Source organism: Heptranchias perlo, chromosome 2 (genome assembly GCF_035084215.1).
Source record: "Heptranchias perlo isolate sHepPer1 chromosome 2, sHepPer1.hap1, whole genome shotgun sequence".
NCBI classification, from domain to species: domain Eukaryota; kingdom Metazoa; phylum Chordata; class Chondrichthyes; order Hexanchiformes; family Hexanchidae; genus Heptranchias; species Heptranchias perlo.
Window position 1 is genome coordinate 113,575,214 of NC_090326.1, and position 144,179 is coordinate 113,719,392.

General features: G+C 43.5%; 1 protein-coding gene across 1 annotated transcript; it reads right to left on the reverse strand.

Moving 5' to 3' along the window:
* Window positions 1-9,310: 9,310 nt before the first annotated feature.
* dazl (deleted in azoospermia-like) lies at window positions 9,311-91,319 on the reverse strand (the record flags this gene model as incomplete). Its single annotated transcript, XM_067996114.1, has 10 exons — window positions 91,230-91,319; window positions 79,652-79,801; window positions 59,180-59,271; window positions 45,306-45,360; window positions 43,255-43,321; window positions 36,643-36,770; window positions 30,787-30,867; window positions 29,413-29,463; window positions 10,392-10,514; window positions 9,311-9,319 (listed from the first exon to the last, which is right to left on the reverse strand). Coding segments are annotated over exons 1-10 (846 nt in total), but the record flags the coding sequence as incomplete, so codon positions are not given.
* Window positions 91,320-144,179: the final 52,860 nt, after the last annotated feature.

The following is a 144,179-nucleotide window of genomic DNA, read 5'->3' on the forward strand; positions in this document are numbered from 1 at the left end:
TTCATGATTATTGTTTTGGTGATAGCCTACAAATTACCAGATTTGTTCAATTTAATTTTACAATTTGCCGTAATGACATTTGAATTCTCAACTTCTGAGGGGACTCGATAGGGTAGATGCTGAGAGGATCTTACCCCTCATGGGGGAATCTAAAACTAGGGGGCATAGTCTTAGAATAAGGGGTTACCCGTTTAAGACAGAAATGAGGAGGAATTTCTTCTCCCAGAGGGTCGTGAATCTTTGGAATTCTTTTCCCCAAAAAGCTGTGGAGGCTGAGTCATTGAATACATTCAAGGCTGAGTTAGACAAATTTTTGATCAGCAAGGGAGTCAAAGGATATGGGGAAAAGGCGGGAAAGTGGAGTTGAGGTAAAAATCAGATCAGCCATGATCTCATTGAATGGCGGAGCAGGCTAGAAGAGCCGAATGGACGACTATTGCTCCTATCTCTTATGGTCTTATTATGGTACGGTCTCTGGTTTGCTAGTCCAGTGACATACCACTAGGCTACCATATCCTACTGGCAATCTCAGCCCAGCCAACCATGGAAAGTGCTCCACTCTCATACATGGGGACTGGTTCCCAAGTTTGGAGAGCTGTCCCAGACTAGTTAACCAACAGCCTAATATATTCGTACTTACAGAATCATATCTATCAGTTAACAACCTAGACACCTCCATCACCATCTCCGGGTATGTCCTTTGCTACCAGCAAGACACACCCACCAGAGTTGGGGAGTGGCCCTGGGGGTCCTCAGGGGACTCCATACCACATGAAGTCTTCTGCATTCAGGTCAAACAAAGTCAAGGAAACCTCCTGCTGATCACCATCTATCATGTCCACTCAACTGATGAATCACTATTCCTCCATGTTGAACATCACTTTGAGGCAGCTGAGGGAAGCACTGGCACAGAATGTATTCTGGATATGGGCTCTCAATGTCCACTACAAAGAGTGGCCTGGTTATACCACTAACCAAGCTCCAAAGGTTACAGCTACCAGATGGTACCTGTAACAAATGGTGAGGGAACCAACATGAAGAAGTAACCTACCTTGAAAATTACAGCTACGAGGAGAGATTGAGGGGCCCAGATAGAGTATACAGGAGGTACCTGTTTCCCCTAGCGGAAATTTCAAGAACTAGAGGATATAGATTTACACTGATTGGGTAAAAAAGCTTTTCCTCATGTCCCCTCTAATCCTTCCACCAGAGGGTGGTGGGTGTATGAAATTCGCTGCCCGAATTGGTGGTAGAGGCAGGGACCTTTAAAAAGTACCTGGTCCTGCACCTAAAGTGCTGTAAGCTGCAGGGCTACGGACCGAGCGCTGGTAGGTGGGATTAGAATGGGCACCTGGTTGTTCTTTGAGCCGGCATGGACACGGTGGGCCGAGTGGCCCCCTTCTGTGCTGTATCTTTTCTATGGTACCTGGCCACCTAACACAGACACAAGTGTAGTGATAGAAGTGACCACTGCATGGGCCTTGTGGAGCCAAAGTCTCGTATTCAACGTGAGGACATCTTCACTATCGCTGTTCCATGGGACAGAATAAAGGCAGACTGGAAACCTAAAACTGGGTATCTATGGAGGAGCTGTGGGCCAAAACACAATTGTATACCATCACAATCTGTAACCTCATAGCTTGGCATATTCCCTCACTCCTCCATCAAGCCTGATGACCAACCCTGGTTCAATGAAGAGTAAAGAGCATGCCAGGAGCAGCACCAGGCATACCTGAAAATGAGGCACTAACCTGAAGTTACTACACAAGGTTACCTACATTCTAAACACCAAAAAGAAAAGGGTATAGACAGAGCTAAGCGGTTCAAATACCAACAGATCAATACAAAGCTCTGTAGACATACTACATTCAATTGACAATGGTGGTAAACTACTAGGCAACTAACAAGGAGGTGCCTCCATGAATATAACATCCTCAACCATGGTGTCAGCACAAGAGCAAAATACAAGGTTGGAGGGTTTGCAAGTGTCTTCAGCCAAAAGTGCTAAGTGGTGATCCTACTTGGCCTCCTCTCAAGAACCCCGCCATCACTGTCGAGCCAATTCAGTTCACTCCATGACACTAAGGGCCTGATAACAGTGCAGAGTTGATTTTTGAGCCAGTGGGGGCGGGTGCGAAACCCAGAAGTGGATACCTAATCATCATTTTATTTCTGGGTTTCACATCTCCAATATGAGTCAGCAGGCGTGATGCACACCCACATGACGCAGTATCAACTCAAGTATTTAGAGGACCAATTCAAAGGAGTTGGGAGCATTTAGAAAAAGATGATAAACTTGGAACATGGAGTCAGGACGTTCAATAGTTGTGCCCTGTTACAATGACGCCTCACTTGATGTACTGCTGGGTACAGTAAAGAGAAGGAAGGAAGGAGGTAATCTTCCCCAGCAATTGGAAGAAGAAACCTGCTGCTGTCACCAAGGCAGCATGCTTAGAGGTGACTGAGGCCAGCAACAGGAGTGTGTGCCCCGTACCGGGATCCAGTGCAGGATGCGGTTTAATGACCTAACCAGGTCAGAAAAGGTGAGTACAGTTGCAGATTCACCTACATCATGTAGTGGTCCTCTCCCCCCCCCCCCCCCCCACTCTGTCTTGTCAAGCGTACTTCATCATGTTACTCCTCAGCTGCAGCTGACATCATCAGAAGAGGCCGCGGAGATCAGTAGCACATCTGCATCCCTGACCATCAGAGATGGAGAGACTGGTACTTCGCAGATGCCTGGTGATAGAAATGAGACCCACATCTCATACAAGACTCAGTCATGTTAACTTGATTTCAACAACAAGTGAAATATGATCATCTTAATTATGCTAAGTAGCAACATCTTTACACTGCCAGTACCAATTCACATCCGTCTCTTACATAGAGTTACATTGAAACTATAACAAAAACAGGCCATCCAGCCCAACTGGTCTATGCTGGCATTTATGCTCCACATGGGCCTCCTCCCTCCCTACTTCATCTAACCCTATCAGCATACCCTTCTATTGCTTTCTCCCTCATGTGCTTGTCTAGCTTCCATTTAAATGCATCTATGCTATTTGCCTCAACTACTCCTTGTGGTAGCGCATTCCACATTCTTACCACTCTTTGGGTAAAGAAGTTTCTCCTGAATTCCCTATTGGATTTATTAGCGACTATTTTATATTTATGACCTCTAGTTTTAGACTCCCCCACAAGTGGAAACATTCTCTCTACCGCTACCTTATCAAACCCTTTCATTATCTCAAAGGCCTCTATTGGGTCACCCCTCAGCCTTCTCTTTTCCAGAGAGAAGAGCCCCAGACTATTAAGCCTTTCCTGCTATGTATATCCTCTCAGTTCTAGTATCATCCTTGTGAACCTTTTTTCACACTCTGGAGGCCAGAATTGTGCACAGTACTCCAAGTGTGTCTAACCTAGGTTCTATGCAAGTTTAACATAACTTCTTTGCTTTTCAATTCTATCCCTCTAGAAATGAACCTCAGTGTTCGATTACTAAAAGTGGCAATGCAAGTTATTTGTGGATCTGTACCACTAGATCCCTTTGTTGCTCTATGCCATTTAGACTATTATCCAAGCAATGTGTAGCCTCCTTATTCTTCCTACCAAAATGCACCACGTCACACCTATATTGAAAATTAATTTGCCAATTGCACGCCCACTCTGCAAGCTTATTAAGGTCCTCTTGCATTTTGATACATTCTTCCTTTGTATTAACTACATCCCCTCAATTTGGTGCCGTCCGCAAATTTAGAAATTGTACCTCCAAGGCCTTCACGCATTAAACAGCAGTCTGTGGATTTTCCGGATGACTATACCTTAGAGGAGCTTATTCCTTCTGAGGGTGCACTGTCACAGGACATATGCTTGCCAGGCACCAATGCAGATACATGAACTTCGGTTAAGTCCTGTTAGACAGTTTGTTGGTTTTTCACCTGGTGACTCAGTTCACAATTGAGCATGAGCAGAGACTGGTAGCAGGGACAGCTGTGGAGAGTCCACATCGGAGGGGGCACTCCTCTCCAAGCTCTGCTCAGCTGGACACAGATGCTGAACCCCGGGGGCGATCTAAGAGAAGGATAATCATAGAGGGAGAGCAGCAAATCTGCGAGGTACTGGCAGACATGCCACGCACACTGTCCTTAATAGCAGAGAGGATGGAGGAGTCCAGCTCAAGTATTAATGGACTGATGTCGCAGGCCATTGCGTGGGTGGATAGACGGGCCTCCACCATTGAACTTCAATCACAGCAATCGAATGAGTTCATGCAGGCCATGACTATGACCGTGCAGACTTTGGAGGCCAACATATCTATCGCCTAACAGGATGACAGACACCTTAGCCGTGAGCTTTACAACGCATCACTGATTTGCACCAAGCTGCTCCCCCGCAGAGGTAGGAGTGATATGGTGCTGGCTCAGGAGAGGAATGATGGCAAAAGGGGACATGGAAGTGGGAACTCCACTCAAAACGCTCCTACGTCTCCCCCGTTGCGTCCCCCGCCCCCACCACAACCAGTACCAGACAGCTATCTCCTCTTCCAATGGCAGAGTCTGCCCCATACATGTGGAGCAGTCTTTGGCAGGGCCCTCACGGGCTCCAACACGCAGAGATCTTCAGCCAAGAGCATCTCAACAGTCTGTGCAGGGATCTGAGCAGCCTGTCCCTACCTCTGCTGAAGCCACAGGGGTGCATCACGTCACAGTGGTAGGGAAAGGGAAAGAAAAACACTAGTTCACCAAGGGTATGCACATGGGTGTTTGTGAAAATGTTATTAAGTTTCCTTTTTTTTAAAATCAAATTATACTTAACCTCTGAGCTATTAGGGAACCCCTGGCATCCCGAGCAGCAGTGAGCGGCTGGTCTGGCATTGGGTGCCCCATCTTTATCTTCCTCCTCTTCACTGGAATCCTCATCAGATGATGTGATGAGCGGCTTGTTCCTCTTCCACCTCTAGTCCTCGCTGCTGCACCATGTTGTGCAGAACACAGCACACAATGATTATCCTAGAAGCCCTCGCTGGAGAGTACTGAAGGGCACTTCCAGACCTGTCCAGATACCCAAAGTGCATCGAGTATGCCGATGGCTTGCTCGATGTCACATCTGGTTTTCATATGGCTGTCGCTGAAGCGCTCTTGGGGTTCAATGGTGGTGTTCCTCAGATGCATCATCAGCCAGGTTTGAAGGGTGAATCCTTTGTCACCTGGCAGCCAACCCTTAAGGGTACTTCCAGGTGCGAACAGGTTGGGGGATGTGGCAGTTAGTTGGGTCCAGTGAGTGACTAAATTAACCCAGGGAACTTGCATGAACCTTTTCTTGTGGTTGCACACTAGCTGAACATTGATGGAATGAAATCCTTTGCGTTCTCCCGCCCTGCCATGGTGGGGGGGGGGGGGGCGGGGAAGGTTAAAATTCCCCCCAAGAAGCAGCTGAATGGACTGGACATGGGCTATGGGCCCTGACAACATTCCGGCTGTAGTGCTCAATCCCTATGCACCATGATGTGGAGATGCCGGTGATGGACTGGGGTTGACAATTGTAAACAATTTTACAACACCAAGTTATAGTCCAACGATTTTATTTGAAATGCACCAGAGCTAGCCACTCCCCTATCCAAACTGTTCAAGTACGTTGATGACGCTGGCATCTACCCAACAATGTGGAAGATTGCCAAGGTATGTCCTATCTGCAATAATGAGGCTATCCCGGCCAATTACCACCCTAAAAGCCTCCTCCCAATCAGCAGTGATGGAAGGAGTCGATAATACCATCAAGTGACACCAATAACTTGATCACTCCAGACCTCATCACCACCTTCATGGAGACATGGACACAACAGCTGAATGCCAGAGGAGAGGAGAGAGTAGCTGCCCTTGATATTAAGATAGCACTCAACTTAGTATGCTGCCATCCTAGCAAAATTGAAGTCAACGGAAGTCAAAGGAAAACCCAATAGTGGCTGGAGTCGTACCTGATACGAAGGTAGATGATTGTGGTTGAGAGAGAGATCCTGGCGTGGTCATCACAGCCCCAGGATCTCTCTCTCCAGGAGTTCCTCAGGGAAACATCCTTGGCTCAACCATCTTCAGCTCCTTCAATGTCCTCCCTCCCTCAAAGTCAAAGAGTGCAGCTGCTTACTGATGATTATACAGTGTTCAGCTTCATTCGCAACTCAATAACAAAGCAGCCAATGCCAATATACATCAGGACCTGGATAACATCCAGATTTGGCCTGACAAGCGGCAGGTAATATATCTGCGCTACATAAGTGCGAGGTAATGACCATCTTGTACAAGGGAAACCATAGCTATCTCCCCACGACATTTAATGGCACCACCATTGCCGTGTCCCCTACCATCAACATCTTGAACTAGAAGCTGTTCTGGAGAAGCCATATCAAAATCATGGCTACAAGAGCTGGGTAAAGGCTGGGTACCCTACAATGAGTGGCTCACCTCCTGACCCATCAAAGCCTTACCACCGTCTACATGGCGTAAGTCAGGAGTGTGATGGAACACTCTACTGGATGGGCACAGCCGTAACAACACCCAAGAAGTTCAACATCATCCAAGGCACTGCAGTTCACTTGATTGGTGCCCCTACCACTGGACTCAATATCCACCCCCTCCACGATCGGCTCACTGGGGCTGTAAGATGTACAGTCTTACCATTTTTTAAAAATTCGATATTTTACATGTGTAGTTTTTAATGTGATTGTTGCTGCATTAAGATACGCAGTTCACTTCGGCAGCATGTCCCTCTCCTGAGACCTCTACCATCGAGAAGCTCAAGAGCAGCAATATTGTGGGAAAACAATCACCTCCAAGTTTCCCACCATCCTGACTTGGACATATATTCGTTTTGCTTCATCATTGCTGGGTCAACCTACTGGAATATGCCCCCCAACACCACTGTGGGACCACCATCGCCACAAGGACATTTCTTTTTCTATTCGTTCATGGGATGTGGGTGTCGCCGGCAAGGCCGGCATTTATTGCCCATCCCTAATTGCCCTCGAGAAGGTGGTGGTGAGCCGTCTTCTTGAACCACTGCAGTCTGTGTGGTGAAGGTTCTCCCACAGTGCTGTTAGGAAGGGAATTCCAGGATTTTGACCCAGCGACGATGAAGGAACGGCGATATATTTCCAAGTCGGGATGGTGTTGTTCCCATGTACCTGCTGCTCTTGTCCTTCTAGGTGGTAGAGGTCGCGGGTTTGGGAGTTGCTGCAGTGCATCCTGTGGATGGTACACACTGCAGCCACTGTGCGCCGGTGAAGGGAGTGAATGTTTAGGGTGGTGGATGGGGTGCCAATCAAGCGGACTGCTTTGTGCTGGATGGTGTCGAGCTTCTTGAGTGTTGTTGGAGCTGCACTCATCCAGGCAAGTGGAGAGTATTGCATCACACTCCTGACTTGTGCCTTGTAGATGGTGGAAAGGCTTTGGGGTGTCAGGAGGTGAGTCACTCGCCGCAAAATACCCAGCCTGACCTGCTCTTGTAGCCACAGGATATGGCTGGTCCAGTTAAGTTTCTGGTCAATGGTGACCCCCAGGGTGTTGATGGTGGGGGATTCGGCGATGGTAATGCCGTTGAATGTCAAGGGGAGGTGGTTAGACTCTCTCTTGTTGGAGATGATCATTGCCTGGCACTAATGTTACTTGCCACTTATCAGCCCAAGCCTGGATGCTGCATGCGGGCTCCGACTGCTTCATTATTTGAGGGGTTGCGAATGGAACTGAACACTGTGCAATCATCAGCGAACATCCACATTTCTGACCTTATGATGGAGAGAAGCAGCTGAAGATGGTTGGGCCGAGGACATTGCCTTGCGGAACTCCTGCAACAATGTCCTGGAGCTGAGATGATTGGCCTCCAACAATCACTACCATCTTCCTTTGTGCTAGGTATGACTCCAGCCACTGGAGAGTTTTCCCCCTGATTCCCATTGACTTCAGTTTTACTAGAGCTCCTTGGTGCCACACTCGGTCAAATGCTGCCTTGATGCCAAGGGCAGTCACTCTCAACTCACCTCTGGAATTCAGCTCTTTGTCCATGTTTGGACCAAGGCTGCAATGAGATCTGGAGCCGAGTGGTCCTGGCAGAACCCAAACTGAGCATCGGTGAGCAGGTTATTGGCGAGTAAGTGCCGCTTGATGGAAGGTGTCGTCAACAGTGCTATCACTTTGCTGATGATTGAGAGTAGACTGATGGGGCGGTAACTGGGCGGATTGGATTTGTCCTGCTTTTTGTGGACAGGACATACCTAGGCAATTTTCCACATTGGCGGGTAGATGCCAGTGTTGTAGCTGTACTGGAACAGCTTGGCTAGAGGCGCAGCTAGTTTTGGAGCACAAGTCTTCAGCACTACAGCCGGGATGTTGTCGGGGCCCATAGCATTTGCTGTATCCAGTGCACTCAGTCGTTTCTTGATATCACGTGGAGTGAATCGAATTGGCTGAAGACTGGCTTCTGTGATGGTAGGGATATCGGGAGGAGGCAGAGATGGATCATCCACTCGGCACTTCTGGCTGAAGATGGTTGCAAACGCTTCAGCCTTGTCTTTTGCACTCACGTGCTGGACTCCACCATAATTGAGGATGGGGATGTTCACAGAGCCTTCTCCTCCTGGTAGTTGTTTAATTGTCCACCACCATTCATGACTGGATGTGGCAGGACTGCAGAGCTTTGATCTGATCCGTTGGTTGTGGAATCGCTTAGCTCTGTCTATAGCATGTTGCTTCCGCTGTTTAGCATGCATGTGGTCCTGAGTTGTAGCTTCACCAGGTTGGCACCTCATTTTTAGGTACGCCTGGTGCTGCTCCTGGCATGCTCTTCTGCACTCCTCATTGAACCAGGGTTGATCCCCTGGCTTGTTGGTAATGGTAGAGTGAGGAATAAGCCAGGCCATGAGGTTACAGATTGTGTTGGAATACAATTCTGCTGCTGCTGATGGTCCACTGCGCCTCATGGATGCCCAGTTTTGAGCTGCTAAATCGGTTCTGAATCTATCCCATTTAGCACGGTGGTAGTGCCACACAACACGTTGGATGGTGTCCTCAGTGCGAAGACGGGACTTAGTCTCCACGAGGACTGTGCAGTGGTCACTCCTACCAATACTGTCATGGACAAATGCATTTGCGACAGGTATATTGGTGAGGACGAGGTCAAGTAAGTTTTTCCCTCGTGTTGGTTCGCTCACCACCTGCCGCAGGCCCAGTCTAGCAGCTATGTCCTTCAGGACTCGGCCAGCTCGGTCAGTAGCGGTGCTACCGAGCCACTATTGGTGATGGACATTGAAGTCCCCCACCCAGAGTACATTCTGTGCCCATGCGACCCTCAGTGCTTCCTCCAAGTGGTGCTCAACATGGAGGAGGACTGATTCATCAGCTGAGGGAGGGCGGTAGGTCGTAATCAGCAGGAGGTTTCCTTGCCCATGTTTGACTTGATGCCATGAGATTTCATGGGGTCCAGAGTCAATGTTGAGGACTCCCGGGGCCACTCCCTCCTGACTGTATATCACTGTACCGCCACCTCTGGTGAGTCTGTCCTGTCGGTGGGACAGGACATATCCAGGGATGGTGATGGAAGAGTCTGGGACATTAGCTGAAAGGTATGATTCTGAGAGTATGGCTATATCAGCGGTTCAAGAATGCCCATTGCTACCTTCTCTGGATAACTAGGGATGAGTAATAAATTCGGCCTCATCAGCATCACCCACATCCTGAGAGTAAATGGAAAAAAGGATACATAACTCATCAAACTTAATTCGACAGCACCTCCCTTCCCCACAACATCTACCACCGAAACAATCAAGGGCTATAATATCCTCGGCATATCACCTCCATATCACACACAATCATGACTTGAATGTACATCACTGTTTCTTCATTATCATGGAGTCAAAATCCTGGAATTCCCTACCTAACACCATAGCAGGAGCACCATTACCACAAGCACTGCAGCCGTTCAAGAAGGCCCACGACCCAACCTCAAGGGAACTAGAGATAGGCATTCAATGCAGTTATGCCAGTGTCACCCACATCCCAAAAACAAATCCAAGTAAATTAATACTCATTTCAAATATCACAGTGGCCCAGACTTAAAAATTACTAGCATGAAATATATATAAAAATTAAGAAAAAAATGCCAAATTTACGTAAAACTAATTCTAAAATCACTACCATGCAGAAAAGTAACTTTTCTTTGTGTGAGACAATAGATGACTATGATACATGGAAGGAAAGGAACTGAGGATTCAGGCCAATAAGGCAGAGTCAAAAGAGCTATATGATTATAAATTTTGCATCAACTTTCCCCACATAATTGATATTTTTACACAGAAGGATTGACATACAGTTTCACAAAACAGTCTTTGTAGATTAGTTTATTACCTTTTCCACAGTATCTAAAGGTGAAGATGGAGTTTGCTGTGCATCACATTCCCTCTGTACAAACACAGCTCCTGGGTTAATCATTTCAGGGTATGGGGAATTTACATATGTCCCTGTGGTAGGCTGATTACAAATAAAATTAAATAAATGTTAATACTTTAGTGCAAAGAACTCTTACTTATAGAATATAGCTATCCTGTGTGATAAAATGGAAAAAAAAGTGATGAGTTATTTCAAATACATCAAGTTAAGTTCATCTAAATTAAGGTCATTTCACAAAGTTAATTTAAGAAAGGACTCCATACTCATAAGTTAAACTATCAGAGTTGTCACCTTTGCCAAGCCCAAAACTGGACAAGAACATGGGAGAGAAAAATTTGGAACTATGGCTTTGGTGCCAATGTTTCTTTGCTGCTAATGAAAATTAATTAAAAACCTAAATAAAAACAATGAGCATGATTTTAACATTGAAAAAACAGGTGGGTTGGAGGCGGGTTGGTGACTAAAACCTTTCAAGGAGGAAGTGGGCCTCCATTTTTGCAATTTCAACCCCTGGGGGCCCGGATTCCCGGGCCTTCTCCTTCACGTCACATGAAAGGAGGAGAGAAGGCCCGAAACTGTAGCGAAGTGCCTTTCTGGCACAGCTTGTGGGCCTTGAGGAGCAGGAGTGCTTCCCCAAGGCCCAACGAGCCTACCTGCAACGACCCCCCCCCCCCAGCCACCCCTCCCCCAACAACCGGGAAACCCAAGATGACCTCCGATCCCGATCCGAACCCCCCCCCCCGGGTGACTAAGCCCCAATCCCTCCCCCCAAGACTGACCCACCCCTCCATGCCCACCGGTGCCCCCGTGCTCACCCATGCCCCCACACACCCCCTCCAACCATACAATCAAAGACTTACCTGAGCATGTCCCCTCCCTGGCTGCTCTCCCGTCCGACCGAGGCCAATCTGTCAATCAGGCCGGTCAGTAGGACGGCAAACCGACAAAAAAAAGAGCGCCCTTACATCAAAACCGTAAGGATGCCCACAACGTGAGACGCAAGACTCTATTTTAGGTTACATCTGAGAAATTTCCAGGCAACCAAAAAGAAAAATCAGATGGTGTGGTCCAAAATTTGACAGGTGGCAACTCGACACAAATTTATATGCAACTTTGTTTTCTATATGAAACATCTGGAAAAGTATAGACTTTGAAGATAACTCTCATAACCGTAAACAGTTCCTAAATCCATGCCTGTTAAGCTAGCATTGCTGTTCCATAGCAATGTGCCTACCAGACAGATCTGTGTAACAACTAACTAGATTTGGCAGCTTAAATATAAATGTAATATTTAGTAAGTAATGGAAAAGTGATATTTTCCCCTGTAAGTTAGTATCTGTCCTGCACTACTTGAACTAAAATTCATCACCTAATCAAGGTGTAGTGTAACAATTTAATTTAAATACAGCAACCCAGTTATGAAGCACAACACTCTCCTCTTTAATAGGTCAATATTACAACTTCTCTTCCAGTGGAAAGTGCATAATAATTGATATACATTCAGTGCATCATTCACTAAAAAAAAAATCAAAAATATAAACCCTTTCAACAGTTATTTCTCCACGGTTACTAGGTGCTCGATTTTAAACCAGAACTGCAGGTGCGCTGGGGGCGAAGAAAATCGCGATTTCCAGGGGTGGGCAGAATTCCCGGCTCCAACACGCCTAAGAACGCGCACGACCCAGTCATCTGAGTGTGCGCGCCGTTCCCGAACCAGCAAATTAATGCCGGCGGGGCAACATTTAAACAAGGAATTCAAGTACTTAAAATGTACATAAATCTAATTAAGAATGAAAGCAAGCTATTTCAACACTGCCTCAGCATGTTTCCTGTGCTGTTTGTAATAAGTCATAGGGAACAAGTCGTAATTTAGCCGGCAACCATTTGGACATTTAAATGCCTGTTTGACAAATGGGGATAAAAGGGGAGTTACTGTAGCAGGGCACTCAGTTCTCTCAGACAAACCTTTGGCTGGGAGATCTTTGTGTTTAGACTGAAAATTCTTGGTTTTCACTCAGAATTGTTCTGTTTACACACATTTACCAACTTTTCGGACCCCCTCAAACTGACGTCATCAGGATTGGGGGGGGGGCGCGATGGCTGCATTCACTGGTACATCCAAGGACAAGCAACATCACCATCCTCACCAGGCACGGCGTGCATTTCTGCCACTTGGAGTTCCACAACACAGTGCTGCGCCACAGGCACCTGCACAGGAGCATAGAGGGACTGATGACTCAGGAGGCACTACCCTTGTCAGAGCGTCTACAGACCGAGGCTCAGCTTCCTGGGCCTCTCTGAGGAGCAGTGCATACAGTGGCTGAGAGTGAGTCACCAGGCGGTTGCAGACATCTGCAGCCTCCTTCATGCCAAGCTGCTCCCGGCTGGGCCTGGCAGAATCCGACCACCTCCACACGAGCCAGGACGGTTCATCAACAGAAAGGGGTGTCACTCCATCAACGCTCAGCTTGTTTGTGACCACCGCAAAAGATTTCTTCAGGTGTGCGCTAGATTCCCTGGCAGCTGCCACAATTTGTTCATTCTGAAGGAATCCAACATCCCAGGCCTCTTCCACGCACCGAACACACTTAAGGGCTGGCTCCTTGGGGACAAGAGATATCCCCTGCACATGTGGCTCATGACACCTCTGAGGAACCTCATCAGCGAGCAACAGCGTCGATACAATGACAGCCACATCGCCACCAGGTCTATAACTGAACATGCGATAGGACTGCTGAAGATGTGATTGTGGTGCCTCGATCGGCCCCATGCCCTCATCCACCATCCACATCTGCCATCCACACTGAGGAGACGACGAACCCACAGGCAGAGCAGCAGCTCACTTGGCTGCTCGTGAGGGCAGGGAGTCACTCATATGTGAACGGTTCTCATAAGATCAGAATGTGACAAGAGTCCAGTCCTCACACCACCTGGAAAGAGCAGCGCCAACACCCCCCCCCCACCACCACAACTGCACAAAACAGTCCCGCAACTACACATACACCCATTATAAAGTCACTCACTGGGTGGCATCAAGTGTCACCGTCCATGATGAAGCACATGAAAGGGCGCTATCACAAAAGCCAGTCAAGAATGGGCAAGACGTGGCCGTTGTGGTGAGAATGATAAGATTTAATGTGACTAACAAAAACCAAATATAGAAATGAAAAACATGACACTTCGTCAGATACCCTTATGCATACCCTTCATGGTCACAAATCCTTAGCCTTTCTCTTCCTACCGCTTCTATATGGTGCATCCCCTGTGGCTGTAGCAGAGGCAGCGGCAGGTTGCTCATGTTCATGCCCTGACTGCTTAGATGCTTACAGCATATGCCCTCTGGGTTTTGGAGCCCGTGAGGGGTCCTCCAATGACAGCTCTACCTGTACTTGTGCAGGGGCAGACTCGGCCACCTGGAGAGGAGGCAGCATTGCGGGTACTGGTTGAGAAGGGGGCAACGGGTGAGACACGGGAGCGCTTTGACTGGTGTCCCCACTGCCATGTCCCCTTTTGCCGTCATCCTTCTCCCGGACCATGCCCACATCACTCCTACCACCCTGCTGGACAACAGTTTAGAGAACATATATGATGCCTTGTAAGCCCAGTTGGAAAGTTTCTGTCTGCCTGTTTAAGGCGCCAGAATGTTATTCACCCCAAGTCCAAACAGGCGCTGTCAGGGCCTTTATCGACACAATTGTGAGCCATGCTTGAAGTTCAACAGAGGCTAGCCTTCTCTCCATCGCAGACATTCCTGCACTTACTTGTGACACTATCTCAGACAGTTGCCCACGTCCGTGACAGTATCTCAGAGATTCCCTCCTGTACCTGTGCCATTACTCCACTAATGCAGGAGTTGGACTCCTCCATCCTCTGCGCTATTGAGGAGAATGTGCATGGCACCTGTTCCAGTACCTCGCAAATGTGCTGCTGTCCCTCGATCATTCTCCTTTTAAAAGATTGCACCGGGGTTCAGCATCTGCATCCAGCAGAGCAGAGCCTGAAGAGGAGCACACCCACCGATGCGGGCTCTCCAAGGCTGCCCCTGCCACCAGTGTCTGCTCGTGCTCTCGTATGTGGTGACTCACCAGGTGCCAACCCAACTGACTACTAGGACCCACTGAGGTGGGAGTATTTGCGCTGGTGGATGGCTCGCTAAGATGTGATGGTGCATCCTCAGAGGTCGGGAGCTCCTCTGAGGAATCGCCTTCTGGTTGTTGGAGGCCAATCATCTCAGCCCCAGGGCATTGCTGCAGGAGTTCCTCAGGGCAGTGTCCTAGGCCCAACCATCTTCAGCTGCTTCATCAATGACCTTCCCTCCATCATAAGGTCAGAAATGGGGATGTTCGCTGATGACTGCACAGTGTTCAGTTCCATTCGCAACCCCTCAGATAATGAAGCAGTCCGAGCCTGCATGCAGCAAGACCTGGACAACATCCAGGCTTGGGCTCATAAGTGGCAAGTAACATTCGCGCCAGATAAGTGCCAGGCAATGACCATCTCCAACAAGAGAGAGTCTAACCACCTCCCCTTGACATTCAACGGCATTACCATCGCCGAATCCCCCACCATCAACATCCTGGGGGTCACCATTGACCAGAAACTTAACTGGACCAGTCATATAAATACTGTGGCTACGAGAGCAGGTCAGAGGCCGGGTATTCTACGGCGAGTGACTCACCTCCTGACTCCCCAAAGCCTTTCCACCATCTACAAGGCACAAGGCAGGAGTGTGATGGAATACTCTCCACTTGCTTGGATGAGTGCAGCTCCAACAACACTCAAGAAGCTCAACACCATCCAAGATAAAGCAGCCCGCTTGATTGGCACCCCATCCACCACCCTAAACATTCACTCCCTTCACCACCGGCGCACTGTGACTGCAGTGTGCACCATCCACAGGATGCACTGCAGCAACTCGCCAAGGCTTCTTCGACAGCACCTCCCAAACCCGCGACCTCTACCACCTAGAAGGACAAGAGCTGCAGGCGCATGGGAACAACACCACCTGCACGTTCCCCTCCAAGTCACACACCATCCCGACTTGGAAATATATCGCCGATCCTTCATTGTCACTGGGTCAAAATCCTGGAACTCCCTTCCTAACAGCACTGTGGGAGAACCGTCACCACACGGACTGCAGCGGTTCAAGGCGGCGGCTCACCACCACCTTATCAAGGGCAATTAGGGATGGGCAATAAATGCCGGCCTTGCCAGCGACGCCCACATCCCGTGAACGAATAAAAAAATCACTGCAGTGGTTGAAGGGCCTGTAAGAGAACAGAAGGCAATATTAAGCATCATCACAGATGTGTCATCTTGCGATGAGTATACTCAGGTGTTCAACATGCCAAGCATTAACATCAATTCACGTGTGAGATGAATGTTAAAGTTCTGTCACCAGACGTTTGTGAGGTGCCAGTCTTGGCGTCCCCGACAGACAGGCACTCGAGGGTGCGGTTGATCTGCAGGGCCTCCTCATCCATGTCTGTGAGGACCACAATTTGTTGTGGCCCCCCTCCAGTCCTCACCCTCTCACGTTTTGCGCTCTCTTCTCCTAGAAGGGGAGAACGTACAGACGTGAGAGCGAGTGATGGTGAACTGACCAACCGAAGAATGCATTGCCTAGGGTGAGGCTGATCGCGAAAGAGGTGCATCAGAAGATGAGTATGAGACAGAGACATCACATTGGATCAGGATTGGGGTGAGTGGTAGTGGTGGGGTCACAAATGGGGAGGCGAGGAACAGCATTAAGTGGGTGTGAGGAGTAACGTGATGGAGTAGTCTTGGCAGTGCAGATTGAGTTGGCGGGGGTGGGTGGGTGAGTGATGTGCACCACGGAATGCAGGAGAATCAGTAAGTGTACTCACTTTTGCTGACCTAGTTAGGTCACAAATGCTTTCTGCACTGGATCCAGGTGCAGCAGATGTTGCTACTGCTGGTGACCTGCTCTGCCACCTCAAGCCAGGCCTTGGTGGCAGAGGCAGGGCAATCCCTTCTGTCGGCTGGGTAAAATAGATCCCCCCTCCTCCTCCTCACCCCGGCCAGTAGCAGCTCAAGTGAGGCATCCTTGAATCTTGGAGCAGCCTTGCTCGTGCTGCTCCATTGGGTCGTCTTGCTCTTTGCTCCAGCAAAATCCATTGCAGCAATAGCCCTTCAAATCCAGACGCTCCAGCTGACAGCCTGTCATGCGGGTGCGCAGTCCGCCCAACTGCGCAGTGTTTGGGCGGCAAACCCGGAAACAAGGTTAAGGGGCACCAATTAAGTCACGATCTCATGGGGAATGGTAAGTTATTATTATTCGGGTTTGCCGCGCGCACACTGATCTCCCTCCTACCCCCCTTTTAAAATCAAGCCCTAGGCATACAAAATATTGTTCTTCGGTGTTTAAAGCTGTTTTAAATGCCCAGAATGCAAATTTCTTCTAGCAGCTGTATATATCATCAGGAAGTCGTCTCTTCCCTCTTCCCCAATTATAAGCCTCCACTGTTAACTCATTTCTAACTTATACCAAAGTAAAACGTTTCCTAGAGCAATATGTCATGGAACCAACCAGGGAACAGGCTACTTTAGTCCTTGTATTGTGTAAGGATACAGGGTTAATTAGTAATCTCACAGTAAAGGATCCTCTGGGGAAGAGTGATCATAACATGATAAACACAATGTGAAATTTTGAGAGTGACGTACTTAAGTCCGAAACTAGAGTACTAAACTTAAATAAAGCCAATTACATAGATATGAGGGGCGAGTTGGTTACGGTAGACTGGGAAATGAAATTTAAGGGTATGACAGTTGAAAAGCAATGGCAAACATTTGAAGAAATATTTCAATATTCTCAACAAATATGTATTCCAATGAGAAATAAAAACTCCACTGGAAAAGTGATCCACCCGTGACTAACTAAAGGAGTTAAGGAGAGTATTAGATTAAAAGAAGCAGCCTATAATGCTGTCAAGAGTAGCAAGCCTGAGGATTGGGAGAGTTTTCGAAACCAACAAAGGACGACCAAAAAGTTGATACAGGGAGAAAATAGAATACAAAAGTAAACCAGCAAGAAATATAAAAATGGATTGTAAGAGCTTCGACAAGTATGTAAAAAGGAAGAGTAGCAAAAGTAAAAGTTCATTCCCTAGAGGCGGAGACAGGAGAAATTATAATGGGGAATCTGGAAATGGCAGATATATTAAACAAATATTTTGTATCTGTCTTCACATTAGAAGACACAAAAAGCATTGCAGAAATAGTGGGGAACCAAGGGGCTAATGAGTAAGGAATTTAAGTAATTATCAGTAGAGAAAAAGTACTTGAGCAACTAATCGGACTAAAAGCTGATAAATTCCCTGGACCTGATGGCCTACATCTGAGGGTTCTAAAAGAGGTGGCTGCAGAGATAGTGGATGCATTGGTTATGCTCGTCCAAACTTCCCTAGATTCTAGAACTGTCCCAGCGGACTGGAAGGGAGCAAATATAACACCGCTATTCAAGAAAGGAGGGAAGATAGAAAACAGGGAACTACAGGCCAGTTAGTCGGACATCAGTAGTCGGGAAAATGCTGGAATCCATTATTAAGGAAGTGTTAACAGGGCACTGAGAACATCATAATATGATTAGGCAGAGTCAACATGGTTTTATGAAAGGGAAATCATGTTTGACAAATTTATTAGTTTTTTGAGGATGTAACTAGCAGGGTAGATAAAGGGGATCCAGTGGATGTAGTATATTTGGATTTTCAAAAGGCATTCGATAAGGTGCCACATAAAAGGTTGTTACGTAAGGTAAGGGCTCATGGAGTTGGGGGTAACATATTAGCATGGCTAGAGGATTGGTTAATGGACAGAAAACAAGAGTAGGAATAAACGGGTCATTTTCAAGTTGGCAGGAGACCAAAACTGTATGCAGTACTCCAGGTGAGGTCTCACCAAAGCCCTGTACAATTGTGGTAAGACTTCCTTATTCTTATACTCCAACCCCCTTGCAATAAAGGCCAACATGCCATTTGCTTTCCCAATTGCCTGCTGTACCTGAATACTAACTTTTTGTGTTTCTTGTACCAGGACAACCAAGTCTCTCTGGACACCAACATTGTAACTAGTGGGGTACCGCAAGGATCGGTGCTTGTACCTCAGCTAATTACAATCTATATTAATGACTTGGATGAAGGGACTGAGTGTAATGTATCCAAGTTTGTTGATGATACAAAGCTAGGTGGGAAAGTAAGCAGTGAGGAGGACACAAAAAGAGTCTGCAAAGGAATATAGACAGGTTAAGTGAGTGGGCAAGAAGGTGGCAGATGGAGTATAATGTGAGGGGAAATGTGAGGCTATTCACTTCGGTAGGAATAGAAACAGAATTTTTTTTTTAAATGGTGAGAAACTATTAAATGTTGGTGTCCAGACAGACTTGGGTGTCCTGGTACAAGAAACAAAAAGTTAGCATGCAGGGACAGCACCGATATATAGGGTGGAGAACATTGGAGTCATTCAAGGGGGTGCACATGTCCATTTCGCAGCTGTCCCACCTTACGTCATAAAGTGGGAGCACATGATGACACGTACAGACCTCTCTGGGTGCCGGAGCCGGGGTGCACATGTAGTACTATGTCCTCAGCACTTGAATGCCAATTCCAGACCACAGTGCGAGTTTAAAACTGCTGGTGCACGACCTATAACTGTACCATGGAGGTAATGGCACAAGGCCATGTTCTCCCACAGGTAGCATATCTCGGGGGTGGGACATATTGTGTCACCACAAGTGCACCCCACTACCAGCTTGGACAGCACATCTGGGGCTCGATTTTACCAGGCCTGCGGGTTTCCGGCGGGTTGGGTTTCGGGAGCGTGGTCAACACGCTCGGTGAAATTAGTGGGTTGTCCGCGCGATCGTAGCAGGCGAACCACTAATTGGAACCACTTACCTGCTCTTCCGGGCTCCGCGCTGCTGGTCTGCGCGTCGGGCGGGCTGCGCATGCGCAGTACGATCTGTCAGCTAGAGGCTTTCTAGTTAAAGGGGCAGTCCTCCACTGACAGATGCTGCAACCAATAGAACAAATTACAGCATGGAGCAGCCCAGGGGGGAAGGCTGCTCCCAGTTTAATGATGCCTTACCCAAGGTATCATCAGATGGGGTGAGGAGGAGGGGGAGGACAGAGCTCTTCCACCCGGCGGGCGGGAGGAAGCGGCCTGCCTCTGCCACCAAGGCCTGGCTCGAGGTGGCAGAGGAGGTCGCCTGCACCACCAACATATCGCCCACCTGCATACAGTGCAGGAGGCGCTGCAATGACCGCAGGTCAGCCACAGTGAGAACACGTAGTCTTTCCCCTACACTCCGTCTGCCACAACACTGCCCCCACCCCACATCTCCTTCGGCACCGCCAACACTACTCTGTCACATCACCCCTCATACCCACTCAAACCCCATCCTCATCTTACCTGCACCTACTCACCTCGCGAGTACTCACCCCGCCACGAACACGCAACCCAATCCTCATATAATCTCATGGCTCTATCCCATACTCACCCTCTCGTGCATCTCCCTCACGGCCAGCCTCACTCAACCTGCCACCACCTGTGCTGCAGCCACAGGGCATGCATCACATATGTGCAGTAGGCAGCGTAAGGCAAACGTGTCGTGAGCATGAAGGGGATGCGCAAGGGTGTTTGAGGGTTTGTCATGGGTGTTACCTATATTGAATTTCAGAACAACTCACATCACACATTATATTGGCACCACCACTGCCATGTCTCTGCGAATCCTGTCTGTTTTGTGCAATAATGCCCGCTCCTGGGTATCACTATGAGGACCCACCACTGATGCCACCCATTGTGTTACTGCAGAGTAGGTGCAGGTGTATTTGCAGGGCTCTTCCGCGCAGACGACTGAGAGACATCGGCGGTGTACCTGGCTGCACCCTGGAAGGATGCGGTGGAGAAGTTGTGGAGGGCAGTGGTGACTTTGGCAGCAACAGGTAAGCAGATGGTGCTGGGGCCAGCCAGGAGCAGCTCAGCATGAAAGAGGCTGCAGATGTCCACGACTACACGTCGAGTGAATCTGCGCCTCCGTGTGCACTGCTGCTCGGAGAGGTCCGGGGAGCTGCGCCTCAGTCTGTGGACCCTGTGGCGAGGGTAGTGCCCTCTGCGACGCGTCTCTCTCTGCGGTAGCCCTCCCTCCTGCTGTACAGGTGGATGTGTCACAGCACTCTGTTGTGGAGTTCCACGTGTCAGAGGTGGACGGCGTGGATGGCGAGGCTGGTGATGCTGTTCGCCCTCCGAGGAGGTCATGACTGCAGCTACGACGGCCCCCATCCGCAATATGTACATCTGAGGGGGTCCGCAAGGTAGGCACATGTCTCCGGACCCCTGGGTGAGTGTGCAGGTTGGTGACTTTGACCGTCAGGAGGGGGGTGGTGGAGGCCACACTTTGTCCCAAGTGACAGAGCGGCCTCCTGCAATGGCTGAGGGTCTCATCCCCACCACCTGTCAAATGGACCTTTGCAGCTGCCACAGGCTGACGGCTGCAACACGTCCAGTTCAACTAGGACTGTTTCCCCCAGTGTGTGAAACACTCCCATGTTTCTCCAAAATCACACACAGTCCCTTAATCAGGTCAGTTAATGACCTGAACAAGCAAAATAAATACGCTCAAGTGGCATCCCGCTGGCTTTAATTGCCTGCGGGATTCCCACCAGCGGGGGCTACGCACGCACCCCCGCACGTCATCGGGGAACCCGGAAGTGGGCGGAATCGTGGCGCGATCCGGTCACGTGCTTGGATATCGGGATTTTCGGGGCCCCCCCGCGGGAAACGCACAGGAAACCCGCCGGTAAAATCGAACTCCTGGTGTCCGGTGAGTGACAGCAGTTTTTGTTTTAAAACCGAGGCAGAAGTTCAAGTGGCCCAGGAACGGATTGTCCCCATTCCTGAACCCTCCACTGTTCACCTCACTGTTAGGGAAAACATTACCTACCTGCAGAGCTATGTCACACATTTCGGTTACGAAATTCCCCCTCTACCAGAACATCCTACTAAACTACTAAAAGCTGTAGAGTTATCACAAAAGCATTTCTATACTTAAATGCTGGAATATGGGATTAGAGTAGACAGGGCTGATGGCTGGCGCGGACACGATGGGCCGAAGGGCCTCTATCCGTGCTGTATGACTATGACTCTATGACTATGACTAACAGAAAACACACGAGATAGAGGGAGAGATTCAAGGTATCACAGTCCCGCCCTGGTGGGACATTTTCAAAAACAAAGAGGTCCCTTCATGGGTCAGAATGGCTTCCCACATCCTCGTGGTTTGCCAGCTGGGAATAGTGTTGCACCTGTTGTGCTCTCAGTGCAAGGGAAAAGGCAAAATCCTAGAGTTCCAAAACGAAAGGACCTGGAAGAAGCATTATGCTAAGGTGGAGAGAGACACACCTGTTTGAACTTTTTTGTGTTCCTGAATAAAGATTGTTGTTTTTTTTTTATGTTTGGTTATTTTTAAGAAAGACTTTTACATGTTGTTTTCTTTTAATAAAGATGTATGTGCACCAAATGGGTGTTGGACCCCCCTAAATGTTTGGATGTATGCAAATAACAGTATTTTTGCCTATGCATGTTTACGTACACCACGTTTTAAAGAGTGGGGAATGTATGTGTCATGAGATAGGTAATTACAGGGGAAGATAGACTATGGAGGGTCGGGAATTTTGCTCACTTTTTTTTCCATTATGATACTTGAAGCAAGGTTTAAGTATCACAGGGGGGACTGAAGGGTTCTCAAAATTCCCATTTTTCATATCATCAACGAGGATATGACTTTTGGACTTTTATGGCAGAGGACCCAACTGCTGGGTTAAATGTGGATCCCTGCAGACAGGAGATTAGGCCCATGAGGGCCTGGGACTGGACATGCCCGGGCTTGTTGGGTGCAGTGTGGATTGTAGCCTGAAACCAGACAACGAGAGAAGACAGAATACGCATTCTTCCCTTTAAAACAATCTACATTGAGAAAGACTTCAGCTTACACAAAACTAAAGCCCATCAAAACCTTGCATAAATTATCGCTACTAACTACTAAAAGCAGGAAGGTAGCAATCTATGCAACTATGCAAACCCATCAATACAATGGCTTTCAGTTCAAGACTAGTTACGGGGACGGAAAGCCAACAATCACCTGAAGCAGCCCACCATAATCAGACAAAGAACTAACCTTGTTTTGGATTCAGATAAGAAATTCGAAACACAGTATTAACTGGGCCACCAGTTACGGAGGGGGGGGGGGGTTGTTTTGGAACAGGTTCTAAGCAGTTCAGTTTTGGAGCAGGTTTTAAGTTGGTTTTGAAACAGGTTTTTTAAACAGCAGTTTTGGAGCAGCAACAAGGCAACCACAGCCCTCCACGAAGATCGCCCACCCACAACTGGGCCTTACCGCACCAACAGACTCTATCCAACTGAAGAACCTTCGCAGATTCCACAGACCAGGACCACGTGGGGACGGCAGGGCCCAGAGGACACAAAGAGCGTACCCCAAAACTGCAACCGGCTTACCTGGCTGGATTTCGAACTGTCAAGGAACCCTGGTTGGTGAGCATGATCCCTGATCTCTCCTAGTTCAATTTAGTTAGGTTTTGGGGGTGGGACAAGGGTAAGGGGATTAGTAGGGTGATTTTCCCTCGTTATGCCGTGTGTTCCCCATTCTTAACTAAGTATACTTTGTATGTCTGTATAATCTCAGTGTTATCCTAATGTTATAAGCTCATTTGTGACTTCAATAAACCCAGTTTTTTTTTCTTGCACCAAAACCAGTTGTCTGCTGCACTTTGTCACAACCCCCAAATAAGTCCAAGGTCCAGAACCCAGGGAGTGGGAACGATTCGGACGGCTCAGAAGTCAGAGGTGAAGCTGACACACACCACCACCCCCTACACACCCGAGCAGGACCAGGACCAATGTCCTCGCGGGGGTGTTTGCTAGTGCTGTTGGGGAAGGTTCAAACTAGAGTGGCAGGGGGATGGGAACCTGAGCGGGGAGTCAGAAGGGAATAAAGTGGAGAGCAGCAAGAGGGGAAGACCCAGGGGAAATTTACAATACAAATAGTAGTTCAAGAACAAACGAAAGGGAAAAGCATAGAGCAGCGGAAAGAAAGTGTACTTTAGGCACAACAGATAAAATAAAAACTAGAAGGCGTAAGGCGATTAACCCAGCATCAAAGCTGAAGGTCAGGCTAGGGTGTGTGGCCCAACTAAGAGTTCTATATACAAATGCACGGAGTATAAGGAATAAATTAAATGAACTACAGGTTCAAATTCAAATTGGAGGGTATGACATGATAGCTATTACTGAGACTTGGCTGCAGGATGGTCAGGATTGGGAACTAATTATACCAGGTTATAAGGTCTACAGGAGAGATAGGGAAAATGGAAGAGGGGGAGGAGTAGCCTTAATGATTCGAGATGAAATCACTTCAATGATAAAGGGGGATATAACGAGAGGTAAGCAGCCAGAGACCTTATGGGTTGAATTGAGAAATAGGAAAGGATCTAAGACTATAGTGGGAGTTGTATATAGGAGCCCTGGCAGCAGCTCTGAAGTGCTAGATTGTACAAATGCAGGGATTAGATAAGCGTGTAAGAAAGGCATAATGGTCTTAATGGGGGACTTTAACCTTCACATAGATTGGGAAAAGCAGACCAGCAACTGTCAGAAAGGTAGTGAATTTCTTGTGTGTGTTCAGGATAGTTTTCTACAGCAGTATGTCCTAGAGGCAACAAGGGGGCAAGCCATACTAGATTTAGTAATGAATAATGAAGAGATTTAGTTAACGGCTTAACTGTGCGTGAACATCTATCCAATAGTGATCATAACATGATCGAGTTCAATGTAGTGTTTGAAAGGGAAAAAAGTGAATCAGCTGCTAAGATTCTAGACTTGGGCAAGGCCGACTTCAATGGGATGAGGCAGAGACTGTCCACAGTAAACTGGGCAAATCTGTTAATGGGTAAAATGACTGATGATCAGTGGGAAATGTTTGAAGAAACATTTAACGTGAAACAGAATCGGTTTATACCCGAGGGGCAAGAACTTTACTTGCCAAAAAAAACAGCCATGGATAACTAGAGGTAAGGGACAGTATAAGACATAAGGAAAGGGCATACAAAAGGCAAGAAATGGCACAGATCCTGGCGAATGGGAAAGATACAAAGATCAACAAAGGGTCACAAAACAGATAGTAAGAGCTACAAAAAGAGAGTATGAAAAAAAATTTGCAAGGGATATCAAAACCAATACGAAGAACTTTTATAGTTATATTAGGAAAAAGAGGGTAGTCAGGAGCAGTGTTGGCCCCTTAAAAACTGAAAGTGGGGATATTGTCATTAACAATGGGAAAATGGCAAACATGTTGAAGAATTACTTTGCGTCAGAAAAGAGGATAGCATGCCGGAAATCCCAAGAAAATTTATATGGAATCGGGGACAGGGACTCAATAAAATTAACATAAGTATAGCAACAGTAATGAAGAAAATAATAGCACTAAAGAGTGACAAATCCCCAGGACCAGATGGTTTCCATCCCAGGGTTTTAAAGGAAATAGGTGAGCAGATTGCAGATGCCCTAACTATAATCTTTCAAAGTTCTCTAGATTCAGGAACTGTCCCTCTAGATTGGAAAATTGCACATATCACTCCGCTTTTTAAGAAAGGAGAGGGAAACCGGGGAATTTTAGACCAGTTAGCCTAACATCTGTTGTGGGGAAAGTGCTGGAGTCTATAATTAAGGATAATGTGACTGAACACCTCGAGAACTTTCAGTTAATCAGAGAGAGCCAGCATGGATTTGTGAAAGGTAGGTCGTGCCTGACAAACCTGATTGAATTCTTTGAAGAGGTGACTAAAGTAGTGGTCGGGGAATGTCAACGGATGTTATTTATATGAACTCCCAGAAGGCATTTGATAAGGTCCCACATAAGAAACTGTTAGCTAAGATAGAAGCCCATGGAATCGAGGGAAAAGTACGGACTTGGTTAGGAAGTTGGCTGAGCGAAAGGAGACAGAGTAGGGATAATGGGAAGGTACTTACATTGGCAGGATGTGACTAGTGGAGTCCCGCAGGGATCTGTCTTGGGGCCTCGATTATTCACAATATTTATTAACGACTTAGATGAAGGCATAGAAAGTCTCATATCTAAGTTTGCCGATGACACAAAGATTGGTGGCATTGTAAGCAGTGTGGATGAAAACATAAAATTACAAAGCGATATTGATAGATTAGGTGAATGGGCAAAACTGTGGCAAATGGAATTCAATGTAGACAAATGAGAGGTCATCCACTTTGGATCAAAAAAGGATAGAACAGAGTACTTTCTAAATGGTAAAAAGTTAAAAACAGTGGATGTCCAAAGGGACTTGGGGGTTCAGGTACATAGATCATTGAAGTGTCATGAACAGGTGCAGAAAATAATCAAGAAGGCAAATGGAATGTTGGCCTTTATATCGAGAGAACTAGAGTACAAGGGGGCAGAAGTTATGCTGCAGCTGTACAAAACCCTGGTTAGACCGCACCTGGAGTACTGTGAGCAGTTCTGGGCACCGCACCTTTGGAAGGACATATTGGCCTTGGAGGGAGTGCAGTGTAGGTTTACTAGAATGATACCCGGACTTCAAGGGTTAAGTTACGAGGAGAGATTACACAAATTGGGGTTGTATTCTCGAGTTTAGAAGGTTACGGGGTGATCTGATCGAAGTTTATAAGATATTAAGGGGAACAGATAGGGTGGATAGAGGGAAATTATTTCCGCTGGTTGGGGATTTTAGGAGTAGGGCTCACAGTCTAAAAATTAGAGCCAGACCTTTCAGGAGCGAGATTAGAAAACATTTCTACACACAAAGGTTTGTAGAAGTTTGGAACTCTCTTCTGCAAACGGCAATTGATACTAGCTCAATTGCTAAATTTAAATCTGAGATAGATAGCTTTTTGGCAACCAAAGGTATTAAGGGATATGGGCCAAAGGCAGGTATATGGAGTTAGATCACAGATCAGCCATGATCTTATTAAATGGCGGAGCAGGCACGAGGGGCTGAATGGCCTTCTCCTGTTCCTATGTATATTCAAGGCCGAGATAAAAGAGATTTTTGGACTCATGGGGATCCAAGGGATATGGGGATCGGGCAGGAAATTGGAGTTGAATTTGAAGATCAGCCATGATCTGATTGAATGGCAGAGCAGGCTTGAGGGGCTGTATGGCCTACTCCTGCTCCTATTTCTTATGTTCTTAAAGGATGAGGAAAAAGTACCTTGTGAACCTGCCTAAAGTTTTCTTTTTCCTTCATTTGGTATCCTCCATACAACAATGGAGGCTAACCAAGTATGCAGAATGAGGAGGGAGAAAGACATCCCAAGTTTGGGCGTGGGGGAAGAGTGCAGTAACCCCAAACACTCGGACAGATCAGCAAAAAGCAGAAATATCCACAACTGCAAAGTTCAAACAGTAGAGAGTTTAGTGATGGTGAAAGAGTTGCTTCATGGAGCTAATATTGCCAATTGACATCAGATTTAAGGGTGCCCATTCAGCAGTCTTTGAACAGATAAGAGTATTTCGTATGGGCATTATAACAGGCCAAAGCGCTATAGCATCCACATAATGAAAATACATTCCAGATGTGAAGAAACAGAAGTGATCATTTCTTGTCCTAAAGCAAATTGGCAAACTATTTTTGGCATGAACCCAGGTGTGTTCAAAGACGGCTCAATTTGAGTTGCAAATTAACTATGTCTGATTGCCATATAGGACCAGGATCTCACCAAAATCAGCAAACCATCAGTGCAGTCTTCCATGGCAGATATTTGTGATCACGTGTTGAGAGTACATTAATTGTGTAGGACTAGTTTGAGATCCTAATTTGAGTTAGCTCTTAAGCTGCCAGAGGCTGAGTAAGTGAACGTTTCACCTAACATAAGGAAATAAATTTGGCCTAAGCAGGAGATTAACACTGAAAAAGCGAGCCTGAAACTGCAAGACAATGCAGATAAGTACGTTGTTTTGAAAGGATTGCAGAAGTGAGAGGCAATTGAGATACCAGGGTCCAGTGGAACAAGGCAGCAACTGAGTGAGTACAGGCAGATTAGCCTGAACAGAGTTCACTAAAATTTAGCTGGCTTGAAGCTACTTTCAGTTACTTGAGTTTGAGTCCTTTTGAGTCCAAGTATTATGGCAGGGCAATGGAGACCTGTGCTGGGCAGAACTTGCAGGATGTGGGAGTTTCAGGAAATTCCAACTGTTCAGAACAACCACAGGATGAAAAGCATCACCAAGTGTACTTGGTCAAGCTCAAAGGTTACTGAGCTTGAAAAACAATTGGAGGCGTTCCGCACGATAAAGGAACACACACTGCAGGAAATAGTAAAACCCAGAGTGAAGGAAGTAGTGACCCACAACTAAAATAGGGAGGCAGAGGAAGGAAACTGGGTGACCACTGCCCGGGGAGGATGAGAGGCAAGGGTAGGATTCAGGTGGCACAATAAATACCTGGGTGTCTGAAGCTGTTCGATGGGTATAGAGTATGACACAGATGAGGAAGGCACAAGTTGTGCCGCAGCACCATGTAGCATTGGGGAGAATTAACGGTGATAGTGGAAGATTCAGTAGTGAGGGGAGTAGATAAAAACATCTATAAGCATAGACTTGTGTCCCAAATGGTGTGTTGCCTTCAAGATACCTCGGCAAGGATTCAAGGGGGCAGGAAATGAGAGGTGGGAGAAAAATCAGTAGGAAGTGATGGTTCATGTCGGCATCAAAAAAACAGTACCTTAAAGATAATCATCTCAGAATTAGTACAGGAATGGCTAAATGTATGTTTGTAGGAAGGTAAATGTATGGTTAGAAGGTGTAGGAGGTAAGAGTTCAGATTTCTGAGTTTTGAGACCAGTTCTGGGGAAAAGTGAACAGTAACGATGGAACAGCCTACATCTGGTACGAATTGAGACCAATCTCTCACAGGAAGGTTATCACAGACTGTGGAAGGAAGTTAAAACAAACACAGGGGGGGAAAAAAAAAACTAGTAAAACAAGTGAATAAAATAGGCTGCTCAGGAGGAAAATTAAGATGTAGGTGCAGGCAGAAATCTTAAAAGAGGTTATAGTGAAGTGAGGTCATGAGTGAAGTCCCACAGATTCCATCTTGGGATCATTGCTGTTCATCACCTTCATTAAAGATTCAGACAAAGGCACTATTAGCACTATTCACAAGCTTGCAGATGACAAAAATGTGTACTGCAGTTTGGAATTTAGATCAAATTTGTAGGTTATAATTTAGATAAGTGAGAGGAATGGGCCCGTGTCCTTCAACGTGGATAAGTGTAGTGCTATGCATTTGGGTTTGAGAAACTGCAGGCATGTGTATAAATTTACAGATGCTGACTAGCATAGTGCGTGTTTCTAATTTTTTTTGTTTTTAATACGGCCGCACTTGGGAGTGTCGCATCCAGTTTTGATTCTCACACCCTCAAAATCACACACGTAGTTTCCTTCGCTGTTATATATACTATGTACATACAAACAATACTTTTACTGGTATTTGACATTTTCTCAAAGAACTGTGCATTACATGCAGGGTTCGCTTTACAAAGAACAAACTTGCATTTATATAGTCTTTCATAATTCAGCATCTCCCAAAGCACTACACAGCCAACAAATTACTTTTGAAATGTAGTCATTGTTGTAATGTGGGGGACTATTAACAACTGCTAACACCAACTTAAATGGACAATGTTTACCATCATAAAAATGAAATACATGTAAAGGAAATTTCATACATTAACAAGTATAAATTAGATAACCCTTACTAGCTTGCAATTGTTGGCATCTAACTTAACTGACCTAACCAATAATTTCCTATCATAAGCTAAGCATACAGGAAAGAAAAGCTGCATTATGCTACCCTCCTAAAGTGAACAAGTGCAACTTTATTAGAGATTTAACAGATTTATCTGTTCATATCACCTGAGGCATCATCCATCTCCACTGACCTCCTGGTGACCACTGTGTTGCTGCCTGTAATTATCACACAAAACAAGATATTTTCCAAAGGTTTTTACTTTTCTGAAAAAACACCAGCTATCATTTTTCTATATTTAGTCAGATACAATACTCCATAATTTTCCTAAATATTTGACAACCAAAGCTTATTATTAAGCTGTTATTCTACAGATCTGCTCTCACCCCACCAAAAAGCACATATTTTCATGTACAATCTTCCTTCCTTAATGAGATCCTCCACACTAAGTTATGTGGATTGCCCAAATTATTGGGAATGGGGAGAAAAGGAGAATGTAATTGGAAATAGCAAGGACATAGCATGATATGCAAACAATGTGGAGAACTGCTAAACACATCAGGAAGATATAACAGATACAATTTTATATGGATAAATTTGATGTAATACTTTGGGGGAAAAAAAAGGAAGTATACACTTACTGAAAAGTGTGACTAAACAGAGACCCAAGGGTTCCAATATAAGCTACTATGGAAGTGCGAGTGCAGGTAGAGAAAGCCATAAAAATAGAATTTGGGATTTTACTAATTGGGGCATATAGTACAAAAAGAAATAAACATAATTTTGTACAAAATATCGATTAGGCCACAAGTGAGGAGTTAGGAGAAATTTCTTTTCACAGAGGATTCTTGAAGCATGGATCACTTTATCACAGAAGGCGGTTGAGACACAGACCGATGCTTCTTAAGGGAAAATTGGATAAATATTTGAAGCCAAGAAAGGTACAAAACTATGAAGAGCAGGGCAGTGGAGTTAGCTGTGAATTGCTCTAGCAAAGAGCCGGTACAGACACAATGGGCCGAATGGCCTCCTTCTGTGGAGTAAACATCTATGATTCTACTAGAACCTTGTAAACCCAGAATTTTAACTGTCCACAATTCATGTCTTTTTTTAAACCAATAACAGCTTTGCAAGTACTATCTTAACAGAAAAAAATGTTTTCCAGCTTATCTGTAATTTAGCTACACAGCATAAACTCATTTTGTTATTATATAACTGTTCAAATCTTAAATTCAAATAGGTTAGTATTTTGCAACCAATTTACTATTAATTACAACTGTGGTTGAATCATTGAAAATGTCACTATATCTAGTCTTCTCCCTCTCCCACCCACATCAAGCACTAGCTAATGTTCTCAATCAAGTAAATCCTCCACTGAATCAGTTTTTAAGCTGATTTTGTGTCAACTTGATATTTTTTTTAAAGAAAACATCTTTAGTTCATTGTTTGAAGTTTATAACATTATTGGTAACTCCATGCAATGAATATTATTTAAGCGAGACAGAAACAAACAAGTCATACTGTACAATGTGAAACTTTACCTGATAACTATATGCAGGATGTGGATAACCCATCTGGACTTGTGGTAATGCCACAGCGGGAGGATTGGGATATGAATATGTCTGCAGAATAGAAACAAAAATCACACTTTGAATCCAATCTTCTACGTGCAAAAGAACAATTTCAATGGAGTAGGTAGTGATCACAACATTGTAATTAAGAGATAATTGAGACGATGATCACCAAAAAATTAATGGGAAAAGCATATTTTGACTCTGGTGAAAGGTTAGGTCTTAGAATGCAACATATTGTTTACTATCCGTATAGACAGAAACAAAAAGTACAGGACTCTAGAAAGTCAATGCCTCCATCAATGATCTCTTCCCCACACCCTAAAAAACATACTGAAAGATCACAGCATTAGGGCATATTGATACTTTACCTAAATTTCTCTACAGTTTTCCTTATTCTTTAACATTTATTAACCATTCATTTTAGATAGGCACACTGTCAGCAACAGAGCAGACAGCAAAATTGTTTTTGGCATTAGCCTCCTCTCAGTGACGATTTCTGGGATGGTTCAGACATTTCAAAAACTTCATGATTTCCTCAACTTGGATCTTTGAGGAACATTTCCCTTCACAAGAGAGTTCTAACAGATTTGCTTCCAGGATCATCGAAAGATCAAAAAATCCTTAGTTAGCCCTACCTATGGAACAAGATAATTCAAATGTGACTCACCTCAAGACCACCAATATTTAAGTTGTTTTACAATCTAAAGTATTATTCACTAAGGAAAATACGCAGTACCTCAGAAGATCCTGCGAAAGACTAAATTTGTACATAAATTTCACTACTTCAATTAGTTATCAACTAGTGAGACAGAAATCAGTAATTTCAACAAGTAATATAAGAGGCATATGATCTTACGGCATAAAGCAAAATATAAAAAGGTTAAACGTAAATGTGAACAATTTTACAAAAGAAGTATGCAGCAACTCAAGCTTGGAAAATCAAAGATGTACTTGCAGTATCCATGTGCAGGAATGTTTTCCTGTGGATGTACATATGAAAATGGACATACTGGACTGATAATTATGCAACACACTGTCTTAGATATTATAATGATAGAATGAGTATAGTTTTTCTTCGTTCCCTCATTGAAGTTAGGCCTTTTATACAGTGGATATACCTACATGTCATGGAATAAAAACAAACTACCCAGGGACGACCTCCATCCTTTCTGAAAATAAATCAAACTACTACCACCAGATAATATGCCCCCCCACTCTTCTGCATCACAGGTTCATTCTGAAGTAGGTCTTACTGTGTATGTTTGTCTATAATGCAAGTTCCCTTACTTCTCTACCTTTAAACTGCAGCAGATTTAAATTTCTGCAAAAGTTCTAATTGCAACATTAAATTCTCTCCTATCCAGATCCTAATATCTCTGCTTAGCTTTCTGGCTCCCAGTCATCCTCTCCAGTTCCTAATATTCCTTGTCCCTTTGCTTTCTCTGGCTCCCACTTCCCCTGCCCCCTCCCTCTCTCTCTGGATCCTCGGCTACCCTGCCCTTTCTCACTTGTTTTTGATCCATCTCTATATACTCCTCTAGCCCTAAAACATCTCTTCTTCTCCCCCCACTCCCCCGAGAATTCTGCGTTCCTCTACCTCTGGCCTCTCGTGCGTTCCCCTCTCCCCACCATTGGTTATTCCATATCCTTCTCTCCCTTAAGACCAACCTCTTTCCAGCTTTTACTCACCCCACTGAATATCTCCTCCTTTGGCTTGGTGTCCATTTTTGTCTGAATACACTTCTGTGAAGTGCCGTGGGAAATTTTCTACCTTAAAAGATGCTATATAAATGCAAGTTATTGTTTTTGATCTCCCAATCTCACCTAGTCTTGGTGCAAACAAGCAGAAACATTTTACATTCAGCATGTACATTAACATAAAATTTTAAGTCTCGTGGAGCACAGTTGGCTGTCAGGGCAATTCCAGAGAGTGGAAAATCTGATTTAATGCACGTATTCAACGTTTCGTACTAAGACAATCATAGAACTGGATCGAGGGCAAAGACCGAGAGGGCAGAAGTAAACTTGTGTATAAGACAACCACGTGCCCATTTTCAACCCCCAATGAGCTATATTTCTCACCATATATAGTCATTTACAAGAACAGTTCCTGAGGAAAAAGCAACGAGACTTGAGAGAACATGCCAGTAAGAATAGAATTTGGTGCAAAACAAGTTCCAATAAAAGACGCAAATAACTAGCACTAAGTGTAAAACATAAAATGTCATGAAATAATAAAACAAACAGTAAGGCATAGTTTTAAATCACAGCAGGATAAAGAAACTAGGGGTTGACCAGGAGGAAACTTTATATGTGAAGGCTGACCTTCACAGAGTAAGACTATATGCTGGGGGTGGGTGGGGCAAAGGGAGGAGGCAATATTTGCTTCAGAGCACAGTAAAAAAAAATATTCCTGTTTTGTTATTTCCAGTAAAATTGTACGGCACTCAAAAGAACAGCATTGAGGGATTTTCAACTTCTACACACATTATGCAAGTACACCACAAAAAAATCATGCTTGGAGGACAAATTCTGGTCTGCCACAGATACCTGCTCGGGTTCAGTGGTGTCAGTCAATCCTGTCAATCGGTCTGAGCACTGTACTTTTATAGGAGTTGACTCACTGCCCAATATCTACTTGTATGATAGAAGGACCTAGGCGCATAACAACAGAAGCCTTGTGACCTGAACCAGTATCCACATCTTTCCACATGTATTTCTTCAATCTCTCCAAAGGTGTCTTGTCTCTGTCTTCACATCTCCCACCTCAGACAGAGATCAAAAGGTTTTTCAACACAACGGTTGAGACGTGTTTTCCAATTACATAGACAAGCCAATGAATTATTCATTATTTAGTCTCTGGGAAGAACAACTTCCATTTTGCATATTAACCTATCTTCAACTATGTGCTTTTTTGTTGAACTCGTACGAATGTAGATCACTTTTAAAAACCCAGCATTAAAATTAATTCCTTTTCCACATCCTTTCTGTGGAAAATGGTCAAAAAAATTCTACAACATAAGAACTGATATCTCCCAGGTCAACTTGAAGCACAGCAGTGCCAAAGTGTTCAGTCATCTTGAACTGACAGGCAATGTAATAGTTTGAAATCACATGCAGATTGCTCCAATTTAGTTTCCTTCCAAGATCGCTTGCAGGGTTTCGTTGGAGACTATGATCCCACAGTGCCAATTAGTTCCAACTTTCCTTGGTGGGTCCTGTCCCAGCAAGTAAAATTTGTAGTCTATCAGTGACATGTTAAACCGAGACCCCTATCTTCCTGTACAGGCAGACATAAAAGATCCCATGGCACTATTTGAAGAGGAGCAGGGAGTACGTCTTGTGTCCTGGCCAACATTCTTCTCACTAACAACACTACTAAAAAGACAGGTCAACACCAACCTAATCGGATGCTAGAAGTACAATGAGTCTACCAACAATTTCACTGATCCCTTGCTGTGACACAAAGGCCAGTAAGCTAACAGTTTAACATCAATTTATTCAAAGCAAGATTTAGTCTTATGTTGAGAGGAATGGAGAAACAAAATGAATGTTCATTCCATGACTGCTTTATTAAACTCCTGTACCTGGAAGCGATCCCCAAAAAGACCTGGCTTCTAAGTGCAGCAAAACAAATTCGAGCTTGGGTATTCTGGAGGGCAGGTTTCCTTTCCAGTTGAAGTGATCTGTTCAAACCTGAGGTGCATGTATGGAACAGGCTTCATATTTGGTAACGTTGTTTGATGGAGAGGAAATGTAGGCAGATGTCATGAGTGCTTCACCAGAATGAACCTGCAACACTCAATGCAACTCAAAGCCAAGTCCATCAACTGTGGCCATAGAAATACTATGACAATCCAGGTCATAACAGTCTGTAAGGCTTTGTTGGTCACAATTGGCAATGGCAGTCAAATAACACCAAAGTGGAACATCACTAAATTTGACAATAGCTCTAGGAAAATAAACGGTAACTGTCCTTTGAATTCAGAGAACTTCAGGGAAAAACACCAAGACTGTTTAAAGCTGGACAAGTTAACCTGGTAAGAACATTTTTGTTATAGTCAACAAAAAGACATGGCTGCTGCTGACAACAAAAAAAAGGCAATGATATAGAAGTTTTTGGAGGAATGAAGAGATCACTTACCATAAACAATTTTTTAAAACATATAACACCAGTAAAATCAGAAAAAAGTCCAAATTGTACAGGGACATTAAACAATCGTGCTTAAATTGTGATATTAAAAAGGAGCCCTTATGTGTCCCCCGGGATATTAAAGATCCTATGACACCAGTCCAAGAGCAAAGAGTTCTCCTAACCCAACATTCCTCTGGAGAAATACCAAAAGCAGGTTTTTTTAAAATTCGTTCATGGGATGTGAGTGTCACTGGCAAGGCCAGCATTTATTGCCCATCCCTAATTGCCCTCGAGAAGATGGTGGTGAGCCGCCTTCTTGAACTGCTGCAGTTCATGTGGTGAAGGTTCTCCCACAGTGCTGTTAGGTAGGGAGTTCCAGGATTTTGACCCAGTGACGATGAAGGAACGGAGATATATTTCCAAGTCGGGATGGTGTGTGACTTGGAGGGGAAAGTGCAGGTGGTGTTGTTTCCATATGCCTGCTGCCCTAGGTGGTAGAGATCGCAGGTTTGAGAGGTGCCGTCAAAGAAGCCTTGGCGAGTTGCTGCAGTGCATCCTGTGGAGGGTACATACTGCAGCCACGGTGTGCCGGTGGTGAAGGGAGTGAATGTTTAGGGTGGTGGATGGGGTGTCAATAAAGCAGGCTGCTTTGTCCTGGATGATGTTGAGCTCCTTAAATGTTGTTGGAGCATCACTCATCCAGGCAAGTGGAGAGTATTCCATCACACTCCTGACTTGTAGATGGTGGAAAGGCTTTGGGGAGTCAGGAGGTGAGTCACTCGCCGCAGAATACCCAGCCTCTGACCTGCTCTTGTAGCCACAGTATTTATGTGGCTGGTCCAGTTAAGTTTCTGGTCAATGGTGACCCACAGAATATTGATGGTGGGGGATTCGGCGATGGTAATGCCGTTGAATATCATGGGGAGGTGGTTAGGCACTCTTGCTGGAGATGGTCATTGCCTGGCGTGAATATTACTTGCCACTTATCAGCCCAAGCTTGGATGTTAACGGTCACTTGTCCACTACTGTTTGCAGGACACTGTTGGTGTAGAAGAACTGATACATTTGCTTACTTAACAGTCAATACACTTCCAAAAATGTAATTAATTGTGTGAAATGATTTGGCATGATAAAATATTATTTGATATTAACAAAATGAGTAAGAATGGCATATACCCACTGTTAATATTGAAAGTAATTTTTGCTGGAATAAACACCTTCACATATAATTAATGGCCCCTAAAGGGTTGTACGGCAATTCAACATTGATATGGGATGAAGTACATGAGTTATTACTCTAAGACTACCCAAAGCTAACAGTTATGTTTTCCTATAATTAGCTGCTCAAACCTACCCTGGACTTTAAAACACAAGTTACTGTTAATAACCTACTCAAACATTGTTGATGTTGCATTAGGACAGATTGAATCTGCAGGTTAACTGGATGAAATCTGCCCCATTTAGAAAGGCTCCTGAATTACCAGTGCAACCCAATCATAAAACATCAGAGCATTCTCTTGGCACATTTCGAGGACAGAGTCTCTCCTGAATTTTCTAACCCCAACCCGCCCATAGCAGAAATTCTTCCCTTGAAAATACACTGCCAAAAAACAATACTAATCTAAAGCAGTATTTAAAAGAGAGATAAAATTTGTATACAAATAAAAATGGCTCTCAGTTTAAATTACCTGTACATACTGAAGAGCTGACCCAGGAAATCCAGGTGATTGAAAGTAGGTGTCTGTATTTTGGCACACACAAGGAGTTGGTGATGTAATTAGCGGAGCTGGTCTTGCCTGAACCAAATGAATTGGATCTTGATAACAGAACACAAAGAAAGTTAAAGTACCAAACATACAAAAGTGCACATAGGAAACCTCACCTGAATGTAGCGTCAATTCTCTATAAATAGCTTTATGTTGAGGTACACCTAGTGCACAGGATATATTCTTCCAAATTCACTCAATATTTGCTTTTCTTGCTTTCCAATTCGTTTCAAGGCACATGGACATCTCATCTCACAAGATAGAGTGGCTTTCAACTTCTAAGCTTGTTTGTTTACTAGTTTAAAGAACAAACTTGCATTTATATAGCATCTTTTGCATCCTCAGGACATCCAAAAGCACTTCACAGCTAATGCTGTACTTTTGAAGTGTAGTTATTGTTGTCATGTAGGCAAAAGCGGCAGCCAATTTACACACAAACAGCACTGAGATACATGTTTTAATGATGTTGGTCAGGGGATAAATGTTGGCAGAACACTGGAAAAATACCCTGCTCTTCTTTGAATAGTGTCATGAGATCTTTTACCTGAACAGACAGGGCCTCGGTTTAACATCTCATCTGAAAGAAGTCTTATGGTATAAGCGTACAATTTCTCATTGAAAATCTACCAAGAAACAAACCTGACTTTCATCCAAAGTTGCTGTTGCATGTCCAAGTCTGCAACAAACCATTGTGAAAAGGGTATATTGACCCCTTGAGGACAGATTTCAGTTTTAAAAAAAGCTTTGCTGTTTTGAGTAGCTTGCTTTGAGTTTTTGTTTCTGTTATTTCAATCATGAAGATGACCAAGTAATCTTAGTTTGTATACACTAACAATAACATACTCTAATGGCATGATACCATAGAAAAGATAGGAGACCACAATGGGCATATCCCATGCATTCGCCATTGAGCAATACACTTCTATTGGAGGTTAATTTTTCAACCCCGGCCTACTAACCTATTTATGCCATAAAGGTCATTCCTTTCAGTCCACAAAAGACTGGGCCATCTAGTTATATACATGAAACAAAAGGGATGAAAAAAGTGCAACAAGGTCATTAGGAATTTAAAATATAATTTTTAGTTAAAACTATTTGCCCAGGCACATTCAAACAAAAACTGGAGAATAATGGCACAACTACTTTTACATTGCGTATACATATGACTTGTGAAAAGTTCTAACAGAATACTTACTTCAGAGGGATTCTCTTAACGCAAATCTTCATTACAAAGCTACTCAAGAATATTCACTTTTTATATACTTGATAAAGCAGCCAGATAGCCAGAATAAATGCTGCAGATTGACCAGGAAGGAAAATCAAATTCCAATCTTGACCAACTGCAGTTTCACCACTGCTTTGGGGCTCAAGGAAGAAATACCTCTTTATACAAGTAGTCAAAAGAACAATGATTGTGGCCAGACAATATGGCTAGACCTCATCATCTCCATGAGGTCCACCTACCGTTGGGGGCTACTAGTGGCAGTGAGGGGCGGAAATGGATGGAGATTGAAGGGTGAAGTGATCAACAATGGAGCAAGCGGGAGGAGGATAAAGGGGTTCAACAGGTAATTTGAAAGAGAAACGGTAGGGTCAGCAATGAGTGATGGGTTGGTCGGATGGGTAGGGAGGTAGTGGAAAGATGAAATGAAAACAGCTACATACACAGTCGAAAGAAGGGAGAGAAGCAGAAGAGAACAAAGACAGAAGCAACAAGTTCGGGCAAGAGAAGCATGAGGCGAAACAGAAACAGCAATGCAAAAACAACAGAGGCAGATGAGAGAGATCCTATTCCCTGACTTAACATGCACAATATCATAGATCTACTAGTATATAGTAAAAGTCTTGCATCAAGAGCACAGTTCCTGCTTGTCACATTTTGTTATTTACTCAAATCAGAATGGAAGAGGTAGGAAATGCACAAATCAAGACCAAGGAGAGTGGTTAGAAAACTGAAAATAAAATTCCTAGAAGCCACTAAGAAGGAAATACAAGAAAGAACTAATTGATCACTTAAAATACATTTGAAAAAAAATCAGCCATTTTTTCTTCAGTAACTGAAATCTCAATGCCCAAAATAAGGTTTTAAACAAAATTTTAATTTTTAAAAAAAAATTTCCTAACATAATTAAGTTTACCCATGAATTGTCATGTATTTCAATATCTTAAAGTTGTTAACATTAAAATCTCCAAATGTCTCAAAAAAACTTAAGCTTTGATTATATATTTTCCCCCCACAACATTTGAAGGAGTTACCAAACACATCCATGCACTGAGCATGTATAGAATTTCCCAGCAAGCAATCTGTGCATGTGCAATTTTCAGAATTTCCCAGCATGCAATGATAGGATTCAGCACCTCCCATCAACCTGTAAGGATTTGATGACTTCTTCGCTTTTTCCAAGACTATGAAACAAACTGGATTCTGAAAGCTTTATTTCAGTCTCAGGAAAGGCAGGTAGGGAAACCACAGGCTTGAAAACTGATTTCTTTTTGTCCATTAAAATTAGTGGCCATGCCCAATTGAAGAATCAGCTCTAATACTTCTAGTTAGAGATTGCCAAAAATGCTTCCACCTGGTCACAAAACATTTCTTTTCTCCCTCAAATGGAAACTAAATTAGTTAACGTTGCAACTTCCAAACCAGAATAAAAAGGCAGAATCATGAAATATGGACTTAGACAACAAGGCAAGGGCTTGCAGCATCGGCTGCTACTGAACTTCAAATTGCATCTTTCATCAGGAATTGCTCCCCAAAGAGACCCTCAATTTTAAGTACTTGGAGGGCCCCTTGCACATACATTCTGCATCCTAGAATGTCCATTAATTCTTAATCTCATGCAGGTGGTAAAGAATGAGCCTCCAGAGCAACTTAATTTACATAAAGATGAAGGACTCAGGAGACTGAGCAGAGTCCAGTACTGGCACTTGATCTAAAGGGTCTGGTAAGCCGGGATGTGTCCTACACAACCACTCTAACCCAAGGGTGAAACCTAGCTCTGCTGTAACTTTTTCTCAAAGGGATGAGGGCATAAGAAATCCATTAGACGCAACAGGCTTAGCCCTGTGAGGTATTTGAAGATAGGGCACCCAGAACTGAGTATCGTCATCCAGGCTCTGTGCTACGTAGCAGTGGTTTCTGTATTATTCTTGAGCACACCCTCATCATCGCCGTCCATTTCCTCTTCATCTGGGACAATTTAGCAGAAGAATGCAACGGAATCAACTAAATTAGAAACAGATGGACTAAAGGATGATTCACTGGTCAACTGATCATTACCAATCATGGATAGCCTTAACATGCAAATTGTCCCTTCAGACCACAAGATAATGAGATGAAGGGAGCCACCTTAGTTCATCCATCCAGAAGAATCCTAACATCTCCCTATTGTAGCATTAATTGTTTCTTAAATGATTCCAGGGAGTTTTGCCTCCACACGTTGATCAATACTTGTACGAAGAAGAATTTCCTGGTATCACTCCAAAATTGCTATTTACTAGTTTGAACCTTGTACCCTAGTTCTCCTTCGGCAATTTAATTTAGAGTAATATTCCTTGTTAACTTTTTCTATATGCTTAACAATCGATATACCTCTCAGATGGCTCCTTTATAGGCCAAAGAAACAACCTTCTTCGGTCATTCTTTGTAACTCAGATCCCTGATACTGGGGATCAGCCTCGTGGCTCTTCTTAGCACTATCTCTAGCGCTTAAACATCTCTCTTATCTCTTGGCGACCAAAACTGAATGCAGCATTCAGGATGCCGTCTGTCCAGAGCACTATGAAGTTTGATCATTACCTCCTTTGACTTGTATTCTACTGTTTTGGCAATGCAGTTCAACATCCCATTAGCTTTGTTGATTGTAGCTCCCAATGGAATCAGTAGCGCTCTTATATTTCTACCCTACTGAGGTTCTTCAATACCCAATGTTTATTAATGTTCTTTAAAGCGCTCAAGAGCATTTTGAAGCAGCTGCTTTGCCATGGACTTGATTAAGTACAGTGACAATGGGGGAGGTGAGCCTGCAGAGTTTGGGGGGGCGGGGTGGTGAGGTGAGGTGATTGAGCAGGGAGAAAGGCTGGGAGAGTGAAGGATCAGAGGAGCCAAAGGCAATGGCAACAGAGTTAGATTAGGTATGAACACTCCTGGTGATGGATTGGAATAGAAATCGATCCAGTCCACCATTATTTCAATCATTTAATAAGAACATAAGAAATAGGAGCAGGAGTAGGCCAATCGGCCCCTCGAGCCTGCTCCGCCATTCAATAAGATCATGGCTGATCTGATCCTAACCTTAAATCTAAATTCATGTCCAATTTCCTGCCCGCTCCCCGTAACCCCTAATTCCCTTTACTTCTAGGAAACTGTCTATTTCTGTTTTAAATTTATTTAATGATGTAGCTTCCACAGCTTCCTGGGGCAGAAAATTCCACAGACCCACTACCCTCTGAGTGAAGAAGTTTCTCCTCATCTCAGTTTTGAAAGAGCAGCCCCTTATTCTAAGATTATGCCCCCTAGTTCTAGTTTCACCCATCCTTGGGAACATCCTTACCGCATCCACCCGATCAAGCCCCTTCACAATCTTATATGTTTCAATAAGATCGCCTCTCATTCTTCTGAACTCCAATGAGTAGAGTCCCAATCTACTCAACCTCTCCTCATATGTCCGCCCCCTCATCCCCGGGATTAACCGAGTGAACCTTCTTTGTACAGCCTCGAGAGCAAGTATGTCTTTTCTTAAGTATGGACACCAAAATTGTATGCAGTATTCCAGGTGCGGTCTCACCAATACTTTATATAACTGCAGCAATACCTCCCTGTTTTTATATTCTATCCCCCTAGCAATAAAAGCCAACATTCCGTTGGCCTTCTTGATCACCTGCTGCACCTGCATACTAACTTTTCGATTTTCTTGCACTAGGACCCCCAGATCCCTTTGTACTGCAGTACTTTCCAGTTTCTCGCCATTAAGATAATAACTTGCTCTCCGATTTTTCCTGCCAAAGTGCATAACCTCACATTTTCCAATACTGTATTGCATCTGCCAAATCTCCGCCCACTCACCCAGCCTGTCTATATCCCCTTGTAGGTTTTTTATGTCCTCCTCACTCTCCACTTTCCCTCCCATCTTTGTATCATCTGCAAACTTTGATATGTTACACTTGGTCCCCTCCTCCAAATTGTTAATATAGATTGTAAAGAGTTGGGGACCCAGCACCGACCCCTGCGGAACACCACTGGCTACTGGTTGCCAGTCCGAGAATGAACCATTTATCCCAACTCTCTGCTTCCTGTTAGATAACCAATCCTCCACCCATGCCAGAATATTAACCCCAATCCAGTGATTCTTTATCTTGAGCAATAATCTTTTATGTGGCACCTTGTCGAATGCCTTCTGGAAGTCTAAATACACTACGTCCACTGGTTCCCCTTTATCCACCCTGTACGTTATGTTCTCAAAGAACTCAAGCAAATTTGTCAGACATGACTTCCCCTTCGTAAAGCCATGCTGACTTTGTCCTATTAAATTTTGTTTATCCAAATGTTCTGCTACTGTCTCCTTAATAATAGACTCCAAAATTTTACCCACCACAGATGTTAGGCTAACTGGTCTATAATTTCCAGCCTTCTGCCTACTACCCTTTTTAAATAAGGGTGTTACATTAGCAGTTTTCCAATCTGCCGGGACCTTTGCCAAGTCCAGAGAATTTTGGAATATTGGTAACTCCAAATAATCTCAGGCTCTCAGAAATTTATCTTGGTTAGTTTGATTTATTTTATTTGACTGCTTATCTAGCAACTGGAACACAGCTGGATTAAAGAGTCTGGTACACCCACAGCAACTCAAGATCAACAAGGTGTAGGAAAGTGTCTCTTTTTAGCAGCCTCACAATTTTCATGTTTTGCACAAAATATTTTCACAGGTTTAGCACCATTAACCAATCCCTTAAAAAGGCATGGCATCCCCTACAAGTCAGAGTCCACCTTTTAATACCCACTGTCTAATTAAATGATAGAGTAACTGAGGGATTGTAATACAGAACCCTTGCTGTGTATACCAGCTACCGTAATACCACACATGCCACCTTGTGAATTCTCCTGTCATTACCGAAGGAGGATTGAAAAGCACTCTTCTGAGACGAGACACAAATGCAAACAGGCACACATTTATTTCACATAAAATATGCAAAAGAACAAAATACTCTTTTGCACTCCTTGTTTTAAGAAAAATAAGACATCTTACTGACATTCTAGGCATACGCCCACTTTCATGATATCTACTCTGAAGTTAACATGCCATGATTTTGTTACAAACTGCTTCGGGTCAGTAGCCCATTCTCTGTTACAAAGATCTAGAGTGAGAGTCCCTTTAAGATCGTGAGGTGGGGATTTGGCCACTGAGTGGTCAATCAAAATTACCACTCTCACTGAATCATCTCACCCTCATGAAGAACTGTCAGTCTTAGCTTATTTTAAATAAAACATACAATTTAGATAACTTGAGCACGTTCATGAACTAAAATTCCACTTACATGAATCCTGCTGCTTCCTGATTGCAGGTCCTATCTTCAATTTCTTCCCTTTGAAGTTGATCTGTGACTGTGAAGTGAAACCAAACATGTCTTATCCAATTGCCATTTATTAACTTCAGTGGCCTAAACGTGTTATACAATAGTTTAAATTGGGGAAGATACTCCAATCCCAGCATACTTTTAGGTTAATGTGACGGAAGTAGTTTGCTATCATGTGTGAAGGATGGGATAGAAAAGATGCTTTTAGTTCAGTGACATAATTAATGGGGAAACTATGGTGTAATTTTACTCACAAAATGTCAACTTGCAGCATGAAACATGGCATTACACTAGGAATGGATAGAGATCTGTTTTTAAAAACATAATATTTATTTTACCTTGGCAGTCAAGGCAGATTACCTTGGTAGATTAGTCAAGTTTTATGTAGTATACAGTCAAGATTTAAGATGTAAAACAGATGTACAAGATTCTACAGATTCAAAGACCAAGCAAGATTTTGACATTGCAAGTAATTTGTGACTTGCACAATCAGCTCTGCAGCAAACCCATTTTTAAAGATGAACAAATAAAAGGTCACAAGGGCTTGCAACATTTCAGGCTTCTTGTAATTTACTACTTCAGATGCCAAGCAATTTTACTGGCTTTTTAAGTAAATTATTCTTTATATTCTTAACAATGCATTTTTAAAATTACTAAATTTCCACAGGATCTATACAACACATTGGTGCCGGTTCTTTGCAGGTAACCTCAGTTCCTGCTACAACTGAGAGGAACATTTTTGCTATAACATCTGCCACACCTTACACTGGTCCCCCAGGGCTCCATGTAATATATTAGCCTCTTCTGCTCAGTTCTACCTATATTAGTCTTCTGTTTTGGCCCCTAGCAGGAAATTAAGTGTGCAGGCACCACTAACATAATAGAACTGGTACAGACATTATATATACTCATTGCATACAGAAAAATATCAATTACGTTTTTAGGTCTTTTCTAACCTTCTTACTATAATGTGGAGATGCCGGTGATGGACTGGGGTTGACAAATGTAAGGAATCTTACAACACCAGGTTATAGTCCAACTTTTAGGTGATTTTCAAATAAAACAGTTGGACTATAACCTGGTGTTGTAAGATTCCTTACTTCTTACTATAGATTGAGTTCCCGTATCTTAAATCACTTTTGTAACCTGCAACACCATCAGGTCAGGCCAGCACAATATTTCTGGCTTCATCCAGCTGCTGAACTTCACGTGTGCTATGACTGGGTTTAAACATTAGACAGAGAGCAAAGAGAAACATTTGACAACAAGCAGAAGGAAGAGAGAAACTGATGAGGCAAGGCCTAATGTAATGAAATTGGGCATAAATTCTGTGAATGAATGAAAAGTCAGCTTACTGTCAAGACTAAGAGGAAGTAAGGAAGAACTATTCATGCTCAATCTAAGTTTCTATGTTTGCCAGATATACACAACGTGCAGTTTAAATCTATATGGAAGGAAGAAATCTGAGTCACTGGCTCTCTCTCTAGTTTTGGATTGTAGGAACCTGAATTCCTATTCTCAATTCAAATCTGAGAAAGCCTAGTTCCTTTAAAAATGTGGAAGTGAACTTGTAACAAATATTCCCTCACCAATGTATCTAGGATAATGTATTAAAAAAAATTTAGAAAATTCCAACCTGGATTTAGTCATAGAAAAATAATTAAGAATTAAGATTTTTTTTAATATAAAAGACAAGGGATCAATTTTATTTCCCCACTATCATGGTGCCCATTTTTGGCATCCAATCTCAAGAAACTCTATTGAATCTGGAGAACTGAATTAGCAAGCCTTCGTAGGGAGGCAAAGTGAGCTCAAGTTTTAAGCATCAAAAAGTTTTTAAATCTTATCTAGATGAGGATAGTACTTTACTGGGAAATTAATCGTAATGCTTATTTACTTCTTGGTTGAACAATGTTACAATAATTTGTTGAAAAACCTAACGGATTGTAGACACTTTCCCAGAGTTAAACATTAATACCCTGATTATCTTTAAATGGACAAACTTCACTTACTTCAGAAATAATCTTCTGTATATCCACATCATTATGAAATGAGACAAAGCCATATCTGGAAAAAAAAAAGTTCATGACAGACCGTGCTAAGCGTAACAAATACTCGTACTACGTAAAAGTAAAGGAATTGCATTCATTAGGCACCTTTCACAATCTCAGGACATCCCAAAATGTTTTACAGCCAATGAAGTACTTTGAGGTATAGTCACTGTTGTAATGTAGGAAATGTGACACTCAATTTGAGCACAGAAAGATCCCACAAACAACAATGACCAGATAATCTGTCTTTCTTTTAAAAAAGTAATGTTGGTTGAGGGATAAATACTGGCCAGGGCACCAAGAGAACTCCTCTGCCCTTCCTTAAATAGGGCCTTGGGATCTTTTAAATCCACCCGAGGGGCCATAAGGGTCCTCAGTTTAACGTCTCATCCTAAAGACAGCACCTCCGACAGTGCAGTACCTCTCTCAGTACTGCACTGAAGTATCAGCCTGGATTATGTGTTCAAGTCTCTGGAGTGGGACTTGAACCCACGACAGTCTAACTAATTTCATTGAATTTTTTGAGGGGGTGACTAGGCGTGTGGATGAGGGTAACGCAGTGGATGTGGTATACATGGATTTCAGTAAGGCCTTCGATAAAGTCCCACACAGGAGACTGGTCAAGAAGGTACGAGCCCATGGAGTCCAGGGTGCCTTGGCACTTTGGATACAAAACTGGCTTAGTGGCAGAAGGTAGAGGGTGATGGTCGAAGGTTGTTTTTGTGACTGGAAGCCTGTGGCCAGTGGGGTACCACAGGGATCTGTGCTGGGGCCCTTGCTGTTTGTGGTCTACATTAACGACTTGGATATGAATGTAAAAGGTATGATCAGTAAGTTCGCTGATGATACAAAAATTGGTAGGGTGGTAAATAGCGAGGATAGCCTCAGTCTGCAGGACGATATAGATGGGTTGGTCAGATGGGCAGAACAGTGGCAAATGGAATTTAACCTGGAAAAGTGCGAGGTGATGCACTTTGGAGGGACTAACAAGGCAAGGGAATACACAATGAATGGGAGGACCCTAGGCAAGACAGAGGGTCAGAGGGATCTTGGTGTGCAAGTTCACAGATCCCTGAAGGCGGCGGAACAGGTAGATAAAGTGGTAAAGAAGGCATATGGGATACTTGCCTTTATTAGCCGAGGCATAGAATATAAGAGCAAGGAGGTTATGATGGAGCTGTATAAAACACTGGTTAGGCCACAGCTGGAGTACTGTGTGCAGTTCTGGTCGCCGCACTACAGGAAGGATGTGATCGCTTTGGAGAGGGTGCAGAGGAGATTCACCAGGATGTTACCAGGGCTGGAGTGCTTCAGCTATGAAGAGAGACTGGGAAGATTGGGTTTGTTTTCCTTGGAGCAGAGGAGGCTGAGGGGGGACATGATTGCGGTGTACAAAATTATGAGGGGCACAGATAGGATGGATACTCAGGAGCTTTTTCCCTTCGTTGAGGGTTCTATAACAAGGGGGCATAGATTCAAGGTAAAAGGCGGGAGGTTTAGAGGGGATTTGAGAAAGAACTTTTTCACCCAGAGGGTGGTTGGAGTCTGGAACTCACTGCCTGAGGGGGTTGTGGAGGCAGGAACCCTCACAACATTCAAGAAGCATTTGGATGAGCACTTGAAATGCCATAGCATACAAGGCTACGGACCAAATGCTGGAATATGGGATTAGATTAGACTGGGCTTGATGGCCGGCGCGGACACGATGGGCCGAAGGGCCTCTATCCGTGCTGTATAACTCTATGACTATTTGAGCCAAGGCTGACGTACCTGACAAAAAGTTTGCAAATTCAAATCAATCCTTTCTATCTTTAATTTTTACATTTATCTTGTGCAGTCTTCATTCTTGAAATAGAAACATCCATATGCCATTAGAACTAACCCCAAGTTACCAACTGGGAGAATCAGGACGCCAATACCCCACTGAAACATTTGATGGTCATTTTGCCCATATTTTGTACCCTTCCAAACAGATGCAGTACACATACCTCCCTTGGGTTGCCAGTTTCAGCCCCCATCCCCCCAAAGAAATACTTCACTTACTTCAGAAATAATCCTGGAAGAAAAATATTGTAACACTATACATAACTGATCATTCCAAAATGGACAGAAGCCAAGTGAAACAGTTATCTCTGGAGAACACTTGAATTAGAAAACGAATGCATTTACAAGATACACAATCGCATTGTTTCTCATTTCAGTCCTCTGTACACACTACTAGGATACTGATTTTGCAGCACTGCCAAAGGTGGGAGTGGTCCTTCTGAACGAGGCGCAACATCTGCATTCAAAATGTATACCTCCCCCACTGTTCTATAGATTCACTGTATCCTACTTTCCCAGCATCAACCTCCTCAGAGGAGCAAAGATTCAACAGCCCTGCCAAACAAACTCCAAACCATCTGTTACACTGTCTGGATTTCCGACGTTGCCCAAGCTGCATGTTGACTCCAGAATGTCATTTAGTGATTCCAACAGATGGAACAAATCTTTCTCTGTATTGTGTCATTTCAAATCAGTATAGGGCTGTCCTTCACAAAGCAGTCAGATTTGAAAGATGTTCCCAAAGATGGGTGAAACTAGAACTAGGGGGCATAATCTTAGAATAAGGGGCTGCTCTTTCAAAACTGAGATGAGGAGAAACTTCTTCACTCAGAGGGTGGTAGGTCTGTGGAATTTGCTGCCCCAGGAAGCTGTGGAAGCTACATCATTAGATAAATTTAAAACAGAATAGACAGTTTCCTAGAAGTAAAGGGAATTAGGGGTTATGGGGAGCGGGCAGGAAATTGGACATGAAGCTGAGTTCGGATCGGTCAATGCCCTGTGGGTGGCGGAGAGGGCCCAGGGGCTATGTGGCCGGGTCCTGCTCCGACTTCTTGTGTTCTTTAGATTTGTGGTTGGGATCAGATCAGCCATGATCTTATTGAATGGCGGAGCAGGCTCGAGGGGCCGATTGGCCTACTCCTGCTCCAATTTCTTATGTTCTTATGAAAGTCTTACCACCTTCAATTGCAATCAGTTGACAATGCCAGGTACACTGTTCCAATTCCACTTGTTCTGTGCCCAAATCCACTGCAGGTAGGCTCTGTACAACGTCACCTATATCAATGAGTTGGATGAAGGGACCGAATGTATGGTTGCTAAATTTGCTGATGACACAAAGGTAGGTAGGAAAGTAAGTTGTGAAGAGGGCATAAGGAGTCTGCAAAGGGAGATAGATAGATAAAGCGAGTGGGCAAAAATTTGGCAGATTTTTAAAAATTCGTTCATGGGATGCGGGCGTCGCTGGAGAGGCCAGCATTTATTGCCCATCCCTAATTGCCCTTGAGAAGGTGGTGGTGAGCCACCTTCTTCAACCGCTGCAGTCCGTGTGGTGACGGTTCTCCCACAGTGCTGTTAGGAAGGGCGTTCCAGGATTTTGACCAAGCGACGATGAAGGAACGGCGATATATTTCCAAGTCGGGATGGTGTGTGACTTGGAGGGGAACGTGCAGGTGGTGTTGTTCACATGTGCCTGCTACTCTTGTCCTTCTAGCTGGTAGAGGTCGCGGGTTTGGGAGGAGCTGTCGAAGAAGCCTTGGCGAGTTGCTGCAGTGCATCCTGTAATTGGTACACACTGCAGCCACTGTGCGCCGGTGGTGAAGGGAGTGAATGTTTAGGGTGGTGGATGGGGTGCCAATCAAGCGGGCTGCTTTGTCCTGGATGGTGTCGAGCTTCGAGTGTTGTTGGAGCTGCACTCATCCAGGCAAGTGGAGAGTATTCCATCACACTCCTGACTTGTGCCTTGTAGATGGTGGAAAGGCTTTGGGGAGTCAGGTGGTGAGTCACTCGTCGCAGAATACCCAGCCTCTGACCTGCTCTCGTAGCCACAGTATTTATATGGCTGCTCCAGTTAAGTTTCTGGTCAATGGTGACCCCCAGGATGTTGATGGTGGGGGATTCGGTGATGGTAATGCCGTTGAATGTCAAGGGGAGGTGGTTAGACTCTCTCTTGTTGGACATGGTCATTGCCTGGCACTTATCTGGCGCGAATGTTACTTGCCACTTATGAGCCCAAGCCTGGACGTTGTCCAGGTCTTGCTGCATGCGGGCACGGACTGCTTCATTATTTGAGGAGTTGCGAATGGAACTGAACACTGCAATCATCAGCGAACATTCCCATTTCTGACCTTATGATGGAGGGAAGCTCATTAATGAAGCAGCTGAAGATGGTTGGGCCGAGGACACTGCCCTGAGGAACTCCGACAGCAATGTCGTGGGGCTGAGATGATTGGCCTCCAACAACCACTACCATCTTCCTTTGTGTTAGGTATAACTCCAGCCACTGGAAAGTTTGCGCCGATTCCCATTGACTTCAATTTTACTAGGGCTCCTTGGTGCCACACTCAGTCAAATGCTGCCTTGATGTCAAGGGCAGTCACTCTCACCTCACCTCTGGAATTCAGCTCTTTTGTCCATTTTTGGACCAATGAGGTCTGGAGCAGAGTGGTCCTGGCGGAACCCAAACTGAGCATCGGTGAGCAGATTATTGGTGATTGAGTGCCGCTTGATAGCACTGTCGACTGACAGCTTCCATCACTTTGCTGATGATTGAGAGTAGACTGATGGGGCAGTAATTGGCCGGATTGGATTTGTCCTGCTTTTTGTGGACAGGACATACCTGGGCAATTTTCCACATTGTCGGGTAGATGCCAGTGTTGCAGCTGTACTGGAACAGCTTGGCTAGAGGCGCAGCTAGTTTTGGAGCACAAGTCTTCAGCACTACAGCCGGGATGTTGTCGGGGCCCATAGCCTTTGCTGTATCCAGTGCACTCAGCCGTTTCTTGATATCACGTGGAGTGAATCGAATTGGCTGAAGACTGGCTTCTGTGATGGTGGGGATATCGGGAGGAGGCCGAGATGGATCATCCACTTGGCACTTCTGGCTGAAGATGGTTGCAAACGCTTCAGCCTTGTCTTTTGCACTCACGTGCTGGACTCCACCATTATTGAGGATGGGGATGTTTGCAGAGCATCCTCCTCCTGGTAGTTGTTTAATTGTCCACCACCATTCACGACTGGATGTGGCAGGACTGCAGAGCTTTGATCTGATCCGTTGGTTGTGGAATCGCTTAGCTCTGTCTATAGCATGTTGCTTCCGTTGTTTAGCATGCATGTAGTCCTGAGTTATAGCTTCACCAGGTTGGCACCTCATTTTTAGGTACGCCTGGTGCTGCTCCTGGCATGCTCTTCTACACTCCTCATTGAACCAGGGTTGATCCTCTGGCTTGTTGGTAATGGTAGAGTGAGGAATATGCCGGGCCATGAAGTTACAGATTGTGCTGGAATACAATTCTGCTGCTGCTGATGGCCCACAGTGCCTCATGGATGCCCAGTTTTGTGCTGCTAGATCTGTTCTAAATCTATCCCATTTAGCACGGTGGTTGTGCCAGACAACACGTTGGATGGTGTCCTCAGTGCGAAGACGGGACTTCATCTCCACGAGGACTGTGCGATGGTCATCCCTACCAATACTGTCATGGACAGATGCATTTGCGACAGGTAGATTGGTGAGGACGAGGTCAAGTAGGTTTTTCCCTCGTGTTGGTTCGCTCACCACCTGCCGCAGGCCCAGTCTGGCAGCAATGTCCTTCAGGACTTGGTCAACTTGGTCAGTAGTGGTGCTACCGAGCCACTCTTGGTGATGGACATTGAAGTCCCCCACCCAGAGTACATTTTGTGCCCTTGCTACCCTCAGTGCTTCCTCCAAGTGGTGCTCAACATGGAGGAGGACTGATTCATCAGCTGAGGGAGGACGGTAGGTGGTAATCAGCAGGAGGTTTCCTTGCCCATGTTTGACCTGATGCCATGAGATTTCATGAGATGGAGTATAATGTGGGAAAATGTGAACTTGTCCACTTTGGCACGAGGAATAGAAAAGCAGTATATTATTTAAATGGAAAGAGATTACAGCACTCTGAGGCACAGAGGGATCTTGGTGTCCTAGTGCATGAATCACAAAGTTAGTATGCAGGTACAGCAAGTGATTAGGAAGGCAAATGGAATGTTGTCATTTATTGCAAAGGGAATGGAATATAAAAATAGAGTTGTTTTGCTACCACTGTTTAGTATGCATGTCGTCCTGAGTTATTGCTTCACCAGGTTGGCACCTCATTTTTAGGTACACCTGGTGCTGCTCCTGGCATGCTCTTCTACACTCCTCATTGAACCAGGGTTGATCCCCTGGCTTGTTGGTAATGGTAGAGTGAGGAATATGCCTCATATGTACAGGGCATTGGTGAGACCACATCTAGAATACTGTGTTCAGTTTTGGTCTCCTTATTTAAGAAAGGACATAATTGCTTTGGAGGCGGTTCACTCGACTGATTCCTGTGATGAGGGGGTTATTTTATGAGGAAAGGTTGGACAAGTTGGGCCTGTATACACTGGAGTTCAGAAGAATGAGAGATGATCTTATTGAAACATATAAGATCCTGAGGGGACTAGAAGGGATAGATACTGAGAGGATGTTTCCCCTTGTGGGAGAGACCAAAACTAGGGGCCACAGTTTAAAAATAAGGGGTCTCCCATTTAAGACAGAGATGAGGAGAATTTTTTTCTCAGAGGGTCGTGAGTCCATGGAACTCCCTTCCCCAGACAGCAGTAGAGGCAGGGTCATTGAATATTTTTAAGGCTGAGTTAGATAGATTCCTGATTAACAAGGGAGTCAAAGGTTATAGTAGGTAGACGGGAAAGTAGGGTTGGGGTCACAATCAGATCAGCCATGATCTTATCAAATGGCAGAGCAGGCTCGAGGGGCCGAATGGCCTACTCCTGCTCTTAATTCATATATTCGTAGATCAGTGACAACTGCAGAGGCAGCCTGGCAAAACATTGTCATCTTGTGACTGCCATGACAGCCAGAGACAAAGCTTGATTAAACCTTACCAGCTCGGCAAACTGAGATCTGCAGGGAGACCACTAAGTAGGTTCAACTTGTAATCTTAGCATCCAATGAGCACTAGGGGTCATGAAAATGGTTGAACCCATCAGATTGAGCATCCATAGAATAATTTCTGACTGGAATGTATAACCCCATTCCAGAAGAGAACTGATTTTGAAGTACTGCAAACCAGTCCAGAGGCAGAAAGACCTTCTGCTGGATACTTTGTAATGTCCCCAAAGGTGTTAGGTATAGGCTTCAGAGTTGCAGCACACATTTATCATTGACTATATAACAGAGTTCCTGAATTGTGCTGAGTATCAGCTGCACAATTGCAGCACCTGACTCCTCTTGAAGTCTCTGGAGGGATGTATAGATGAGGTTCAGAATTTTGAATTCAAATGAGTGAGGGAACATGTAGGCAGCGTAAAAGACAAACTTGCATTTATATAGCGCCTTTCATGACCTCAGGACATCCAGAAGCACTTTACAGCCAATGAATTACTTCTGAAGTTTAGTCACTGTTGTAAAGTCGGTCAGTGAGAATCGGGCTGGTGGGAATCGGACTGAATAGACATAGCAGAGTGTTAGACAAGTTACAGTTTAAGAAGAGTGGATGATGGGAAGCCAGCAAAGACAGCGTTAGAGTACAACAACTTGCATTTATATAGCACCTTTAACGTAGGGTAGTCAAGTCTAGAGGTGACAAAGCCATGTTCAAGGATTTCAGTGGCAGAGGGTTGAGGTAACCATGGAAGCAGTGAATGTTGCAAAGGTGGGAGTAAGTGGTCCTAGTGATAGATAGCATATGGAGGCTAAAGCTCAGCTTCAAGTTGAACAGGACACCAAGGCTGCGAACCATCCAGTTCAGCCCGAGACAGGGGTTGGGGAGGGGGATTATAGTTAGTGGCAATCAAGTAGAGTTTGTAGTTGGGGTGGAGCTGCAGGAAATTGAGATTCATCCAGCAGTTTGATAGCACAGAAAAGAGGAGCAGGAGTAGGCCATTCGGCCCTTTGAGCCTGCTCTGCCATTCAATATGATCACGGCTGATCCTCTATCTCAATACCATATTCCCGCTCTCTCCCCATACCCCTTGATGCCTTTTGTGTCGAGAAATCTATCTAGCTCCTTCTTAAATATATTCAGTAACTTGGCCTCCACAGCCTTCTGTGGTAAAGAATTCTATAGGTTCACCATCCTCAGTGAAGAAATTTCTCCTCATCTCAGTCCTAAACGTCCTACCCCGTAACCTGAAACTGTGACCCCTCATTCTGGACCCCCCCAGCCAGGGGAAACATCTTCCCTGCATCCAGTCTGTCTAGCCCTGTCAGAATTGTATATGTTTCAATGAGATCCCCTCTCATTCTTCTAAACTCGAGTGAATACAGGCCGAGTCGACCCAATCTTTCCTCATATGACAGTCCTGCCATCCCAGGAATTAGTGTGGTGAACCTTCGCTGCACTCCCTCTATGGCAAGTATATCCTTTCTTAGGTAAGGAGACCAAAACTGCACACAATACTCCAGGTGTGGTCTCACCAAGGCCCTGTATAACTGCAGTGAGACATCCTTGCTCCTGTACTCAAATCCTCTTGCAATGAAGGCCAACATACTATTTGCCTTCCTAACTGCTTGTTGCACCTGCATGTTTGCTTTCAGTACAAGGACACCCAGGTCCCTTTGTACATCAACATTCCCCAATCTATCACCATTTAAATAGTACTCTGCCTTTCTGTTTTTCCTCCCGAAGTGGATAACTTCACATTTATCCACATTATACTGCATCTGCCATGTATTTGCCCACTTACTCAACTTGTCCAAATCGCCTTGAGGCCTCTCTGCATCCTCCTCACAACTCACAATCCCCACCTAGTTTTGTGTCATTTGGTTCCCTCATCCAAATCATTGATATATATTGTGAATAGCTGGGACCCAAGCACTGATCCCTATGGTACCCCAATAATCACTGCCTGCCACCCTGAAAAGAAACCATTTATTCCTACTCTCTGTTTCCTATCTGTTAACCAATTTTCAATCCATGCCAGTATATTACCACCAATTCCATGTGCTTTAATTGTGCACACTAACTTCTTATGTGGGACTTTATCAAAGGCCTTCTGAAAATCCAAATAAACCACATCCACTGGTTCTCCCTTATCTATTCTACCAGTTACATTCTCAAAAAACTCCAGTAGGTTTGTCAAACACAATTTCCCTTTCATAAATCCATGCTGACTTTGTCTAATCCCGTTGATATTTTCTCAGTGTCCTGTTATCACATCCTTTATAATAGACTCGAGCATTTTCCCTACTACTGATGTCTGTAATTCACTCTTTTCTTTCTCCCTCCTTTTTTTAAATAGTGGGGTTACATTTGCCACCCTGCAATCTGCAGGAACTGTTCCATAATCTATAGAATTTTGGAAGATGACTACTAATGCATCCACTATTTCCATGACTACCTCTTTTAGTACTGTGGGATGCAGATTATCAGGCCCTGGGGATTTATCGGCTTTCGACCCCATTAATTTCTCCAGCACTGTTTGTTTTAAAATGCTAATTTCCTTTAATTCCTCCTTCTCACTAGTCCCTTGGTTCCCTGGCATTTCTGGGAAGTTATTTGTGTCCTCTTCCGTGAAGACAAAACCAAAGTATTTGTTTAACTGCTCTGCCATTTCCTTGTTCCCCATTATAAATTTTCCCGTTTCTGACTGTAAGGGACCTACATTTGTCTTCATTAATCTTTTTCTTTTTACATACTTGTAGAAGCTTTTACAGTCCACTTTTGTGTTCCTTGCAAGTTTACTCTCATACTCTATTTTTCCCCTCTGAATCAATCTCTTGGTCCTTTTTTGCTGAATTCTAAACTGCTCCCAATCCTCAGGCTTGCTACTATTTCTGGCAACTTTATACAACCCCTCTTTGGATCTAATACTATCCTTAATTTCTTTTGTTAGCCATGGTTGGGACACTTTTCCTATTGTGATTTTGCACCAGAAAGGAATGTATAATTGTTGCAATTCATGGATTCGTTCCTTAAATGATGGCCATTGACTATCCACCATCATGCTTTTAATGAAGCTTCCCAATCTATCACAGCCAACTCACTCCTCATACCCTCGTAGTTTCCTTTCTTTAGATTTAGGACCCTAGTTTCGGATTGGACGACTTCGCTTTCCATCTTAATGAAGAATTCTATCATGTTATGGTCACTCTTCCCTAAAGGACCTGCACAAGATTAGTAATTAACCCCTTCTCATTGCACAATACCCAATCTAGGAAAGAAGTGATGGAGTGATAGAGCTGGGTATTATCAAAAGTGACCCCATACCTGCAGATGATCCCGCCAAGGGGCAGCAGGTAGATAAGGAAATGGACAGGACCAAGGGCAGAGCCAAGTGGAATCCTGGAGGTGATGATGTAGAGTAGAGAAGCAAAGTGGTTGCTGGAGATGTGCTGGGAACATTTGGTTAGGCAGGAATGGAACCATGCCTAGACAGTTTCAGGGAGATGGATAATGGATAAGAGGTGCTCGAGAAAGATGGCACGGGCAACCATAACAAATGCCTCGGAAAGGTTGAGACAGCATAATGCAGTCAAACTTTAATTGATTCAATCCCCTTTGATCATGTACACCACAGGGTTGGTAGTAAGGACCTGGATGAACATCAGCAAGCCATCTATCATGCTCTGCATTTCAGGAAAACCTGACACCTGCTAAAAGTGTTGTGCCCTTGAGAGCTGTTGTCTTTTCATAGGGAATGTGATGAGAGTTACCCCTGGCAAATAAGGTTTCAAGCCACATGCCTGGCGCCTCAGCACAGTGGCTTATTTGAGAGATATCACTGGTAATGGATTGGAAAGAGCCAAAAGTACAAAATGCCACAGTAAGAATGCAGCAATACACTTCTACAGGGAACAGTATAACACATTTAAGAAACCAACTGTCAAAGTCTAGAATGTGCCTTCCCTCCAGCAAACATTAATATGGGCGTACAATACATCTAGTGCATTCTCCACAAAAAGCATAGGAAATCAGCAATTAACAAATAAATCTCCATTACATTTGGGACTTTAACGCTAGCAGTTCTATACCAAGCGCCTGCCCCCATTTTTGTTTTCTTGCCAGGAAGTCACATATCTTAAATATCAGGTGAAATACAGTGCCACAGCTTCTGACTCCTACTTGTCCAAACAGCACCATATCAGGAAATCTACCTCATTGTTCCAATAATACATTTTATTAAAAGTCCACATTTTTCAAATTACTACTTTTTTTTTTAAATTCCCTCCATCATAAGGTCAGAAATGGGGATGTTTGCTGATGATTGCAGTGTTCAGTTCCATTCGCAACCCCTCAAATAATGAAGCAGTCCGAGCCCGCATGCAGCAAGACCTGGACAACATCCAGGCTTGGGCTCATAAGTGGCAAGTAACATTCGCACCAGGCAAGTGCCAGGCAATGATCATCTCCAACAAGAGAGAGTCTAACCACCTCCCCTTGATATTCAACAACATTACCATCGCCAAATCCCACACCATCAACATCCTGGGGGTCACCATTGACCAGAAACTTAACTGGACCAGCCATATAAATATTGTGGCTACGAGAGCAGGTCAGAGGCTGGGTATTCTGCGGCGAGTGACTCACCTCCTGACTTCCCAAAGCCTTTCCACCATCTACAAGGCACAAGTCAGGAGTGTGATGGAATACTCTCCACTTGCTTGGATGAGTGCAGCTCCAACAACACTCAAGAAGCTCGACACCATCCAGGACAAAGAAGCCCGCTTGATCTGCACCCCATCCACCACCCTAAACATTCACTCCCTTCACCACCGGCTCGCCATGGCTGCAGTGTGTACCAATTACAGGATGCACTGCAGCAACTCGCCAAGGCTTCTTTGACGGCACCTCCCAAATGGACAAGGGCAGCAGGCACATGGGAACAACACTACCTGCACATTCCCCTCCAAGTCACACACCATCCCGACTTGGAAATATATCGCCGTTCCTTCAACGTCGCTGGGTCAAAATCCTGGAACTCCCTGGCTAACAGCACTGTGGGAGAACTTTCACTACACAGACTGCAGCAGTTGATGAAGGCGGCTCATCGCCACCTTCTCTAGGGCAATTAGGGATGGGCAATAAATGTCGGCCTCGCCAGCGACACCCACATCCCATGAACGAATAAAAAAAAAATTCATTCATATGGCTGGTCCAGTTAAATTTCTGGTCAACGGTGATCCCCAGGTTGTTGATGGTGGGGGATTCGGCGATGGTAATGCCGTTGAATGTCAAGGGGGGGTGGTTAGACATTCTCTTGTTGGAGATGGTCATTATCTGGCGCGAATGTTACTTGCCACTTATCAGCCCAAGCATGGATGTTGTCCAGGTCTTGCTGCATGCGGGCACAGACTGCTTCACTATCTGACAAGTTGCGAATGGAACTGAACACTCTGCAATCATCAGCAAACATCCCCATTTCTGACTTTGTGATGGAGGGAACGTCATTGATGAAGCAGCTGAAGATGGTTGGGCCTAGAACGCTGCCCTGAGGAACTCCTGCAGCAGCGTCCTGGAGCTGAGATGATTGGCCTCCAACAACCACTACCATCTTCCTTCATGCTAGGTATGACTCCAGCCACTGGAGAGTTTTCCCCAATTCCCATTGACTTCAATTTTACTAGGTCTCCTTGGTGCCACACGCAGTCAAATGCTGCCTTGATGTCAAGGGCAGTCACTCTCACCTCACCTCTGGAATTCAGCTCTTTTGTCCACGTTTGGACCAAGACTCTAATGAGGACTGGAGCCAAGTGATCCTGGCCGAACCCAAACTGAGCATCAGTGAGCAGGTTATTGGTGAGTAAGTGCCGCTTGATAGCACTTCCCTCACTTTGCTGATGATTGAGAGTAGACTGATGGGGCGGTAATTGGCCGGATTGGATTTGTCCTGCTTTTTGTGGACAGGACATACCTGGGCAATTTTCCACTTTGTTGGGTAGATGCCAGTGTTGTAGCTATACCGGAACAGCTTGGCTAGAGGCACAGCTAGTTCTGGAGCACAAGTCTTCAGCACTACAGCCGTGATGTTATCGGGACCCATAGCTTTTGCTGTATCCAGTGCACTCAGCCGTTTCTTGATATCACGTGGAGTGAATCAAATTGGCTGAAGACTGGCTTCTGTGATGGTGGGGATATCGGGCGGAGGCAGAGATGGATCATCCACTCGGCACTTCTGGCTGAAGATGGTTGCAAATGCTTCAGCCTCGTCTTTTGCACTCACGTGCTGGACTCCGCCATCGTTGAGGATGGGGATGTTCATGGAGCCTCCTCCTCCCGTTTAGTTGTTTAATTGTCCACCACCATTCACAACTGGATGTGGCAGGACTGCAGAGCTTTGATCTGATCCGGTGGTTGTGGAATCGCTTCGCTCTGTCTATAGTATGATGCTTCCACTGTTTAAGCATGCATGTAGTCCTGTGTTGTAGCTTCACCAGGTTGGCACCTAATTAATTTTTAGGTTTTTTTTAAAAAGGTATGCCTGGTGCTGTTCCAGGCATGCTCTTCTACACTCCTCATTGAGCCAGGATTGTTCCACTGGCCTGTTGGTAACGGTAGAGTGTGGAATATGCAGGGCCATGAGGTTACAGATTGTGCTGGAATACATTCTGCTGCTGATGGCCCACAGCGCCTCATGGATGCCCAGTTTTGAGCTGCTAGATCTATTTTGAATCTATCCCATTTAGCACAGCGGTAGTGCCACACAACACATTGGATGGTGTCCTCAGTGTGAAGATGGGGCTTAGTCTCAAGGACTTTTGACCAAACTAATCACAGAATTATATTTTAAAAGCATAGACAGCAAATTTATATTCTGTAAAAGTCCACTTGATTAGGTGATAAACTTCTTACCCTCTGGAAACACCACCTCCATCACTGATTATTTTAACCTGCTTCACAGCACCATACCTTGTGAAGAAGCCTCGCATTTCATCTTCGCCCATCTATAATAGGAAAAAAGTTAGTAGATGTTTGACCTAAAGACTCTACAATACTTGTTTAAAAATATAGTATAAATACTTGTGCTTCACTAACAAAAAAAAATTAAGCAATCTCAACATTTACTTTGGGTCTGCGCTGCTTGCCAGGCCAAAATAACTGATTATGCATTCCAGTTTAGTGCCTTTTGTATTACATTTTCTTCATCCCCACTCCTTTTAGGTCCATGTCACCACTTCCCCCACCAAATAGTCAAGCAGAGAAACTGCTCACAGACCTCTTAAAATGATACTATAACTATTAAAGCTGCAGAGAGCAACTATCCCTTAGACTTTCCCTCCGTGGAAAGCATGTTTCAGTATAGCATGATTTCTTCTCTTCTCTTCCCTCTCAAAAGAAAGTACAACTTGCCACCTGGTTGTTTTTTTGAGAAAAAAAAATTGTATCCATCCAGTAGTTCCAATATTAGAGTAACTTACTAAATGGTCTGAATCTGAATTCCAGTGAAACATTTACACTGTGCTAGGAATTGTTTGCTAGCCTTGGTAAGGCAGTTTCATGTACAAAGAAATTGTATATTCTCAGAATAAACAGATAAAAAGATGCACTTCTGATCAACACTGATGTGTGAGAGGGACCTATCAGCTACAAGAGAATTAAACAGAGTAGCCAAAATCTTGACTAGTTTATAAATCACAATTAATAGATCTATAACAAAACATTTCTAGAATGTCTCTAACACAGTAAATATTCCAAGGCATTTCACATAAGAAATGTTAGATGCTGAGCTGTCGTGAAACAGTTAAAAGAGATGATTGGTAGCAGTTCAAAAAAAAAACATTGAGGAGGCTTTTAAAGGTCAGGAGGAAAACAGAAAATCAGAGGAATTTAGGGAGGGAGCTCCAGAAAGTGGGGACAAGACAGCTGAACGCTCTACCATTTAATAGTGGAGTAGAAGAGGGATGGGGCTGGGGAAAATGACTTACAGGAGGCCAGAATCAGGACTAAAGGATACAGGCTGGATGATAGGGCTAGAAGATATTGCAGTGGTAATGTGGGTTGTGGAAGGATTTGCAAACAAGGACAAAGATTTTGAAGTCAATGCACTGAGTGACAGGGAGCCAGGGATGATTGACAAGCCAAAGCAGATGATGTTTCCAAGGATTAACAAGTAAACAAGGGAGGACGTCACAGATGAAACACTGGGCTACTCTTCTGATCATGCAAGGGCAGGAGAAGCCATTGATGGTAATTTGCTGGCTACATTAAGACAAGTAGGAGTTGAACCAAGTGATGGCATATCTCAAAGATGGGGGATGCACTGTGCAGGGGATCTTTCTCCCCGTTGTGGAGGAGACATGAAGCAAACCTTCAAGTTTCCGACACTTGCAAGATATCTTAAAAAGACAAAAGGTGTGTTGAATTTTTTTTTTAGTGTTATAGTTATCCTGCTTGATACAATCCAAATACATCCATTAACAGGAATTTTCTCAATACGGCCTCTAGATTTAGCCAGTTGGGAGAGTCCAACCATATTACTCACTCTGCAAACATTCAGCTTGGTGGCAGGGATTTTATCTCCCCCCCCCACCCGCCCCCAAACTGTCTCACTAACTTATAATTTGAGCCATAACAAGACCTTATACCTTTGAAGGCATTTTCATTCAATAATTTAGCAAATTAATTTCCTAGTTACATAATTTTTCTTTTGACTGAGAGGAGCTTTTCTTAAGCCAAGCTCCTCTAGGAGTGATCTGAGAAAAGAGATTTGAATACCTACATTGCAGTCTTTACAGTTACTTTATATAATTGCCTACATTAGAACAAGCTCAGGATGGCAATATAAACTAAATGGTACAAATTTAAAGGGGGTGTAGGAACAAAGACACTAATCTTTGACGGTGTCAGGACAAGTTGATACAGCTGTTAAAAAAGCATACTGGCATTTGGCTTGGCTTTATAAACAGAAACAGAGTACAAAAGCAAGAAAGTTATGCTAAATCTTTATAAATCACTGGTTACGCCTCAGCTGGAGTATTGTGTCCAATTCTGGGCTCCATACTTTAGGAAGGCTGTCAAGGCCTTGGAGAAGGTGCAGAGATTAACTAGAATGATACCAAGGATCAGGGACTTCAGTTATGTGGAGAAACTAGAGAAGCTGGGGTTGCTCTCCTTAGAGCAGAGACTGTTAAGGAGAGATTTAATAGAGGTGTTCAAAATTAAGAGTAAACAGGGAGAAACTCTTTCCACTGGCAGGAGAGTCAGTAACCAGAGGGGACAGATTTAAGGTAATTGACAAAAGAACTGAAGGGAGATTAGGAGAATTTTTTTAAAAAACACAGCGAGTTAAGATCTGGAATACACTGCCTGAAAGGGTGATGGAAGCAGATTCAATAGTAATTTTCAAAAGGGAATTGGATAAATACTTGAAGGGAAAACATTTACAGGGCTATGGGGGAAGAGCAGGGGAATGCGACTAGTTGGATAGCTCTTTCAAAGAGCCGGCACAGGCACGATGGGCCAAATGGCCTCCTTCTGTGCTGTATCATTCTATGAATCACCATCAGATACCTCTTGCCCAGCGAGGTTTAATAAATGGCAACTTGCAGTTCCCAATGTCTGTTAGTGTGTGCATATGTTGACACTTGTTATCCATATTGGTATTATGAGGTGCATCACAGAAAACACAGGTACTGTAGTGCAGCTGGCATTCTAGTAGATTTTGCTCGACACCAATGAGGGGGAGTTACTGAAACTTCTATTCTTTTCCAGATAGCCATATGTAACTGTGCTGTAGTGCTAAAGTGCAATCAGAATGGGTGAATATTATAGTATCATTGTAGGTACAGCACAGGAGGAGGCCATTCAGCCCATCATGCCTGTGTTGGCTCTTTGGAAGAGCTATCCAATTAGTCCCATTCCCCTGCTCTTCCCCCATAGCCCTGTACATTTTTTCCCCTTCAAATACTTATCCAATTCCCTTTTGAAAGTTACTATTGAATCTGCTTCCACCACCCTTTCAGACAGTGCATTCCAGATCATTACAACTCACTGCGTTAAAAAAATGTTTCCTTATGTCGCCTCTGGTTCTTTTGCCGATCACCATAAATCTGTGTCCTCTGGTTACCGACCCATCTGCCACTGGAAACACATTCTCCTTCTTTACTCTGTCAAAACCGTTCATGATTTTGAACAGCTCTATCAAATTTCCTCTTAATCATCTCTGTTCTAAGGAGAAGGACCCCAGCTTCTCCAGACCCTCCACACAACTGAAATCCCTCATCCCTGGCACCAATATAGTAAATCTCTTCTGCATGCTCTCTAAGGCCTTGACATCCTTCCTAAAGTGTGGTGCCCATAACTGAACACAATACTCCAGCTGAGGCCTAACCAGTGTTTTTAGCATAACTTCTTTGCTTTTGTACTCTATTAATAAAGCCCAGGATCCCATATGCTTTTTTTTTAAAAACAGCCTTCTCAACTTGTCCTGTCACCTTCAAAGATTTGTGCATGTGCACCCCCAGGTCTCCCAGTTCCTGCACCCCCTTTAAAATTGTACCATTTAGTTTATATTGCCTTTCCTCATTCTTCCTACCAAAATGCATCACTTCACACTTCTCTGCATTAAATTTCATCTGCCGTGTGGCTGCCCATTTCACCAGTCTATACCCTCCTGAGGTCTGTTTCTATCCTCCAAGTTGTTTACTACATTTCCGAGTTTCATGTCATCTGCAAACTTTGAAATTATACCCTCTATATCCAAGTCCAGGTCATTAATATATATTAAAAGAGCAGTGGTCCTAATACTGACCCCTGGGGAACACCACTGTATATTTCCTTCCAGTCTGAAACACAACTGTTCACCACTACTCTCTGCTTTCTGTTCCCAGCCAATTTTGTGTCCACACTGCCATTGTCCCTTTAATCCCATGGGCTTTAATTTTGCTAACAAGTCTATTATGTGGTACTTGATCAAATGCCTTTTGAAAGTTCATATACACAACATTAACCACAATACCCTCATCAACCCTCTCCGTTCCTTCATCAAAGATCTCAAGCAAGTTAGTCAAACACGATTTTCCTTCAACAAATCTGTGCTTTCATTTATTAGCCCATACTTATCCAACTGCCAATTAATTTTGTCCTGGATTATTGTCTCAAAGTCTCCCAACACCGACGTTAGGCTGACTGGCCTGAAATTGCCAGTTAATCCCTCTCCCCTTTTCTGAACAGGGATGTAACATTTGCAATCCTCCAGCAACATCCCCATATCTAAGAAGGATTGGAAGATGTGTTGTGGAAATTACCCCAGTTAGCAATAATGGTACATTACCTACTGTAGGGAGCCTCTCTCATTCTTCGAATAAAGCTCAATCTCCAATACAAACTGGAAAGTCCCTGCATCCTATTTGACAAAACCATTCCCAAAGACAATGTCCCTTCAACTCTTCAAGGTAGAGTTGATTCAGGCTTCCTGACTGAAATTCACTCTGGCCTTGATCCTCAGTTCTTTTCCAGAAAAGTACCAATTAGTGATCCTCAATCCCAGCAAGAGCACCTAAAATCTTCCAGCAGTTATTTTCAGTGCATGAGATAGTAACAGAAAGAGATGGATAGGTAGACAGACAATACAAAAAAGAATACTGCATTGGAACAATGAAGATCTCACCAGGTAGTTAATTAAGGTTTCATTATTAGTAAGTTTTTTGATTTTAGGGTAAAATCTGATTAACTCCCAGATGAACAATTCCAAAATTAGGATTAGAACTGACACCTGCAAATATCAATGTCAGTATCCTGCAGCTCTGATGTGATGAATGCAGCCACGTTCCCTGTTTGGCAAAGGGAACACTATCTTCTCATCATACTAATGGACAGCAGTGACATAGTGCGCACCTTCAGTCATCTGTGTCACATTTAGATGGCTGAGTAAAGTGGAAGCAGCGCTGAGGATGCAGATAATGATGCCAGACAACTCCTTTTAGTGTTATATTTTGTGAATGTGATTGTGAGCATTTATTATTTACTGGAATCATTTTTTTATTTTTCTTCCAGAATTGTTTTGTCTATTAAACTAAATTTTGTAATTACATTCTTTGCTTTATTTTTCACCTGAGAAACCAGTTATTGTAATTTCAGATGATTTTTTGACCAAATTCCAAGAAAATTTAAAAACCAAACATCAAGAGGACTATTTATTAATATTAAGATTCTGGTTCAGTCACATTTTCAGGAGGGAGGTGATTTTTTTTTGAAAGGTTTGTTGAGATCTGCATCCAAAACAAACCTACTAGAAGACAAATCCCCTTACCTACAATAGCTAAACATTATTTGGTACAACATGGCTACTCTAAGTTGCAGCTTTAAAAGATACTTTAGGGCCGATTCCACCCGGTGAGTGTTCCTAAAATCAGATTGATGTACTTACTGCCCTGTTTGCGCTCCGGTCCTGCCTGCCACCATTTTGCTCGGGGCCTTTACAAGTACTGCCCAGGCGCCCACCTGAAGCAGGAATGAGCCTCACTGAAGTATGTAATTTCAAGGTCCCATAGCATCAGTAAGACCATTTTAACACAAAGGTGGAAGTAGCGTGCAGCACTAGACCCGCCCAATACTACTGGGCAGTAAGGCATGAAACAGCAACTAGAACCTGTATTTAAAGAGGCACTCATCTGCATGGGCTGTGCAGGTGTGTGGGGCAGCTCATATTCTGTGCATGCTGTGAGGGAAAAGCAGCAAGTTGCAAACAGAATGGGGAGGTAGTTATATGCAAGAAAGTGAAACCACTCAGCAGAGTAATGAAATGCTCAGCAGTTGCTACCAGGTAAAAGCAGAATGTTGCTAGCGCCTGTTGTGAAGCCAGCAACAGATGAGTGAGTGATTGGGATGAGGAGAGTTGATACAGTGTCTCCTTGTGACTGATGGAGAAGCATATAGTGCAGGGGAAGGAAATGTTTAGAGTGAAATGAGGGGTTTGGGGGGGGGGGGGGGGGGGGGGGGGGAGGGGGGATAGTGCTGTAGCCAGAGATAGGAAGTCATTATGCTCACCCTTGCTGTCTGCGTCAGGTGACCGTAGCGCTTTTGGCATTGAACCCACATCCAGGGATGATGATGATGGTGTTGACAATGTCTGCCAGCTCCCTCCAGGCCTTCTGCAGCATCTATTTGGGCACCTTCCTGCCATGAGTGGAACAGGACCTACTTGCGTGTCCCCTCCTGCTCCACTACCACCTCCATCACTGTATTTGAAAAGCGAGGCATATTACCTGAGAGAAACCTCCCAGCAGCACTTACTTCAACTGAGCAGAATGACACTTCACTTTAAGAGGTGCATTCACTCAAAGTGGACAGCACACCCACCAGAAACCACCCCCTCCAAGTGGGCAACCTGCCAATGAAATATAAATGAGGCCCAACCATCAACACTTTGTGGGTCTCAGACAGATCACCCCACCCACCGCTGGCCCAAAAGCAGTCTGCAGTAATAATCAGCCCTTCGGAGTCTGACTCAAAACATGGCAACTTTGTTTAGAAATCTGAATTGCAAGGGCATGCAATCAGTTTTGATTTACAACTTGGCTTAGTCCTGTCAATTTGAAAAGACAAAGCTCACTTGCTATTTCTGCTATCTAAATGTTGTTCCATTTCTAGTGTACAAGATGAATAAAATGAAGATATAAGAACTGCCAGAGAAAATGTAAGTTCAAAGACACAAAGCTCCACGACGAAGATGATGATATAGAATCATAGAAGTTACAACATGGAAACAGGCCCTTCGGCCCAACATGTCCATGTCGCCCAGTGTATACCACTAAGCTAGTCCCAATTTCCTGCACTTGGCCCATATCCCTCTATACCCATCTTACCCATGTAACTGTCCAAATGCTTTTTAAAAGACAAAATTGTACCCGCCTCTACTACTGCCTCTGGCAGCTCGTTCCAGACACTCACCACCCTTTGAGTGAAAAAATTGCCCCTCTGGACCCTTTTGTATCTCTCCCCTCTCACCTTAAATCTATGCCCCCTTGTTATAGGCTCCCCTACCTTTGGGAAAAGATTTTGACTATCTACCTTATCTATGCCCCTCATTATTTTATAGACTTCTATAAGATCACCCCTTAACCTCCTACTCTCCAGGGAAAAAAGTCCCAGTCTGTCTAACCTCTCCCTGTAAGTCAAACCATCAAGTCCCGGTAGCATCCTAGTAAATCTTTTCTGCACTCTTTCTAGTTTAATAATATCCTTTCTATAATAGGGTGACCAGAACTGTACACAGTCCTCCAAGTGTGGCCTCACCAATGCCCTGTACAACTTCAACAAGACATCCCAACTCCTGTATTCAATGTTCTGACCAATGAAACCAAGCATGCCGAATGCCTTCTTCACCACCCTATCCACCTGTGACTCCACTTTCAAGGAGCTATGAACCTGTACTCCTAGATCTCTTTGTTCTATAACTCTCCCCAACGCCCTACCATTAACGGAGTAGGTCCTGGCCCGATTCGATCTACCAAAATGCATCACCTCACATTTATCTAAATTAAACTCCATCTGCCATTCATCGGCCCACTGGCCCAATTTATCAAGATCCCGTTGCAATCCTAGATAACCTTCTTCACTGTCCACAATGCCACCAATCTTGGTGTCATCTGCAAACTTACTAACCATGCCTCCTAAATTCTCATCCAAATCATTAATATAAATAACAAATAACAGCAGACCCAGCACCGATCCGAGGCACACTGCTGGACACAGGCATCCAGTTTGAAAAACAACCCTCTACAACCACCCTCTGTCTTCTGTCGTCAAGCCAACTTTGTATCCAATTGGCTACCTCACCTTGGATCCCGTGAGATTTAACCTTATGTAACAACCTACCATGCGGTACCTCGTCAAAGGCTTTGCTGAAGTCCATGTAGACCACGTCTACTGCACAGCCCTCATCTATCTTCTTGGTTACCCCTTCAAAAAACTCAATCAAATTCGTGAGACATGATTTTCCTCTCACAAAACCATGCTGACTGTTCCTAATTAGTCCCTAACATCCATGCCTTTCTCAACCGTAAATACAGATGTGAAATATTCATTCAGGATCTCACCCATCTCTTGTGGTTCCGCACATAGATGACCTTGTTGATCCTTAAGAGGCCCTACTCTCTCCCTAGTTACTCTTTTGCCCTTCATGTATTTGTAGAAGCTCTTGATGTGGCATGCGGATCATACAAGTTCGCTGAGGAACATAGAACTGTAATTTCAGTCATGCAACATACATGAAACATGAATGGCTGACAGACAATGCCTTGTAGAAGCTCTTACGATCTGTTTTTTATATTTCTTGCTAGTTTACTCTTATTCTGTTTTCTCCTTTTTATCAATTTCTTGGTCATCCTTTGGTTTCTGAAACTCTCCCAATCCTCAGGCTTACTCTTGTTGGCAATGTTATAAGCCTCTTCATTTAACTTAATACTATCCTTAACTTCTTTAGTTAACCACGGATGGATCACTTTTCCCATGGAGTTTTTATTTTTCAATGGAAAGTATATTCGTTGAGAATTATGAAATATTTATTTAAATGTTTGCCATTGCTTATCTACAGTCATATCTTTTAATCTAATTTCCCAATCAACCTTAGCCAACTCGTCCCTCATACCTATGTAATTGGCTTTGTTTACGTTTAAGACTCTCATTTCAGATTTAAATACAACACTCTTGAACTCAATATGAAATTCACCATATTATGATCACTCTTCCCCAGAGGATCCCTTACTTATGAGATTACTAATTAACCCTAACAAGACAAGATCTAAAATAACCTGTTCCCTAGTTGGTTCAACGACTTATTGTTCTAGGAAATTGTCTCAAATGCATTTCATGAATTTGTTCTTCAAACTACTTTTGCCAATTCGATTTGCCCAGTCTGTATGAAAATTAAAGTCCCCCCACGATTATTGTATTACCTTTGTTATAAGCTCCTCTTATTTCTTGATTAATACTCTGTCCAACGGTATAACTACTGTTAGATGGCCTATAAACTACTCCCCCTGGTGTTTTCTGCCCCATGTTATTTCTTATCTCCACCCATACTGATTCTACTTCCTGATCTACCGAGCCAAGACCCTTTCTCACTTGTTGGTATGTCATCCTTAGTTATCAGGGCCACCCCCCCCACCCTTAGCAAAAGTAAACATGAGTCCCTTAGAGGCGGAGACAGGAGAAATTATAATGGGGAATAAGGAAACGGCAGAGGCGCAAACAAATATTGTGTATCTGTCTTCACAGTAGAAGATTCAAAAAACATACCAGAAATAGTGGGGAACTATGGGGCTAATGAGAGTGAGGAACTTAAAAGTAATTAAGATTAGTACTAAAGAAATTAATGGGACTAAAAGCTGACAAATTCCCTGGACCTGATGGCCTACATCCTAGGGTTCTGAAAGAGGTGGCTGCAGAGATGGTGGATGCATTGGTTGTGATCTTCCAAAATTCCCTAAATTCTAGAACGGTCCCAGTGGATTGGAAGGTAGCAAATATTTTTTTTTATTCGTTCACGGGATGTGGGCGTCGCTGGCAAGGCCGGCATTTATTGCCCATCCCTAATTGCCCTCGAGAAGGTGGTGGTGAGCCGCCTTCTTGAACCGCTGCAGTCCGTTATTCACCGTTATTCAAGAAAGGAAGAAGAAAGAAAACAGGGAAAAACAGGCCAGTTAGCCTGACATCAGTAGTCAGGAACAAGGCACTTAGCAAATCATAATATCATTATGCAGAGTCAACATGGTTTTATGAAAGGGATATCATGTATGACAAATAGAGTTCTTTCAGGGTGTAACTAGCAGGGTAGATAAAGGGAAACCAGTATATTTGGATTTTCACAGGCATTCGATAAGGTGCCACACAAAAGGTTGTTACACAAGATAAGGGCTCAAGGGGTCGGAGGTAATATATTTGCATGGATAGAGGATTGGTTAACGGACAGAAAACAGTAGTAGAAATAAACAGGTCATTTTCAGGTTGGCAGGCTGTAACTAGTGGGGTGCAACAAAGATCAGTGTTAGGGCCTCAGCTATTTACAATTTATATTAATGACTTAGATGAAGGGACCAAGTGTAATGTATCCAAGTTTGCTGATGATTTAAAGCTAGGTGGGAAATTAAGCTGTGAGGAGGACACAAAAAGAGTCTGCAAAGGGATATGGACAGGTTAAGCAAGTGGGCAAGAATGGGGCAGATAGAGTATAATGTGAGGGGAAATGTGAGGTTATTCACTTTGGTAGGAAGAAAAGAAAAACAGAATATTTTTTTAAATGGTGAGAAACTATTAAATGTTGGTATACCGGGGGATTTGGGTGTCCTTGCACACAAAACACAGAAAGTTAACATGCAAGTGCAACAAGCAATTAGGAAGGCAAATGGCATGTTGGCCTTTATTGCAAGGGGGTCGGAGTACAAGAGTAAGGAAATCTTGCTGCAATTGTACTGGTGAGACCACACCTGGAGTACTGTGTACAGTTTTGATCTCTTTACCTAAGGGAGCATATACTTGCCCTAGAGGCGATGTAACGAAGGTTCACTAGATTGATTCCTGGGAAGAGAGGGTTGTCCTATGAGGAGAGATAGAGTAGAATGGGCCTATACTCTATGGAGTTTAGAAGAATGAGAGGTGATCTCATTGAAACAGATAAGATTCAGAGGGGGTTTGACAGGGTAGATGCTGAGAGGTTGTTTCCCCTGGCTGGAGAGTCTAGAACTAGAGAGCATAGTCTCAGGATAAGGAGTCAACCATTTAGGACTGATGAGGAGAAATTTCTTCATTCTGAGGGTTGTGAATCTTTGGAATTCTCTACCCCAGAGGGCTGTGGATGCTTGGTCGTTGAGTATATTCAAGGCTGAGATCGATAGGTTTTTGGACTCCTAAGGGAATCAAGGGATATGGGGATCGGCCAGGAAAGTGGAGTTGAGGTCGAAGATCAGCCACGATCGTACTGAATGGCGGAACAGACTAGAGGGGCCGTATGGCCTACTCCTGCTATTTCTTATGTTCTTAAAGCTATTGAGAAAAATAGTCAATAATCCAGCTTAATCTGGGCCAAAATTCAGAAACTATGGCTACAAACAAAAAAGCTGAAACAAGAACTTTACCTGTAGAAGAGCAACACAATCACAGGTTAGAAAAGGCATGCAAAAAAAGGCTTTGGAAATGGAAGGCAACAAGCAAATGCTAGAGTTGAGTAACACTTGAAAAAAATGCCAACAGCAGGATAATGTCACAATCCAATTACAATAGCTTCGTTGTCCCCATCATGCTTTGCTCCATTGAAAGGCAACTGGATGTGTTATGAGGTGCCAGTTTTGGTGGGATGTTTGAGATATGTATAAAACGAGAAATAAAAATACCTCTTCTAAACATAGCCAGACTCAGATACACCTAACAGTGTTGGTTGTAAAGAAAACATCACTAAATAATGCAAAGCCAGGATGTCAGGAGTCCGAGCGCGGTGTAAAAGGAGGGTCCCGAGAGGCGAGCGCAGTGTAAAAGGAGGGTCCTGAGAGCGGGAAGAGAGTCTGAGAGGTGAATGCAGTGTAAATCTAAGGCAAGTCATGGCAGCAGAGCTCGCACCCGTGATATACTCCTCCTGCACTGTGTGGGAAGTCATGGATACTACAGGTGTCCCTGGCGACCATGTGTGCAGGAAGTGTGTCCAGCTGCAGCTACTGGCTAACCTCATTGCAGCGCAGGAGCTGCGGGTGGATTCACTGTGGAGCACCCGCGATGCTGAGACTATCATGGATAGCACGTTCAGTGAGGTGGTCACACCGTAGGTAAAGATTATGTAGGCAGAAAGGAAATGGGTGATCGCCAGGAAGAATAAAAGGACTAGGCAGGTAGAGCAGGAGTCCCCTGGGGCCATCTCCCTCTCAAACAGATATACCGCTCTGGATACTGTTGAGGGTGATGGCTTATCAGGGGAAAGCAGCAAGAGCCAAGTTCATAGCACCATGGGTGGCTCTGCTGCACAGGAAGGGAGGAATAAGAGTGGCAGGGCTATTTTGATCGGGGATTCAATTGTAAGGGGAACAGATATGAGTTTCTGTGGCCCCAAATGTGACTCCAGGATGATATGCTGCCTCTCTGGTGCTAGGGTCAAGGATGTCACGGAGCGGCTGCAGGGCATTCTGGAGGGGGAGGGTAAACAGCCAGCAGTCGTGGTCCATATTGGTATCAACGACATAGGTTTAAAAAAAGGGATGAGGTCCTGCAAGGTGAATTTAAGGAGTTAGGAGATAAATTAAAAAGCAGGACCTTAAAGGTTGTGATCTCAGCAATACTACCAGTGCCACGTGCTAGTGAGTATAGGAACAGGAGAATAGACCAGATGAATGTGTGGCTGCAGGGGTGGTGTAGGAGGAAGGGATTTAAATTCCTGGGACATTGGGACCGGTTCTGGGGGGAAGGTGGGACCTGAACAAGCAGGATGGGTTACACCAGAGAAGAAATAAAAGACAGAAAAGGGAAGAAGCAGTAGTGGAAGGCAGAGAAAGCAAGGGCAAAAAACAGATAGGGCCATAGTGCAAAATAAAACGAAGATGACGAGCAATCTTAAAAAGACAAGTCTAAAGGCATTGGGCGCTAAATTGGGCTATGTAGCGCCCATTGTTTCAGGGCTACATGGCCTCTCTGACATTCAAGGTGGCGTCTTAGATGCACACGCACGTTTCCAGCGTGACGTGCGCCAGATACCATCTTGGTATAGGAGTTAGCGCAGGCGCAGATAACTAATGCTGGAGTCATGTAAAGTAGGTAGAAAATGGCTTCAATCAGTGTACAACGCTGATTTAGAGCAATAGACACCATTTTGGGTCTTAACGCTCAACAACGCAGTCTTAACCCCGACCATCTTAACGTGTCCTAAGAGTGCCTGGAGGACCACCCCCCACCGGCGCTATTTAAAGGGGCCATGCAGGATTTAGATTAGTGGCTGGATTATTGCTTCTGGCTGCCGAGACATTTATAACTGTTTTTGGAGGTCTCCTATACTTGAATTCCAGGCCTAGGTGGTATAGCCTAGCATTTAGAGCCAGGATGTGCAGGAGTGAAGTTAGGAAATGCTTCTACATGCAAAGGGTGGGAGAAGTTTGGGAAGCTCTTCTGCAAACGGCAGTTGATGCTAGCGCAATTGTTAATTCTAAATCTGTAATTGATAGATTTCTGTGAACCAAGGGTATTAAAGGAAATGGGGCTAAGGGGGATATATGGAGTTAGGTCACAGGTCCACCATGATCTCATTGAATGGAGGAACAGGCTCGAGGGGTGGAATGACACTGCCACTTGCTGCTACTGATATGCGCTACCTTCTGCTGCAAGAAAGTGGGACATGTGTCTGGGCGACGTGCCTGTCATGTATGAATAGCTGCCAGTGTGTGTGGCCTGTGAGTTGTGGGTTGGTGACTTGCAACAGTGGTAATGTGTGAAGGTGAGAGGAAGCATCTGCTTGGAAGTGTTGAGTACTGATGGAAAGAGATTGTTGGTAGGTGGATGTTGGGGGGTTTAGTGCGTGGAGGAGTGGATGCGGCTAATGGTGCAGTTGGTAGGAGATGCCAGTTGACCTCAATCACCTTGACTACTCATGTCAAAGCATTGAACTTCTTCCTGTACTGCATCCATGTTCATGATCCTGTGCGCCTGGAATTGACTTCATCCCCTACTGCCTCCCACTGCATTTTGGGTGTATGTCTGGAGGGCCTCTTGCTTTGCTGCCCCCCCGCAGATATAGGATGTCCCTCCTTCTGTCCACCTCTGGTGCAGCAGCAGAGAACTTTGATGCATGGACTCTCACATAGGCGAGGCCTGGCATGCAGATTGGAGGATGTGGGATTTAGTGGTGTGCAACCTTTATTCAAACATAACTCATTACTATGTAAATATAGGGATGGGACCTGCATCTGTGCTTTACGTGTGCAATGTCTGATCTCCGTTCACACAGCAGGCTGTTATATTCAGCAAATAACAGGTACCAGCTATCTTTAAGAGATTTCTAACAGACAGCCTGCCTTTCAGAGATGGGAGCTCCCCCTGCAGATGGAATATGCGAATTGCATGGAATCCTCATTCAACGCTGATTGCAGGTGAGTCCTCTGGCCTGGCGAAAATCTCATCCTGCCTGCGCAGGGACCATTGGGCGGGGGGTGATACTCCCACCCAAAAATAGGCCCTATCCAATTTTCCCCTCATTGTGTCTTAATGCGCGGAGCATTCACAATAAGTTAGATGAATTAACAGCGCAGATAGATATTAACTGTTATGATATAGTTGCGATTACGGAGACATGGCTGCAGGATGACCAAGGATGAGAACTGAACAATCAGGGGTATTCAATATTTAGGAAGGATAGGCAAAAAGGGAAAGGGGTAGCGTTTTTGGTAAAGGAGGAAATCAATGCAATAGTGAGGAAGGATATTGGCTCGGAAACTCACAATGTGGAATCCAAATGGGTGGAGCTAAGAAACACCAAGGGGCAGAAAACGTTAGTGGGGATTGTCTATAGGCCCCCAAACAGTAGTGGAGATGTAGGGGAGGGCATTAAACAGGAAATTAGAGACGCATGCCAGAAGGGTACAACTATAATCATGGGTGACTTTAATCTACGTAAAGATTCTTCAAACCAAATTAGCAATAATACTGTGGGGGAGGAATTCCTAGAGTGTGTACGTGATGGTTTTCTAGACCAATACGTCGAGGAACCAACTAGAGAACAGGCGATTCTAGACTAGGTATTGTGCAATGAGAAAGGATTAATTAACAATCTTGTTGTGTGGGGTCCCTTAGGGAAGAGCGACTATAACATGATAGAATTCCTCATTAAGATGGAGAGTGAAGTAGTTGAATCCGAAACGAGGGTCCTGAATCTAAATAAAGGAAATTATGAAAGTATGAGGTGCGAGTTGGCTATGATAGATTGGGGAGCTTTACTAAAAGGGATGACGGTGGATAGGCAATGGCTAATATTTAAAGAACGTGTGCAGGAATTACAATAATTATTCATTCCTGTCTGATGCAAAAATAAAACAGGAAAGGTGGCTCAACCGTGGCTTACAAAAGAAATTAAGGATAGTATTAGATCCAAAGAGCAGACATATAAAATTGCCAGAAAAAGCGGCAAGCCTGAGGATTGGGAGCAGTTTAGAATTCAGCAAAGGGGGACAAAGAGATTGATTAAGAGGGGAAAAATAGAGTATGAGAATAAACTAGCAGGGAACATGAAAACTGACTCAAAGCTTCTATAAATGTCAAGAGAAAAAGATAAGTGAAGACAAATGTAGGTCCCTTAGTCAGAAATAGGGGAAATTATAATGGGGAACAAAAATGGCAGAACAATTGAACACATACTTTGGTTGTGTCTTCACAATGGAGGACACAAATAAACTCCCAGAAATGTTAGGGAACCAAGGGTCTAGTGAGAGGGAGAAACTGAAGGAAACCAGTATTAGTAAAAAAAAGTGCTAGGAAAATTAATGGGGCTAAAGGCTGACAAATCCCCAGGGCCTGATAATCTACATCCCAGAGTACTAAAGGAAGTGGCCCTGGAAATAGTGGATGCATTGGTGATCATCTTCCAAAATTCTATAGACTCTGGAACAGTTCCTACAGATTGGAGGGTGGCAAATGTAACCCCACTATTTAAAAGAGGGAGAAAAAAAAAACAGGGAATTACAGACCAGTTAGCCTAACATCAGTAGTGGGGAAAAAGCTAGAGTCTATTATAAAAGATGTGATAACAGAACACTTGGAGGGAATTAGCGGGATTGGACAAAATCAGCATGAGTTTATGAAAGAGAAATCATGCTTAACAAATCTACTGGAGTTTTTGGAGGATGTAATTAGTGGAATAGATAGGGTAGAACCAGTGGATGTGGTGGATTTGGATTTTCAGAAGGCTCACACAGATAAGGTCCCACACAAGGTTAGTGTGCAAAATTAAAGCACATGGGATTGGGGGGAATATACTGGCATGGATTGAGAATTGGTTGACAAACAAGAAACAGAGAGTAGGAATAAACAGGTCTTTTTCCAGGTGGCAGGCAGTGACTAAGGTACCGCAGGGATCAGTGCTTGGGCCCCAGCTATTCACAATATATATCAATGATTTGGATGAAGGAATTAAATGTAACATTTCCAAGTTTGCAGACGACACAAAGCTGGGGTGGAATGTGAGCTGTGAGGAGGATGCAAAGAGGCTCCAATGTGATTTAGACAAGTTGGGTGAGTGGGCAAGAACATGGCTGATGCAGTATAACGTGGATAAATGTGAGGTTATCCACTTTGGTTGTAAAAACAAAGGCAGATTATCTGAATGGTGATAGATTGGGAAAAGGTGCCTTGTACACCAGTCGCTGAAAGCGAGCACTCAGGTGCAGCAAGCAGTTAGGAAGGCGAATGGTATGTTGGCCTTCATTGCAAGAGGATTTGAGTACAGGAGCAGGGATGTCTTACTGCAGTTATACAGGATCTTGGTGAGACCACATCTAGAGTATTGTGCGCCATTTTGGTCTCCTTATCTGAGGAAAGATGTCCTTGCCATGGAGGGAGTGCAACAAAGGTTACCTGGGATGGCAGGACTGACGTATGAGGAAAGATTGGGTCGACTCGACCTATATTCACTAGAGTTTAGAAGAATGAGAGGTGATCTCATCAAAACATATAAAATTCTAACAGGATTAGACAGGCTAGATGCAGGATGTTCCCGATGGCTGGGGAGTCCAGAATCAGGGGTCACAGTCTCAGAATACGGGGTATGCCATTTAGAACCGAGATGAGGAGAAATTTCTTCAGTCAAAGGGTGGTGAACCTGTGGAATTCTCTACCACAGAAGGCAGTGGAGGCCAAGTCATTAGATGTATTCAAGAAGGAGATAGATATATTTCTTAATGCTCAAGGGATATGGGGAAAAAGCGGGAACAAGGTACTGAGTTAGACGATCAGCCATGATCATTTTGAATGGCCTACTCTTGCTCCTATTCTCTATGTTTCTATAAGGCAATGGAATTACAATTTTGCACACATTTGGAAAAGGTGACTTTCAGAATGCAGGCAAGGCCAGGAACATACAGAAGTATTGAATTCAATCTGGAGAATAGCAAAAGAAAAGTGCATTCTGGTCAGAACACATGATAACAAATAACACTGTAGGCTAAAAAAACCTCAGGATTTTGGAAGAGGGATGTTAGTACAAAAAAGGTACATAGAATTAAAATATGACAGCCAGGGTTTTTTGCTTCTACGGTCACCAGTCCACAATTTTCTGCCCATTCAGGTGAATGGGTGGACAATCACAGGCTGGCGAGTGCATAAATGGAAAACATCAGCTCATATATACTACAGTATAAATGTAGAAATTGTGTCTCAGTTTGGGGTTAAGTGGAGGGAGGGGTCATTTTGTATGCTAATCTTAATTTTCATCCCAAATCTTCCCTCAGATTTCCATCCTGGGTGGCTTTTCTCCTAGCAATTTCACTGAAGACAGTGGACCCAGTCACAGCACCATACCAGTGCATTTCTATCAGACATTGCTCTGCTTCTCCACAACTGTTCTATTCAGATGGCAAATTTTGTACAGATTCCTTTTTGCTCGTTCTTCAGATTTAAAAAAGGGACAGTTCTGCTGTTGTCATTGATCCTGAAACAGCGCACCTACGCCCCCCCAACCCCAGTGGAAATTAACTATTAAAAAACATAGGGGAAGATTTTCAGGTTACGTCCAAAAAGGGCACAAAGTGATCAAGGCAACCAAGTCACTCGCCCGATGACGTCAGTGTGAATTATGAACCATCAGATTTGTGCTTCACTTTACTAGGAAGGACGAGCTGTCAACACAAATCATGCTGGTATTTGGGCAGCTCACCCATTACAGGAAGGATTTTGGACAGGCTCGACGGCACTTCCAGCTGGTCTGCACCTCTTAGGGGAGGTGCAGTGCTCATTGTGGAGCTCAACTGAAGGCTATTTCTTCATAGGCTGCAAAAATGTCTATTGGAAGAGCGCTCAGATTTTTTGATAGTGCCCTGGAAGCTTTAATACAGGAGTAGACATTTTCTACTCATCAGATAGATGAAAGGTGCCCTGGCACATTATCAGGCAAGGATTGTTTGAATTGGCAAAGTGTATCAATGCCAGAAGTTTAGATCCTTGGACCTGGAAGCAGTGCAGGAAAATGTTCAATGACCTGACCAGGGCTGCTAAGGTAAGACAGCCATGCAGTTTTAAATCATTTTCAGCATAGTCCTGCACCACTTTACTGTAAAACAGTAAAGCATCATGGCAAATACGTCGCACACCAACTGCATGTTCAGCAACTGGAATCCCTTCTTATTGGTGTACACTCCAGGCTCTTGCACTGGAGCACACAAGACTGTGTTGTGCGTGCAATGATGCCCTGCACCTGGGGGACGCCTGCAATTCTTGCAAATCCCAGAGACCCACCTACCTGCTTCATGGCATCCACAGGAAAGGAGATTACTCTAGATTGGCTCTGGTAAGGAGCACATTCATCACCTACCTGATGCAGGCATGCGCAGCTGATAGCAAGTTATAGCAAGTAAGATCTACAACGTTAGTCAAAAGGCCACAGCGACTTTCACAGCCACAGGCAAGGATGTACATGAAACTTGTGCTCAGCTGCAGCTAATGACATAGCTCGGTGACGGCCTCCCTGGTAAAGTGGTACGTCCTCACACACTGGTCCTCACTGAACTGTGATATGAAGTTCTTGGCCAGTATACTCTCGTGGAAAAAAGCATCCTGCAAGCTTCCCACCTTGTGCAACTTCCCTTTGCAGCTACAGGTCCCTGAACTCGAGCTTGCACCTCCTCCTCCTCCAGCCAAAATGGCATTCCAATGAATCCAAACAGAAATTTGCCAGACACCCCTCCTAACTCCTAAAAAAGCAAAAGCAGCACACTAGCAGTCAAAATAAACAAACCAGTGATTTACCAGAGAGCAGCTGATGATCCTTTTAAATTCTGCTAAAAATGGGGTACACTGGCTGTTCCCGCTCGTGTTTTTTTGACTGTTTTAGAATTTACAAATTGGACGCCGTAGCTATTTAAAACTGCATTTGGGTCCTTAAACAAGTGTGCATGCTTAAATGGGTGCTGCCGAGTTCAGACGGGTGCGCTAAAGACCTAAAAGGTGGCCCGACCCAAATGCCAACATTTTCAGCATGGAACAGGCGTGCGAGACTGCAACCAGGTTTTTGGGGTCACGGTGCTCACTTTTGAAGGTAAAACGAGCATGACCGAGTTACAAATCCTCCCCCCATACAGTTCCATCATACTGCTGTGTCTTTTTTTTAATTCGTTCATGGGATATGGACGTGGCTGGCAAGGCCAGCATTTACTGTCCATCCCAAATTGCCCTCAAGATGGCGGTGAGCCACCTTCTTGAACCGCTGCAATCTGTGTGGTGAAGGTTCTCCCACAGTGCTGTTAGGTAGGGAGTTCCAGGATTTTGACCCAGTAACGATGAAGGAACGGCAATATATTTCCAAGTCGGGATTGTGTGTGACTTGGAGGGGAATGTGCAGGTGGTGTTGTTCCCACGTGCCTGCTGCCCTTGTCCTTCTAGGTGGTAGAAGTTGCATTCTTAAAATGGAATGTTCCAGCAGGGCAATGCCATGACCATCAGCATACTAATATTCATGCAACAGTAGGGCAGCACAATTAGCACAGTAACGCTCAATGCCATGGAGTGAAGAAAACTACAGGTCTACTCTGTTCCCAACTGGAGCCTTAATCAGGTTACTGCTAAGTTAAGGCTGTGGCTTCTTCCAGCAGTGGCGAGAGGAAAAGTCAGGGCATAGCATTTCCTAGTAGTTAGAAAGAGGGGCACTGATACCATTGGCCTCTTGGCTGTAGAGGTGCAAAATTGAGTGGTTAAGAAATAAGTTATGCTAAAAAGGAGGAAACTTACCTAAAAGTAACCTATGAAAAACTCAAATTCAAACGGAATGAACGTCCCGGAATAAATTTCAATGTATATTTTTTTACGTGAATGAAGAGTACTGTGTAGTTATCACCATAGCTTTTTACATCTGTAGGTTTAATGCTACATGTATTTACATGGAACACACACATTTTAAGATGCTAATATATTTTTCAATGTTCTATTGTTCCTCAATTACTTTACCAGTAAAGTAGCAGTTCTGCTACCCTGCCATACTGCCATTTTACATATGGATGGGTTGAGCAGACACACTAACTTTCTAATCTACTACATATGATACACTGTGGATAAGAGGTAGTGCAGATTGTTCCATAAAGCAATCCAAACATGTTTACAACCTCCACATAGATGAAAATTCCAAAATATTAACAAAAGCATTACATCACAGCATACCTCAAAATCAATTCCACCAACAAAAATTGTATTTGGCATGATTCTTCCACTTGGCAAGACATATCTTCGATTCACTGTGGGTGCTGCAGAAGACTGACTCTCCAGTTCCTGACTGACATCGCTATCTTGGGCTTCAATGATTCTTCCGGACTGCAAATAAGGGAAATGTTTAGGAATGCACAAAAGAATCCTCAACTAACAATTCAGGTTTAGTTTCTACCTTCATAACTTTTCAGAATCTACAGGGAGAATGGGTGGTGCAAAGGAAGTCCTTTCACCTCTTGGACTAGGGCTTGATTCAAGGAAAAACTGAAGTAAAGAAAAACGTTTCTGCAGGCTCGACCCACTTACTAAGGATATGTCCAAAATGCAAAACTACTCTAATTCAACACCAATTAGCACTGAATTAATATTCTTGCTCTCCAAACAGAGAAGTACTCAAATGTTGTAGGTCACGTGGTTCAAAGTTCCATAAATAAATTAGCATTTGGGTTCAGTTAAATCCAAGCCAGGAAAAGCTCAATACTGACTAGATACTTCTATGCCCAGCCAGTAATCACTTTTACCACCTTAGATACATTCAGTTCAACATTCAAGACCATGCTAAATAGCAATTTCCAGATTTCCTTATGAACCTGCTGTCTGACGCATCATCATTAGTGTTAAGGACAGAACCAAAAATGGCTGGTCTCCACAAAAGGAACCAGTGTTAACTCCTGCAAGACTATTAAAAAATGTATTATATAGATTTACTGGTATTATTTTATATTAAAAGTACTTCCCCAAAACCTTCAAGAGAATTCTCAGGCCACACAGGTGGGATCTATACTCTGAATTCAACCAGAGATCTATGCAACCTAGGAGTACTCAACTTTAACACAGGTACCAAAAAGAGGTTCCATGCCCTAGCCTCAACATTTGTCACCTCAAGCATAAAAATTATGCAAAAAAACTGTCAAGAACTTGGAGGGGACAGAGGTGGCTTACCAGGATGATACCATGGATGAAGGACTTCAGTCACGTGGAGAGACTGGAGAAGCTGGGATTGTTGTTCTTAGAGCAGTGACTATTCAAAATTATGAGGGGTTTTGATAGAGCAAGGGAAATGGGTCAGTAACCAGAGGTCATGAATTTAAAATAATTGGCAAAAGAACTAGAAGGGAAACGAGGAGAATTTTTTTCCAGAGGGTTGTTAAGATCTAGAACGCACTACCTGAAAGGGTGGTGGAATCAGATTCCATAGGAACTTTCAAAAAGCACTTGGACATGTACTTGAAGAGGACTAATTTGCAGGGTTATGGAGAAAAGGCTGGGGTGTGGGACTAAACTGGACGGCTTTTTTAAAGAGCCGGCACAGGCACGAAGGGTCAAATGGCCTCCTTTACTGTAAGATTCTATGCCACATTTTCATACAACTAAACTTCTTATTCAGAGTGGACCTCACGGAGATCTTGGATTCCCCTACCAAGGGCAACAACTTGCACTGCCAGAGAAAGATGATGGGGTAAAAGGGCAGGAACTATGGAACAGTTGGAGGTAATTGATTCTATTTGAATAAAAATATACAAAGTAGATCATGTTACATTACCTATACAGATACGGTTTTCCACATTCTTTGGATGCAGTTCAATCTCTCCATTCATATAGTTGGATTGTGAAAATGGCACTCATTTAAGAATATGGGAACACAGAGCAGTAACCTTGATCAGTCTTCATTTCGATCATGTATCCCCAATTTTTCAAAATAAGACAGAGTTGATACAGGAATTAAAACAGGTACAAATTTAAGGGCACCAGGACAGAGAACCAAGGAGCAAGGAGCTTTGTATGTAGAGACTGAGCATTCAAAGAATGAGGAACACTTATGGTAGGAAACCTAACATTGTTCCTATCTCCAGTCAGATTCAGTTGTCAAGTTATACCAGGGTTATGGATTAAAATCATAAAAGTTACTCTCTAGCTGTCTGGCAGATGGTACCAAGAGCCCCTTTGCATATTACCCTATAGCTATGATGAGAGAAGAATAAACTTTAACTTTTCCTTCTGGATCACAAGCGGAAGATCTAACATAATGAGATACATTGATACATTGTGCTACTAAGTTTACTAAATATTTAGAATTTGTTTTATGAGGTATACCAACCTGCCTAGATTGGCAAATAGCTCCAATTCTTCTACACAGAATGTGAAGTTTCTAAACAAACTATTCCTTTTAGGAACTGAGGCAAGAGCACTATCATAGCCCTAAAAGAAATTTAGGACAAGAAAAAACAGTTTTGAATAAATCTGACAAATGTGTCAAAAAAAGCAAAGGAGTTTGATTTGTCAGGCACCTTTCAAGATCACTGTTCTCTCTATCCAGATCTCGAGTACAAGAGAAAATGTTGAAGATCAAAGAAACTTCCTTAACCAGAAAACTGGTACTACAGCTCAATTACCTTCAAGTGTGCAACACAATTTTAGTTGTTTCTAAGTTACAGGAGATCTACAAACAATCCATGTTTCAAATAACTCACTGGAAACTTGAATGATGAAATTCCATCAATATTCACGAAGCCACACTGCACAGTGACAAGCATCTGATATACGGGCCTAATATCCTCCCCCTTTATGTACTCAGGGACTGAAAAAACTGAAGGATTATTATCTGAAGAGTAATGCAGATTAAATACCTCAGATGACCTTTGGAAGGTACTTTCAAATTTAAATGTATACAGCACCTGTCACCCATAGATGGCTTTCACATTCTCTGTTTCTAAGCACTCCTCAGTAACACTTTTTCATGTTGAGTAGAGATATCCTCCTTAGAGATTATAATTTCAAATCTTGAGGACAATTTATCCGTGGAGATGAAATTCATTGCCATTACATATTAACTGAAGCGCTCTTATGGAAAATAGAAATTTTTGCAGAGATCTGAACCAAAGGCAACTCTTGAACTTATTCAAAGGAAACTAATTTATGGATCAAAAACATTTACACATGATTCATAGGATTTGCATTAATGCAATTCATGCTAGCTAACACTACATGTAATAACAATTGCTAAGACTATAGTACAAGGTGTTAAAAGCTGGAGTGGTTTTTCAGAAGCAAAACCTATCAGAATCAGTGGAATCAAAGGGATCAAGTTGCTATTTCAGTAGGTGAAAGGAATAGTTGGTCATTCTCAATTCAGCTCAAATCATTTTTTCCCTTGGGCCTTTCAAAATGAATCTTTTGTTGGAACTCTTTTGCCAGCTATTCAGAATAGGTCATGGATGCACTTTCTGCAGTAACTTTAGATACATTGTTAGCACATTTTTGTAACAATATACCAATCACTTAAACTGGCATTTAATAAACTAATAAGTATTTTCAATGAGACTAAAACACTGGCTTCTGCCTCATGTTTACAACAGATACAACTCTCTACACCAGATATGACTACTTGTGAAGAAGAGAAAAAGTTTTTGTATAGGTCAAGTGGCTCTAGATGAACATGTTCAATTCACACATCAGATGAATTCTGAATGGATGCTTTCTTTCCCCACGAATTTATCATATGCAACACTGGACAGGCCAGATGGACTTTCCTGTCCGTCACTGTTCACATGTAACAGCAGAGGACAAAATTGCAGACAATTTTTCTTGAAGCCATTTTGAAAATGTGCATATCATAGTAGGTACAGCACATGGAGGCCATTCAGCCCATCGTGCCTGTGCTGGCTCTTTGAAAGAGCTATCCAATTAGTCACATTCCCCAGCTCCTTTCCTCATTGCCCTGTAAATTTTTTCCCAAGTATTTATCCAATTCCCTTTTTAAAGTTACTATTGAATCTGCTTCCACCACCCTTTCAGGCAGTACATTCCAGATCAATACAACACACTGCATTAAAAAAAATGTTTCCTAGTCACTTCTAGCACTTTTGATGATCACCTTAAATCTGTGTCCTTTCATTACCGAACCTTCTGCCACTGGAATCAGTCTCTCCTTATTTACTCTGTCAAAACCGTTCATGATCTTGAATACCACTATCAAATGTCCCCTTAACCCCAGATTCTCCAGTCTCTCCACATAACTGGTGTCCCTCATCCATGGTACCATTCTCAAATCTCTTCTGCATCCTCTCCAAGGCCTTGACATCATTCCTAAAGTGTGGTGCCCAGAATTGAACATAATATTGGGGTGCACAACAGTTCACTAGATTGATTCCTGGGATGAGAGGGTTGTCCGATGAGGAGAGATTGAGTAGAATGCCTATACTCTCTGGAGTTTAGAAGAATGAGAGGTGATCTCATTGAAACATAAAGTTCTGAGAGGGCTTGACAGGGTAGATGCTGAGAGGCTGTTTCTCCTGGCTGAAGAATCTAGAACTAGGGGGCATAGTCTCAGAATAAGGAGACAGCCATTTAGGACAGAGATGAGGAAAATGTCTTCACTCGAGGGTTGTGAATCTTTGGAATTCTCTAACGGCGGTGGATGCCCAATCATTGAGTATATTCAAGACTGAGATTGATGGATATTTGGACACTAAGGGAATCAAGGAATATGGGTATAGGGTGGGAATGTGAAGTTGAGGTAGAAGATCAGCCATGATCTTACTGAATGGCGGAGCAGGCTTGGGGGGCCGTACTCCTGCTCCTATTTCTCATGTTATGTGCTTACTCCACTGAGGCCTAACCAGAGTTTTATAAAGGTTTAGCATAACTTCCTTTCTTTTGTACTCTATGCCTCTTAACAAAAGAAGCATATGGGATCCTGGGTTTAACAGCCTTCTCAATTGTCCTGCCACCTTCATTTGTGTATGTGTCTCTCTGTTCCTGCACCCCCTTTAAAATTGTACCATTTAGTTTATATTGCCTCTCCTCATTCTTCCTACCAAAATGCATCACTTCACACTTCTCTGCATTAAATTTCAGTTGTCTGCATCCTCCTGAAGTCTGTTACTATCATCCACATTATTCACTACATTTGAGTTTTGCATCATCTGCAACCTTTGAAATTATACCCTCTATACTCAAGTCCAGATTATTAATATATATCAAAAAGAGCAGTGGTCCTAATACTGATCCCTGGGAAACACCACTGTATAATTCCCTCCAGTCTGAAAAACAAGCAACCATTCACCACTACTCTCTGCTTTCTGTCCCCTAGCCAATTTTGTATCCATGCTGTCACTGTCCCTATGATCCTATGGGCTTTAAATTTGCTAACAAGTCTATTGTGTGGTACTTTATCAAATACCTCTATAAACAGACCCATCTATAATTGGTCCCTTTAATGTTATCAAAACAAAATGCTCATCTAGTTCCAAGCTAGATTCTCATGTTAAGAACATGAAATCAAGCCCAAACTTACATTCTAAAAATGAAACTATGGCCAATAGCAGAATGCTGTCAATTCAAGTTCGCAAAGGGAAGGATATCTATACTCCACAATGAATTGCATTTTTCAGTTTGAGCATCTACTCAACTCCAGCATCGCTAACCACTCCCATAGCAGCTCTCGTGTTCCCTACAAACTGGAGTGTGCCTTCACCTGCCCAAAATGTAGGCAAAAAAAGCAAACAGAGATCCCTTGCCACTACACTAGTGCTTAATGGAATGTATCATGTTCTGGCACATGATTCTCAACTTCTATTAGCAGAGTTACTCTATTAGACTGAGGTCCAGAGTATTGACCAACAGACAGTTTATTTAACATAAAACAGGGAAACGAACAGTATTCAGTACAATAGCTTGCAAACATCAATCTTTGAAAACAGTTTCTCACCCCTACGCGATGGAACGCTGATATGGAGTTGGAATATCCCTGCCCTCTGCTGGCTATAAACTAACTGGTGACCTTGGCACCCACAATCACAGACATGCCCACACTAGAAACTTCTGGCCACAGAAGGACTACAGGCAATCACTGATCCGACCCCTTCTTACAGGTCTGACCCATGTCACCCAAGACACCACTGTCAATCAAAACCACCATTCCAAGATGACCCAGTTCTTTAATCAGTGCCAGATGACTTGACCGACCTGTTATGTTTGAAAACATGTCAGAACAAAAAGATAATTGAGAGCTACACAGTATAGCACACAATTATTGGAATACATTAAAAAAGATACCAGCCCTTAGACTGAACTGTTGCTATAAAAGTCTAATTGTCACCAGTCAACAATGATGATTTGGTACACAAATGCCTGGCCATCAACCACAGAATCAATCATTACATTTGCACGTCTTATCGATGTCCAAAGACATGTCTGGATTCTGAGCTGAATGTATATCAAAAAGGCTGGATATTCTCTGTGCAAACCTGAATTTTTAAAACCCATGTGCTTTTACTAGTGATAAACAATCCAAATAAATAATCTAGGAGAAAAATGCTATTTCTGTCAGTTTCAAATCACGGCAATTCTACCCTCACTGAGTGTTCTTTCCAACACTCTAGTACTCGATTACATTTTTTAAGATTAGTTAGTAACTTTTCAGCATTAGATCACAAGTAAAAGCACTTGCTCAACCTCTGTCAACACTTGAGAGCCTTTGCTGATCTGTTCCTTCAGGAAAATATACTTTAAAAAGTCTCCCATAATGGGATACAGTTTACCATAGTACAGCCAGAAAGCCACCACAGCTCACTATTTTAAAACAGCAGCTACTGAAGCTCTAAGGATGATGAGCCTAAAAGGACTTGAAGCAGATAAATTATTAACACTCAATACTGTACAAAGGAATTAAATATGGTACAACTTAAAGAGGTGATCCTATCTAAATTAAGTTAACTGGGCGGATTTGCAAATTATATCCAAATGCTTTATATTGGTTCTCAGCTAGCATGAATAAATAATTCAGACATAGATAACTAACATGGGGGCCAAATAACTAGAAGGGAACATGAATGGAATCAAAAGCCTTCAGCCAGGTGCTATATACACAATTAGATTTGTCACTCATGATAAAAATCACAGTACTTTTGATTTTAGCAATTATACAAAGAAAACTATTCTAGATTTCAGAGACATTCCACCACATCCCCACTTCCCCCCCCCTTTTCAAACTGCAGTACGAGTTGCATTAAATGCACCAGCCCGAATGTGGGCAGTCACATGTAGATGACAAGAAAATGAGGGAAACACTGCCTCTGCCATTTTCCCAGTTTGAATGCTGCATGCAGAATCCACTTTTCAAGTCTCATAGGAACAGGAGTAGGGCACTCAGCCTCTCAAACTTGTTCCGCCATTCAACGAGATCATGACTAACTCCATCCACCCGCCTTGGCTCCATATCCCTTAGGTGGAAAGTCTCGGCACTCAACATTCAAAGATCCGACCCCTTGGTGCTGCTGCTGGAGGAAACCAACCTAGGCATATCAGAGCATGGAGACGATCGGAAAAAGTGAAGCAGCAGGCCTGACAAGCTCAGGACCAGTACCATCTTGCTTGTGTCTTGTTCCTCTTGCTCACTCAGACACAACCATACAAACATCACAAAAAAGTATCTTGAAATGCAAACTCTTTTGAAGGTGCGTCAGGAGAACCAGCTTTCTAATATTTGTCTTTTTTTTTTAAATTGTAGGTCTGAAAGCACTGAAATACTGCTGTCAGTGGCCCAGAGCACACTACATCCCTCTCTGAAGTTTTCAAATATCAACATACCTATAAACATTCCAGAGGATATTAGTGAACTTGAGGAGCCAGTAGCAAGTGAAGCTGAGTGCATGGGTGAGGAAGAGTAAAGAAGTCAGGTGACTACGAGTCCCATCTACAATATTCTGCATTCTTGGGAACCTTGGCACCCAAGGAACATTCTGTGCCCTGGTGAGCTGATGCCTTTTTGCCTTGACGAATACATTTCTCCTTGCAAACAAGGGCTCTCACTTGCTTGATAATGTGATGTACGTTGCCAGTGGTAGATTGGAAGGATCCGGTAGCATAGCAGCTTGATGCAGTATTGACTTTCACACAGAGAGGAGCTGTCCCTGTGACTTTTTTTTGTAGGTCAGCCTCCAGAAGATGGCATAGCTCAATGACAACCTCCCTTGTGATGCAGTGGTAGCAAAGAGGTCTCATGCAAGATGCCAGGTTGGACTGCCTACATCAGTAAATTCAGGTCCTGGGCTAAGGACAGGTGCTAACATAAACTTGAGGTGCAATCACATCTGTCTTTCTTGTCTCATCATGAATTCATCTTTCTCTCAAAATCTTGGGAGCACCATGAGAACTACAAAAGGAATTCCCATCCTGAACACTTTGCTGCAAGCGAAATTGCAGCTGCAAGCAAGACTGTTGTAGCAACAGCAGCAAATAAGTCTTGCCATACTAAAACAAATCAGGCAACAGGAAGTAATGCACTTATTACAATGCAGATGAAACCAGCTGATAAGTGGAAAAAATCAAAGTAATCTATATTAGCATCTAGTGCAGTTTTAGTCAATTAAACTTCAGATTCACTCATGCACATACTTGGGGATCTTACCAACCTGCACTTAAGCACTGTGTACTTAGACAAGGCCCGGGGGAGGGGGGGCTGGGTTGTCCCTTAAGAGTGTGCACATTCCATATCAAGAAAACAGAAATTCTACATATACCAATTTCTCAATAGCTTGATTTAGAGACTCAAATGTGATGGGCTTCTTTGCATGCAGACACGAGACTGGCAAAGAAAAACCATCAGTGTTCAATGTGAATCTAATAAGCTTATGGTTACTATTGCTCCTATTGTTTCCTATCTTCAGGTCACTTACCTGCTTTGTCACACAGAACTACAACCTTCCTTACTGGACATGCAGCATACTGCTTAAGCAAACAATGCTGGATGCATTCTCAGATCAACCTGATGAGGTAGGAGATGTGAGCTGTGCAAATTTTAAATAGGTTTTCCAGTGTACAAAGGATTCCTGTGGTACCCATGAACTGAGTCTGTATAAATATCGTGCAGCTACCTAAAACCCAATGCAAACTGGTGAAGTTCAGATGTTAAGACTATTAACCCACCCTGGATCTATCCATCCATTCTGTAGCACCATCTTTTATCATAAGATGCATCGCCACCTCCCAGCTCCATGCCCATCTCTACCGCAATCCCTTGCAAAACACGGAAATGGCCCTAACCAACGACACCCTCTGCAACCATTACCATGATGCTTTATTCCGCCTTATCCACCTTGAGCTGTCATATCATTTGACAATGCCGCCCTCCTTCACTGCTCTCCTCAGTTGCACAACTCCATGGAACTGGCCTTGCATGGTTCTATTTCTACCAGTCTGGACACAGCCAGCACATCTGGAGTAAACAGTGAGGAGGATAGAAGCAGACTTCAGAACATAGACTGGTGAAATGGGCAAACACATGACTGATTAAATTTAATGCAAAGAAGCTGAAGTGATGCATTTTGGAAGAATGAGGAGAGGCAATATAAAATAAATGGTACAATTTTAAAGGGGGTGCAGGAACAGAGAGACCTGTGCACAAATCTTTGAAGGTGGCAGGACAAGTTGAGACAGCTGTTAACAAAAACATACAGGATCCTTGGCTTTATAAATAGAGGTATAGAGTACAAAAGCAAGGAAGTTATGCTAAACCTTTATAAATCACTGGTTAGGCGTTAGCTGCAGTACTGTATCCAATTCTGGGTACCACACCTTGGGAAGGATGTCAAGACCTTGGAGAGGGTGCAGAAGAGATTTACTAAAATGGTACCAGGGATGAGGGACTTCAGTTATGTGAAGAGACTAGAGAAGTTGGAATTGTTCTCCGTAGAGCAGAGAAGCGGGTAGAAGTTATGCTACAGCTATACAAAACCCTGGTTAGACCACATCTGGAGTACTGTGTTCAGTTCTGGTCACCGCACCCTCGGAAGGATATATTGGCCTTGGAGGGAGTGCAGCATAGATTTACTAAAATGATACCTAGACTCCAAGGGTTAAACTACGAGGCGAGATTACACAATTTAGGGTTGTATTCCCTGGAAGTTAGAAGATTAATACTCGAAAAGTTTGATCAAACTTTTCAAGATATTATGGGGAACTGATAGGGTAGTGAGAAACTATTTCTGCTGGTGGGGGGTTTGATCAAGAAGTTTGCAGATGATAAAAATTGGCCATGTGGTTAATAATGAGGAGAAAAGCTGTAGACTGCAGGAAGATATCAATGGACTGGTCAGGTGGACAGAAAAGTGGCAAATAGAATTCAATCCAGAGAAGTTTCAGGTAATGCATTTGGGGAGGACAAACAAGGCAAGTGAGTACACAATAAATGGGAGGATACTGAGCAGTGTAGAGGAACAAAGGGACCTTGGAGTGCATGTCCACAGATCCCTGTAGCAGGACAGGTAGATAAGGTGGTTAAAAAGGCATATGCGATACTTTCCTTTATCAGCCAAGGCACAGAACGTAAGAGCAGGGAGGTTAGGCCAGAACTGTATAAAACATTGGTTAGTTCACAGCTTGAGTACTGCACACAGTTCTGGTCACATTACAGGAAAGATGTGATTGCACTAGAGTGGGTACAGAGGAGATTTACGAGGATGTTGCCAGGGCTGGAGTATTTTAGCGATGAGAAATGATTGGATAGACAGGGGTTGTTTTCTTTGGAACAAAAGAGGCTGAGGGGAGATTTAATTGAGGTATATAAAATTATGAATGTACTAGATAGAATGGATAGGACCTATTTCCCTTAACAGAGGGGTCAGTAACCAGGGGGCATAGATTTAAAGTAATTGGTAGGATTAGAAGGGAGCTGAGGAGAAATTTTTTCACCCAGAGGGTGGTGGGGGTCTGGAACTCACTGCTTGAAAGGGTGGTAGAGGCAGAAACCCTCAACTCATTTAAAAAGTACTTGGATGTGCACTTGAAGTGCCGTAACCTACAGGGCTACGGACCAAGTGCTGGAAAATGGGAATAAACCAGATAGCTCTTTTTCGGCCAGCATGGGCACAATAGGCCGAATGGCCTCCTTCTGTGCCGTAACTTTCTATGATTCTATGGTTGGGGAGTCTAAGACTAAGGGACGTAGCTTAAAAATTAGAGCCAGGACGTTCAGGAGTAAAGTTAGGAAACCCTTCTACACACAAAGCATGGTAGAAGTTTGGACATCTCTTCTGCAAATTGCAGTTGATGCTAGCTCAATTTTTAATTTTAAATCTGAGATTGATAGATTTCCATTGACCAAAGGTATTAAGGGAAATGGGGCTAAGGCGGGTAAATGGAGTTAGGTCACAGGTCAGCCATGATCTTATTGAATGGCGGAATAGGCTCGAGGGGCTAAACAGCCTACTCCTGTTCCAATGTAGGTGGTTACAGGGAGATTTGATTATGAGGGGTTTTGATAAGAGTACATAGAAGAAAATGTTTCCACTAGCAGGACAGTTGGTAACCAGAGGACACAGATTTAAGATAGCTGGCAAAGGAACCAAAGGGGAGATGAGATTTTTTTTTTAAAAACACACTGAGTTGTTATGATCTGGAATTGGATAAATACTTGAAAAGGAAAAATTTGCAGGGCTATAGAGAAAGAGCAGGAGAGCACGACTAACTGGATAGATCTTTCAAAGAGACGGCACAGGCACGACAGGTCGAATGGCCTCCTTCTGTGCTGTACGATTCTACGATCACCAAGAATGGCTTCGCCCTCCTGTGCTGTCACCTCGAAGTCCTCAAAAAATCCATCTGTGGCTTCTTTCTTATCCATCTGCTGGTCCTTGGCAACATCATCTCCAGCATGGGATCAACTTCTATATGTATGCTGATGACACCTTGCCGTATCTGATTTCTCTTGACCTCACAATTGCTTCCGCGTTGTTCATCCGACCAAGTCTTAGATGAGTCGCCATTTCATCATTGATGGCAATTTTTCACGTGTTGTGAAACTCCCTCTGCTTCTCTACCCTCCAATACTACCTTCTGACCTACCCTTCAGTCAGCTCCACTCACGTCTCTGCTAAGGCGCAGTGTGTGTTCTACATACTATTCCTCTGTAAAGCACTTTGGGATGTCTTGTATGTTAAAGATACCATATAGCTGTCATTGTACCTGGGCGCAGCCAAGGCATAGAAAGTAATCTATAAAATCAAATAAAATCTGCAATTGGGCAAATCAGTAACCGATGAAATTCAATACAAATTAGTGAAAGATACTAAGCATAGCTAAAAGGACAACTGAGAAGTACCTAAGCAAGATAATAGATTTGGCACTTAACATGTCAAATCAGTGCCCAACACCAAAAAAACAAGGTAAAAGCTTAACTATATTGCTAGGTCAGTTGAGTACACGTCAAAAGATGTTATGCTAAGACTGAACAGTGCCTTGGTCAGATAACACCTTGAACACATTGTTCAGTTTGACACTAAGGGAATTATTTGGCATTGATCAGGTTGATCCACAGCACCACTTGAGATATGGCAGTATAAAAAAATGGTGAAAAGAACATCTATGACATAACTTTTTCATAAAAGAGTAAGCCAACACTTTGGCCTTCCACGTGGACTGGAGGCAAAGCCTTTGGTTCATTCAACATGACGTGTTGGATAATAACGTAGGTCGTCCATTCTGGATGGATGAGTTGAGATGGGACAAATAGCTTCTCATATGAATCTATTTTGTGAATTCAAGTGATGCCACCTTGAGGTTTTATTAACACGGTTTAATTAATTTCTTTTTAAAAACAGCGATGTGGATAGTGGAACAGATCAAACGTGAATGTCCACCAACATTATCGAACTTCGATTCTAATAATAAACTTAGCCTCCACTCCTTCTATCACCCTTTCCCCTCTGGCTGCCGTTCCTGGCCACCATAAATCGATCTTTAAGCATTACCACATTTGTAAAGATAATGGGGTCCTGAAATTTGTAAGTATTTGCGAAGCTAGAAACTCATTTAGTGGTTGTGTTCGCGGCAGGCAGGGCATCGGCTAACTGGGCGAACTATAAAGAAAGGTGAGCATTTACAAAAAGAAACCAAAGAACACCCGGCTTCAACACTTAACTCGTAAACTGAAAGGCGACGAGGTGGGACATATAACGTGTAAAAAGCAAACCCCTTTCTCCCCTCACAGCTCTTAAGCTCCATGAAACTTGGAAATGTTTACGCGTCGAAACAGTCATTTAACTGTGTAGATTGCAGGCGTCGAGAGCCCCACGCCGCCCTCGGCGGCTCTGGGGAACACGGCACGTGGTTTAGGGTTTTAATTTTACTTTATCAAAAAATAACGAAACACATTTTTCAAACCGCCTCGTGAACACAAAACATGGAGACTAATCCCGCGTTAATTCCCGCCTGCTGCTTTTACCATTTCGGCCATTCTCTTCACCACCATCAGCTAGCTTCCTACCACCGAACTACTAGCAACACGCGCCTCCGCCGCGCGCACTATTTATATTCGCGGTCCAATCAACAGCGTTCATTTTCATCGAGAAGGGGTAGCATAAGGGCTTTTGAAAAGTCACCGTCGTATAATAACCATTTACCCTTTTCGGTAAATAGTCACTATGCTAATATTACGTGCAATATTTGTTGGTGTGATTAGAAGCACCATCACATCGAGGCAAAATCATAACTGTGGAAATGAGTATATTTTCGATGTATCCTGTACGGATGGATGATGGTAGAGTCCAAGCCAGCCCGTTTTCACGCTGAGGAGATTCCGCCCGCTCGGCGCGTGACCCTCAAAGGCCGCCATTTTGTAGTAAGAGGAACCGTTTAACGCCCAAAAATATTTCAAAGTTCAAAAATGGAGTTGGTGATAGAACATACTCGGTAGCAGCACTGGATTTAGTGTGGTTGGTGCGGGATCCTGAGTTAATGGTTAAAGTTCACCCTAATTTTGAAGTTGGAAATTATGAGGATTGAAATCATCCAGCTGCAATTAAAATACTAACAATTATTAGGTATACAGTTAGAACTGAGATGTGAAGGTGTCATGTATGGTGTGGGTGTTACATGTCCAGCTCAGTCTAATTTCAAAAGTGAAGCCCTGTTTTTTTTTATAAATAATTAACTGAGTTTGCATTCATCGGACTAGATGAGGGGTTTCTGGCTAAACAGATTCTGGGGCCTAAAACACCGCCTAAATTTTGGGTACAGCTCGCACCTTCGACACTTGGCGAGTCGTTGCATTCACTTCCTCGATATACAATCCCTGCATGTTGAAAACACTTGGTTAGGGAAAATGAATCACGTTTACCCAACAGGATAATTTACCTGATATGTTTGTTTATACCACACATTTATAAACCTTGTTGCTTTCTATGTGTACTGGAAGAACAATTGGTGGTTTGATGATGTTGTCTCTCAGTTTGGTGATGTTGCAACTTTGGCTAAATTAATAGGTCTTAATGCTCACATCAGGGAGCTGCATAAAAGACAATGTTGAATGGAGAGCACTGGTAATGGGAGGTCGTACAGTAAAAGACACGTTTTCAGGTTACCGGTATTTTTCACTTTTTAAGCCCCCTTTTATAAGTGAGGTTTGTCTTTGTGTGTGTGCTTTAGGCTCCCTTTTATAAGAAAGGGGGGGTGGGTGTTCGAGTATGTTTTATTTAAAACAAATCATAAACCAAATAACAGTCGTATAATAATTTTATTATAATGATCCAGGATGCACTCCAGCCCCTGCGGTGCCTACCGGTCGCAAAAAGCCTCAAGCATACCAGCAGACACCGCGTGCTCCCTCTCCAGGGCCACCCGGACGTGGAGAAAGAGAGACAGACAGCTGGAGCGACCGTCCCCAAGGGCACATCTAGCCTGGACCTGTGGATAGCCACCTTAGACACCCACGAGGACATCCTCCGACTTGCCCGTCCCCCTCCGCACCAGGCAGCCAAAGATCAGGAGCGTGGGACTGAAATATAGCCAAAACTTGAGGAGTAGCCCCCTTAGATAGTGGAACAGGGGCTGCAGCCTCTCATACCCTGTGAATAAATAAAACACGGACTCATCCAGGCCACAGAAATGGGTTACTAGTATTGCGGCATTTGGTTGAAAGTTGGAGTGGCAAGGTGTGTCTGTTAACTCTTAGACTGCCAGCAAGTTTAGGGAGACACTTGGATTGGCCCGTTTCTGTAACAAGTTACACACTAATACCACCATAATAAAGCTACTTAAATACTGGGAATTGTTTTATTACTGTAATCTTCAATAAAATCTGCACCAGACACAATTATATGTAAAAATAAAATGAACCTTCACCAGTGTTATTTTTAACTCATTGTTTTTTAATTGCTCCAACTAGTATACTCTATTTTACATAAACTTGCCCTTAATTAATCTTAATATCTTTGGGACCAGCCAGATGTACTGCATAATCTTTTTCAGTCCTTTGTTGTGTTCTTACATTTCTACCACCTCCTTACTGTCCATTTGTTAAGGCGAAGAAAGCTTTTTTTTAAAGAAAAAGATACATTTGCCAGAAAACCAGCTTTAAAACGTTTTCCAATTGAAAGCCCAAATTCAAAAGATTGGCACAGGTACAATTATGATTGTCACATTTTGGCAGGTAGCAATTAGTAAGTGGGCTGTTGATAACAGTGAGTAGCACCCACACCCAAACAAGTAAGTTAATTTATGATGCTCAAAGGGCTAAATCTGTGTGAGCCTCCAGTACACTCACCATCCTTGAAGCCTTGTTGGCAAGATGAAAATCAATAGGTCCCATGATTTTTGTCTTAGAGATAGTCTGGTTGAGGGTTTTTTTTAAAATCTAAATAATCATCTTTTGGAACCAAAAAATCTGGGAAAAAAGTCCTCCATCACCGGAGATCGGGTTGCGCAAGGTGTTAGAGATTTTATATACTTTCATATAAGAAATGTTAAGTTTATAATGGCAGGGAAATCTCATGTTGCCTACATGTATCTCAACTGTTTGATTAGAATTGTTTTGATTAGAATCTTTTTGTCTTATTTCAATTATTGAAGAGCAGAATGAATTTAAGCTTTTCTTTATAAATAAGTATATATTTATTGAATTGTAAGTGTTATGAAGAGAAATAGCTGTATATTTATCACCAACTTTCTGCCATCTTTGTTTTACGCTCTTGAACTATTGTCTGGCAGCAGAACTTTTGTGTAGCATCCTCATTTCAACAATGTACTATCCCCATTTATTTCTCACTGCAGGAGAAGTGCTATGTAAGATGTCTATTTATAGACTACCACCAGTTCAAAATCATGAAGCAAGGTAACTGGCAAAAATGTATCACTTTGTCTGTGCTGAATTTTTTAACTTACATTTTGTACTGTTAGAAACAGTATGTAGGTGATTCACACCCAAAGTCACACAAAGCATCTTGTCAATAGAAAACCATTAGCTTAGAGCAGATGAATTGTCTGGGAAAGGCCACCACAAGGTATGAATTTTATATGGCCCATACAATGGTTGTTCGCAGTGATAATTGGTAATCAACCTAGAGTTGTTATTTCCAGTCATAAACAGCCTTGCCATTATCACATTCATTCAATATTGATAAATGGCTAAAAGTGTTAATGTATTTCTGAGAGATGCTGCAGTTGTGTCAACATAGCTGCAGGGGATGTTCACAAGCCACCTGGGTACAGACCAAGGAATAGCTCCCAGTCTGGGGGTAGTGATTTTGATTGACAGCTATTTCTGAGACCGTTTGAGAAGGGAACAGGGCCATTTATTGAAAGGAAAATACTGCTGGAGATCTGAAATAAAAATAGAAAATGCTGGAGAAGCTCAGCAAGTCAGGCAGCATCTGTGGAGAAAGAAACAGAGTTAACGTATCAGGTCAAAGACCTTTCGTCAGAAATGGAAGATGTTTAAAGGGCTGGAAGCATGTTATTGGCTGGGAGCACTCTGTCAGAAAGGTTCAGATCAGAAAATGCCTCTTCTAGAATTATATTGGCAGTCCGCAACCAATTGCAATCAGTAAATGAATCACACAGTCAATAGTTATATAGGGCTCTGGTGAAACCACACCTGGAGTACTGTGTACAGTTTTTGTCTCCTTACCTAAGGAAGGACATACCTGCCTTAGAGGGGGTTCAATGAAGGTTCACTAGATTGATTCCTGGGATGAGAGGGTTGTCCAAAGAGGAGAGATTGAGTAGAATGGGCCAATATTCTCTGGAGTTTAGAAGAATGAGAGGTGATCTCATTGAAACGTATAACATTCTTAGAGGGCTTGACAGGGTAGATGTTGAGAGGCTGTTTCCCTTGGCTGGAGAGTCTAGAACTAGAGGTCATAGTCTCAAGATAAGGGGTCGGCTATTTTGAACAGAGATGAGGAAAAATTTCTTTACTCGAAGGGTTGTGAATCTTTGGAATTTTCTACCCCAGAGGGCTGTGGATGCTCAGTCGTTGAGTATATTCAAGACTGAGATCGATGGATATTTGGACACCAAGGGATATGAGGATAAGGTGGGAAAGTGGAGTTGAGTTAGAAGATCAGCCATGGTCTTATTGAATGGCGGAGCAGGCTCGAGGGGCTGTATGGCCTATTCCTGCTCCTATTTCTTATGTTTCTTATGTAATAGATGCAAGGCTGTGTTTTAAAAAGTCAGTGCCAGCTTAGCAAAGGGAAACTTGGCTAGATTGTGGCTGCGGCAAGTAAACCACTGTTTAAAGTCTCTGTTTAAAGTATGAGAGAGTAAGCAAGTGGTGTCTGTATTATTGTTATATTTTTGAGAAGTGTAGAAAAAGATATATTTCACTGCATTATTCTGTTACAGTTCACTCGCCTATTTTATGTAAATAAAGGCACCAGTTGGTTTAAAGCCTGCATCTTGAAGAGTATTACACGAGACACATGATACTTGCCAGCAGCCAATGTACTCAGACTAAGAGTTTTCTGTCATGATCCTCAGATCTTGCTACTATTTGCCTAGATGTTGGACAGGAAAAGTGTACTCTGGATCATAGGGAATGTGAAATTCACTTATGGGAGTGGTTGGTGAAGCTATACCCAAGAAAATATCTAGCATACAAATCCGATATGTGACAGTAATGAAGGACAAAAGAGAGCCACCGGTAAGTAGCAGATATTTCCTTTATGATACAAAAGATTATGGGCTAGTTCACCAGACTAACTCCTTAAGTTATCACTGGCCCTACAATTAAATCTTCCAGAATGGATGAGCTCCATGCAATTAATTTCAATGGCATATATAGAAGCATTCTTAATTTTCTTATATAAAACAAAAAAAGCAATGTACACTGTGAAAGTCAATTTCATAGGAACATTTTTCACATCGTTCACCTGACGAAGGAGGGAGCCTCCGAAAGCTTGTGAATTTAAAATAAAATTGCTGGACTATAACTTGGTGTTGTAAAATTGTTTACAATCATAGGAACTAAACATAACTGGAATGTCATTTTCTGTCATATGGTGACATAAGTTCTTTCTATTACACTGGTTGAATGAATCCCCTGATAATAGCTGCATTCAACCATCAGCTCCAGTGATTGGGAATATCTGTTTCCAATCAGATCAGTCTAAAATGGAGCATGGTCTGACAGGATCATTCGTCCTATCTTTTTCTCTACCAATCACTGAGTTGAAAACTAGGATACATCGAATATGAACTGGGTGAAAAAGTTATCTCTGCATCCTTTTCTAGAAACAACACTAATAACATTTGAAATGGATCCTGTTCAAATTGAGATGTTAAATAAAATTTAACAACATCTTAAACTAATTTAAATTTTAACAGTAAAGTTAGGAGAAATTGAATAAAATGTCATGCAATTACCATTATCTTAGGCCATCAGTTGGTTTAACAGATTTATCTTCAGTACGTGACTCTGGTATGCTGATTCACTGCATGACACGTTTTCTTCAATTCAACCTGACCTTAGTGTTAAAAATTAAATTAGTTTATAGTATTAATTTTTGTTTGATGCCATATGATCCTCCAGCCAATGAGAAGTAAGTATAAGTAATGCCATACTGCCACAGTACTGCCTTGGAAATTAAGCAAAGAGGCCGAACACTGTGCTGCATTAAAATCAATGGCAAATTTAAGAAAATTCAAGCATCACAGCAAAACAGGACAGAAATAGAATAATTACCATAATATGTCGAAAAAATTGTGATGGAATGTATCTGTCAGACTGACAGGAAATGCATGTATGTGCAAAACCTTTGATATATTAGAGATATACCTGCCATTTCCTGCTTCTCTGCAATATTTCTAACCAATTTTATTCTTTAAAGGACCTATCTGGTCTTCAACATTGTGTCTACTACAAACATAGCTGAAACATTGCTTTGGATCCCTCGAGCTGCCATCAACAATCTGCTTTTCTGTGGCCTTCTTACCTCTTTTAATATTCATTTTTAAAATTCATTCTTGGGATATGAGCGTCGCTGGCAAGGCCAGCATTTATTGCCCATCCCTAGTCGCCCTGATCTAACGGCCTAATATAACTGAGTGGCTTGCTAGGCCACTTCAGATGGCAGTTAAGAGTCAACCATGCTGGTGTGGGACTGGAGTCACATATAGGCCAGGCTGGGTAAGGACAGCAGGTTTTCTTCCTTAAAGAAGGTTAGTGAACCAATTGGGGTTTTACAACAATCCACCAGCTTCATGATCACTTTTACCAGCTTTTTCTTTCCATATTTTTTTAAGCTGAATTCAAATTCTCATGGTGCCACGTTGGGATTTGACTCATGTTCTCTGGATTACTAGTCCAGGAACATAACGACTACATTACTATCCTCCCTTTTGTTATTCTCTGTCCTTACTGCCTTTTTCTTTCCTTCTACCTTTTAAAATATTTCTGCTTGGCCCTTAGGCTAGTATTATCCTCATTATTTGTGGTATATGTATTGTTCTGCCTTTTTTTTACTTCAGTTATCTTTAAAACAATTTTAATATTTTCTTATGTTATTTTCTAGTTCTTCCCACTTAATCCTCTTTGTTTATCTGTTTCTTATTAGCTCTATAACATGGGCAAGGAAACCTCCTGCTGATCACCACATCAACTGATGAATCATTCCTCCTCCATGTTGAGCACCACTTGGAGGAAGCACTCAGGCTAACAAGGGCACAGAATGTACTTTGGGTGGGGGACATCAATGTCCATCACCAAAAGTGGCTCGGTAGCTCCACTATTGACTGAACTGGCCGAGTCCTGAAGGACATAGCTACCAGACTGGGCCTGCGGCAGGTGGTCAGAGAACCAACACGAGGGAAAAATCTACTTAACCTCGTCCTCACCAATCTACCTGTCACAGATGCATCTGTCCATAACAGTATTGGTAGGATTGACCACTGCACAGTCCTTGTGGAGACGAAGTCCCATCTTCACGGAGAGGACACTGTCCATCGTGTTGTGTGGTACTACCACCGTGCTAAATGGCATAGATTCAGAACAGATCTAGCAGCTCAAAACTGAGCATCCATGAGGCGCTGTGGACCATCAGCAGCAGCAGAATTGTATTCCAGCACAATCTGTAACCTCATGGCCCAGCATATCCCTCACTACAATTACCAACAAGCCAGAGGATCAACACTGGTTCAATGAGAAGTGTAGTACAGCATGCCAGGAGCAGCACCAGGCGTACCTAAAAATGAGGTGCCAACCAGGTGAAGCGACAACACAGGACTACAGGCATGCTAAACAGCGGAAGCAGCATGCTCTAGACAGAGCTAAGAGATCCCACAAACAATGGATCAGATTAAAGCCCTGGAGTCCTGCCACATCCAGTCGTGGATGGTGGGGGACAATTAAACAACTAACAGGAGGAAGAGGCAAGATGAACATCCCCATCCTCAATGATGGCCGAGCCCAGCATGTGAGTGCAAAAGACAAGACTGAAGCGTTTGCAACCACCTTCAGCCAGAAGTGCCGAGTGGATGATCCATCTCAGCCTCCTTCCGAGATCCCCGCCATCACAGAAGCCAGTCTTCAGCCAATTCGATTCACTCCATGTGATATCAAGAAACGACTGAGTGCACTGGATACAGCAAAGGCTAGGGGCCTTGACAACATCCCAGCTATAGTGCTGAAGACTTGTGCTCTAGAACTAGCCACGCCTCTAGCCAAGCTGTTCCAGTACAGCTACAACACTGGTATCTACCCGACAAAGTGGAAAATTGCCCAGGTATGTCCTGTCCGCAAAAAGCAGAACATAAGAACATAAGAAATTGGAGCAGGAGTAGGCCAATCGGCCCCTCGAGCCTGCTCCGCCATTCAATAAGATCATGGCTGATCTGATCCTAACCTCAAATCTAAATTCATGTCCAATTTCCTGCCTGCTCCCCGTAACCCCTAATTCCCTTTACTTCCAGGAAACTGTCTATTTCTGTTTTAAATTTATTTAATGATGTAGCTTCCACAGCTTCCTGGGGCAGCAAATTCCACAGACCTACCACCCTCTGAGTGAAGAAGTTTCTCCTCATCTCAGTTTTGAAAGAGCAGCCCCTTATTCTAAGATTATGCCCCCTAGTTCTAGTTTCACCCATCCTTGGGAACATCCTTACCGCATCCACCCGATCAAGCCCCTTCACAATCTTATATGTTTCAACAAGATCGCCTCTCATTCTTCTGAACTCCAATGAGTAGAGTCCCAATCTACTCAACCTCTCCTCATATGTCCACCCCCTCATCCCCAGGATTAACCGAGTGTACCTTCTTTGTACTGCCTCGAGAGCAAGTATGTCTTTTCTTAAGTATGGACACCAAAACTGTATGCAGTATTCCAGGTGCGGTCTCACCAATACCTTATATAACTGCAGCAATACCTCCCTGTTTTTATATTCTATCCCCCAAGCAATAAAAGCCAACATTCCGTTGGCCTTCTTGATCACCTGCTGCACCTGCATACTAACTTTTTGATTTTCTTGCACTAGGACCCCCAGATCCCTTTGTACTGCAGTACTTTCCAGTTTCTCGCCATTAAGATAATAACTTGCTCTCTGATTTTTTTCTGTCAAATGCATAACCTCACATTTTCCAATACTGTATTGCATCTGCCAAATCTCCGCCCACTCACCCAGCCTGTCTATATCCCCCTGTAGGTTTTTTATGTCCTCCTCACTCTCCACTTTCCCTCCCATCTTTGTATCATCTGTAAACTTTGATATGTTACACTCGGTCCCCTCCTCCAAATCGTTAATATAGATTGTAAAGAGTTGGGGACCCAGCACCGACCCCTGCGGAACATCACTGGCTACTGGTTGCCAGTCCGAGAATGAACCATTTATCCCAACTCTCTGCATCCTGTTGGATAACCAAATCCAATCCGGCCAATTACCACCCCATCAATCTCTCAATCATCAGCAAAGTGATGGAAGGTGTCGTTGACAGTGCTATCAAGTGGTACTTACTCACCAATAACCTGCTCACCGATGCTCAGTTAGGGTTTCGCCAGGACCACTCAGCTGCAGACCTCCTTACAGCCTTGGTCCAAAAATGGACAAAAGAGCTGAATTCCAGAGGTGAGGTGAGAGTAACTGCTCTTGACATCAAGGCAGTGTTTGACCAAGTGGGGCATCAAGGAGCCCTCGTAAAATTGAAGTCAGTGGGAATCAGGAGCAAAGCTCTCCAGTGGCTGGAGCCATACCTAGCACACAGGGAGATGGTAGTGGTTGTTGGAGGCCAATCATCTCAGCCCCAGGACATCACTGCAGGAGTTCCTCAGGTTAGTGTCCTAGGCCCAGCCATCTTCAACTGCTTCCTCAATAACTTTCTCTCCATCAGAAGGTCAGAAGTGGGGCTGCTCGCTGATGATTGCACAGTGTTCAGCTTCATTCGCAATTCCTCGGATAATGAAGCAGTGACCGCATGCAGCAAGACCTGGACAACATCCAGGCTTGGACTGATAAGTGGCAAGTAACATTCGCGCCAGACAAGTGCCAGGCAATGACCATCTCCAACAAGGGAGTCTAAACACTTCCCCTTGACATTCAACGGCATTACCATCGCCGAATCCCCCACCATCAACATCCTGGGGGTTACCATTGACCAGCTACATCATTAAATAAATTTAAAAAAGAAATCGACAGTTTCCTAGAAGTAAAGGGAATTAGGGGTTACGGGGAGCAGGCAGGAAATTGGACATGAATTTAGATTTGAGGTTAGGATCAGATCAGCCATGATCTTATTGAATGGCGGAGCAGGCTCGAGGGGCCGATTGGCCTACTCCTGTTCCTATTTCTTATGTTCATATGTTAAAACTTAACTGGATCAGCCATATAAATACTGTGGCTACAAGAGCAGGTCAGAGGCTGGGTATTCTGCGACGAGTGACTCGCCAACTGACTCCCCAAAGCCTTTCCACCATCTACAAGGCACAAGTCAGGAGTGTAATGGAATACTCTCCACTTGCCTGGATAAGTGCAGCTCCAACAACACTCAAGAAGCTCGACACCATCCAGGACAAAGCAGCCCATTTGACTGGTACCCCATCCACCACCCTAAACATTCACTCCCTTCACTACCGGCGCACTGTGGCTGCAGCGTGTACCATCTACAAGATGCACTGCAGCAACTCACCAAGGCTTCTTCGACAGCACCTCCCAAACCCGCGACCTCTACCACCTAAAAGGACAAGGGCAGCAGGCGCTTGGGAACGCCACCACCTGCACGTTCCCCCTCCAAGTCACACACCATCCTGACTTGGAAATACATCACTGTTGCTTCATTGTCGCTGGGTCGAAATCCTGGAACTCCCTACCTACAGCACTGTGGGAGTACCTTCACCACACGGACTGCAGTGGTCCAAGAACGCGACTCATCACCACTTTCTAAAGGGCAATTAGGGATGGGCAATAAATTCTGGCCTTGGCAGCGACGCCCTCATACCATGAATGAATTTTTAAAAAATCAATATCGGAGTTTTAGAAAGAAATATAGGGTCCACTCTAGAATAAGAATTATTCAAACTGCAGTAGGGCAGTATGCTGTTGGGACTCCTAAATTTCCAGGAAAATACCATGTATGCATTCTGACAAAACCCTAAAAAACATCCAAAAATTGCGACCAGCACATCATACATATTTTTTTTGTTTCAGGAATCTTCCACACAATACTTGCTATTCTACTTAACTACATTAAGTATAAAATGCTTAAATTCAATTGCAAAAAGACCAGAGTATCTGCATTCAACTTTGTGCCATCAAAAAAAAAACACTGCTGGTTATAACAAGGAGTACTTCCATTTCCTAGTGAGGATCTACAAAGTAATTAGGGAAAAGTGTAACCTTTTGTCTTCTTAGGTAATGTCCTGTTTCCTTCTTGTAAAATTCAAATCCCATTTGCTACTTGGAAACCTAATAGTGTCTTGAGACCGGGTCTTGGGGCCAATGCCCTATATGCTTTTTCTGGCTCCACAGTGACCAGGTTGAAATTGGGTAAGTCAAATCAGAACTGGGACCTTCATGGTCTGAATGGCTCATTACCACATCATATGGTACATTTACCCATAAGTCTAATAGCTCATGAAGAATTTTGACAAGAAATTCTTTGAGTTTAATCCTTTATAAATCATAATGTTACTCAATTAGTCCTATTATTCTGTTACATTGCTCCTAATCCTCCACATTAGCATCTAAAGATTCATACTGCCTCCTAGTTGACAAACCCAGAGTGCCTTGAATTTGATTGATGCTGTTGCACCTCATTGATTCTTGTAAAACAGAGGTCAGTCTTTCAAAGTTTTAATTCACTTTTGAGAATACCATTTACTTTGTAGATCCTCACTAGGAAATGGAAGTACCATTATTTTTCCCCCACTGGAAGGGAGGAATCGAAGCTGAGGGTGGGGGGAGGGGAATCATGTTTCCTGTTCAGTGGGGAGGAGGAAATCTAATGTGAGGGGTTTGGATGCAATCACAGTATTTATGCTCAGTGTAGGTAGGTGGGTGGGGGGGATGGTGTTGAATGTGATTTTTTTCTAATCTCAGAATTGTTGTTCACTGGAGAGGGGTGAATGTTGGTTTTATGTCCTAACCAGGAATTTCTGAGATAGGGGTGGTTGGGGGTGATTGAGAGTTTGTGATCCTATGCCAGAATTTCTGCTTAGTGGTGGGGAGGAGAAGGTTTGTTGTCCTATCTTGGAATTTCTGCTATGTGTTTGTGGTTCTTTGCTGTGGGGATGCATTTGGGCTTATGGTCATTTGTTGCGGGGTGGTTTTCGGATATATACTTATTGGCTTGGTTCCCAAGTTTTACTCAGTGGGTGGGGTGCAATTTTTTTTTTGTGTTCAGTTGAGTGGGCCATGTATTATTCTACTGGGGAATGTAGAAATTGATGCAACGGTGGTGCTGCGGAGGAGAGATTTCTTTTCATTGGTTGCAGTTTTTGCGAGTTGATCTCCCATGGCATTGCACATGGGGAGTCAAAACCAGTGAAACTTTTCAGATCAACCAAGGGAGTTAAATGAACCAAGACAGGGAGGGGACGGGTGAGAGAAAAGGAGGGAGTGAGAACAGTGAAGGCAGACTGAGTGAGGGGGAGAGGAAGGGTAGGGAAGGGAGAGGCAGTGAGGGGGAGGGGAGAGAGGGCAGATAGAGGGTGAGGATAGGGGAGGGGTGGGGTGAGAGGGAGATGAGGGGAGAGGAGGATGACATGGGAGAGGAGAGAGGGAAAATGAAATAAATGGGGAGGAATAGAGAGAGAGCAGGAGGAGGGAGAGTAGAATGGGAGGTTGAAGAGGAGAGAAGCAAGTGAGGGGGGGAGAGAGGGACGAGTTGGGGAAGGGGCAATGAGGCAGGAGCTGGAGATTTATCCGATTTCTGGATGGGGTGTCTTGGTGCTTCCCAAGAACTCAGCAACAATTGGTAGTTTCTTCGGCAGGTTAGAAGTTTGCTGACTGCCGCCAGCCACAAATGTAATTTAAGTAGATTTGTTAACTAACCTTTTCAGTCATTTTTGGTTGGCTTCTATGTTTCATTTTTTTGGGGATTCATTCTTTGGGGTTGCCTATTGCTGTGAGGATTCTACTGTTGATTCTGTTTGTGTTTCCACCATCCTGAATTTCCACGGACTCTTTGCAGGTTACACATCTTGCTGTATATTTAAGGTACTCTACACATCCTTATGTTTAGAAACAACTTTTGTTTTTTTTATTACTGACCGTATATATACATGTTGGTGGTGAGAAGCCAGTAGACAACATATACCAATATTAAACAAGAAAAGACCAGAAGTCAACGTACTGAAGTTGAGCAAGAAGTCAATGGGAGCTACCAGCATCTCACACACACTGCAGTACGTGCATTGAGTCTGCAAGGGGAGGAGGGCATGAAGAGCTGGCTCCAGATTCAGGTCAGGAATAAGCAACATATATCAGGGTGAGCAGGAGAGAAGCGATTTGATGATCAGTGCAATATAAGTAACATTCATATTTTGAACTTCCTAACAGCACTAGCATTAGCATTAAAAGATATAAAGCAAAACGGATGTCCCTGGCAGTTACTTTCTCCTCATATGGGAAATGTGGTGGACTCAAAGAGCCTGATAACCACTACTGAAGGTAGATAGAGAGAAACTATTTCCACTGATTGGGGAGTCTAGGACTAGGCGACATAGCCTAAAAATTAGAGCCAGGACTTTCAGGAGTGAAGTTAGGAAACACTTCTACATTCAACCTTGAAAGCAACAATTTTATTATATTGTCCTTTTTATTGTCCTTTCAAAGTACAGTTCCATAATTTAGTATTATAATTTTACTCCAAGGTGGAATAGAACTTTTATGTTGCGTATGAATGCAAGTCAGCATTCAGTTATTCTAAAGATGCTGTAAGTGAATTGGACTTGGTGGTTATTTAATTGGAAAGAAGCTGATGGCTTAGCATGTTAATCCTAACCATTGTATGGAAACTACAGTTCCTCTCATTTGTAAATGCAACCCCATAACAGCAAGTTGTTAACTGGTTATTCCATTCTTTATCCATCATATAGCATATATCACATCAAAATATATGTTCTACATGGTAGTAATAACAGAAGAATTCAAAATTTTAATTCTTCAACCTGCAATTTGTAACCAATTTTTATTTAGATATCATAAATACACATACAAGGTGTCTTATTCTGAACACTGCCCAATCCATTTAACCTGAACAAAAGTTTTATCTCAAGGATAAATTAAACAAGACTCCATAATACATGGCCAACCTTGGCTCAGTATTAGAACTCTTGTCTCTGAGTCAGAGAGTCATGGGTTCAAACCCCACTCCAGAGACTTGAGTACATAATCTTTCCTGATACTTCAGTGCAGTACTGAGTGAGTTAGAATCATAGAATGATGCAAAACAGAAGGAGGTCATTCGGCCCACCGTGCCCGTGCCGGCTCTTTGAAACAGCTGTCCAATTAGTCCCATTCCCCTTCTCTTTCCCCATAGCCCTAAAAATTTTTCCCTTCAAGTATTGATCCTCTCCTGGTGTCCTGGCTAACATTTATCCTTCAACCAAAATCACTAAAACAGATTATCTGGTCATTTATCTCGTTGCTGTTTGTGGGATCTTGCTATGTGCAAATTGACTGCCATGTTTCCCTACAGAACAACAATGACTACGCTTCAAAAGTGCTTAATTGGCTGTGAAGTGCTTTGGGACATCCTGAAATTGTGAAAGGGCTATATAAGTGCAAGTGCTTTTTTTCTTTTAAATCCTATATTATGCATATGCTTCTTTCGGCTCACAGAGGCATGCCATTAGGATCTCCTTCCCACTCATCTCCCCTATGGGGAAAGGGCAATCTGTGCCCTGGAGGAGCTTCATTCTCTGTTATGGGAAAGACAATTTTGGAATAGGGTAGGTTCTGCCCCATGCCAGAAGACTCCCTACCAGCAATTTCAGATGGGATTGCAGGAGTACTTTCAGCACAAAAGTTCCATCTGTGTTTCCTTGACTTTTAAGCAAAGGAGCCTTTACAATAAGATCCAGAGGACATTCGGCATCAATCATTGTTCAACATCCAAGAATCATGTTTTTCAAATCATTTATAAGGTAATCTGGTGGTATTGCATACTAACATAATGAAGCAGTTGCAGTCCACTACAGTGTAGTCAGATGCCACTGTTCCTCACACAATAGGGCAGATATTGAAATCAGTGAATGAAGAATCACAGGCCGTGCAGATGAGGTTATCCAATCAATGCTGGCTATATGTGAGTCTGCTGGTGACACAGGCCATCACAAAATTAACTCTAATGAGTTCCTGATATCAGTTGAGGCCGTCAACAAAAGGAAAAACTATTGGGCAAGGCACCCATTTTCATTTTCAGGCCACCTGTTACAGAAACGCATTGGTAGAGGCCTAGGAGTTGTAGTCTGATCCATCCTGCAAAATGATGCTTGAAATAAGGGGATCAAAAAAAAGCACAATATATATAACATAGCTGTTAATAAGAACATAAGAAATAGGAGCAGGAATAGGCCAATCGGTCGCTCGAGCCTGCTCCGCCATTCAATAAGATCATGGCTGATCTGATCCTAACCTCAAATCTAAATTCATGTCCAATTTCCTGCCCGCTCCCCGTAACCCCTAATTCCCTTTACTTCTAGGAAACTGTCTATTTCTGTTTTAAATTTATTTAATGATGTAGCTTCCACAGCTTCCTGGGGCAGAAAATTCCACAGACCTACCACCCTCTGAGTGAAGAAGTTTCTCCTCATCTCAGTTTTGAAAGAGCAGCCCCTTATTCTAAGATTATGCCCCCTAGTTCTAGTTTCACCCATCCTTGGGAACATCCTTACCGCATCCACCCGATCAAGCCCCTTCACAATCTTATATGTTTCAACAAGATCGCCTCTCATTCTTCTGAACTCCAATGAGTAGAGTCCCAATCTACTCAACCTCTCCTCATATGTCCACCCCCTCATCCCCGGGATTAACTGAGTGAACCTTCTTTGTACTGCCTCGAGAGCAAGTATGTCTTTTCTTAAGTATGGATACCAAAACTGTATGCAGTATTCCAGGTGCGGTCTCACCAATACCTTATATAACTGCAGCAATACCTCCCTGTTTTTATATTCTATCCCCCGAGCAATAAAAGGCAACATTCCGTTGGCCTTCTTGATCACCTGCTACACCTGCATACTAACTTTTTGATTTTCTTGCACTAGGAACCCCAGATCCCTTTGTACTGCAGTACTTTCCAGTTTCTTGCCATTAAGATAATAACTTGCTCTCTGATTTTTCCTGCCAAAGTGCATAACCTCACATTTTCCAATATAGTATTGCATCTGCCAAATCTCCGCCCACTCACCCAGCCTGTCTATATCCCCTTGTAGGTTTTTTATGTCCTCCTCACTCTCTACTTTCCCTCCCATCTTTGTATCATCTGCAAACTTTGACATGTTACACTCACTCCCCTCCTCCAAATCATTAATATAGATTGTAAAGAGTTGGGGACCCAGCACCGACCCCTGCGGAACACCACTGGCTACTGGTTGCCAGTCCGAGAATGAACCATTTATCCCAACTCTCTACTTCCTGTTAGATAACCAATCCTCCAACCATGCCAGAATTTTACCCCCAATCCAGTGATTCTTTATCTTGAGCAATAATGTTTTATGTGGCACCTTGTCGAATGCTTTCTGGAAGTCTAAATACACTACGTCCACTGGTTCCCCTTTATCCACCCTGTACGTTATGTCCTCAAAGAGCTCAAGCAAATTTGTCAGACATGACTTCACCTTCATAAAGCCATGCTGACTTTGTCCTATTAAATTATGTTTATCCAAATGTTCTGCTACTGTCTCCTTAATAATAGACTCCAAAATTTTACCCACCACAGATGTTAAGCTAACTGGTCTATAATTTCCTGCCTACTACCCTTTTTAAATAAGGGTGTTACATTAGCAGTTTTCCAATCTGCCGGGACCTTTGCCGAGTCCAGAGAATTTTGGAATATTGGTAACTTCAAATAATCTCAGGCTCTCAGACACGATAGAGAGGGGGATAAAAAGGAGTGGGGGGGGGGGGGGGTTGGCAACTTTTATTAAGGAAACAATTACAGTTGTGAGGAGGGATGGTATATTAGAAGGAGCATCAAATGAGGCCTTATAGGTTGAGCAAAAGAACAAAAAAAGGGGCAGTCACACTACTGGGAGTTTAATATAGACCCCCTAACAGTCAGAGGGAGATAGAGGAGCAAATATGTAGGCAAATTTCTGAGAAGTGCAAAAACAATAGGGCAGTAATAGTAGGGGATTTCAACTACCCTAATATTAACTGGGATACAAACGGTGTGAATGGTATAGAGGGTGCAGAATTCTTAAATTGCATACAGGAGAATTTTTTTAGCCAGTATATAGCAAGCCCAACAAGAGGGGGGGCAGTTCTGGATTCCGCAAACGGCAATTGATACTAGCTCAATTGCTAAATTTAAATGTGAGATAGATAGCTTTTTGGCAACCAAAGGTATTAAGGGATATGGGCCAAAGGCAGGTATATGGAGCTGGATCACAGATCAGCCATGATCTTATCAAATGGCGGAGCAGGCACAAGGGGCTGAATGGCCTACTCCTGTTCCTATATTCCTATGTTCCTATGTTCCCTTTGGACATCCACTATTTTTAACTTTTACCATTTAGAAAGTACCCTGTTCTATCCTTTTTTGGTCCAAAGTGGATGACCTCACATTTGCCTACATTGAATTCCATTTGCCACAGTTTTGCCCATTCACCTAATCTATCAATATCCCTTTGTAATTTTATGTTTTCATCTACACTGCTTACAATGCCACCAATCTTTGTGTCATCGGCAAACTTAGATATGAGACTTTCTATGCCTTCATCTAAGTCGTTAATAAATATTGTGAATAATTGAGCCCCCAAAACAGATCCCTGCGGGACACCACTAGCCACATCCTGCCAATGTGAGTACCTACCCATTATCCCTACTCTCTGTCGCCTTTTGCTCATCCAACTTCCTAACCAAGTCTGTATTTTTCCCTTGATTCCATGGGCTTCTATCTTAGCTAACAGTCTCTTATGTGGGACTTTATCAAATGCCTTCTGGAAGTCCATATAAATAACATCCATTGACATTCCCCTGACCACTACTTTAGTCACCTCTTCAAAAAATTCAATCAGGTTTGTCAGGCATGACCTACCTTTCACAAATCCATGCTGGCTCTCTTTGATTAACTGAAAATTCTCAAGGTGTTCAATCACCCTATCCTTAATTATAGACTCCAGCATTTTCCCCACAACAGATGTTAGGCTAACTGGTCTATAATTCCCTGGTTTCCCTCTCTCTCCTTTCTTAAAAAGCAGAGTGACGTGCAATTTTCCAATCTAGAAGGACAGTTCCTGAATCTAGAGAACTTTGAAAGATTATAGTTAGGGCATCTGCAATGTGCTCACCTACTTCCTTTAAAACCCTGGGACGGAAACCATCTGATCCTGGGGATTTGTCACTCTATAGTGCTATTATTTTCTTCATTACTGTTGTTTTACTTATGTTAATTTTATTGAGTCCCTGTCCCCGATTCAGTATAAGTTTTCTTGGGATTTCCAGCATCCTATCCTCTTTTTTCTACCGTAAATACTGACACAAAGTAATTATTCAACATGTCCCCCATTTCCCCATTGTCAATGACAATATCCCCACTTTCAGTTTTTAAGGAGCCAACACTGCTCCTGACCACCCTCTTTTTCCGAAATATCAGGGTATGGTAGCATAGTGGTTATGTCACTGGACTAGTAATCCAGAGACTTAGACTAATAATCCAGGGTCATCAGTTCAAATCCTGCCATGGCAGCTGGGGCATTTAAATTCAGTTAATTAAATAAAATCTGGAATAAAAAGCTAGTATCAGAAATGTTGGTCATGAAACTACCGGATTGTCGTAAAAACCCATCTGGTTCACTAATGTCCTTTAGGGAAGGAAACCTGCTGTCCTTACTTGGTCTAGCCTATATGTGACTCCAGACACATGGCAATGTGTTGATTCTTAATCACCCTTTGAAATGGCCTAGCAAGCCACTCAGTTGTACAATCTTGCTACGCACGGACTGCAGCGGTTCAAGAAGGCGGCTCACCACCACCTTCTCTAGGGCAATTAGGGATGGGCAATAAATTCTGGCCTTGCCAGCGATGCCCACATTCCATGAACGAAAAAAAAAAACTATAAAAGTTCTTCGTATTGGTTTTGGTATCCCTTGCAAGTTTCTTTTCATACTTTCTTTTTGTAGCTCTTACTATCTGTTTTGTGACCCTTTGTTGATCTTTGTATCTTTCCCATTCGCCAGGATCTGTGCCATTTTTTGCCTTTTTGTATGCCCTTTCCTTATATCTTATATTGTCCCTTACCTCTTTAGTTGTCCATGGCTGTTTTTTTTGGCAAGTAGAGTTCTTGCCCCTCAAGGGTATAAACCGGTTCTGTATCACGTTAAATGTTTCTTTAAACATTTCCCACTAATCATCAGTCATGGAGAGGCAGGGACTGATTAGGAACAGTCAGCATGGTTTTGTGAGAGGAAAATCATGTCTCACGAATTTGATTGAGTTTTTTGAAGGGGTAACCAAGAAGATAGATGAGGGCTGTGCAGTAGATGTGGTCTACATGGACTTTAGCAAAGCCTTTGACAAGGTACATCATGGTAGGTTGTTACATAAGGTTAAATCTCACGGGATCCAAGGTGAGGTAGCCAATTGGATACAAAATTGGCTTGACGACAGAAGACAGAGGGTGGTTGTAGAGGGTTGTTTTTCAAACTGGAGGCCTGGGACCAGCGGTGTGCCTCAGGGATCGGTGCTTGGTCCGCTGTTATTTGTTATTTATATTAATGATTTGGATGAGAATTTAGGAGGCATGGTTAGTAAGTTTGCAGATGACACCAAGATTGGTGGCATTGTGGACAGTGAAGAAGGTTATCTAGGATTGCAACGGGATCTTGATAAATTGGGCCAGTGGGCCGATGAATGGCAGATGGAGTTTAATTTAGATAAATGTGAGGTGATGCATTTTGGTAGATCGAATCGGGCCAGGACCTACTCCGTTAATGGTAGGGCGTTGGGGAGAGTTATAGAACAAAGAGATCTAGGAGTACAGGTTCATAGCTCCTTGAAAGTGGAGTCACAGGTGGATAGGGTGGTGAAGAAGGCATTCGGCATGCTTGGTTTCATTGGTCAGAACATTGAATACAGGAGTTGGGATGTCTTGTTGAAGTTGTACAAGACATTAGTAAGGCCACACTTGGAATACTGTGTACAGTTCTGGTCACCCTATTATAGAAAGGATATTATTAAACTAGAAAGAGTGCAGAAAAGATTTACTAGGATGCTACCGGGACTTGATGGTTTGACTTATAGGGAGAGGTTTGATAGACTGAGACTTTTTTCCCTGGAGAGTAGGAGGTTAAGGGGTGACCTTATAGAAGTCTATAAAATAATGAGGGGCATAAATAAGGTAAATAGTCAAAATCTTTTCCCAAAGGTAGGGGAGTCTATAACGAGGGGGCATAGATTTAAGGTGAGAGGGGAGAGATACAAAAGGGTCCAGAGGGGCAATTTTTTCACTCAAAGGGTGGTGAGTGTCTGGAACGAGCTGCCCGAGGCAGTAGTAGAGGCGGGTACAATTTTGTCTTTTAAAAAGCATTTGGACAGTTACATGGGTAAGATGGGTATAGAGGGATATGGGCCAAGTGCAGGAAATTGGGACTAGCTTAGTGGTATAAACTGGGCGACATGGACATGTTGGGCCGAAGGGCCTGTTTCCATGTTGTAAACTTCTATGATTCTATGATTCTATTTTACCCATTAACAGATTTGCCCAGTTTACTGTGGACAGTCTCTGTCTCATCCCAATGAAGTCGGCCTTACCCAAGTCTAGAATCTTAGTAGCTGATTCATTTTTTTCCTTTCAAACACTGCCTTGAACTCGATCATGTTATGATCACTATTGGATACATGTTCACACACAGGTAAGCTGTTAACCAGATCTGGTTCATTACTCATTACTGCATCTGATGTGGAGATGCCGGTGACGGACTGGGGTTGACAATTGTAAACAATTTTACAACACCAAGTTATCGTCCAACAATTTTATTTGAAATTCACAAGCTTTCGGAGACTTCCTCCTTCCTCAGGTGAATTTCCACAACATTCACCTGAGGAAGGAGGAATCCTCCGAAAGCTTGTGAATTTCAAATAAAATTGTTGGACTATAACTTGGTGTTGTAAAATTGTTTACAATTACAAATTGTGACAAGGTTACATAGGTAAAACCCATTATAAATGTGGGCACAGGAATTTATAATGAGGAAAAAGTTAACCCAAAAATGTGACAATAGGAAGTCAATTAGTGCAGACAGGAAGTGTATGCACATGCAAGATTTTTAATAAGATATACAGAAAGATTATATCATGCTCAGTTGAGCGTAAAATCTAGTGTGAAGCTCCATTGCAGTTCGAGAGAGTGCTGCATTGTCTGAGGTGCTGTCTTTTGGACAAGCCATAAGAGTCAGATCATTAAACTGAGGACCCATCTGCCTGTTTAGGGGAATGTAAAAATTCCATGACACAATTCAAAGAAGCTGTCAAGATCATTTATTTTTGCTCATATTATTTATATCCTGTTCAACATTCATTCCTCAACCAACACTCCAAAACAGATTAATTGGTCATTTATCTCATTTGCTTTTTGTGGGATATTTTGTGCGCATATTGGCTGCTGCATTTGTCTACAAAACAACAGTGATTCACTTCAAAAGTAATCCATTTGCTGCGGAGTGCTTTGGGACATTCTGAGGGCACTATATAAATGCAAGTTCTTTCCTTTCTTTTATGTTAAGCGTTCTTTGAATGTTTTACCATGTGATTAAATACATTGAATGGATAAAGATTGTTTATAGACATTTGTCAGTTAATGCTGAATTGCCTGAAATGATGACATAGTCTTGAAACACTGACTACCATGTTGGCAGTTATATACTTGGCACAACAGCTTGTCTACATATTCATTGACTACCTTCACTTAACAGCTCGCTATAAAAACACTTTGGGGAATCAGGAGGTGAGTCACTCGCCGCAGAATACCCAGCCTCTGACCTGCTCTCGTAGCCACAGTATTTATATGGCTGCTCCAGTTAAGTTTCTGGTCAATGGTGACCCCCAGGATGTTGATGGTGGGGGATTCGGCGATGGAAATGCCGTTGAATGTCAAGGGGAGGTGGTTAGACTCTCTCGTGTTGGAGATGGTCATTGCCTGGCACTTATCTGGCGCGAATGTTACTTGCCACTTATGAGCCCAAGCCTAGATGTTGTCCAGGTCTTGCTGCATGCGGGCTCGGACTGCTTCATTATTTGAGGGGTTGCAAATGGAACTGAACACTGTGCAATCATCAGCGAACATCCCCATTTCTGACCTTATGATGGAGGGTGGCACTGTAATAGCTACCCCATTTAGAACACTCAGCCCTTCGTCATACTTTGCAGTCACAAATGTCTGTGAGTGTGCCGTTCTCGTTAAAAAAAAACTTGGTTTGGGTTTGCCTGCAGTTCCACACCCTGGCCACTGGGTGCCACTTGGAGCTGGTTATGTATTTATGAAGAACTTTCTGCCATGTTGCATTTCCTCATTGCCAAGCCAGTGCTTATTTTTTTTAAATTGCATTTATTGATTATATATTTATGTCTCACTTTTTATTTTATTTTTCCCCTTCCAGGTGATGTTCCTCGAAAATTTATATTGGGCTTCTTATGCCAGCTGACCTCCCGTGCATCACCTCCGCTGTCAGGCATTTAGTCACCAGCCGTTTTCCCTCTTGAACCTTGGAGCACTTGTTGTTTTTCTGGTACTCTAAATATTTGGTACCATTATGTGGAACTTTCTGTTCCTGCAGTGGCCCATTCTTGCCTGGCCTTCCCACTGCTGCCGTTGTTCAGCTCATGGCACTCCACTGATCTGCTATTCCTTTGAATGTGCCTTTGTGCTTCTTCACCACCTGCCCAATTGAAGGGAGGTTCGTAGCTTTGAGACAGCTACCGGAATTGTTTCTCTCCCTCACCTTTCTCCATTAAAACCAGAGTGCAATTCAGTCCTCCATCCACCCATCGACCCACCTTCCCTCCCGAAACCATCACCAGTATTTTTCCCATCAGCCTGCCTCTCGCAGCCATGCTCCATTCGGACTGAGCCTTTATATTTAATTATAACGAGTCTACTTAATGTAAGCTGATACCATGGAGATGTCCCACCAAGTAAAGAAATTGACTTAGGATATTTAATGTAGAATATAAGATTAGATAGGAATTCTGCAATTTTATCTACATTTCCCTTATGAGAGGCTCAGAGGAACTACAGAATGTTGAATTAGGAGGCTAACGGGCTGAGTAGATTGCATTTCAGAGAAATTTTTACATGGTTGATGAAGGAATAGTCTTGATAGGCCTATCAAACTTTTCTCATTCTGTGCTTTCTCATGTTTTCATATCAACAAATCAATTGCTTCACAAAGATGACAATGTCCCATTGAGTACTCCACTTATTTAGCTACATTATGTTTGCATTTCAGGCAATAAGAGAATAGGAAGTGGCAAGTTAGGAGTCAATTCTGCATTCCTGTCATAGTGACAGGTGGACTGCTACTTCTTGTGTGCCACTGACCTCACCCAAGTTTGTGAGTTCAGGTCATTTAAATTAATAGAGTCACTTAAAGGCAAGTAGCCCCATTGGGGGAGGGGTTCAATAATTCTTTCAGTCATTAGAAAAGCTCAAGATATTTATTCACCTTTCCAAAGGCTATATGATGGAGTAAAAAGTGACAAAAAAAATAAAAGAGGGCAAACCCAATGTTAATGCACGAAGTGGAATCAGTGGACAAGTGGCAGAGGAGCATCGCCTCCAACACTGCTTGATGGCTGACAAAGTGGATATGGTGCTCAATAAAGTGAATACAAGGAGGGCTTGCCCTATTCAGCACACCAGGATACCCTCCCCACAAGATCCCCACAATGCCTGGCAGAAGTTGATGGCCAGGTTCAATGCAGACAATATCTGCAGGACTTGGGAATAGATGCACGAGAAAATGACATACTTCAAAGAACATTACATTGAATTAAATAGAATGTACAGCACAGAAATAGGCCATTCAGCCCAACTCGTCCATACTGGTGTGTATGCTCCACATGAGCCGCCTCCCTCCCTTCTTCATCTAACCTCATCAACATATCCTTCTGTTCTTTTCTCCCTCATGTACTTATCTCGCTTCCCTTAAATGCATCTATGCTAGTCGCCTCAACTACTCCTGGTGGTAGCGAGTTCCACATTCTAATCACTCTCTGGGTAAAGACGTTTCTCTTGAATTCCCTATTGGATTTATTAGTGACTATCTTATATTTATGGCCCCTAGTTCTGGTCTCCCCTGCAAATGGAAACAGCTACTCTACGTTTACCCTAGCAAACCCTTTCATAATCTTAATGACCTCGATCAGGTCACCCCTCAGCCTTCTCTTTTGTAGAGAAAAGTGCCCCAGCCTGTTCAATCTTTCCTGATAGGTATAACCTCTCAGTTCTGGTACCAGCCTTGTAAATCTTTTTTGCACCTTCTCTGGTCCTCTATATCCTTTTTATAATATGGAGACCAGAACTGTTCACAGTACTCCAAGTGTGGTCTAACCAAGATTCTATACAAGTTTAACATAACTTCTCAGCTTTTCAGTTCTATCCCTCTTGAATGAACTGCAGTGCATTGTTTGCTTTTTAATGGCCTTATTAATCTGTGTCGCTACTTTTGGTGATTTGTGTATCTTCATCCCTAGTTCCCTTTGCTCCTCTACCCCATTTAGACTCTTATTTTCCAAGGAGTATGTGGCCTCCTTATTCTTCCTACCAAAATGTACCATCTTCGAAATGTATAAAAGGAGAGACCGTGAGCGGGAGGAGAGTCTGAGAGTCTAAGGCAAGTCATGGCAGCACAGCTCGCACCCGTGATATGCTCCTCCTGCACTATGTGGGAAGTCATGGACATTACCAGTGTCCCTGGCGACCATGTGTGCAGGAAGTGTGTCCAGCTGCAGCTACTGGCTAACCGTCTTTCGGAGCTGGAGCTGCGGGTGGATTCACTGTGGAGCATCCGCGATGCTGAGACTATCGTGGCTAGCATGTTCAGTGAGGTGGTCACACCGCAGGTAAAGATTACGCAGGCAGAAAGGAAACGGGTGACCGCCAGGCAGAGTAAAAGGACTAGGCAGGTAGAGCAGGAGTCCCCTGGGGCCATCTCCCTCTCAAACAGATATTCTGCTTCAGATACTGTTGGGGGAGATGGCTTATCAGGGGAAAGCAGCAAGAGCCAGGTTCGGGGCACCACGGGTGGCTCTGCTGCACAGGAGGGGAGGAAGAAGAGTGGCAGGGTTATAGTGATAGGGGACTCAATTGTAAGGGGAACAGATAGGCGTTTCTGCGGCCGCAAACGTGACTCCAGGATGGTATGTTGCCTCCCTGGTGCTAGGGTCAAGGATGTCACGGAGCGGCTGCAGGGCATTCTGGAGGGGGAGGGTGAACAGCCAGTAGTTGTGGACCATATTGGTACCAACGACATAGGTAAAAAAAGGGATGAGGTCCTGCAAGGTGAATTTAAGGAGTTAGAAGATAAATTAAAAAGCAGGACTTCAAAGGTAGTGATCTCAGGATTACTACCGGTGCCACGCGCTAGTGAGTATAGGAACAAGAGAATAGACAGGATGAATGCGTGGCTGCAGGGATGGTGTAGGAGGGAGGGATTTAGATTCCTGGGACATTGGGACCGGTTCTGGGGAAGGTGGGACCTGTACAAGCGTGACGGGTTACACCCGAGCAGGACCGGGACCAATGTCCTCGTGGGGGTGTTTGCTAGTGCTGTTGGGGAAGGTTTAAACTAGAGTGGCAGGGGGATGGGAACCTGAGCGGGGAGTCAGAAGGGAATAAAATTGAGAGCAGCAAGAGAGGGGAAGACCCAGGGGAAATCTACTATACAAATAGTACAAACAGTTGTTCAAGAACAAGTGAGAGGAAAAAGCGTAGAGCAGTGGAAAGAAAGTATACTTTAGGCACGACAGATAAAATAAAAACTAGAAGGCGTAAGGCGATCAACCCAGCATCAAAGCTGTGGCAGGGGGTTGGGAACCTGAGCAGGGAGACAGAGGAAAGCGTGTCAGGAAGGGACAGAAGGTATGGAGTAAAAGGTAAAGTGTTAAAAAAGGAAAAAGCAGGAACTAAGTGTCACAAAACATATTTGAAAGTTCTTTATCTGAATGCACGTAGCATTCATAACAAAATGGACGAGTTAACGGCACAAATAACGACGTATGGGTATGATCTTGTGGCCATTACAGAAACATGGCTGCAGAGTGACAACGACTGGGAATTAAATATGCCAGGGTATTTAACAATCAGGAAGGACAGGCAGGAAGGAAGGGGAAGTGGGGTGGCTATGTTAATAAGGGAAGGAATCACTGTAATACAGAGAAATGATATTGGGGCAAAGGATCAGGATAATGAAACAGTTTGGGGAGAGATAAGGAATAATAAGGGGAAAAAACACTCGTGGGCGTAGTATATAGGCCTCCTAATAGTTGCAACTCTGCTGGAAGAAGTATTAATCAGGAAATAGTCTGGGCATGTAATAAGGAAACAGCTATAATTATGGGGGATTTTAACTATCATAGTAACTGGACAAATCATATAGGGCAGGGCAGCCATGAGGAAGAGTTCATTGAGTGTATTAGGGATGGATTTCTTGAGCAGTATGGAACTGATCCTACAAGGGGGCAAGCAACCTTGGACCTGGTCCTGTGTAATGAGCCAGGATTAATTAATAATGTCCTAGTTAAGGATCCCCTTGGAATGAGTGACCATAACATGGTTACATTCCATATCCAATTAGAGGGTGAGAAGGTTGGTTCTCAAACAAGCGTACTGAGCTTGAGTAAAGGAGACTATGATGGTATGAGAGCGGAATTGATTAAAGTGGACTGGGAAAATAGATTAAAGGGTAAGATGGTACATGAGCAGTGGTGTTCATTCAAGGAGTTATTTTACAACTTTCAAAAAAATATATATTCCACTGAGGAAAAAAGGGTGTAAAAGAAATGACAGCCATCCGTGGCTAAGTAAAGAAATTAAGGATAGTATCCGACGAAAAACAAGGACATATGAGGTAGCCAAACTTAGTGGGAGGATAGAAGATTGGGAAGTCTTCAAAAGACAGCAAAAAGTAACTGAAGGATTGATTAAGAAAGGGAAGATAGATTATGAAAATAAATTAGCAAAAAATGTAAAAACAGATAGCAAGAGTTTCTATAGTTATATAAAAAGAAAAAGGGTGGCTAAGGCAAACATAGGTCCCTTAGAGGATGAGACCGGGAAATTAATGGTGGGAAACATGGAGATGGCAAAAATGCTGAACAAATATTTTGTTTCAGTCTTTACGGTAGAGGACACTAAGAATATCCCAACACTAGACAAACAGGGGGCTCTAGGGGTGGAGGAGCAAAATACGATTAAAATCACTAAGGAATTGGTACTCAGTAAATTAATGGGACTCAAGGCATGCGACAAGGTGCCACATAAAAGATTATTGATCAAGATAAATAATCACTGGATTGGGGGTAATATTTTGGCATGGGTGGAGGATTGGTTATCTAACAGGAAGCAGAGAGTTGGGATAAATGGTTCATTCTCGGACTGGCAACCAGTAGCCAGTGGTGTTCCGCAGGGGTCGGTGCTGGGTCCCTAACTCTTTACAATCTATATTAACGATTTGGAGGAGGGGACCGAGTGTAACATATCAAAGTTTGCAGATGATACAAAGATGGGAGGGAAAGTGGAGAGTGAGGAGAACATAAAAAACCTACAAGGGGATATAGACAGGCTGGGTGAGTGGGCGGAGATTTGGCAGATGCAATACAATATTGGAAAATGTGAGGTTATGCACTTTGGCAGGAAAAATCAGAGAGCAAGTTATTATCTTAATGGCAAGAAACTGGAAAGTACTGCAGTACAAAGGGATCTGGGGGTCCTAGTACAAGAAAATCAAAAAGTTAGTATGTTGGTGCAGCAGGTGATCAAGAAGGCCAACGGAATGTTGGCTTTTATTGCTCGGGGGATAGAATATAAAAACAGGGAGGTATTGCTGCAGTTATATAAGGTATTGGTGAGACCGCACCTGGAATACTGCATACAGTTTTGGTGTCCATACTTAAGAAAAGACATACTTGCTCTCGAGGCAGTACAAAGAAGGTTCACTCGGTTAATCCCGGGGATGAGGGGGTGGACATATGAGGAGAGGTTGAGTAGATTGGGACTCTACTCATTGGAGTTCAGAAGAATGAGAGGCAATCTTATTGAAACATATAAGATTGTGAAGGGGCTTGATCGGGTGGATGCGGTAAGGATGTTCCCAAGGATGGGTGAAACTAGAACTAGGGGGCATAATCTTAGAATAAGGGGCTGCTCTTTCAAAACTGAGATGAGGAGAAACTTCTTCACTCAGAGGGTAGTAGGTTTGTGGAATTTGCTGCCCCAGGAAGCTGTGGAAGCGACATCATTAAATAAATTTGAAACAGAAATAGACAGTTTCCTAGAAGTAAAGGGAATTAGGGGTTACGGGGAGCAGGCAGGAAATTGGACATGAATTTAGATTTGAAGTTAGGATCAGATCAGCCATGATCTTATTGAATGGCGGAGCAGGCTCGAGGGACCGATTGGCCTACTCCTGCTCCAATTTCTTAAGTTCATATGTTCTTATCTCACACTTATCTATATTGAAATTCATTTGCCAATTATACGCCCATTATGCAAATTTATTGGTGCCTTTTTGTATTTTGTCACAGTCCTCCTCAGTATTAACTATACTCCCCAATTTGGTGTTGTCCGCAAATATTGAAATCGTACTTCCATTCCCGACTCCAAATCATTTATGTAAATGGTGAACAACAGTAGTCCTAGCACCGATCGATCCCTGTGGAACACTACTTCCCACGTTCCGCCACCTTATCTGGCTGTAGCCAGAGTATCTCCAGCAATGGCTTCTCTTCCAGCCTCTCACACTGTTGCCTGTGGAATCCCCCAAGGATCTATCCTTGCCCCCTTCCTCTTCCTTATCTACCTGCTATCCCATGGCGACATTATCTGGAGACATGGGGTCAGCCTCCAGATATACACAGACAACTCTCAACTGTATCTCTCAACCACCCCTCCACTGACTCTCTGCTGTCAGACAGCTTGTCCGGCATCCAGTTGTGGATGAGCTGCAATTTCTGCCAGTTATGCACTGGGACAGTCAAAAGGGTGGCTAGCACTTCCACCTGTACCTTGCTGCAGATGCGCCAACAGGATATTTCTGATCTGACTGTACATCCATGTAATGAACTCCTGCTACTACTGAAGTAGAGCCTCTTTAATGATGCATCACAGATGTAAATGACAGCCTTTAGCAGGCCTGTTGTGTTTCCAGTGTTTGGGTGGAAGTCTTGCCCAGCAGTGCTTCCACCCATGATAAATAAATGGAAAAGACAAGGAGCTTACAGTTCTCATTTAAAGAGGTCATCCATTTTGGATCAGAAAAGGATAGGTCCAAGTATTTCTTAAATGGTGAAAAGCTAGGAACAGTGGAGGTCCAAAGAGATTTTGGGGTCCATGTACACAGATCACTAAAATGTAGTGGTCAGGTCCGAAAAATAATCAAAAAGGCTAATGGAATGCTAGCCTTTGTATCTAGAGGGCTAGAATATAAAGGGGAGGAAGTTTTGCTACAGCTATACAAAGCCCTGGTTAGACCACATCTGGAGTATTGTGTACAGTTCTGTGCACCGCACCTTAGGAAGGATATATTGGCCTTGGAAGGAGTGCAACGCAGATTCAACAAAATGTTACCAGAGCTCCAAGGGTTAAATTATGAGGTGCGATTACATAAACTTAGGTTTGTAATCCCTGGAATATTGAAGGTTATGGGGTGATTTGATTGAGGGTTTTATGATTTTGAAAGGAGCGAATAGGGAAGATAGAGAGAAATAACCTTAAAATCAAAGCCAGGCCATTTAGGAGAGAAGTTAGGAAACACTTCATCATAGAATCATAGGTTACGGCACAGAAGGAGGCCATTCGGCCCATCATGTCCGTGCTGGCCAAAAAAGAGCTCTCCAGCCTAATCCCACTTTCCAGCCCTTGGTGTCCATAGCCTTGTAGGTCACAGCACTTCAAGTGCACATCCAAGTACTTTTTAAATGATTTGAGGGTTCCTGCTTCTACCACCCTTTCAGGCAGTGAGTTCCAGTCCCCGACCACCCTCTGGGTGAAAAAATTTCTCCTCAGCGCCCCTCTAACCCTTCTACCAATTACTTTAATTCTATGCCACCTGGTCATTGACCTCTCTGCTAAGGGAAATAGGTCCTTCCTATCCACTCTATCTAGGCCCATAATAATTTTAAACACCTCAATTAAATCACCCCTCAGCCTCCTTTGTTCCAATGAAAACCACCCCAGCCTATCCAATCTTTTCTCCTAGCTAAAATTCTCCCGTCTTGGCAACATTCTTGTAAATCTCCTCTGTACCCTTTCTAGTGCAATCACGTCTTTCCTGTAATGTGGCGACCAGAACTGTACGCAGTACTCTAGCTGTGGCCTAACCAATGTTTTATACAGTTCTAGCAAAACCTCCCTGCTCTTATATTCTATGCCTCGGCTAATAAAGGAAAATGTTCCATATGCCTTTCAACCACCTTATATACCTGAACTGCTACCTTCAGGGATCACTCCTAGGTCCCTCTGTTCCTCTACACCTCTCAGTATCCTCCCAATTATTGTGTATTCCCTTGCCTTGTTTACTCTTCCCAGATGCATTACCTCACACTTCTTGAATCACGGATTGAATTGCATTAGCCACTTTTCTGCCCACCTGACCTGTCCATTGATATCTTCCTGCAGACTACAGCTTTCTTCCTCACTATCAACCACATGGCCATTTTTTGTATCATCTGCAAACTTCTTAATCATACCCCTTACATTTAGGACTAAATCATTAATGTATACACAAAAAGCAAGGGACCTAGTACTGAATCTTGTGGAACCCCAACGGAAACAGCCTTCCAGTCACAAAAACATCCGTCGCCCATTACCCTTTGCTTCCTGCCACTGAGCTAATTTTGGATCCAACTTGCCACTCTCCCTTGGATCCAATGGGCTTGTACTTTTCTGACCAATCTGCCATGTGGGACCTTGTCAGATGTCTTGCTAAAATCCATGTAAACTACTACCCTCATCAACCCTCCTTGTTACTGCCTCAAAAAATTCAATCAAGTTAGTCAGACACGACTTTCCCTTAACAAATCCATGCTGAATGTCCTTGATTAATCCGTGCATTTCTAAATGACGATTTATACCGTCCCTCAGAATTGTTACCAATAATTTGCCCAACACCGAGGTAAGGCTGACTGGCCTGTAATTACTCGGTCGAAAGTTTCTCCCTTTTTAAGCAACAGTACAACATTAGCAGTCCTCCAATCCTATGGCACCACGCCTGTTGCCAGAGAAGATTTGAAAATGATAGTCAGAGCCTCCGCTATTTCCTCCCTTGCTTCTCTTTACAGCCTGGGATACATTTCATCCGGGCCTACTGATTTATCTACTTTCAAAGATGCTAATCCCCTTAATAGTTCCTCCTTCACAATGTTTATCCCATCCAATATTTCATACTCCTCCTCCTCCTTAACTACAATGTCTGCATCGCCCCCCTTTTTTGTGAAAACAGACGCAAAGTATTCATTAAGAACCATACCCACGTCTTCCGCCTCCACACATAGGTTACCTTTTTGGTCTCTAATAGGCCCTACTCTTTCCTTAGTTATCCTCTTGCTCTTTATGGGCTCTATTTTAGCACCCGCTATCGGGTGCGTTCCTGGTGGGGGGGCTCCGAAAATCGGGGAATCCCGGAGCGGGTCGGGAGCCCGGCTCCAACCCGCCCACTTCCGGGTTCCCCACAGACGCGCCGACGTGTGCGCGCAGCCCCCGCATGTGGGACTCCCACAGGCAATTAAAGCCAGCGGGGTGCCACTTGAGACTATTTAGCTTGGTATTTCAGGTCATTAACAGACCTGATTAAGGGAATATGTCAGGAGGGGTGGGATTTTAGAAACAACTGGGACTGTTTCCCATACTGGGGGAAACACTCCCAGTTGAAATGGACGTGTTGTAGCTCTCAGCCTCTGGCAGCTGCAAAGTGCCATTTGACAGGTGGTGGGGGGGAGACCCTCACTCATTGCAGGAGGCCACTCTGTCACTTGGGACAAAGTTTGGCCTCCACCACCCTCCTCCTGACAAGAAAATTAACCAACTTGCACACTTACCCCGGGGTCCAGAGACATGTACCTACCTTGCGGACCCCCTCAGATGTACATCTTCCGGATGGGGGCCGCCGTAGCTGCAGTCATGACCTCCTCGGAAGGCGAACAGCATCACCAGCCTCGCTGGCCAAGCCGTTTACCTCTGACACGTGGAGCTCCACAACACAGTGCTGTGACACATCCACCTGCATAGCAGGTGGGAGGGCAACCGCAGAGAGAGATGCATCGCAGGGGGCACTACCCTCGCCACAGGATCCACAGACCGAAGCTCAGCTTCCTGGACCTCTCTGAGCAGCAGTGCACACGGAGGCTCAGAGTCACTCGACATGTAGTCGTGGACATCTGCAGCCTCCTTCATGCCAAGCTGCTCCCGGCTGGCCCGAGCACCATCTTCTTACCTGTCACTGTCAAAGTCACCACTGCCCTCAACAACTTCTCCTCCGCATCCTTCCAGGGTGCCACCAGGGACATCGCCGACATCTCTCAGTTGTCTGCACAAAAGAGCCCTGCAAATACACCTACACCACTCTGCAGTGACACAATGGGTGGCATCAGGTGTGGGTCTTCATTGTGATCCTCAGGAAAGGGCATTATTGCACAAACTAGACAAGATTCGCAAAGATGTGGCAGTAGTGGTGACAATATAATATGTGATGTGAGTTGCTCAGAAATGAAATATAAGTAAAAACCATGACAAACCCTCAAACACCCTTGTGCATCCCCTTCATGCTCACAACACGTTTGCCTTACGCTTCCTACTGCACATATGTGATGCATGCCCTGTGGCTGCAGCACAGGTAGTGGCAGGTTGAGTGAGGCTGACTGTGAAAGAGATGCATGAGAGGGTGACTATGAGATAGAGCCATGAGATTGTATGAGGATTGGGTTGAGTGGTAGTGGCGGGATGAGTACTGGCGAGGTGAGTAAGTGCAGGTAAGATGAGGATGAGGTTTGAGTGGGTGTGAGGGGTGATGTGACAGAGTAGTGTTGGCAGTGCAGAAGGAGATGTGGGGTGGGGGCAGTGATGTGGCAGACGGAGTGTAGGGGAATGAGTAAGTGTACTCACTTTGGCTGACCTACTGAGATCATTGGAGCGCCTCCTGCACTGTATGCAGGTGGGCGATATGTTGGTGGTGCAGGTGACCTCCTCTGCCACCTCGAGCTAGGCCTTCCTGGTGGCAGAGGCAGGCCGTTTCCTCCCGCCCGTCGGGGGGAAGATCTCTGTCCTTCCCCTCCTCCTAACCCCATCTGGAGTGAGGCATCATTAAACTGGGAGCAGCCTTCCCCTTGGGCTGCTCCATGCTGTATTTTTTCCTATTTGTTGCAGCATCTGTCAGTGGAGGACTGCCCCTTTAAATAGAGCTCCTCCAGCTGACAGAGCTTACTGCGCATGCGCAGTCTGCCCGACGCACAGATCAGCAGTGGGGAACCCGGAAGACCAGGTAAGTGGATCCAATTAGGCTGCGATCGCGTGCGGGGCAGACTGATTTCGCCGGGCGCGATAGCTCTCCTGCCGCGAACCCGCAGCCCTGGCAATATCGAGCCCTATGTATTTATTAAAAATCTTCGGGTTTTCCTTGATTTTACTTGTCAGTATTTTTTCATGCCCTCTCTTTGCTATCCATTATTTTAATTTCACCCCTGCACTTTCTATACTCCTCTAGGCTTTCTGGAGTATTGAGCTATCAGTGTCTGACATAAGCTTCCCTTTTGTGCCTTATCTTACCCTGTATGCTTCTTGACATCTAGAGGGCTCTAGATTTGGCATTCCCATCCTTTCTCTTCATGGGAACATATTTGCTCTGAACTTCTTAATACAAAGGGTGGTAGAAGTGTGGAACATTCTCCCACAAATAGCAGTAGGTGCTAGCTCAATTAATAATTTTAAATCTGAGATCGAGAGATTTTTGCTAGCTAAGGTTATTAAGGGATGTGGAGCCAAGACGGATGAATGGAGCTTGGATGCAGATCAGCCATGATCTCATTGAATGGCGGAACAGGCTCGAGGGGCTGAATGACCTACTCCTGTTCCTATGTTCCTAACCAACCAAATTTTTATGGAATTTTAGATTTAAAAAAAAAATTTCATCCAATATAAAGTGTTTTATTGTAATATATTGAATGGTATAGCTAATTTAAAGAACGTACATTTACTATTTGAAATTGTACAGGAATTTACTATTTGAAATTGTACAGGAATTGGAAGGTGCATTAATTTATTATTGTTTGTGCAGCTAATGTTTAATTATTTTGCCAATGTTTTCTGAATCGGACAATGGTAAGAATGTTTATGTAATGACAAAAGCAGCAGAATCATTGTTATCAATATCGCACAGAAACTATTTCCAAAGAATTCTACTACACATGAAGATCCATGAATAAGGTGGAATCTGTGAAGTGTCTCCCATGGTATTGCACCTGCAACAACTCGCCAACGCTTCTTCAACAGCACCTACCAAACCCGCGACCTCTACCACCTAGAAGGACAAGGGCAGCAGGTGCATGGGAACACCACCAGCTGCACGTTCCCCTCCAAGTCACACACCATCCCAACTTGGAAATATATTGCCGTTCCTTCATCGGCGCTGTGTCAAAATCCCGGAGCTCCCTACCTAATAGCACCGTGGGAGAACCTTCACCACACGGACTGCAGCGGTTCAAGAAGGCGGCTCACCACCACCTTCTCAAGGGCAAATTAGGGATGGGCAATAAATGCTGTTCTTGCCAGCAATCCCCACATCCCATGAACGAATAAAAAAACTTCATGGTGCGCCATTGCAGTCAACTGGAAGCTCTTTGGCAACTCATTCAAGTTTACTTTGCCAGTACTTTGAGTACAGGAGCAAGGATGTCTTACTGCAGTTATACAGGGCCTTGGTGAGACCACACCTGGAGTATCGTGTGCAGTTTTGGTCTCCTTACCTAAGAAAGGATATACTTGCCATAGAGGGAGTGTAGCGAAGGTTCACCAGACTGATTCCTGGGATGGCAGGACTGTCGTATGAGGAAAGATTGGGTCAACTCAGCCTGTAATCACTCGAGTTTAGAAGAATGAGAGGGGATCTCATTGAAACATATAAAATTCTGACAGGGCTAGACAGACTGGATGAAGGGAGGATGTTTCCCCTGGCTGGGGGGGGAGAACGAGGGGTCACAGTCTCAGGATACAGGGTAGGACATTTAGGACTGAGATGAGGAGAAATTTCTTCACTCAGAGAGTGGTGAACCTGTGGAATTCTCTACCACAGAAGGCTGTGGAGGCCAAGTCACTGAATATATTTAAGGAAGATTTAGATAGATTTCTGGACACAAAAGGCATTGAGGGGAGAGAGCGGGAATTTGGTATTGAGATAAAGGATCAGCCATGATCATATTGAATGGCGGAGCAGGTTCGAAGGGCCAAATGGCCTACTCCTGCTCCTATTTTCTATGTTTCTACCCCAAACACAGTTGTTTTGGCTATGTCAATTGGAAATTTCAAAGTTGAGATTGATAGATTTTTGTTAGGGAAGGGTATTAAGGATTACGGAACCAAGGCGGGTAAATAGAGTTAAGATACAGATCAACCATAATCTAATTGAATGGCGAAACAGGCTCGAGTGGCTGAATGGCCGACTCCTGTTCCTATGTTCTACAGTACTGAATGCAGTAAAGGAGCTGAGTGATCTTGCTATGTATATACACAGCTTATTGAAGGTGGCAGCATAAGTAGATAATGTCATAAAAAGACAAATGGAATCCTTGCTTTTGTATCTAGCAATGTATACAAAAGCAAGGGGGCAATGTTGAAGTTGTACAAAATCTTAATTAAGCTGCAAGTTGGAGTATTGTTTACCATTTTGGGCATCATTATAGGAAGGATATAAAGGGCAAAGGAAAAGGTGCAGCTTAGAGGATTTCTCCTCTGACATTCAGTTCTTGTGTCAGTGTTACTGTTTGTGTTAACGTCGGATGTATCTGTTTGTCTTGCGCCTCATCATCAGACACTGCTCCTTAGTAAGATCTACCTTCCACAGATGTATCTCAGCCAGTGGTTGATGGTAGGCACAGTGTACAGCTACCTATTCCTTTGACGCTCCCTTTCTCCATTCTCCATCATCTGCTCTTGCATTATTTCATAGCCCACAACTGGTCTTGCATTTCTGCTGTTAGTGAGTATGGACAGGAAACAAGAATGCCAGTACATGATGCACAAAATCTTCAGTTCCATCTGTTAAATACTATTCCTTCCAATTAAAAGAATTGCTACAAGCTGCCCTGTGTGTCAGATATAATTATGCTGCACAAATGAAGAGAGTGGCTTTGACTTTTAACATTTTATTGTGTGAAATAAATCCTCACATAGTGTAATTTCATTCAAATACCGTAGTGAAGAAGATGGTTGACCATTGCAAAAATGAAAGTCAGCAATTGGGTTTCTTGAAACCAATCAGTGCTAATCAATTATTCATAGCAATATATTTGAGATTATTAATTATTGCTGCCTGGTTTTTCTGGTCAGTGATGCTTAGGGAGATGACTAAAAGGAACTGGCATTTGAGTGTGTGCTTGATTCACAAATTTTGCCCATCATATTTTAAATGTTCTTTTCATTCAGGGAGCGGTGCTATATTTGGCACTTACAGCAGCTTGGCAAACATTTTGTGATTGCAGTCAAATTAAGGCCGTAGTAGAAGTGCACAGATACACAGCAAGTGCACAGCTGAAACATGATAGGTGATTACATTTCATGAGATTAGTTATTAATGTATATGGCTTTGCAAGTCAGTGCTTTTGTACAATGTGTTGTGAAAGAAGGTCAACAAGGTGATTTATGACGTATGAGCAAAAGTTTGCAAATACTATAGGTAAATGGACACAGCACTCAAAATATGGTTGACTGACTACAAGGTAATCACTGTGCTCAATTTCAATGCAACCACCCCCATCCAGGCACCCACCAAAGACTAGATTGGAATCAGCTACTATAAAGCAAATGCTGCATTTGTGATGTGATTGAAGTTCTCCACCAGAAAGCAAACCAGTTCACTGAGTTCAGTATGGGCCATGAGCAGTAGGAGAAAATAAAGCTTGACTTTTATCAGTTGACATTACAAGGTGTTAATGGCTGCCCTACCTTGCCATTCATACACCTCGCCTTGGTATAATAATTGGAAAGCCTTCCACTCCCTCATTGTACAGATGGTTAACTCAAAATCATGTATATCAGCACATGCTACCCAAACAGCATGCTTGATTCATTCATATTGAGCAAATCCAATGTGACTGAATTGTCTGAAGGGGGAAGGTTGCATGGAAGGCCTGGTCTGAGGAGAAAAGGTATACATGCTGCATCATTGGTTGGCGACACCTCTGGTGAGCCCCTGAACTCAACTACAGCAAAGTATTCTTTGCACAAGCTTATGGAATGCTCAAGAAAGTCTTACAATTCTTGGATCACTTAAGGCCTTACCATATTCCTCTGTGAAAGGTGGAAAAATTGTTACAATACGCTACACATGGAACCAACATTGCCTGGCTTTGGAAAAGCATGCAAAAGCACCAGGGCAAGGAAGAACACGCCAGTGTCAGCAGACTAGGCAATGCAGGCTGATAATGAGGTGCAGGAAGGTATCATAATATTTATAATTTCAGGGGGGCTCTCCAATGTTTGAAGGGACTGTTTTTTTCCTTATATGTGTCAGACCTGTTTCTTAAGAGCTGCACCTTTTGCCTCTTCAAAATAGTCAACCTTGATGCCATTTTCTTTGCAATAAAATCACAGAATGTAATTTTTAATAATGTATTTTTATGCCAGAAATAATTGTGAATCAAGAAGTGAAAGGGAGGGAGGAACTTAAAACATTTACAATCACCAGGGAAAGGGTTTTGAAATAAATATTAGAACTAAAAGCTGCCAAGTCCCCAGGTCCTGTCAGACTTCATCCTAAGGTCTTAAAAGAAATGGCTGCAGAGATAGTAGATGCATTGGTATTAATTTTCCAAAATTCCCTAGATTCTGAAAGGGACCCATCAGATTGGAAAATAGCAAATGTAACTCCTCTATTCAAGAAAGGAGGGAGACAGAAAGCAGGAAACTACAGGCCAGTTAGCTTAACATCTGTCATAGGGAAAATGCTGGAATCTATTATTAAGGAGGTTATAGCAGGGCACTTAGAAAATCTCAATGCAATCAGGCAGAGTCAACATGGCTTTGTGAAAGAGAAATTGTGTTTGACTAATTTATTAGAGTTCTTTGAGGAAGTAACAAGCAACATGGATAAAGGGGATCCTGTGGATGCGGTGTACTTGGATTTCCAGAAGGCTTTTGACAAGGTGCCACATCAAAGGCTACTACACAAAATAAGAGCTCCTGGTGTAGGGGGTAACATATTAGCATGGATAAAGGATTGGTTAGCTAACAGGAAACAGAGAGTAGGCATAAATGGGTCATTTTCAGGTTGGCAAGATGTAACGAGTGGAATGCCACAGGGATCATTGCTTGGGCCTCAACTATTTACAATTTAAATCAATGACTTAGATGAAGGGACCGAATGTATGGTTGCTAAATTTGCTGATGACACAAAGGTAGGTAGGAAAGTAAGTTGTGAAGGGAACATAAGGAGTCTGCAAAGGAAGATAGATAGGTTAAGTGAGTGGGCCAAAAATTGGTAGATGGAGTATAATGTGGGAAAATGTGAACTTGTCCACTTTGGCAGGAGGAATAGAAAAGCAGTATATTATTTAAATGGAGAGAGATTGCAGAATTCTGAGGTACAGAGGGATCTGGCTGTCCTAGTACATCAATCACAAAAAGTTAGTATGCAGGTACAGCAAGTTGATTAGGAAGGCGAATGGAATATTGTCATTTATTGCAAGGGGAATGGAATATAAAAGTAGAGATGTTTTGCTACAGTTGTACAGGGCATTGGTGAGACCACATCTAGAATACTGTGTGCAGTTTTGGTCTCCTTATTTAAGAAAGGACATAATTGCTTTGGAAGCGGTTCAGAGAATGTTCACTCAACTGATTCCTGCGATGAGGGGGTTATCTTATGAGGAAAGGTTGGACAAGTTGGGCCTGTAAACACTGGAGTTTAGAAGAAACTCCTCTTATTGAAACATATAAGATCCTGAGGGGACTAGAAGGGGTAGATGCTGAGGGGATGTTTCCCCTTGTGGGACAGACTAGAACTAGGGGCCACAGTTTAAAAATAAGGGGTCTCCCATTTAAGACAGAGATGAGGAGAAATTTTTTCTCTCAGAGGGTCGTGAGTCTGTGGAACTCCCTTCCCCAGAGAGCGGTGGAGGCAGGGTCATTGAATATTTTTAAGACTAAGTTAGATGGATTCCTGATTAACAAGAGAGTCAAAGGCTATAGTAGGTAGACGGGAAAGTAGGGTTGAGGTCACAATCAGATCAGTCATGATCTTATCAAATGGCAGAGCAGGCTCGAGGGGCAGAATGGCCTGTTGCTGCCCTTAATTCGTATGTTCGTATGTACATATGTTCATTTTTGGCTCAGAACTACTAAAGTCGATACCATGTTCAATCTGCATGACATGTTGAGATTCTAGCAATGTTTTATGTTCTTGAAAAAAATACATTTCTGGTCATTTGGGAATGTCTTTGAGCAGTTATAATGAAACCAAGCATGCGAATTATGGTGTAGACGAGTGGTTTGTTTGGGGCTATTAGTTTTCCTTGCCCATTATTTCTCACTAGGACATGGTCGCCAAATTTAATTTCACTATGTTTGGTGTGTGGTTTTCAATCGGCATACTCCTTTATTTTTGTCTTAACGTTGCAGTCTTTCTTCGTAGACTTATTTCCCTTGGAAGTGATAGTATGAGGCATTGTGATTCTCAATTTGCAATGGAACAAAGTTGTTGCAGCTACTTCCCCTCTTATGAATTGAGGCATGGCATGGTAGCTAAGCAGGAAAACCAAAAGCTATTGCTACTAAGATAAACCATCCAATAAGCAATCTAGACACACTATTGATTGGTCTCCTGAATCTTGCAGCCTCAAAATCTTTAATTTGCCATTGTGGTGTGATTCAATGGTGCCAAAATGCAAGGTGTTCTGTAAATTGCTGGAATTGTGAACTCTAACATTGCCAACTTTGACATCTCTGGAATTCCGTGTACAGCAAAAATATTTTCCAGTCATGGATTAATGTCTCTAGTGTATTGGACTTGATTATTTCAACTGCTGGATTGGGAGAAATCATTGACTACTATTAAGAGATAGACTAATGATGAGAAAGTTCCACAAAAACAAACACTAACTCTGAATGTGTGTGAGTTCAGCAGAGCAGGGGCCTATCAATGCTCAAGGGAGTTTGAGAATTTTTGGGGAAGGTGTCTCGAACTTTGGGGGCCAGTGGAGCACCAAGGCAGGGGAATGGTGCACAAGGAGGATGCGGAAGGGGCATTTGGAGGTGCTGCATCTGGAGTAATCTGGTGGGGAGAGTGAAGATTTGAGCATTTTGGAAAGGCTGTGACTTGGGAGCAATATTGGGGTGGGGGTGGGAATGGGAGAGATGCCAGGGAATGAGTGGGAGCACAGTGAAGGACCAGAACCAATGGCAGTTTACAAGCCTAAACCCTGCAGTAGCCACGAAAAGAACACAGGGTTGCTGCAATAGATGCCAGCAGGGGGCATGGATCAGCCAGGAGTAATGTAGCACCAAAGTCCACTCAAAGTGAGAACAACAGAGGGTGTATGTAACAGGTGAGGAATGAGTATACGGGAAGATGGGAATGCCATTACCATTATGGGTGAATAGTGGAGTCTTTTCAATGTAATAGGAAAATAGAACATGCACACAACACAGAAATATTGCAAATGTGCAGTGTCCCCATTAACATTGCAAAAGAAGATCTAAGTCAACAATGGAGATTCTAGGAAGAGAGTAAATACAGGGCAAAGGCTGCTAAGAGAGAGGAGGCTGGTGAGTAGGAAAGGCAATAATGGCTCCTGAAGAAATATGACAGTAGAAGACAGAAGATAAAGGCAGGTCAAGGATCAACATTTCCATTCCAGGAGTTTCCAAAATGCTGGAGGGGAGGATTAAATGAAGGGGAAGAAATGGAAAGCTAATATGGAGTTCAAAAGTTATCTCACTTTAATTTGAGTGGTGCAATTCGGTCCATTTTAGGAATAGGAATTTTTTGAGATGGTAAAAAGCACTATGTGTGTTTAAGTGTTCTAGACTTGACTATTCCAATTCTCTCCTGGCCAGCCTCCCACATTGCACCCTCCGTAAACGTGAGCTCATCCAAAACTCTGCTGCCCATATCCTAACTCGCACCAAGTCCAGTTCACCCATCAGCCCTGTGCTCACTGACCGACACTGGCTCCTGGTCTGGCAACACCTCGATTTTAAAATTCTCATCCTTTTTTTCAAATCCCTCCAAGGTCTCGCCCCTCCCTGGCTCTGAAACCTCCTCCAGCCCTACAACCCTCCGAGATCTCTGCAATCCAACAATTGTGGCCTTTTATGCATCCCTGATTTTCATCGCTCTACCATTGGCAGCTGTGCCTAGGCCCTAAGCTCTGGAATTCCTTCCATAAACCTCCCTGCCTCTCTACTTCTCTATCCTCCTTTAAGATGTACCTTTAAACCTACCTCTTTGACCAAGCTTTTGGTCACCTGTGTTAATATCTCCTTATGTGGCTCGGTGTGAAATTTTGTTTGGTAATGCTCCTGTGAAACACCTTGGGATGTGTTTTAGTACCTTAAAGGCACTGTATAAATGAAAGCACTGTATAAATGAAAGTTGTTGTTTTGATTAGTCACTTTTTAGTAAATGTGAAATATGACCCAATTAATATTGTTTATTTCTGTAGATTTGTACTTTTCCATATGCTATGGACACATCCAACTTAAACTAAGTGCAAAACTTTTGTATCATATATAAGATAAAAGATTAGCACTGAACACCATCCTTGACTAAGATTGCAGTTACTGCCCGCCCCCCACCCCCCCACTATACCAATGCTGTGTTGTAGCCAGAAACCAGGAAATATACAAGGGTAACCTTGGTTCACTTATCTTCCAAGTTTTCCTCCTTCTCCATGGAGAAAGACCACACCTGTGCTCAATGTTATTTCCCATCAGTCCTGCTGGTATTGAATACTCGACATGTAGCAATCACAGGGTCCAAGCTTACTCGAGCACTGCACAATGCACATTGGTACATCAATGCATAGCACTACCAAGCTGCCCTTTGATTGCTCCTTTTATGTAGCTTGTCTGCACATCAAAAAAAAATCTTTTACAAAACTAGCAGAGAAAAAAAATCAGATGTCAAATGTGTTGCTCAGTAGTTCTAGTTTCAGTTGCGTTTTCACTTTTTCAGATAAGTTTAGTAAAACAGTGAACTGGAAGAAGTTTCATTTTCTAGTTCTTTTTTAACAGTTTTGAAGTGCTGAGTTCCAGAGCTACTAACAGTAAGACATGCTGCAGATGTTATAATTGACAGTCACACAAACACAAAAACTTCTACTTATATGTTTTGGCACAGAAGACTTACATAATCTTTTATAAACATATGAATAGTAAAAGGGTAGTGAAAGGAAGGGTGAGACCGATTCGGGACAAAAAAAGATCTTCTTGTGGTGGCAGAGGGGATGGCTGAGGTATTAAATGAATACTTCACATCCATCATCACTAGAGAAGAGGATACTTCAGTAAAGGAGGAGGTAGTAGCAATATTGGATAGGATAAAAATAGATAAAGAAGAGGAACTTAAAAGATTGGCAGTACTCAAAGTAGAAAAGTCACCCGGTCCAGATGGGACACATTCTAAGTTACTGAAGGAAGGGTGGAAATTACAGAGGCTCTGGCCACAATCTTCCAGTCCTCCTTAGATATGGGGATAGTGCTGGAGGACTGAAGAATTGCAAATGTTACACCCCTGTTCAAAAAAGGGAAGAGGGATAAACCCAGCAATTACAGGCCAGTCAGCCTAATGTCAGTGGTGGGAAAGCTTTGAGAGATGATAATCTGAGACAAAATTAATTGGCATTTGGAAAAGTATAGGCTAATAAACGAAAGTCAGCACAGATTTGTTAAAGGAAAATTGTATTTGACTAACTTGATTGAGTTCTTTGATGAAGGAACAGAGAGGGTTGATAAGGGTACTGTGGTTAATGTTGTGTATATGGACTTTCAAAAGGCATTTGATAAAGTACCACATAATAGACTTGTTAGAAAAATTAAAGCCCATGAGATTAAAGAGACAGTGGCAGTGTGGATACAAAATTGACTAAGGGACGGAAAGCAGAGAGTAGTGATGAACGGTTGTTTCTCAGACTGGAGGGAAGTATACAATGGTGTTCCACAGGTGTCGGTATTAGGACTACTGCTCTTTTTGATATATATTAATGACCTGGACTTGGGTATAAAGGGTATAATTTCAAAGTTTTCAGATGACACAAAACTCAGAAGTGGAGGATAGTAACAGACTTCAGGAGGACAGAGACAGACTGTGAAATGGCAAACACATGGCAGATGAAATTTAATGCAGAGAAGTGTGAAGTGATACATTTTGGTAGAAAGAATGAGGAGAGGCAATATAATCTAAATGGTACAATTTTAAAGGGGGTGCAGAAACAGAGAGATCTGGGGGTGCACATACACAAATCTTTGAAGGTGGCAGGACAAGTTGAGAAGGCTGTTAAAAAAGCATGTGGGATCCCGGGCTTTGTTAATAGAGGCATACAAAAGCGAAGAAGTTATGCTAAACCTTTATAAATCATTGGTTAGGCCTCAGCTGGAGTATTGTTTTCAAATCTGGGCACCACACTTTAGGAAGGATGTCAAGGCCTTAGAGAGGGTGCTGAAGAAAATTACTAGAATGGTACCAGGGATGAGGGACTTCAGATTTCTGGAGAAGCTGGGGTTGTTCTCCTTGGAACAGAAAAGGTTAAGGGAAGATTTGATAAATGTGTTCAAAATCACAGTTTTGATGGAGTAAATAAGGAGAAACTGTTTCCAGTGGCAGAAGGATCAGTAACCATTAGACACAGATTTAAAGTGATCGGCAAAAGAGCCAGGGGCGACATGAGGAAACATTTTTTTACGCAACGAGTTGTAATGACCTGGAATGCACTGTCTGAAAGGGTGGTGGAAGCAGATTCAATAGTAACTTTCGAAAGGGAATTGGATAAATACTTGAAGGGAAGAAAATTACAGGGCTATGGGGAAAGAGCAGGGGAATGGGACTAATTGGTTAGCTCTTTCAAAGAGCCGGCACAGGCACGATGGACCGAATGGCCTCCTCCTGTGCTGTACCTACTATGATACTATGATATTGTAATGAATGTTTTCCTGATGTACAGCCAGAGGACACAATAAGGGAAGTAGTTATACAAAGAAACCTATTGATGTAACAGATCAGGTGCTACAAAAATGCTACTTTAGGCCAGCATCATACTTTAATATTAGTGGTATTCAAAAAATCAACTTATTTTTAAGTACAAATACGTAGTTCTCCACTGAGCCCATCATTTTTAATCTATAATAACTGTGGATTCGGCAACTCCACTTCTTGCAGTTTGAATCCGTTTGTGTGACAGCACATATGACTGTGGCAATCATGTTAGGTTCATTAGTATGCCTGTCACTGTACTTGCCGCTGAGGTGATTTCTAACTCCTGGTGGAACAGCTGAATTGAGGTTGTAATATTTACATTTAATCAAGGAAAAATACCTACCCGCCAAATTGAATGGAACGATAAGAGTGTTTGTTTTAATTTTTTTTTAAAACTACGTAAGAAACTTTGTTCAAGGGCAAGTTGTGGAAAGTTGTAAACACTTCATGTAGGCCAGCAGTGCGCGATATAAATTCTGCTTTCCATGCTTATCTTCTTTTAAAGATAAGTGGTGATAATTTGGGTATAAATTGAGTAAACAAATTAGTAATTTCTAAATCCATCAGGATTACTTAACAAGTGTGGGTAAATACCAGGGAGCGTTTGATAAGCATTTGCCTTTTGCAACCCAAACAAAGGTTAATGTAGATTTCTAGGTGACGATATAACATTAGTGTAGAACTGTAGATAACAATATAACAATCAAAAGAAACCACTACCTATTATGAAATCATCATCTTAGAAATGTCATGTGACCATTTATGATGTGAATATCAATTTAGAAACAATGAATTACGTAACAGGCTTATCAAACATGCAGACTTCTTTCATTTTAAACTAAGCCAATACTAGCTTTGTATTGTTAAAGCCCTTTAAAGGGGTAACCATCCCAAACTGTTCAAGGGCCCCACCTGAAATGATAACCTATCTTTCTCTTTCAGACGTTAACTGTCCTTCTATGTATAGCCAGCATTTTCTGCCTCTATTTCATATAGCAATCACAGTTTTCTTTTTATCTATCAGTATTGTTACTAGCGAGCTTTTCCTGGCCTCGTAAAAAATGTAAAAATTAAGACTTGCCTGGGCCTCTTCTGGTCTGATCCTGAGGCTGTGCAGGCCTCATTTGACCTGCAATCAAAATTCTGTACACATCAGACAGCAATTTTGCCTTTGTAATTAGGCCCCCGCTTAAGAACATAGAAACATAGGGCTCAATTTTAAAAGGGCGGTGGGATGGCAGCAGGGGGGGGTCAATGGGCGTGCAACAAACCTGGATAATAAAAACTTACCTTTCCCCATGTGATCACGAGTTAATTGGTGGCCATTAACGTGGCTTCTGGGTTTGCCATCCGAAAGCTGCGTAGTGGGCGGACTGCGCACCCGCATGACAGGCTGTCAGCTGGAGCGGCACTATTTAAAGGGCCATTGCTCCAATTGCTTTTGCTGAAACAAAGACCAAAAATGACACAATGTAGCAGCACAGGGGCAAGGCTGCTCCAACATTTAATGATGCCTCACTTCAGGTGCTACTGGCTGGGGTGAGGAGAAGGAGGGAACCATTTTACCTGGCCGACAGGAGGAAGCGCCCTGCCTCTACCACCAAGAAAGCCTGGCTCATGGTGGCAGAGGAAGTCCCCAGCAGGAGCAACATATCCCGCACATGGGTCCAATGCAGGAAGTGTTTCAATGACCAAACTAAGTCAGTAAAAGTGAATACAATTACTGATTCTCCTGCATTCCGTCTTTCACTTCACCACCACCCCCCACCCCCCAACTCATTCTGCACTGCCAAGACTACTCTATCACATCACTCCTCACACCCACTTCAGGCTCGTCCTTAACTTTCCTTCACTTCCTCAGCACATCCTCACCTCCCCATTTGTGACCCCACCACTACCACTCACCCCAATCCTGATCCAATGTGATGTTTCTGTCTCATACTAACCTCTGATGCACCTCTTTCACGGTCAGCCTCACCCAAAGCAACGCATTCATCAGTTGGCCACTTCACCATCACTCACTCACACATCTGTACTTTCTTCCCTTCTAGAAGAAAGCACAAAATACATGCGAGAAGGCGAGGACCGAAGGGGGGCCAGAACAAATAGTGGTCCTCACAGGCGCAGAGGAGGAGGCCCTGCAGATCAGCCACACCCTCGAGTGACTGTCCATCGGGGATGCCAAGATTGGCACCCCACAAACGTCTGGTGACACAACTTTAACATTCATCACACACAACATAGAATCATAGAATCATAGAAGTTTACAACATGGTAACAGGCCCTTCGGCCCAACATGTCCATGTCGCCCAGTTTATACCACTAAGCTAGTCCCAATTGCCTGCACTTGGCCCATATCCCTCTATACCCATCTTACCCATGTAACTGTCCAAATGCTTTTTAAAAGACAAAATTGTACCCGCCTCTACTACTGCCTCTGGCAGCTCGTTCCAGACACTCACCACGCTTTGAGTGAAAAAATTGCCCCTCTGGACCCTTTTGTATCTTTCCCCTCTCACCTTAAATCTATGTCCCCTCGTTATAGACTCCCCTACCTTTGGGAAAAGATTTTGACTATCGACCTTATCTATGCCCCTCATTATTTTATAGACTTCTATAAGATCACCCCTTAACCTCCTACTCTCCAGGGAAAAAAGTCCCAGTCTATCAAACCTCTCCCTATAAGTCAAACCATCAAGTCCCGGTAGCATCCTAGTAAATCTTTTCTGCACTCTTTCTGGTTTAATAATATCCTTTCTATAATAGGGTGACCAGAACTGTACACAGTATTCCAAGTGTGGCCGTACTAATGTCTTGTACAACTTCAACAAGACATCCCAACTCCTGCATTCAATGTTCTGACCAATGAAACCAAGCATGCCGAATGCCTTCTTCACCACCCTATCCACCTGTGACTCCACTTTCAAGGAGCTATGAACCTGTACTCCTGGATCTCTTTGTTCTATAACTCTCCCCAACGCCCTACCATTAACGGAGTAGGTCCTGGCCCGATTCGATCTACCAAAATGCATCACCTCACATTTATCTAAATTAAACTCCATCTGCCATTCATCGGCCCACTGGCCCAATTTATCAAGATCCCGTTGCAATCCTAGATAACCTTCTTCACTGTCCACAATGCCACCAATCTTGGTGTCATCTGCAAACTTACTAACCATGCCTCCTAAATTCTCATCCAAATCATTAATATAAATAACAAATAACAGCGGACCCAGCACCGATCCCTGAGGCACACCGCTGGACACAGGCCTCCAGTTTGAAAAACAACCCTCTACAACCACCCTCTGTCTTCTGTCGTCAAGCCAATTTTGTATCCAATTGGCTACCTCACCTTGGATCCCGTGAGATTTAACCTTATGTAACAACCTACCATGCGGTACCTTGTCAAAGGCTTTGCTGAAGTCCATGTAGACCACGTCTACTGCACAGCCCTCATCTATCTTCTTGGTTACCCCTTCAAAAAACTCAATCAAATTCGTGAGACATGATTTTCCTCTCACAAAACCATGCTGACTGTTCCTAATCAGTCCTTGCCTCTCCAAATGCCTGTAGATCCTGTCCCTCAGAATACCCTCTAACAACTTACCCACTACAGATGTCAGGCTCACCGGTCTGTAGTTCCCAGGCTTTTCCCTGCCGCCCTTCTTAAACAAAGGCACAACATTTGCTACCCTCCAATCTTCAGGCACCTCACCTGTAGCTGTCGATGATTCAAATATCTCTGCTAGGGGACCCGCAATTTCCTCCCTAACCTCCCATAACGTCCTGGGATACATTTCATCAGGTCCCGGAGATTTATCTACCTTGATGCGCGTTAAGACTTCCAGCACCTCCCTCTCTGTAATATGTACACTCCTCAAGACATCACTATTTATTTCCCCAAGTTCCCTAACATCCATGCCTTTCTCAACCGTAAATACCGATGTGAAATATTCATTCAGGATCTCACTCATCTCTTGTGGTTCTGCACATAGATGACCTTGTTGATCCTTAAGAGGCCCTACTCTCTCCCTAGTTACTCTTTTGCCCTTTATGTATTTGTAGAAGCTCTTTGGATTCTCCTTTGCCTTATCTGCCAAATCAATCTCATGTCCCCCTTTTGCCCTCCTGATTTCTCTCTTAACTCTACTCCGGCAATCTCTATACTCTTCAAGGGATCCACTTGATCCCAGCTGCCTATGCATGTCATATGCCTCCTTCTTCTTTTTGACTAGTGCCTCAATCTCCCGAGTCATCCAAGGTTCCCTACTTCTACCAGCCTTGCCCTTCACTTTATAAGGAATGTGCTTACCCTGAACCCTGGTTAACACACTTTTGAAAGCCTCCCACTTACCAGACGTCCCTTTGCCTGCCAACAGACTCTCCCAATCAACTTCTGAAAGTTCCTGTCTAATACCATCAAAATTGGCCTTTCCCCAATTTAGAATTTTAACTTTTGGGCCAGACCTATCATTCTCCATAGCTATCTTAAAACTAATGGAATTATGATCACTGGTCCCAAAGTGATCCCTCACTATCACTTCTGTCACCTGCCCTTCCTTATTTCCCAAGAGGAGGTCAAGTTTTGCCCCCTCTCTAGTCGGGCCATCCACATACTGAATGAGAAATTCCTCCTGAATACACTCAACAAATTTCTCTCCATCCAAGTCCCAGTCAATGTTGGGAAAGTTAAAGTCCCCTACTATTACCACCCTATTTTTCTTGCAGCTGTCTGTAATCTCCTTACATATTTGCTCCTCAATTTCCCGTTGACTATTTGGGGGTCTGTAGTACAATCCTATCAAAGTGATCTCTCCCTTCTTATTTTTCAGTTCTACCCATATAGACTCAATGGGCGAACCCTCGGATATATCCCCTCTCACTACTGCCGTGATGTTCTCCCTAATCAAGAACGCAACTCCCCCTCCTCTCTTACCTGCTGCTCTATCTTTCCTATAGCATCTGTACCCTGGAACATTGAGCTGCCAGTCCTGCCCCTCCCTTAGCCATGTTTCAGTAATAGCTATAACATCCCAGTCCCATGTACCCATCCATGCCCTGAGTTCATCTGCCTTGCCCATCAGACTTCTTGCATTGAAATAAATGCAGTTTAATCTAGACTTCCCTTGGTCTTTGCCCTGCTTTCTCAGACCATCTGTCCGGTCATGTTCTGTACACTCTCCCTTACTGCCTTTTGTTTCTGTCACCACTTTACTTCCCACTGACTTCCTGCATCGGTTCCCATCCCCCTGCCACATTAGTTTAAACCCTCCCCAACAGCACTAGCAAACACTCCCCCTAGGACATTGGTTCCAGTCCTGCCCAGATGCAGACCGTCCAATTTGTACTGGTCCCACCTCCCCCAGAACCGGTTCCAATGGCCCAGGAATTTGAATCCCTCCCTCTTGCACCATCTCTCAAGCCACGTATTCATCCTAGCTATCCTGTCATTCCTACTCTGACTAGCCCGTGGCACTGGTAGCAATCCTGAGATTACTACCTTTGAGGTCCTACTCTTCAGTTTAACTCCTAACTCCCTAAATTCAGCTTGTAGGACCTCATCCTGTTTTTTACCTATATCGTTGGTGCCTATATGCACCACGACAACTGGCTGTTCACCCTCCCCCTCCAGAATGTCCTGCAGCCGCTCCGAGACATCCCTGACCCTTGCATCAGGGAGGCAACATACCATCCTGGAGTCTCGGTTGCGTCCGCAGAAACGCCTGTCTATTCCCCTTACAATCGAGTCCCCTATCACTATAGCTCTGCGACTCTTTTTCCTGCCCTCCTGTGCAGCAGAGCCAGCCACGGTGCCATGAACCTGGCCACTGCCACCTTCCCCTGGTGAGCCATCTCCCCCAACAGTATCCAAAACGGTATACCTGTTTTGGAGGGAGATGACCGCAGGGGACCCCTGCACTGCCTTCCTACTCTTCCTCTGTCTGTTGGTCACCCGTTCACTATCTCCCTCAGTAATTTTTATCTGTGGTGTGACCAACTCACTGAACGTGCTATCCACGACTTTCTCAGCATCGCGGATGCTCCAAAGTGAGTCCATCCGCAGCTCCAGAGCTGTCAAGCGGTCAAACAGTAGCTGCAGCTGGACACACTTCCCGCAGGTGAAGGAATCAGGGACACAGGAAGGATCCCTGAATTCCCACATCCCACAAGAGGAACATGACACGGCTCTGGGATCTCTTGCCATGACTTAACCCTTAAGTTAGCTTAACAACTACAATGTCAAGAGAAAAGAAAAGGAAAGAAAAACTACTTTCCACTCCCTTTCAGGAGTTTACTCCTTTAAATTATTCTTAATTTAGAGAATGTTAACGACACTGGAGACCTTGATTCACTAAAAAAAAAACGCTACTTTCTATAAGACCTGCAGACCTTACCTTTCTTTTTACTTTTGTTGCTGTATAAAAGTAGAAATACTCACCTGAACCTACTCAACAATCAGGTGCCTCCCCTGTGTCGCGTCCCTTTCTGATTCCTGACGTCACTTCGAACTCCGTCGCAGCTCCCTCTGCTCCGATCCGCTCCTCTCAGCTGTTCTCAGCGCTCTGAAATCCCGCCTTTTATCGGACGTTCCCTCTGCTCCGATCCGCTCCTCTCAGCTGTTCTCAGCGCTCTGAAATCCCGCCTTTTTATGGGACGTTCCCTCTGCTCCGATCCGCTCCTCTCAGCTGTTCTCAGCGCTCTGAAATCCCGTATTTTTATGGGATGCTCCCTCTGCTCCGATCCGCTCCTCTCAGCTGTTCTCAGCGCTCTGAAATCCCGTCTTTTTATGGGATGCTCCCTCTGCTCCGATCCGCTCCTCTCAGCTGTTCTCAGCGCTCTGAAATCCCGTCTTTTTATGGGACGTTCCCTCTGCTCCGATCCGCTCCTCTCAGCTGTTCTCAGCGCTCTGAAATCCCACCTTTTTATGGGATGCTCCCTCTGCTCCG